The 111,623-nt window shown below is 40.8% G+C and overlaps 1 protein-coding gene across 1 annotated transcript; it reads left to right on the top strand.

Annotated features, from left to right (window-relative positions):
* Positions 1-24,075: 24,075 nt before the first annotated feature.
* eps8l2.S (EPS8-like 2 S homeolog) lies at positions 24,076-102,069 on the top strand. The gene is made up of 21 exons (XM_018260065.2): positions 24,076-24,245; positions 69,931-69,982; positions 70,670-70,701; positions 73,724-73,788; positions 79,148-79,309; positions 81,803-81,949; positions 82,530-82,609; positions 86,937-87,052; positions 88,076-88,155; positions 88,285-88,411; positions 90,870-90,958; positions 91,913-91,987; positions 92,117-92,265; positions 94,259-94,403; positions 94,553-94,644; positions 95,666-95,777; positions 95,860-95,988; positions 96,528-96,648; positions 99,240-99,417; positions 100,483-100,615; positions 101,911-102,069. The coding sequence occupies exons 2-21, from the start codon at positions 69,942-69,944 to the stop codon at positions 101,980-101,982; spliced, it is 2,145 nt and encodes a 714-aa protein (XP_018115554.1). The 5' UTR covers positions 24,076-24,245; positions 69,931-69,941; the 3' UTR covers positions 101,983-102,069.
* The last annotated feature ends 9,554 nt before the right edge of the window (positions 102,070-111,623 follow it).

Here is a 111,623-nt window from a genome sequence, read left to right as displayed (position 1 = left end):
CATTGTCTTACAGAGCCTTGTAAGTACATTGTACCTAAACTGCTTCTCTCCATCTCTCTCACAAACCCCTCATCTGCTTCTCTCTCTTTCTCCCACATACACCAAACCAGTGTCAGACTGGGACACCATGGGCCCACCCAAAAGCTTGACAAAGAGACAGGTGGGCTCGAAACGTTGTTCTGTCGCTGTTGCCCTGCATGTGAAAAATAAAGGCTTTTCTTTTCATCGGAGTGCTGCCCATTTGAATTCCACCCAAAAACCTTAGACCAGGTGCAAACCAAAGAACGATAGACCAGGGGCCACTCTCAGTACTATTATTATTCTTCCTCTCCTCACTCAACCTCTATTCTCCTAGTCTCTTTTACAGACTATAATCTATTATTTCATCAATTTAGCCTCTTTGTTCTCAATGAAATATGGAATGGCCATGAAATAGGCCAAATGTTTAGCCACAGACACCTGGGCCCACCTGGAGTTTTCCTGGTACCCGGTGGGCCAGTCCGGCACTGCACCAATCTGCTTCTCTTCATCTCCTTCACATAAACCCTGATCTGCTTCTCTCCATCTCTCTCACATCCAGCTGATCTATACACCATCTAGTAATAGGCCTTATTTACAATGCTCCATGCGGTGTTCAAAGTGCAAATAAAGGCCCCGGCTCCAGGAATCCCAGTGGCTTGCATCAACAGATACACCAAACTTGTGGCCAGCAAATTGGGTGCAAATGCTGTTTTGAAGGTGAAATCTTAAGGTAAGGGCACACGCTAAGATTCGGGGAGATTTAGACGCTCGGCTACTTCTGAAAATGAAGCGCTCCGAGTGCCATCCCACCGGTGATTTAGATTCTAGCCGACGGGAAGGCTTTTTGGGGAGATAAGTCTCCTGAAGAAGAGGCGATTTGTCGCAATTTGTCCCCGAATCTTAGTGTGTGCACTTACCCAAAGAAGAGACACAATCCCGATTTTAAATTGTTGGGGGCGGAATTGGATCAAAAACAATTGTGTCCTTTTTTATAGACTCAAGACAGGCAGACGGCACTTCTGGAAAAATGTCCTTTTTTATGCATCGGTGCGACTGTGGTGCATACAACTTGGAGCACCACGGAAATTCCACTGGAAAAAAAACTTGATGTGCATCAGAAATTGTACTTTACACACTGCACTTGTATTCATAAATTACCCCTGATATATGAAACAGATTTATTAACATTCACTACAGTTTAGGGCATTATTTTAGCAACAACCCCCTTTAAAGGAGAAGGAAAGGCTTGGTGCACTTGAGAGTGTCAAATGTTAGGCACCGCCAGTGTCGGACTGGCCCACAGGGATACCAGGAAAAGTCCCGGTGGGCCCAGGTGTCAGTGGCCCCTCATGCTGCTAAACATTTGGCCTATTTCATCGCCATTCCCTATTTCTATGAGAAAAAAGAGAAGAAAAGACCAGAGGTTGAGTGAGGAGAAGAAGAATAATAGTACTGAAAGTGGGCCCCTGGTCCAAGGTTATTTTGGTGGGCCCTTAGTCTAAGGTTTTTGGGTGGGCCCCTGGTCTCCCAGTCCGACACTGGGCACCCCCAAATGTTTGTATTGACTTATCTGAAACCACCGAGTTCGTGCTCCTATCAGCAGAAAACTGCACCGGCCCGGGGTTATACCAGTGAGCACCACGGAGCGACCCTCTTCTGACTTCTTCTTTCTTCAAATTTCCCAGGGCAGACGCATGCGCAGTTGAACGAAATAGCGACTTTTAATTAAAGTTTGGGTTTTCATTCTACTGTGCATGCGCAACCGCGAGAAGAAAGAAGAAGTCGGAAGAGGATTGTTCCGTGGTGCTCACTGGTATAACCCCGGCCGGTGCAGTTTTCTGCTGATAGGAGCACCTGCCTGAGGTTTCAGATAAGTCAATACAATCACTTGGGGGTGCCTAACATTTGGCAACCCAAGTGCTAAACGACATTCCTTCTCCTTTAAAGGCAAAGGTACTTGGGTACTTTGTGAACCTGCAGCACATCGTGTTTCTGGATTAAACACAACCCATTGAACTGGCATTTCTTTAAATGTGATTACACTTATAAAAAAAAACCTTTGCCAATAAAATGTTCATGTTAGAATTTTTTTTTTTAATCTTTGTTTTCTTGCTGCGTCTGGCACAGAAACTTTGGAAGGATTTTATCTGTTCACATTGGTCCCAAAAAGGAGCTGATCGTTTCGGGCAGTTAAAGATTTAGCCGAGTCTCAAGCACAATGGGAACTGTCCCTTAAGAAGATTAAGGGTTTAATTACAGATCATCTCTCTGACCTGTGTCACTGAAATGCAGGGGGGCAATAAGCTTTTATTTGGGAAGAGATGAGGGGGGGGGGGGGTGGATGATAAAGACGTGTTCTTAATTAAAGCAATGCAAATTTAACTAATTGGGAGTTCTAAAATTATTTTGAGAATGAAAAAGGATCATTTACTCTAGTGATGGGCGAATTAGCTTGCCGGAAAATTGCAGGAAACGGCAAACAATTTGTGAAACAAGAATTTTGACGCCCTCTTCCCTCATCACACAAGTGCTATTACAATTAATCTCAAGAGGTGCACTTTGTGTGTTCTAATACTTGAGCCTTGGGCTATAGTAAATGCCCCCACATGTGTGAGTGTGTTTGTAGCTAGCACTAAACCCTTTAAAAGTAAATGAGGACTTATAAGTGTGTGTGTCATACTCTGCCTGCCCTATGCTCCCTGTGTGTGTCATACTCTGCCTGCCCTATGCTCCCTGTGTGTGTCATACTCTGCCTGTCCTATGCTCCCTGTGTGTGTTATACTCTGCCTGCCCTATGCTCCCTCTGTGTGCCATACTCTGCCTGTGTGTGCCATACTCTGCCTGCCCTATGCTCCCTGTGTGTGTCATACTCTGCCTGCCCTATGCTCCCTGTGTGTGCCATACTCTGCCTGCCCTATGATCCCTGTGTGTGTCATACTCTGCCTGCCCTATGCTCCCTGTGTGTGCCATACTCTGCCTGCCCTATGATCCCTGTGTGTGTCATATTCTTCCTGCCCTATGCTCCCAGTGTGTGTCATACTCTGCCTGTCCTATGCTCCCTGTGTGTGTTATACTCTGCCTGCCCTATGCTCCCTCTGTGTGCCATACTCTGCCTGTATGTGCCATACTCTGCCTGCCCTATGATCCCTGTGTGTGTCATACTCTGCCTGCCCTATGCTCCCTCTGTGTGCCATACTCTGCCTGTGTGTGCCATACTCTGCCTGCCCTATGATCCCTGTGTGTGTCATACTCTGCCTGCCCTATGCTCCCTCTGTGTGCCATACTCTGCCTGTGTGTGCCATACTCTGCCTGCCCTATGCTCCCTGTGTGCCATACTCTGCCTGCCCTATGCTCCCTGTGTGTGTCATACTCTGCCTGCCCTATGCTCCCTGTGTGTGTCATACTCTGCCTGCCCTTTGCTCCCTGTGTGTGTGTCATACTCTGCCTGTCCTGTGCTCCCTGTGTGTGTCATACTCTGCCTGCCCTATGTTCCCTGTGTGTGCCATACTCTGCCTGCCCTATGCTCCCTGTGTGTGCCATACTCTGCCTGCCCTATGCTCCCTGTGTGTGCCATACTCTGCCTGCGCTATGCTCCCTGTGTGTGCCATACTCTGCCTGCCCTATGCTCCCTGTGTGTGCCATACTCTGCCTGCCCTATGCTCCCTGTGTGTGCCATACTCTGCCTGCGCTATGCTCCCTGTGTGTGTCATACTCTGCCTGCCCTATGCTCCCTGTGTGTGTCATACTCTGCCTGCCCTATGCTCCCTGTGTGTGTCATACTCTGCCTGTCCTATGCTCCCTGTGTGTGTCATACTCTGCCTGTCCTATGCTCCCTGTGTGTGCCATAATCTGCCTGCCCTATGCTCCCTCTGTGTGTGTCATACTCTGCCTGTGTGTGCCATACTCTGCCTGCCCTATGTTCCCTGTGTGTGTCATACTCTGCCTGTGTGTGTGCCATACTCTGCCTGTGCTATGCTCCTTGTGTGACTCCCTTATTGGTTGTATGAGGTCCCCCGTAGAATGGAGAATAGTCAATATGAATTCTGAAAGGGACAATACATGATAAAGTTCAAAATTCTAATTTCGAAGAAATTTTAAACTCGAATCGAATTTGGACTATTCCCTAGTCGAATTACACTAAAATAAAGTCTAATTTAAACATTTGAATTTTCAATTCAACCCTTGATAAATCTGCCCTATAAGGTGGGGATAAAAAATATAAGTGAGAGAGAGAAAAGCGAGTCGCTGAAGATGCAGAGGGAGAAAATAAAAAACTTGTCAGTGTCTAATTGAGCTTTGTGCTTGATACTCTTTCATGGTGATGATTCCAATTTGCACCTATGGGTGGCAGCTCTACAGACATCACACCAGGTATATATTTAACTCTGAGAAGTCGCACATTTATCACCCGTGCGTCTGACATTCATTGACAAAAAGAGTGAAAGGTAAATAATTATAGGAGGAAAATAACTGATTAGGATATGGAGACAAAATAAGAAAGGAAGAATAATAGTGAGAGGTAATAGTGATCAGGGGGGAGTGCAAGTACATACCTGGAGGCCCAACATAGATGTCTATTTGGGGTGGGCTGTTAGAAAGAATGGTCAGTTCTAAGCAACTTTTCAATTAGTCTCCATTATTGTTTTTGAATTATTTGACTTCTTCTTCTGACTATTTCCAGCCTTCAAATGACCCCATCTAATAAAAAAAAATACTCTGTAAGGCTTCACATTTATGGTCACTGCTACTTTTTATTACTTGTCTTTCTATTCAGTCCCTCTCCTATTCTTATTCCAGTCTCAGGGTGTGGTTGCTAGGGTAATCTGGACCCTAGCAACCAGATGGCTAAAATAACAAACTGATGAATAAAAAGCTAAATAACTCAAAAACCACAAATAATAATAAATGGAAACCAATTGCAAATTGTCTCAGAATATCCCTCTCTACATCATACTAACAGTTAATTCAAAGGTGAACAACCTCTTTAACTACAGTTCCCAGGATGCTTAGCACTGCAATTCATAACACCCTGAGCACCATATTTTGCATGCCAGATGTTTTTCAGGTTGCATGCTGCAGGTGCAGCTGCTGCAATAACATCTTTATTTATTGCACCATATTCAGTCGGCCAGTTCTCTGCAGCAGATGATTCCAAGCAGGTCAGAATTATTTTTTGGTATGTACAGAAGATCCATTCTGAGAGCTGTTGAACTTTAACTCCTAACAAATGAAACGTCTGATCATTTCACCTGCACTTACAGCTCTGCACAGCTTCTGATATTTTAGCCCCTGCGTCCAGAAGGTACAATGCATTTCATAGAGAAGTCGCAACCACTACTGAAGAGGCTTTTCCAGTTTTTCCTGCGCTCCCCTGCGTTGCGCTTTCTTCCGTTCAGCCGCAGGGGAGCGCAGGAGTAGACGCAGTCAATTATTGTGAAGGGGCTGTACTCATACAGACGCATGTAAGCAGCAAACGCAGGTTGGGACGCAGCATATTGCATTTCACCTGCATTCAACGCATACATGCGTCTGTGTGAATACAGCTCCCTTTGCAATAATTGAGTGCGTCTACTCCTGCGCTCCCCTGCGGCTGAACAGATGAAAGCGCAACGCAGGGGAGCGCAGGTAAAACCACCCATGTGTAAGAGCCCATAGGCTTCTATTAGTTTGGCTCATCAGCAACCCTATAGTTAACTGAATGCAGAAGTATATAAACCGTTGCCTCCAAATAGAGCTGTTGAGCTGAAAGCCTGCTATTAGCAGCCTAAAACTGCTACTATCTTAGCATTCACAAAAAACGATGTAAATTTGAGCTGACTCAATAGGACCACTATAAATCAGTTCACTTTTTGGTTTAGATCCTCTTTAATGCATAAATGGAGCTTACTAATGTAGTTTATCTATCACATGCACACATGGTTCATGGAGGGTTATTAAATCTACTACTTTGGACAATGGGAGGGAACGAGACTTTTACAAAAGGCACTTGCACATGATGGGTGGGTGTAAGTGATCTGGTCTGAATCAAACACAAGACCCCTCTGCTGTGAATGCAGAATGCTAAACTCTGCGCCATTGAGCAGCTCATGAGACCGATTCTGAACTGGGCCGATGTATAACAAAACACAGATTAGTAGAAAGTACACAAAGGCCTAAGTATAGGGTGCCATTAGTTTAGACAAGAGCTACTCGTGGGTGTGGGTGATCTGTATTAATTACTAATCAGCCTTATATTGTGACATTTCTATTCTATGTGTACTGTATATTGTGAGTGGCTCCCTAAGCTCAGTAAGTGACAGCAGCACAGAGCATGTGAATCAGTGAATCAGCAGAAAAGAAGATGGGGAGCTACTGGGGCATCTTTGGAGACACAGATCTTTACTGCTAAAGGGCTGTGGTTGCCTTGGGCTGGTACAGAAGCACAAAACATCATGTACAACATTTCTACCTTCTTCTTTACTTAAGCTTTAGTTCTCCTTTAAGGCATTTGAAACTCAGCCCATTCCTTGGTCCCTTGATACTTACAAGTAGCGGAGTCAGTGGCAGGAGGAGTGTGATGTCTTTTGTTGGGTCTTTTTTTGAAGCAACAGTTGGCCGCTCACTTTCTTTTTTGCGTCGCTTGTAAAGGTGGCCACAGACGTTACAATTAGGATATTTCCAAGAAAGATCGTTGGTTGCAATACACACGTGTAGAGCTGAATGGTCAGATATAAATACAGAAACTATATGAACTCTAGAGATACAAGTAAATACAAACAAGAGGCTTCTCCATTAAATCACAGGTGGGTGGCAGGTTGAAAGTTGTCTTTGGCCCCCACGTTGCTCACAATTTCAGCTCCTTCCGAGTTGTCGGATATTTATTTACTCAGCAGCTGAGCAGATCAACATCAGACTTGTATCAGCAGGTGGCGCTGTTGCTACAGTTTTCATTAAGTGCCCCATGTTCCAATATATGTATATATTCCCAATGGAGGAGCACTCACACCAAAATTATATTTAATTTAATATATATATATATATATATATATATATATATATATATATATATATATATATATATATATATATATATATATATAATATATATATATATATATATATATATATATATATATATATATATATATATATATATATATATATATATATATATATATAGACATACACAGGTATGGGATCCGTTATCCAGAAACCCATTATCCAGAAAGCTCCAGATTAAGGAAAGGCCGTCTCCCGTAGACTCCCTTATAATCAAATAATTCAAATTTTTAAACAGAGTTTTTGCACAGAGTTTCGGATCGCACCGAAATCGCCCGTGGAGTCCTACTCTTATACTGGCACATATGATCCTTTGTGTCAAGATCCCAAACACTTTCTATGTGTCTCTCTATAGAGATTGACCAGCCTGGGTTTTAAGGGCCACATGAGGCTAATCAGACAAAGCTGGTCGGCTTGTAGCACCTCACTGGGCTACACACCAGCACTGTTTGCAGGAGGCCCTGACTTCCACGGTTAAAACCCAACTCCCCAAAGCTTGTCGGGGAAGGAGATTGACCCTAAAGAAAAGGGGGTCAGAGAGCTTATGCATCTCCCCCTCAGTGTGGGCTGCTGACCCCCAGGTACCTGGGAACTTATTGTACCTTTACCGGTGGGACAATGTGAGGCCAAACCCTTGTCAATGGGGACATTTAATAAAGAAGGAGGTTTTGGTTCTCTGTAGCTTGGTGCTTGGCAATCTGGGCATTCAGTGCAATAAGTATTGACTTCTCTGTAAATCCCTGGCCAGAAAAACCTTGCAAGTTTCACCTTTACCAAAATGTCCAACCCATGGAACAGTATGAGCCCAACACAGACCTCATTCATTCCCAGTTGTTTCCAAACCTACCCTGTCTGTTTACTCTTCTGTATAACAAAATGTATGCAATTCAAAATGAGGGAAAATATTAACATTTTCAGATACAATTACTTTATCCCCAATTTTACAATTTTGTCAGTTTAGCCAACACTGGGGGCTCATTTATCAACACTGGGCAAATTTGCCCACGGGCAGTTACCTATAGCAACCAATCAGTGATTAGCTTGTTAAAGCCATCTGCAAGTATAACAATGAATGTATCAATCTGATTGGTTGCCCTGGGTTACTGCCCATGGGCAAATTTGCCCAGTGTTGATAAATGACCCTCACTGTGTCCTCTCCCTGTTTCTTTCTAATGTCAGAAAGAGAAGATGAATTTAAACCGACAATATCAAGACCCTCCGGCCTTTTCCGGGAAGATTTGGGACCCCGGACAGGAGACCCAGACGTAGTTTTACCTTTAGTCCCGCTTTTAGAAAAAACAGTAATGTTTGTCGATTTGTCTCTGTTTTCGGGACTTTCTCCAGTGCTGTGTCTGTGTAAAAATGTCCATTGAGAAAGGTAACCATTTATCAGGTGCCCCTAAACAAACATGCTTCACAGGAGAAGGTGCTGGTTTTAAAGAAAAATAATGTCCATTTCTAGCCAAGGACACGTCATCATTTCCTAATATAAGCAGCTCAAAGTCCTAATGTGGCAATTACTCTTATTATTTGTAGCGCGATCATTTCCTAGCAATAAAGCAATTAGGCCCTGGCAATCTTGTTAAAGTGGATGTAAAGGCAAAATAACAACTTTCTTTAATGAAAAAGAAACCTATTTCCAATATACTTCAACTAAAAAATGTGTACCGTTTTTATAAGAAACCTGACTGTATGCAGTGAAATTCTCCCTTCATTTACTGCTGTGGATAAGAATTGTCAGACGGTCCCTAACTGCTCTGCAGGGAAACAATCATACTTATGAACAGCAGGGGGAGCCCCCGCCTTACTTCCCAGCCATGCAGAACTCAAGCAGCTTTGTTTGTTTCCCTGTAGAGCAGTCGGCGACTGTGTAGAGATTTGTATTGGATTTTATTTTTGCCTTTACATCCCCTTTACTGTTTCCGACTCCAGCTGCAGGCACAAAGATCATGGAGCCTTTTCTAAAAATGTTTTATTAATTATTTGATTAATATTCGATTCCCTAATTTGGAGCTTTCTGGATAACAGGTTTCCAGATAATGGATCCCATACCTGTATATGTTTCATACATTAGGGGTGCCTCACCTCTTGTCCGCCAACTATTGTAACACTTAAAAGTAACCTACAGCCTGGATGAAGCATTATAATTGTTTTTCGCTTTCATTAGGGGTCCAAGCTTTCCTGAAATTCCTGTAACTAACATATAATATAGGGATGCACCAAATCCAAGATTCGGTTTGGGATTCGGCCAGGATTCAGCCTTTTTCAGCAGGGTTTAGATGTGGCTGAATCCTTCATCCTGGCCGAACCGAATCCGGATGCTAATTTGTATATGCAAATAAGGGGTGGGGAGGGAAATCACGTGACTTTTTGTCACAAAACAAGGAAGTAAAAAATGTTTCCCCTTCCCACCCCTAATTTGCATATGCAAATTATGGTGCGGATTCGGTTCGGTATTCGGCCGAATCCTTCACAAAGGATTCGGAGGTGCATCCCTAATATAATATTTAATGTAGTGGTTCCTTATAGCTGCTGGTCTCTATATATATCTTATGCAGCTTTAGGGTAAGGTCACACTGGGCGTTTCGGGGAGATTTAGTCGCCTGGCAACTAATCGCCTCGTCTTTGCGGCGACCAATCTCCATAATCTCTTCCTCGTGAGGCAACTTCGGGCGACTTCAGAAAACGAATCGCCGCGTGTGATTAGCGCCGGCGATTTTTCATTTTAGCCGGCGCCGAGTGAGGAGATTGGTCGCCGCAAAGATCTCCCCGAAACGCTCCGTGTGACCTTACCCTTAGTTGGAGGTGGGGAATTACAGCAGAGTTTTTGATCATCTGCAACTCAAGAAGCTGCACTGGGTACATCAGTCTGAAATATTAAAGAGGGACATATTTGAAGAGGCTTTATGTCAAGGCTCGGGTGTTATCCACTGGACTTAATCAGCTTTCTCTCTGAAGGTGTCCTCTCTTTGTCTGTCATCACAAGCCGATTACAAGAGCTGATACTTCACTTGTGGAGGAGGAAGGAAGGCAGTGCTGCAGTCACTCATGTAACATCTTTACTCACTTTGCCTTTGAGCATTGGGCCTGCACCTGTTTTATAAGGTTAATCTATGTGTCTAGGCCTCTAGCAATAAACATAATAAATATTCACAATGTAGTATATCGAATATAACAAAAACCAACTTCCAGTCAATTACTGTATATTTAACATCGCAGGCAACACCTAATTACTGATTTACTGTAGCGTTGGCTTCATTCATCTATACATTTAATTATTTTACAATTATTAATAATTAGACATTTCTTCTCATGGGAACAGTGCCCTAATACAGTATATGCTCAAAAAAACAACAATGTTATAGCTTAAAGCAAATAGAATAGAACTTTAAAAGCTGGGAAACTAAGACACCCGTGTTCTAGGGCTACATTTAGATCTAAGCACTGGACTTAAAGGGATCCTGTTATTGGAAAACATGTTTTTTTTCAAAACACATCAGTTAATAGTGCTGCTCCAGCAGAATTCTGCACTGAAATCCATTTCTCAAAAGAGCAAACTGATTTTTTTATATTCAATTTTGAAATCTGATGTGGGGCTAGACATATTGTCAATTTCCCAGCTGCCCCCAGTCATGTGACTTGTGCCTGCACTTTAGGAGAGAAATGCTTTCTGGCATGGGAAAAAACATTTTTTTCAAAATGAATCAGTTAATAGTGCTGCTCCAGCAGAATTCTGCGCTGAAATCCATTGCTCAAAAGAGCAAACTGATTTTTTTATATTCAATTTTGAAATCTGACATGGGGCTAGACATATTGTCAATTTCCCAGCTGCCCCCAGTCATGTGACTTGTGCTCTGATAAACTTCAATCACTCTTTACTGCTGTACTGCAAGTTGGACTGATATCACCCCCTCCCTTCCCCCCCCCTAGCAGCCAAACAACAGAACAATGGGAAGGTAACCAGATAGCAGCTCCCTAACACAAGATAACAGCTGCCTGGTAGATCTAAGAACAACACTCAATAGTAAAATCCAGGTCCCACTGAGACACATTCAGTTACATTGAGAAGGAAAAACAGCAGCCTGCCAGAAAGCATTTCTCTCCTAAAGTGCAGGCACAAGTCACATGACTGGGGGCAGCTGGGAAACTGACAATATGTCTAGCCCCATGTCAGATTTCAAATTTGAATATAAAAAAAATCTGTTTGCTCTTTTGAGAAATGGATTTCAGTGCAGAATTCTGCTGGAGCAGCACTATTAACTGATGTGTTTTGAAAAAAAACATGTTTTCCGATGACAGGATCCCTTTAAAACTAAATCCAATGAAACATCACCTTCTTTGGCCACATGATCATGACAATAGTCTGCAAATCGAGCACATTCCAGCTCTGGTATAAACCTTATATTATAATGCAACAATACACAATTTTCCAAACCTATAACTGGTTAGTATAATATAATATTATTTGAGGCATTACTCCCAGAATAGCAATACTGTTAAATCCAGCTTCTCTATTTCAGTGTAAATATCTGCTTTGTGGATTATACCGCTAGCAACACTTATTTTATAGGCGCCAGTTAGATCTGAGGCCTGAGGCCGCCCACAAAAACATATAACGTAACCGTAAGTTTGTTTTTGCTGCAAATCTATAATTAGTATCCGCAAACAGAAAAGGTCTATAAGGCACTCCTTATGGGAAAAATGTAGTAGTGATGTCATTTCGAGATGTTTAAAGGCTCACAATACCTTCTGTTTTTATTTACCTTTGTTGGTATTGAAAGGGGATATTAAGTGCCTAGTGATGAATGGAAATATTAAATGTATTGTGTTTTCACTTTGGCCTTCTTTTCCCAGCTTTTATTTCTGGCTGTTGGCAGCTGCAGATGGATGTGAGTTTATTTTGTTTACTCACTGTCTGACCAAAACCTTTATAACCACCTTTTACAAGAAGAAAGCAGGAGAAATATATTTCCAGGTGTGTAATAAAAAAAAAAATACAAATTTGGGGGTCATTTTTCAAGGAGAAACCGTGGTTTATTTGCTCACTTTTGTGACATTTGGGTTACAATGCTGTTTTACTTATGTAGAAAATCATGGGGGGGGGGTCAGGGCCCACCGGGGCTGCCACATCAGGGCCCCCGCAACCCCTCTAAGGGCCCCCCTCCCCAAACACAGTGGAAATTCTCCCTTCCCAGCAAACCACCCTCTGCCCTCTCCCGCCCCCCTCGGGACATACCTACTTCATGGAGAAAGTGAGCAGGTGGGCAAGTGGGCAGATCGGGTGGGACAAGTGAGCAGAGTGGGCTGGGCAAGTGGGTGGAGTGGGCCGGAGGTCAGGAGTGGAGGGGGTCTGGGCCGGCGAGACCCACAAGGGCTGGGGCCCACCGGGTTTTTTCGCAGCATCCCGCTGACCCAGTCCGACACTGTCTTTGCATAGATCTAGGCTACTGCATCCATGCAAATCATAAGACAAGTCCAGGTTTTGACCGTTTGCATGGAGGATCTTACAGTTCAACAACAGCTGAATTGATACAATTATAGCTATATAAGGATTATGTTGTTGGTGAGGCCAGTATTTTATAGGGCTATACAACTGGAGGTTCAAGGTCAGATGATAAAATTATTATAGCCCCAAAATAACCAAACCTATTAGAGAATGTCAATTACAAACATAGCCATACGTGCAGCAGAACTTAAATAGATGCAAATGTTAGAGTATAATCTTCACTTCTTAGCTAAGGGAGGCAGATTTCCTTTCACTGGTGAGGCAGAGAAACACTTGGTCCTCTGGTCAAAGGCATTAGATGGAGCCCAAGAATGTGCCCCCGTGCCTTGCAAACCTGGAGTGCCAGATCAACACTGGTGGGATCAGACACCATGAGCACTTGTACTCTTTGTCACTTTCATTTGCACATTGTTCTTTTGTCTCAGCCTTTTTTTAGTTATATTTTATTCCTAATGGAGTCACAGGCACTTTTTAACTTTTAGCAGTTTTTGGATCATGTTCCTAAACTCCTGGGTTACGCACTGATCTGGGGTGGTCTGGGGAGATGTGTGGCCATTATGTTCCTTTTCCCCTGAACCCGGCCCCGTTGTGGACATACAAGACCCATAAGACAAATACAAGAGTCCTCTGCACTCAACCCATTATCAATATATTGAGGTCATTGAGAAATGTTGTGCCTTAAGCTACTAAAAATGGCTTACTCTTTAAGCAAAGCAGGGATTGTTTGTCCATATATTGCAATATATTTAAGTAGGTCAACTACTTCAAAGTGATCCCAGTGGTGGCCAATAAAAGGGCAACCATGTTTGGGAGTTTAAACCTTGAAAGCAGCAAGTAATGAATAGGGATGCACCGAATCCACCATTATGGTTCGGCCGAATCCGAATCCTGCTGAAAAAGGCCGAATCCCGAACCGAATCCTGGATTTGGTGCATCCCTAATAATGAAGCAATTGAATTCTTATAGAATCAGATGCAAGTTGAGTGTAGGACTGGCCATACCAGGGATGAGTTTGATGTAGTTGGTCAGCTTATATACATGGACAAACAATCTCTGTTTTGTTTAAATGGTAAGGCATTTTTGGTAGCTTAAGGTGCAAAATGTCTCAATGTCCTTAATATATTGATAATGGATTGAGTGCAAAGGACCTTTCTTCTGGTGAGCACAAATTTCCCTTGTTTGTTATAGTGGACACATGAGACGTTGGCTCCTCTTTGAAGGGCCACTAGTGTTCCAGACCCCTCATCTGTATTTTGGCTTGAAGGGGAAAGAGAAAGGCACCCTTCTAGTATTGATGTAAAGGAGGTTTCAAGATTCTTGCCTCCTGTGGGTCTTTTGGTCCGGGGGGTTTAGGGACAAAGGGATATGCCCTCGTTTTCAACGAATGCAAGTCTGAAGAAAAGAAAATAATCGGCGCTTTTTGGCCAGGTTTTTCACCCTTTTGCACATTTTTGCAATTGGGTTATTTGGAGCACATGGGCTTCAATATAAAAAAATGAAGGTGCTTGAGTCCAAACACACTCCTTGTTCTTCCATATAGTTGTGCTAAGCATGATTGCGCTCATGAAGTCTGAATCAATGAATTGCACCTATTGACGCTGGGGGACCCTGGTCATGGTGGTGAATCCGGTAAATCATCCAGCAATTAGTTGCATCAGTTGCATCAGTTGCATCAGTTGCGCAGCAGACCTAAACTGAAAGAATGACACCCTAATGGGATTTTAACACTGCACAGAAATGACACAATCCCCATTTTGACTGTTTTGACCCCAACCTGCTTTTGATTCATAACAACCACAATTGGGTGTGTTTTAGCGCATCGCAAGCAATGGCAGCAGGTGCAACTCCACTTGCAGTCACAATCACATGGAGCCAGGCCTGGACTGGCAATCTGTGGGTTCTGGCAAATGCCAGAGGTGCTGCTATAAGGTCCCATAGAAAGTCAGTATTTAGTGGGCTGGTGAGGGCTGATTGGGCCTCTATGTACCTGAAATGGCAGGGCCTATTTTAATTCTCAGTCCGGGCCTGCATGGAGCTGTGGGGGAAATGCTGCAATGTGGGAGAAAAACATGATGAACTGCCCTTTGCACTCTTTTAAGTGCAGTCAATTTGTTGCTACAGAAGCATAAAAGACATTGTACAGCCCCATTTTATAGCAAATATACTCAGCATAGGAGACGTCTAGTAGAATTACTACCTATAGAAGTGTAAAAACCTGAGAGAAAACAATTCTCTGCCATAAAGTCACTGTTATTTGCAAGTCATGCGGCTGCAGGTGAGCCATGAAGTGTATCATGTGAATAGTGGCTGCTGTCCTTTCATAACGTGCTATTCCTACATATGCGATTCAATTCACAGCCGGTTACACAAGTCCACACCGTTTCCGAGAGAACAATTTGTCTTTCTTTGCTCTTGTGCAGAACGAGGGGTGATTCAGAGAGACTGAGAAATAGTATTTGATGCGTATTCCTACTGAGGCTGCTGAGTCATTTCAGAAATATTTGCCGTGCAATATTTTTACATTAGAACCCAATAATACTCCTAACAAGACCTGGTCATATATGTGGGAATCTTCCGAAAATCTGTATGCGCAGCTTCCAGCAAAAGAGCATATAAAATCCTATTCCGATGGTACTACACTCCTACACGTATCAGTAGATCGGTAACCCAGACTGTTCCACCTGCTTTAGAGGATGCGGGAAACAAGGGTCCTTCCTACACACTCGGTGGTCTTGCACAAGTTGTCCAGGAGATTTGGAAGATGGAAGTGACTCTGCTCTCCGAGGTTCTACACTATACTATTCAGGTGACCCCCCACACATTTCTCTGAGGCATGAAAATTAGGGCCATAAGCTCCAAGCAATCCTGTAAAGTAGCCACACATATCGGGACAGCAGCAAAATCTCTCTTAGCAGCAAACTGGAAATGAACACAAATCCCAGGTCAGCAAATACTGGTGAATTGGACCAGAGAGATGGAATCAGAGACAAACTTCTGGATAGGAGCTACGAGGGGGAGCTGGAGTGGTATCCCGTATCCGTGGGCCCAGCACCTGGAAGGAATCCAATCCGGGAGCAACACCAACGCTCATGGAACTGCTTAGATAACGAGGTAGATAAGGTGTCTCCCGGTAAAAGCACAATGAAACCTGAATCGTTTTTGTACCCTGTCCTTTCAATCTCCCTTTCTTCCCCCTTTCCCCCACCATTTCATGCCACCTCCCCACCCCCATCAGGACTTACCCTGGTGGTCTAGTGGGCCAGTGGGGAAGCCCACCATTCCCTCGGCAGGGAAGCCCACGTGATGATCCCTTCTCTCCAGCGCTGGGTTCTCCTATGGCGCGCGTGGAGCGCATTTCTGGGTTTTACTGGTGATGTCATCAAGTTTTTCAGTGCAAAGTTTGAATATTTAAAGGGGCTTCAGGCTAGAACTCATTGCCCATTATTAGGTCTATTCTAATAGTTTCTGGGTTCACTTTTTTGTCTTATTCTGCTTTGGTTTTGGATCTCTGACTGCTGAACTCTGCCATTCCTGACCTTTGCCTGCCTGAGTATTCTTTGAACTTTGCCTGTACTGACCCCGCCTGTCTGACTTGCCTGTACCGACCCCGTCCTGCCTGACCACACTATTTCGTCTACTCCTTGAGAAGTTGGTGTTACCTGCCGTACTTAACTTGGTAACAAACGTGCCCCTTTGCTTGTTCAGAACACTTGCTTTGCTCCTCTCAAATTAATAACTGGAGGCATCTAAGTAGCTGAGGTCTCCTCCCCGCAGCCAAATGCAGCTGCTACAGCAGAACATTGAGCCGTGACCAGGAGCCCAGCACTTGTTCTGAATTTAGGGAGCCGTTCGTGACCCCCATTCCTTGCAGCTGCATGATGGCAGAACTGATATAGGATAACTCAAGAGGTCACAAGAAGGGACCAGATACACCTGGACGATCCTTATGAAACGATATACAGAGTTACCTGTCAATGATACTCAAGCCGCTCATTACAACTTGTATTTTATTGAATTTATTGTTGAAAACCAATAAAAACCATAAATAATAAAAAAAGATTGCAGCACACAGAGAGGGTTGTATAGTTGGGAAAGTTTTTTGTTTGAGGCTGATCACCAAAAGAGACTCTACTTCCTAATTTATTTTTTCCAACCCAGTCAAAGCTTTCCTCCCTTGCAGGCTCATATCATTATCATTAATTAAAAAGCGCCCTGTTAAACATACACCGAGCAGTGATAGGAGGAGGCATTTTGGTGCCAAGGTCCATTTGTTACCACTTTATGGCACTTTACACCTGGCATTATTAGTACCTGTAATAGGCATTGAAGAATGTTTTATCTGTCACTTTTATTTACTGGATGGCAGACATATCACCCTGTAATCCAAAGGTCTAAGGGCACACACACACACACACAGATTTATCAAGAGTCGAATTGAAAATTCAAGTTTTTTATGGTCAAAATTTGACCAGGAAGTTATTCAAATTCTATTCGACTTTTTCAAAATATTCGAATTCGATTTCTGAGATCTATCATACTCTGGCCCTAAGAACTGGAATTCGACTATTCGTCACCTAAAACCTGCCGCATTGCTGTTGAAGTCAATGGGAGACGTCCAGGAATCAATTCGGAGTTGTTTGCAGCCTTCCTGACACTCACGTTTTTTTTCGGTGTAAAAACTCAAGTCGAGTTTTTTAAATCCAAATCGAATTTGATTCGAGTTTTGGGGTTCACCCGGCTTTCAAACGTCCTATTTTTTTGATACATTTGATTGGTTGAATTTCGAGTTCATGCGAGTCTATGGGAGTTTTCAAAAACTTTCATGAATTCGAAATTTGACCCTTGATAAATGTACCTTCTTGTGTCAGACGGGGATACCAGAAAAACTCCCGTGGGCCCAGTTCTCAATGAGCCCCCCTGCTTCTAAGCATTTGTAACTCCATGTAATTTCATGTTTCCTATTTCTGTAGGAAATAGATGGAAAAATAGAGTATATCATGTAATGAAAAAGTAAAAAGTTTGAGTGAGGGGTGGAAGAGAGCTCTAATGCTATTCTCCAAGTATAAAGTTACTTTAGTTGAAGGAGAACAAGGAAAACAATGATATAAGCACAATATGTGACACTACACCTGAGAGCAAGATCTTATATCTTACATAAAGGGCACGTGACAGTTTAAGGCTGGATATAAAAGGTACACAAATGAGAAACTGTGTTGAATGTATTCTTTTCAATCCTTTTCAAGTAGTTCAGGGGATATATTACTGCCTGAAGGACAGGTCAGGTGTCAAACTGTTGTAATCAAGTGAGTATACACAAAAGAAGGGTAGGTAACAAAACAATGGCCTCAGGGGTCTTTTATGTTATATATATATAGCACTTGTCCCTTTATTTAGGATAGGAATTGTCAGACAGTCCCTAACTGCTCTGCAGGGAAACAATCATACTTATGAACAGCAGGGGGAGCCCCCACCTTACTTCCCAGCCATACAGAACTCAAGCAGCTTTGTTTGTTTCCCTGTAGAGCAGTCGGCGACTGTGTAGAGATTTGTATTGGATTTTATTTTTGCCTTTACATCCCCTTTACTGTTTCCAACTCCAGCTGCAGGGACAAAGATCATGGATAAATATTCGATATGTAGAGATTAGAAACAGACCAGGAATCAGCAGTTCTTAGTCTTTGCAATCACCCTTTATTGGTGTATTCTCACTCATGACATGTTTCGGCAGCTAGTCCGATTTTTTTCACTTATCCTTTTTTGATACAAATATCATGGAGCCAGATTTAAACAGATAAACTGGGATTCTATTTGGAGGATAATTTTGCTGCAGCCGCTGGTTCTGCAGAGTTGGAGAAAGTTTGTATTAAACAATACAAAAACTATAAAATACACATTAGATTACATGACAACACAGGACCCAGTGCAGTCTGTATATTCTGATTATTAATCAGTCTTGCTGTATCGGCTTCTGGCAGATATTATTTGACTTGTGCTGTTTTGATCATTTATGACGACCCCTAAGCAGCCCAGATCACACTGAGCATGTGCACAGTCTTGGTCTTGCAAAGATGTATAACAGAGTTACAAGATGGTGACCCCCTGTGACCAACTTTGAAAGCATAAATCATTTGTTTGATTAGGCTTGTGGTGCTGTAAGTTCATGTTTATGTTTAGTATACAAAATACAGCATTTCTAGCCTTGTTCTATTTTAGACTTCCCCTTTAAGGTCTATGGCTGAATGCCACTCAGTAACATGCAGAATTCAGCAATATCTGCCCTTAAAAAACAGGTGAAAAGTAACAGTATGTGGGAAGGAAAAACACCAGGGACCATGGAGATGACAACACCAAGGACAACGGCAGAACTTCCTTGATCCAGGATTGGTTGAGTAGACATGACTAGAGAAAAAGCCTTTCCTTGTCAAATGGATTCTAGCTCATTATGTGCTGCTGCCTTTGTCTGACTGTTAGAGGTTGGAAGTCAATCATTTTGAGACCTTCTGGGCTCTAAGACTCTTTTGTGGTCCAGCATTGATTAGGTGACAGATAAACAAAAACATTTCTCCATCACTCATTCATGATAGTTTTTAGGACAACGGAACTATGTCAACCATAAATCACATCCATATTCATCCTTGGGGTTGGTTTTTAGGAGTATCCAGGAAAGCAAATAGACTCCCTCAATAATAAGTGGCCATCAGGTTTGTCTCCAACGACTTCAGCTCCACAGTCTGAGTGAATATATTGTTGTCAGAGCAAGAAATAGATTCAATTGAAAGGCATGTTGCAAGAAACCACACTCCGTGTGTTCAGAGTCTAATACTTAATCATACGCATATCATAACAATTATACTCATATAAGTGGAGGAGAGGTGGAGTAGACTCTAAGCAGCATAAAATACACTCATCCCATGGTCATCACCCTGAAGCTTTGTGCCTGCTTGAAATATGCCAATGTTCTCATTATTGCAAATAAAACAAGTTGGCCCAACTGTCACTCAAGGAAATCATAGGGCCCTGTGGATATAGCTCAACTTGTTTTATTTGCATCATATACAGTAGGTTTACTCCCTAAAGCTGAGGGTCTGGGGCTGGTGCACCTGGACCACGGATTCTACTTGGTGACAGGGGTGTAACTATTGAGGAAACAGACCCTGCGGGGGACCAAGGAGGTATAGGGGCCCCATGAGGCCCTAATTCATATACAGTTTCAATAAATAAGTAAAACAAGTCACAGTGTGTGAACTGCAAACTTATCACACGAGGCTAAAGTTTGAGCTTGTCAATATCAGCAATGATCCAGGACTTCAAACTTGTCACAGGGGGTCACCATCTTGGAAAGTGTCTGTGACACTCACATGCTCAGTGGGCTCTGATTGGCTGTTGAGAAGCTAAGCTTAGGGCTCGTCACTAATTATCCAGCAGAAAATGAGCTTCCCTGGCTGTAATATAAGCTGATGCTACAGGTTTGCTGATTATTCAATTCTGATGCTAATTGCACTGGTTTCTGTGCTGCCATGTAGTAATTATGTGTATTAATTACTAATCAGCCTTATATTGTGACATTTCTATTCTATGTGTACTGTATATTGTGAGTGGCTCCCTAAGCTCAGTAAGTGACAGCAGCACAGAGCATGTGAATCAGTGAATCAGCAGAAAAGAAGATGGGGAGCTACTGGGGCATCTTTGAGACACAGATCTTTACTGCTAAAGGGCTGTGGTTGCCTTGGGCTGGTACAGAAGCACAAAACATCATGTACAACATTTCTACCTACTTCTTTAGTAAGGCTTTAGTTCTCCTTTAAAGGAGAAGGAAAGGCTGTATTTACTTGGGGGTGTCAAATGTTAGACACCCCCCAAGTGATTGTATTGACTTACCTGAAAGCCCAGGCTGGTGCTCCTATCAGCAGAAAACTGCGCCGGTGCAAGGGTTCATTCAGCAGCACCACAGAGCAATCTGCTTCCTTCTTCTTCAGATTTCCCGGGGCAGATACATGTTCCTTTTTTTTAATACATTTTGAAATTATGGCAGTTCAAAAAAACTCCCATTACTTCAAAATTGACCCTCGATGAATCTGCCCCTAGATGTCTAATCCCATAGAAGGTTATGTAAAATCGTTTTTAACAATCTCTTCCATAAATCCCAAACATATTTACCTAACCAAGGCCTCCTGGGAAGAAGGATCACTGCAATGATTTATCAATTCGGTATTTGCTGTAATAAATAATAATAATTACAGATGTTCCTCTCCTTTAACGAATCTACCTTGGTACTAGGGATGTAGCGAACTGTTCGCCGGCGAACTTGTTCGCGCGAACTTCGACCGTTCGCGTCCGCCTAATGTTCGCGCACGTTTGGGAACGTTCGCATTTTGAGTTCGCGTTCGATTCGAATACAAATCGTTCGACCATTCGACCGCTAAAATCGAACGATTTCCAGTCGTTCGAACGATTTCCATTCGTTCGAACGATTTCCATTCGTTCGAACGATTTCCATTCGTTCGAACGATTTCCATTCGTTCGAACGATTTCCATTCGTTCGAACGATTAAAATCCTTCGAACGTTCGATTCGAATGAAAATCCTTCGATCGAACGATTAAAATCCTTCGAATGTTCGATTCGAATGAAAAATCCTTCGAACGTTCGAATCGAACGATTTTAGCGGGTGTTCGAAGTTCGCGAACTGTTCGCGAACGTTCGCATTTTTTGCCGGTGTTCGCGAACGGCGTTCGCGAACACCAAATCGGCAGTTCGCTACACATCCCTACTTGGTAGTAAGGAATTGTATAGTCATGCGATGATACATTGGTTTTTAGAGAGGAACTTTGACGTTTGCTTGGCACCAAGAAAATTCGTCTCCAACTACAGGGCCTGTTACTGCTGTGGAACGGGTTAGGGCTGCTTCTAGCGGATCTTAAAGAAACACAAATACAACGTCTGTGCCAGAAATTTGAATAGAGGATTAGGAAGTCAGATAACTTCAGAGATTAATTTTGTGAAAAGCGAGACTAAAATGTGTGTGTCTGTGTCTGTGTCTGTGTCTGTGTGTGTGTGTGCCTGTGTGTGTGTGTGTGTGTGTGTGTGTACAGCTTTTGTGCTTGAGGTAAGAAAAGGGAATATTAAGAAACTTCTCAATCTACATTAAAATGTTTATCGCAATTCAAAGCCTTATTTTGTTATGTTCTGTCACTATTTGTAGAGGGGACAGAATTGAGGGGTAAGACTGCGCAGGGGGGAGGCAGGGAGAATTTTGGTTCTGGCGAATGGTCGTTACTCCATAAATTCACTACAGTGCGGATTTTAATGAACGTTAGCTCTTTTGCCAGATTTGACTTCGCCACCAGGTAAGTAAACTTCAAAGTAACTTCATCTTCATCCTCCTCAATCACTTACATCATATCCTGTGAGCTGAAAATGTATTACATTTCCAAAAACGTTGGCGACTTTTCCTTTTTTGAAGCGGAATTGCCTGCAAAGGTCCTAACTTGAACTTTTTTTGGGTAACCGGTTTTCTCCAGAGATTTCATAACATATGAAACATTCATTTTACAGTGGGCTCATGTGTAGGGCATTATATTAACTCTCTTGTCTTTATTAAAGGGATACTGTCATGGAAAAACATGTTTTATTCAGAACACATCAGTTAATAGTGCTGCTCCAGCAGAATTCTGCACTGAAATCCATTTCTCAAAAGAGCAAACAGATTTTTTTATATTCAATTTTGAAATCTGACATGGGGCTAGACATTTTGTTAATTTCCCAGCTGCCACCAGGCTAAATAGATGGAATAATAGATTATAGTCTGTAATGAAAAGAGATTAGGAGAATAGAGGTTGAGTGAGGAGAAGAAAAATAATACTGAGAGTGGCCCCTGATCTATCGTTCTTTGGTGGGCCCCTGGTCTAAGGTTTTTGGGTGGGCCCATGGTGTCCCAGTCCGACACTGACTGTTACTTTGTATCAAATTTGTATCAAAGGTGTGACTACAGTTTCTTCAGATAAGTGAGTATAATAAGAGACGAGTCTGAATACTTCTTCTATAGGAGAGCGCGTGCAGGAGCATGTGTTCTCCTGACGATGTTCTAAAATGCTTTCCATACACGTGTGCAGTAGGGTTGTTACCTGTGAGTGCCTGGCTTTACATGATATTCTATATATACTGTCTATATTCAGGTTTGGGACCTTTTATCCAGAACGCTTAGGACCTGGGGTTTTCCGGATAACAGATCTTTCCATAATTTGGATCTTCATACTTTGTCTACTAGAAAATCATTTAAACATTAAATAATAACCATAGGTTGGTTTTACTTCCAATAAGGATTAATGGGGATCAAGTACAGCGTTCTGTTTTATTATTACAAAGAAAAAGGAAATCGTTGTTATAAATTTGGATTATTTGGATAAAATGGAGTTTAGCCTTTCCATAATTTGGTGCTTTCTGGATAATGGGTTTCCAGATAATGGATCCTATACCTGTATATGTATATATATATATATATATATATATATATATATATATATATATATATATATATATATATGGAGTTTTCTCCTTTTTTTGAGCAAATCCTGTGAGTGCCAGTATTCAAAACTCCATATTTATCATTTTTACTTGAGCACCTGGGTCTTTTTGTTAGCTTTTGAGGTGTGCAACTTGTACCTATGTTTTATATAGATATATATATATATGTGTGTATAATACACAAAAGCCATAAATATTTTGTAATTATATCCTTATAAAAGGTGAGTAGTGTTGTAATCAGTTCTAAACGGTGAGTAGTGATGCAGTTTTTGTTTGTTATATCAGCCCGATATCAATGTTGCCAAACGAGCGGATCTCTACATCTATGGCCACCTTTATAATATCCTTATATTTTACAATAGGGGGTACTTTATTCACTATATATATATACAGTATATATATAGATATAGCTTCAATTGGAAAGAATCATCCCTGGACCAGCACTTCCCTTTGTGAAATGATTGATTTTTATTCATACACACCTGTTCCAGTGCTCCAACGTTTCGGTCCTTTTTAGGACCTTTTTCAAGGATAACATCTAAAATAAACTCTAAATAAATTTTGCACATTAGACGTTATCCTTGAAAAAGGTCCTAAAAAGGACTGAAACGTTGGAGCACTGGAACATGTGTATATGAATAAAAATCAATCATTTCACAAAGGGAAGTGCTGGTCCAGGGATGATTCATTCCAAATTGAAGCCATACAGTTTGTCTGAGAATTGCCTGGAGACTAGACAGGTAGAGTGCGGACGCTTAAAGAACTATATATATATATAGATTGTCTGTATATATGTGCTATGTATATATCTATTAGTCAAGCCCAGATGCACTTAGTCACACTGGCACAGGCTCACAGACAGATTCCCACACGCTGTGGCACAGGTGATCCCTCCCTGTATCATTCTTATTAGACCTGTCCTTCTGGTTTCGCTCCACCTCCTCCTCCTCCTCCTCCTCCTCCTCCTCCTCCTCTATGAAGAGTGGAGCAGTCACCTGCAACCAGAGCCAGGACTGATAGTAGTTAAGTGGTATCCAGGCAAAGTAACAGGTACAGGGGACCCTGCACAGCAGGTGATTTTTCCCCTCCACCCAGTGGAATTTACAAGAGAAGAATTTGTCAGAGGCTCAGAGAGAAAGACCAGAGGGAGTCTAAAGGGTAAGTCACTTTCTATTCTCTGTTTTCTAATTAGTGAACCGTTGTATGGCAGGAGGCCTGGGAGAGGGGCTGCAAGACAAACTACTGACTGTGACACGGAGGATAGAAAGGCAAATAAAAATGAAGACGCACAAATAAAAAATAATTTATAAAGTTAGAATTAGACAAGAAAAGAGGGCACAGCGAGAATAAAGAGAGACAGAAAAGTGACAGTTGGAAAGAAGGCTGACGGAGAGAGAGGCACAGGGAAAGAGTCACTAGACAGACATGGGCACAGAGACGGTATAATTCCAATCAGATGGAAATGTACAAAGGGAACACACGGTATTATAAGAGAAAAGGGGAAGAGAGAGAGGATATAGTAGATAAAATAAGAAGCAGAACATGAAAGGGGAGGGGGACCTGACAGCAGGAAAAAAAACAAAGTTACCCAACCCAGGGATGAACATGTACTTATATAGACAAATACAAAAGAAAGCAATGTATTATTGATGTGCTATTCACTAGTGGCAGTGCAGAGCTGTCGGGTACATCTGCTCCAGGTCGTGGTGCTTGGACGGAGCGTTTCAGAAAGAGGTTCCATTTAACTGCTGAACTGCTGAACTGCTGAACTGCTCGTCTTGTGGACTTTGTGTTTTTGTGCAGTGGGAGCTGCCTGCGTTGTATCTGTGCTGTGCAACAAATGTGTGTGTTTCTGGCTGGGACGCAAACAGGGCTCATGTGAGCCACACAGAGTACATAGAGATGCACAGATCATACAATATACATGTAATGTGCGCCCAGGGTAGCACAGATCATACAATATATATGTAATGTGAGCCCAGGGTAGCACAGATCATACAATATACGTGTAATGTGAGCCCAGGGTAGCACAGATCATACAATATACATGTAATGTGCACCCAGGGTAGCACAGATCATACAATATACATGTAATGTGCGCCCAGGGTAGCACAGATCATACAATATATATGTAATGTGAGCCCAGGGTAGCACAGATCATACAATATACGTGTAATGGCCAGGGTAGCCACAGATCATACAATATACGTGTAATGTGAGCCCAGGGTAGCACAGATCATACAATATACATGTAATGTGCACCCAGGGTAGCACAGATCATACAATATACATGTAATGTGCGCCCAGGGTAGCACAGATCATACAATATATATGTAATGTGAGCCCAGGGTAGCACAGATCATACAATATACGTGTAATGTGCGCCCAGGGTAGCACAGATCATTCAATAGACATGTAATGTGCACCCAGGGTAGCACAGATCATACAATATACATGTAATGTGCGCCCAGGGTAGCACAGATCATACAATATACATGTAATGTGTGCCCAGGGTAGCACAGATCATACAATATACATGTAATGTGCGCCCAGGGTAGCACAGATCATACAATATACATGTAATGTGTGCCCAGGGTAGCACAGATCATACAATATATATGTAATGTGCGCCCAGGGTAGCACAGATCATACAATATACATGTAATGTGCGCCCAGGGTAGCACAGATCATACAATATATATGTAATGTGCACCCAGGGTAGCACAGATCATACAATATACATGTAATGTGTGCCCAGGGTAGCACAGATCATACAATATATATGTAATGTGTGCCCAGGGTAGCACAGATCATACAATATACATGTAATGTGAGCCCAGGGTAGCACAGATCATACAATATACATGTAATGTGCGCCCAGGGTAGCACAGATCATACAATATACATGTAATGTGCGCCCAGGGTAGCACAGATCATACAATATACATGTAATGTGTGCCCAGGGTAGCACAGATCATACAATATACATGTAATGTGCGCCCAGGGTAGCACAGATCATACAATATACATGTAATGTGCGCCCAGGGTAGCACAGATCATACAATAGACATGTAATGTGCGCCCAGGGTAGCACAGATCATACAATATACATGTAATGTGCACCCAGGGTAGCACAGATCATACAATATACATGTAATGTGCGCCCAGGGTAGCACAGATCATACAATATACATGTAATGTGTGCCCAGGGTAGCACAGATCATACAATATACATGTAATGTGCGCCCAGGGTAGCACAGATCATACAATATACATGTAATGTGCGCCCAGGGTAGCACAGATCATACAATAGACATGTAATGTGAGCCCAGGGTAGCACAGATCATACAATATACATGTAATGTGCGCCCAGGGTAGCACAGATCATACAATAGACATGTAATGTGAGCCCAGGGTAGCACAGATCATACAATATACATGTAATGTGAGCCCAGGGTAGCACAGATCATACAATAGACATGTAATGTGCACCCAGGGTAGCACAGATCATACAATATATATGTAATGTGCACCCAGGGTAGCACAGATCATACAATATACATGTAATGTGCGCCCAGGGTAGCACAGATCATACAATATACATGTAATGTGAGCCCAGGGTAGCACAGATCATACAATATACATGTAATGTGAGCCCAGGGTAGCACAGATCATACAATATACATGTAATGTGAGCCCAGGGTAGCATGTTTTAAGGTCCTAACACTGGAGTAAGGTCACTGACAGCCCAGTGATCTCTGGACATTGCCCCGGGTGTAGCACTTTAGTTGTGACACCGCTTGGCACTGCCAGTGTGTGTGAATGGAAGGCTGCCCGCACTGATTTTGTGCATATGAGCTAGCTCTCTCCATGCAATTGGTCACAAAGTGAAAGGCTATCACTGTTGCTGTATTACTGTATGAACTGAGGATAATCTTGTGCAGATTTGCGTAACTACAACTAACGCTGCTCCTAGACGGTGCGAAGCTGCAGTTTGGATTCTACTTCCTGACTCTTTGGGCCCTTCGGTGCAGAGATGAGCAATGTGAGTTAGTAGGTCCTACATTGTCTCTACGGCTCTGCTTGATGGAAAGTTGGGAAGGAATTGTGTAAGATGAGAGGGGAGCTGGCATCAGAGCTGGAGTGGATTTGCATATAAATGCCAGGCTTGCCAGGGAGATAAAGAGAAAGTGCAAGCGGCCATGTGCTCCACTCATTTGCCTACACTGATGTCTCTGGATGAGTTAGACTGAAAGAAAACAAACTAAACACAAAGACATATCAAGTACGAAGGGCTGCAGATTTATTGTCAAGGGAGCAAAGTACATGTCGTTTCATTACACGTGATTATAAAGTGCAACATATTCCTGCGGGTACAGTAGGTGGACACGTATTACTATAATCTTCATGATAAATACAGTTGCAGAATGTTCGGGATCAAGGGGTGGGAGTTAACACAGACTCCCTGTATGTGGTTTTTATATGGAGATGAGAAGTTATACAGAAACTCGGCTTCAGAAGGAAATAACGTCTCTTAGTAATGGAAATGTACTAAACAATTACAGCGTATGTAAACAATAGAGAGAGGGCATCTCTTTCCTTGCTAAGTAACAAAGGGATTTGTTTGGATATACATGTGCAGATAAGGATGGCTGATACAGCCAGTGTTCACCCAAAAATCATCTCTCTCCTTTTGTGTTTGTTTCTGAAGGAGATGATTTTTCATTGGCATCAGAATCAGAGGTCATGTATGTTGTTAAATGCAGTTGTCCAGTGATCCTGTGTGTACACGTTGCACAAACATTATGCGACTCTTCAGGGCAGTGATCCCCAACCAGTAGCTCGTGAGTAACATGTTGCTCCCCAACCCCTTGGATGTTGCTCCCAGTGGCCTCAAAGCAGGTGATTATTTTTCAATTCCAGGCTTGGAGGCAAGTTTTGGTTGTATAAAAATCAGATGTACTGCCAAACAGAGCCTCAATGTAGGTTGACAATCCACATAGGGGCTACTAAATGGCCAATCACAGCTCTTATTTGGCACCCTAATAATATTTTCATACTTGTGTTGCTCCCCAACTCCTTTTACTTCTGAATGTTGCTCACGGGTTCAAAAGGTTGGGGATCCCTGCTTTAGGGCATAGACACACACTGCGATTCGGAGAGATTAGTTGCCCGGTGATAAAACTCCTCTTCTTCGGGGCGACTAATCTACCTGAACTGCCTTCCGCCTGGTAGAATGTAGGTAGAATGTAAATAGCCGGTGGGATGGCAATCGGAGCGCTTCATTTACCGAAGTGGCGCTAAGTTTCCTCGTTAGGCAACTTCGGGTGACTTCAGAAAACGAATCCAAGTGCCATCCCGCCGGCGAATTACATTCTACCAGGCTGAAGGCAGTTCAGGGAGATTAGTCGCTCAGAAGAAGAGGAGATTTTTTTTCGCCGGGCAACTAATCTCCCCAAATCGCAACGTGTGTCTCTGCCCTAAAGGTGGCCATAAATGCTACAATTATGATCTTTCCCACAACCATCGGTCATAGGTAAGATCTTTCATCCACTCTACTAACATTAAGAGCTGAATTGTCAGATATGCAGGTTAAAAACTAATAGAAGTCTTTAACTCTATCGGACGATTCAGCATTAACGTTATGATGTTCGGGCACCTTTAAATGTGCCCGATCAAAATTTTCAGTCCTGCCTAAACGATGAGACGACCAATATTAACTTTTTTTTTACTATAAAATCTGAATTTTTGTGAAATTTATTATACCCCGAGGATGGAAGTCCTCACCTCTTACCCCCCAACTGTTGTAAAACTTAAAAGCAACCTACAGCCAAAGCCTGGATGTTACAGTATAATTGTGTTTCGCTTTCGTAACATATAATATGAAGGGGGTTATTTATCAAAACCCAAATTTTTAGTGGAAAAAAAGTCAGAATCTGAAAATCTGGCATCTCAGACCTGCCGAGGTTGTATATAAGTCAATGGGAGATGTCCCTATCCTATTTGAACGTTTCTGTGGTCTGCTACTGAATTAGCCAGAAAATCCGATTATTTCAGGCAAAAATCTGAAAAATACTGGCTTTTCGGGAAATAGCCTGAAAAATTCTGTCTTTTTGGGAAAAAATCTGAACAATTTCTTCTTATCTGGAAAAAGGATGAAAAAAATCAATCGATTCGGAAAAAACTACAAAAAAAGTTGTACGATTCTGGTTTTCGCTCAATTTTGACCCCCAATCCAATTAAATTGTGCAAATTTTGATAAACAAGGCCCAATGTGTTTACTAATAGGGACCATTTAGGGCAGCTGGGGGGTACACCTTCAGATTGGGGGCTGCCAGAATAAAATCCTTTTCTTTTCTACCATTAAACCAGTATCCAATCATCATTGTTACTAGTCATGGCTATAGTGTGCACCATATTTATTTACAAGCACATATAATAAATGTAATAATATATAATTCACTTGGGTTAAAATAATAAAAGTTGTAAAGTTTGAAACGCTTCCCATAGTGACCAGTTACACGCTTGTTTCAAAACAAGTTCTGATTACGTGCCGAATGGTTGCTATCGGTTACAAGACCTTGTGCAACTTTTCTTACAATACCCACATAGGCATACTTATTACTGCCATAAAGCAATGTTCTCTGTATAAAGGATTAGGAAAGTCTCAGTTCAGTGCAACCGTTTCAGTATGAAGAGGTATCAGCAGTGTGTGGTTTATATCAGTAGCGGGTTTAGACATGTATAGAAAGGAATGGCCTACAGTGCGTAGTGTCAATAAATGCATTAACACAAAGAATCACATTTCATTCTGTGCAGTTAACACAGTAGCTAGGAAGAAATTAATAAACGCTAATTAGTAGGGCCAAGGAGTGTACAGGAGTCACTTGTGCAAGTCTCACCTGAGCTACGGGCAAAAATTCCTTGTCAACAATACAGAAAACTAAACACAACAATGTGTGTAACCTCAGCATGCCAACGCAATGACCAAAGCAACAAGAATTCTACAGCTACATTAATGCAGCTGTGAGGCATAGCTGCTGCAGTCACGTTAATGTCATGCTATCTCCCAGGGATGGACATTATTTCATTAGTTGGGCCTAATGATTTCAGTGTTTTTTTTAGAGGTTACAAACTCGTTGTATTTATTAAAATTTCAAATTATAATAAGTATGAATGAATAAAAAAGCTCTGAATGATCTGAAAAAAAATCCAAATACCACGAAAAGCTCTAAAAATTCTAGTTTTTCAGGCAATTGTAGCAAAAAAACCCTGAAAACCTCTGACATTTGATTAGTTTTAAAATGGTTCAATAGGATCAGCTCTCCTCCCATTGTCTGGGGTCTGAGTAGGACAGGGCATAGCGGGATGGATTTGGGTCATGGTCTAAAATGTCTTGCTATTTTTAAATATTGAGAGGTTTGGTTGTCATTTATAGGTGACTATTGTTTAACTGATTTAGATATTGCTAAAACTAGACCAGGGTGACCATTATAACCGTATTCTCATTATCTGACAATGTTTTTAAAATATACTGTCCCTCCCAATCAGATTAGTTCAGTGACAAATGCTCTGTGACTCAGATGTCTGAATCTCACACTACAGTGACACTCAATGACACAAACAATAGCAAATTGTTATATAACTGGCCATTTGTACAGAACACTAAAGCCTTAATGGCTACATGGCTACAACGCATCTCAATCGCATATCTTTACAACTGGTTAAGCTACAATGGAATCCTAGAGCAAAGATCTTGAAATAATATAAGAAAACCCCAAACCCCTTAATACAGCCCAGCAAAAGTGATACCCTGACATCCAAACCCCTGAAATAATTACAAAGCACCTACAGTAAGGCTCTGGTGACCCCCCATACCTGTCTGAAGATCTCTGGGATGCATTTCCCTATAGTGATAAAAAATCATTAGGCTATGGCTTGTTTTATCCGGAAAATGTAACAGTTCACCCAAGTAGGCAAATTGTACAACATCAGGCTGGTTATCTTTTAGCAGGGCCTATCCTTTACAATGCCTGTTTTGAAGCACCTAGGCATTATTTTGACAATAAAGTGCCATACAGATACCTTCCATTTCTGGCGCCTGAAAACACTATGCTTGTAGCATATGACACAAATCCTAATTTGCATATGCAAATTAGCGTCAGGAAAGAAAAAAGTGTTTGTGCCGAAAAATCACGTGATTTACTTACCCGCCACTAATTTACATATGCAAATTAGGATTCGGATTCAGTTCGGCCAGGCGCAAGGTTAAAATAAAGAAACATTAGCTTGGCCCATGGGGACTGCAGAGCTGCACAATTCCATCAAATGCCTTAGACTAAAGCTGGAGTTTGGATCAACTGTGCTGTAGGCTACGTTGTAGTAGTACTGTGAGCTAACCCATGAATTGGTAATAAACACTACTACTGCTACCATTAACAGGAGTCTGTTAACAGGAGTATGTCTTAGAGCCTGTGGTTGATAGGCTTTAAAAACACAGGTCTCTAATTACACTCAGAGCAGTCATTTGTGTCTTACCTCCTACACCTGAACCATAATTCACAATCTATCCCCCCATTTTTAAGACATTAAAAATTAACATCAGTTAATAGAGCTGCTCCAGCCGAATTCTGCACTGAAATGCGTTTCTCAAAAGAGCAAACAGATTTTTTTTCTATTTAATTTTGAAATCTGACATGGGGCTAGACATATTGTCAGTTTCCCAGCTGCCCCCAGTCATGTGACTTGTGCTCTGATAAACTTCAGTCACTCCTTACTAGAAATGAACTAAATCCAGGACTCGGTTCGGGATTCGGCCGAATCCTTGCGCCTGGCCGAACTGAATCCGAATCCTAATTTGCATATGTAAATTAGTGGCGGGTAAGTAAATCACGTGATTTTTCGGCACAAACACTTTTTTCTTTCCTGACACTAATTTGCATATGCAAATTAGGATTTGGTTCGGTATTTGGCCAAAATGCTCACCCAGGATTCTGGGATTCGGCCGAATCCCAAATAGTGGATTCGGTGCATCCCTACTCTTTACTGCTGTACTGCAAGTTGGAGTGATATCACCCCCTCCCTTTCCCCCCAGCAGCCAAACAACAGAACAATGGGAAGGTAACCAGATAGCAGTTCCCTAACACAAGATAACAGCTGCCTGGTAGATCTAAGAACAACACTCAATAGTAAAATCCAAGTCCCACTGAGACATTCAGTTACATTGAGTAGGAGAAACAGCAGCCTGCCAGAAAGTAGTTCCATCCTAAAGTGCTGGCTCTTTCTGAAATCACATGACCAGGCAAAATGACCTGAGATGCACCTACACACCAATATTACAACTAAAAAAATACACTCCATGGTTCAGGAATGAAATGTTATATTGAATTAATTATTTGCAGTGTAAACAGTGTAATTTCGAAATATAAACTACATCATAAAAATAATGACAGAATCCCTTTAAGCATAGGGCCTCCTCTTAATACAAAGCCATTGCCCAGCTGATTTCACCATATGAGAAGGGCCTTGAAGCGCCAGTAAATGTATAACTTTATAGTGGATGGTTTTAAGCCAAAACGATCACTCTCATGGGCTGATTTGCTAATACAGCTGCTTAACTGCCACAAACAGCACCAATAGCTTTTACATATTTCTTTTCTGCTGCAGTAAACTGATACAGATTTGTTGCTAATGGTTAATACCCTGGTGCAACTGAGCAGCTCCAGTATATTCTTAATTGTTAATATACACCATACATACCCCAGTGTAACCCATAAGACTCCCATATTAGACTCACTGGTGTGCATTGCAATATTTTGGGTGCCTTCCTCTATAAATAAGTCACTGCTGGGAAAAAAAAAACATTTAAAAAGCCCCAACTGCCTGTTGTAGTTTTTTGCATAAAGTTTAAGGCAAGGAGGTTGTTTCTTTTCAGAATTCTACTCCCTGCTCTTTGCTTTACAATTGTTGCCATAAAGTAGTGAACCTTGAACCTTTAAACAAGGCAGTAAAGTGTCATTTAAAGGTACATTCCCTTGAGGAGCCAATCCACAATGATTTCATTGAGGAACAATCATTTTTATAATGTCATATTTCCAGAATATTAGCCATTCATGTTGTCCAAATCAGAGCCATTGTATTTTCAAAGTACAAAAATTGTTCCATTTATGTGGATTAGCGAGTCAATCAGAATCTGGAGTGGATTTTATTCCGATGTACCTTTGAGCAAGGAAGTGTAATGATTAAAAGCACATGTGACAGTTTTATGTTTTTGTTTTCAGCTTTATCTGCAATTGATGGTAAACGTTTGTTTTTAATTGTTGTTTATGTAAAACAATAATCAGTACTTTTTATCTAACCCTCTGCAACTATTTTCCTTGGGCAGTTCAGCAATTAGTATAACAACATTAGGGGGAGCAAAAAGGATGACATTTTGGTTTCATTTTGGAGGTCCAACCTTTGGCCAGAGCCCACCCAACTTAGGTTACAGATATTGGAAAACATTGCTCTATCAACCATTCATCAATATTTTAAGAATATTTAGTATAGCAAATATATTTTCACCCTACATCTCAACTCAACTGACCTTCAGGTTAGTGAACCTTAGACAACAAAGAGGAATTCTTTAGAAACCTCAGTGGCGTTCAGGCTGAGGTCAGGTTTCACCCCTGTTTTTGGAAGTTTGCTGCAGGGCGTATGTGTTGTAATGACAGACCTTAAAGATCACATACGTTGCTGTGGTCTTGTTTGTCTATCAAGATTTGCATCAAACCTAACTCCCTCTAATGTAGGTTTCAGTTGGTTTATCAGTGAAGGATTATCCTGCAAACAGGGTGCCCAGGTCAATGGTTTTGACTCCCTACCTTAAAAATTACCCTGTACGCTACAAAAAAATGTCACCCAGTTGTAATGATCCTTCACCAGGTCCTATCTACAAACACCAAGGCAATTTTTCAGTTTCACGCTTGCAAAATGACTGATCGATTTCCTAAACCTTGCCTATCTTGAATTAAAACATCCAGTACATTTAGGGCAGGGGTTGCAGAATGCCATCTTTTGCCTTTCTTGGAGGAACTAATCTGACATTTCCATCTTGAACGTTCTGCTTCCATCAGCAGCATGTGTCTGCAGCTTCTGCCTAGATACAGTAACAGCCGTGACACGGGAACATCAGGCTTATCTTACAGGTAACTAAGGTTCATAGCCACAAGCCTTTATTTAGTTCATCTGAAAGGGAAAATAACAGGCTGAAAGTCCATGTATGTTAGGCTTTTATATGATAAACAACCTCCAAGAGGGCATCATACAACTGGAAACATATCTGGTTTAAATATCTAGTGGTTGTTATCTATTTATTTGTACATTTATACTAAAATTTGAAAGGACAGACACTGGCTGATGACTTTAATGGACCCCATTAATGGGCCCACCGCCTATTAGCCATTATTAGCCAATATTGTGCCAAAACAGTATCTACATAGTTGCCCAAAAGGTCCAATAGTTGATGCATGTGCTTAAGCCTCAGATCACTCTTTGGATTTTCATTTGTATGTCCTGCATGAACAGAAAACATAACTTTGTAAATATTATAAAGTGCATGTGATTCACTGATACCATGTATTTGAGCCATTCCACATTGACTTAAATGCAGGCCCGGATTTGTGGAAAGGCCACCTAGGCCCGGGCCTAGGGCGGCAGGATTTTAGGGGGGTGGCATGCTGCCCAACCACAACCACATTGCTTGAAAAACACTGGGGATGCACTGGAGATACAATAATTTTTTTAATTTCCCATGCGCCAATCCCCATTGCTCCAGCCCCGCTGGAGGGGACAGGGGGGACGAACGGTAGTGGGCCTAGGATGTAAATCCGGCCCTGATTAAATGACCGTTCCTTTTGTTCAGAAGTACATGGTCTCTGTCTACAGATCCAATAGTCTCTTATTTTACAACAGGGTGTACATTATTTATTATAATACACAAGTTTCGGTCATATGACACAAATAACATCACTGAGCACAGATAATAACTGATGACATCACTAAGCACCATTTATAAGTTATACTTCAAGATATACTTCAAGGGATATTTATGGTTTTGATGGAACATTATAACTTACATGTATTGTGGCTAATCAAGAAAGGGACCGACAAATTGACTATTGAAATATATAATTTTTGGTGAACCCCAAACAAGCCGTACAGGTGGTTAAAGGGAAGCGTTTATGTTCCTCTTTCTATTTGCTTCTGGTACAAAGAGGAAACTGCTTGTAAATAATAACTGATGAGAGTTAGAAGATATATGGCAAGAGAGAGCTAATGCTTTCACAAATATATGTCCCATAATTACCGTTCATTAACTGAAAAACCTATGGAGAACCCATGGCCCATGCCTATTAGCAGGTTGTTGTATTGGTGACTAATTACATTAATTACTACGTAGGATTCATATTGTTACTGCATATATAATGATTGCATATAAATTAAATACAATCAATGAGCATTGGTGGCCTTTCCACAAATCAGGGCCTGGACTGCCACCTGGGATGAGGCTTTGTTTAGCAATATATTTGTGTCTTTATACATTCCAAATTTTGCATCTGCTTTGAGGCCACTTGGAGCAACACCAAAGGGTGCTTCAATGTATTAGTAGTGTAGGGTTTTTATCCAATGACATTCAGACCCGTGGATGACTTCTAAATGTTTAGTCATATACAGCATGTGATCCCCAACCAGTAGCTCGTGAGTAACATGTTGCTCTCCAACCCCTTGGATGGCCTCAAAGCAGTTGCTTATTTTTGAATTTTTGAATTCCAGGCTTGGAGGCAAGTTTTGGTTGTATAAAAACGAAGTATAGTGCCAAGAAGAGCCTCCTGTAGTCTGCCAGTCCACATAGGGCAGTGGTCCCCAACCTTTTTTACCCATGAGCCACATTCAAATGTATAAAGAGTTGGGGAGTAACACAAGCATGAAAAAGTCCCTCGAGGTGCCAAATAAGGGCTGTGATTGACTATTTGGTAGCCCCTATGTTGACTAGGAGGTTCTACTTGGCACTATACTTAGTTTTTATGCAATAAAACTCCAAGCCAGGAATTCAAAAATAAGCCCCTGCTTTGAGGACACTGAGAGCAACATCCAAGGGGTTGGAGAGCAACATGTTGCTCACGAGCTACTGGTTGGGGATCACTGACATAGGGGCTTCCAAATAGCCAATCACAGCCCTTATTTGTTACCCCAAGGGACTTTTTCATGCTCTTTTAACAATTGATTGTGGCTCAGGAGTAAAAAAAGGTTGGGGAACCCTGATATACAGTATATACTTGGGAAATAGTTGTCTTTCTGTGTGGGGAAAAGCAGATCTAAGTTCAGAAATCAACCATTGCAGTTCTAATTGGAAAAGACAACCATTGCCAGGGAGATATCACTTTGTTATGCTTTGGAACAATGGTTTGCTTTGCAGCCCTGGGGTTCTAGGTTCAATTCTTGATTTGTATATTAATCTCACTTTTGCGTGGTTTTCCTCCAGGTACTTCCAAAAAGATGTAGGCAGGGAAATTGGTCCCTTATCAAATGTGTGTGAAAGTAATAGTTATATAGAAAGTAAATGTTATAATTTTATATATATAAAACAATAACAGCAGCACCAATGTATGACTTTAAGTAAAGGCTTGTAATATGAAAAAGTATATAATACTTATTATAATATATATAAGTGCAGCTCTTCTAACTGGATTTTCCCAACGTTATAGTGATTGATCACATGGTTTGGTAACCTCAGGGCAATTCTTATGAATTTGACTCGAAACAATGTGGCCCAGATTTGGAGTAGATTTCTATTTTTTACAAACCTTTTTGACAAGTGTTATGTAAAATATGTATTTCCTTGACACACTTAAGAGGAGAAATTATTGCTCTGAAGGCTTCTGAGCTAAGCTGGCCATGTACAGATAAAACTGTATCAAACTATTTATTTACTATTCTCTGTCTGTACCATGTACCGTGTAGGTCTGTTTGGCAGGTTTGAACATTTCATCTGTAAGAGCATGGTGCATCCTCAGGACAATTGATAATGAGGATCTGCCGCTCTTCTTTACTCCTTGCTGGTCTGGTTATTCAGCTCAACTACAATGAATGGAACAAAATGAAAGGTGGCCATACTGCTGGGATCTCTGTCCTTTTTTACTCAAGAGCCACATTCAAATGTAAAACATATTTGGAGTGCAACACAAGCATGCAAAATTTCCTGGGGGGTAATTAAGGGCTGCGATTGACTATTGATAACCCCTATGGGGACTGGCAGCCTACAGGAGGCTCTGTTTTCTGGCTTTATGAAAGAAAAACTTACCCTCAAATCTGGAATTCAAAAATAAGCATCTGCTTTGAGGACACTGGGAGCAACATCCAAGGGGTTGGTGAGCTACATGTTGCTTACGAGTCACTGGTTGGGGACCAATTCCATACTGTATAGGGCCCCTCATAAAGTATATGTCCATTTGGTCCATGGGCTGATGAGTGGGACACTGAATAGAGTTGGTCAATATATATATATAGCCACTAGTGATGTGCTGGTCGGGTAAAACCCGTGTTTCGTATCTAGAGATACGTAATCATAAGCATCATGATTACGTATCTCTAGATACAAAATCATTAGGACATTTGTTTTTAACCTATGGAATAAAGATCAGCACCGGATTCGCTGGGCGGGCGCCATTAGGCCATGCATTCCGCGCGGGCCTAGTGCCCGCCCGCGCTACCACACGCTGGCGCAAAAGCGCCAGCGTGCGAGCGCCGGAGCACTGGGGAGCACAGGCTCCCCACAGAGCGGCTGGGCGGCATGCCACCCCCAAAAATGTGCCGCCCTAGGCCCGGGCCTATGTGGCCTCACCACAAATCCGGGCCTGATAAAGATCGAGATTTTATCCAACCTGGTGTGTCACAGGAGTGCGTGCTCATTCCACTATTTTTATGAATCTCACCCCAAGCTACGGGTTTGGGGCACTGCACCTGGGCCACCAATCCTCACCAGTGAGTGGGAATAATGCTTATTTGATTTAATTTGCTGTCCTTTAAAAGACGGACCTGGGGCCGCGCACCCAGGTCAAGTTCTATATCGGTTTTTCACTAGTCATTTGTGAGCATTTACTGTTTGGATAGAGCCGCGGTTTTCCTTGTTTTTATTCATGAATTGACAAACTGTATAATCCCATCTATCGCCTGAAAGACAAGCGAGTGTGTTGTACCAACAGCTCACAGGCAGAAAGATTTGTGGCTCATTCAAGCACTTCCCAGGGTTGTATAATAGAAATCATATACACTGTGTAGTTCATGTCGTTTTTCATTCCCTGTGGAAAGATCTACAAGCACCAGGCTTGGTGTGGAGCACACCGATAATTCTTCATCATGAAAGGCAACACAGCAACACTAACAAAAAATAATAATGGGTCATACAGAGTGTGCATCACCATGAGATTTAGCACAATGACAATAGCCTCCGGCATTCCAATCCACTCCTTCGCAATGTATGGTACTTTAGACATAATTGACCATCCCATTGACATGATACAGAAGAAGGAATCTGCTGAAATGTCACATCCCCACACCTTTAACCATAGGTTTAGCCTACACAATAAAAGGCTGTGACTTTGCTTTCATTTCAGAGTCGTAAATATCCACGCAAACACAAAGAGTGACGTCGATCTACACTCCGAGTGCCCTACTTAATGGATCAGTCTGTGTAAGAATGTAGGAACAACAATGTGAGCCAGTGCTTGTAAGCAATAACTTCCTAACTAATGCCAAGCCTTCAGCAAAGCCACAGCATCAACAGACATTACACATAAGCCTTCAGCATCATGAAGCTACTGATGTCCTACAGGAATTATGGGATTTACAAAATAATCTGATCTGTCCACAGCTAAGGGTCATCTTTTTATGAGCTAGGCCTAATACTTATAGAGATGAATGCAGAACTCTGACACCAATTTCAGAAGAACAAGAAAATACTTCAAGCCAATGGAAGTCTATACCATTTCTTATACTCTATAACAGGGGTCCCCAACCTTTTTAAACCGTGAGCCACATTCAAATGTTGAGTTGGGGAGCAACACAAGCATGAAAAAGTCCCTTAGGGTGCCAAATAAGGGCTGTGATTGGCTATTTGGTAGCCCCTATGTGGACTGGTAGCCTACAGGAGGCTCTTCTTGGCACTATACCTAGGGGCTGATTCACTAAGGGTCGAATATCGAGGGTTAATTAACCCTCGATATTTGACTAGGAATTGAAATCCTTCGACTTCGAATATCGAAGTCGAAGGATTTAGCGCAGATAGTTCGATCGAACGATCGAAGGATTTAAATCCAACGATCGAAGGAATATCCTTCGATCAAAAAAAGTTAGCCAAACCTATGGGGACCTTCCCCATAGGCTAACATTGACTTCGGTAGCTTTTAGATGGCGAACTAGGGGGTCGAAGTTTTTTTTAAAGAGACAGTACTTCGACTATCGAATGGTCGAATAGTCGAACGATTTTTAGTACGAATCCTTCGATTCGAAGTCGTAGTCGTAGTCGAAGGTCGTAGTAGCCCATTCGATGGTCGAAGTAGCCCAAAAAAACCTTCGAAATTCTAAGTTTTTTTACTTCGAATCCTTCACTCGAAGTTAGTGAATCGGCCCCTTAGTGTTGATGCAATTTTAACTTGCTTTCAAGCTTGGAATTCAAAAATCAGCACCTGCTTTGAAGACCATGAGAGCAACATCTCCAAAGGGTTGGAGAGCAACATGTTACTCACGAGCTACAGGTTGGGGATCATTGCTCTATAAGATTCACCTTCAAACTAGTGTTAGTCAAGTGTATTATACCCACTTACAGCCTCAAATCCTATAAACTTGCTGACCTGACAGATTAGGACTGTCCTACCTAAATAGGGATAGTTGTGTTGTATGTTCCCTGTTCTGTAGAAGAAAAACATTCTATCGTCAGGCTATTTGATATACTGTAGATCACAATCAAAATAGTATTGATCCCAAAAATGGATCACTTTACTCACATGTCATTTTTAAGTATTCCCAGGTCATATACATGCCTATGTCTCAGTTATATATACGCAGAGCAGTAATCAGAAACATCATATCAGGGCTGAATTGTCAGAATTCAAAAAGTCTCCGTTTTTGCTCATTGCATGACATGCGTGTAAAATGTTGCAGAAAGTTTCTTGCATTCTCAGGTATTTTATCATATGTGGCATGAATTATCTTTGAGTGTGAAGACACCTGATGCATTCTGCAAGTATAAGGCTGGAACCACACAGTGCGCGACGCAATGGGAGGATGCGCCGAATCTAATGTAAGTAATACAAATGTCGCATCTAAAAAGTGATTGCATCTGACACAACTGTCGGATGCGATGCATGTTGAGTCTTCATCTGACAGTTGTGTTGGATGTCGGATCAGAAGGACGCGCACCGTGTAGTTCCAGCCTAACAAAGCAGTTTGAGAATTCTCAAGTAAGTGGAGTGCTAGTTACACAGAGGCCCAAACATCTTCCCCACAGGCCAAACAAATAGTGACTGGCTATGGGATCTTACAGCAGCCCCTTTGGCATTTGCCAGAATCAACAGATTTCCAGTCCTGAAGCCACAGACTGATAGTTATAGGCAATGTTGTTGCCATTGAGTTCAGCAGTCCCAGTCTTGGGCAGAGACAGGCGCTTAAGTAATCTCTTTGTTTTTATGCTGGCTAGCTCTTCTCAGATGTGTTTTGGTTGGCTGCTTGCTTTGCATTAGTCTTAAAGGGATCCTGTCATTGGAAAACATGTTTTTTTCAAAATGAATCAGTTAATAGTGCTGCTCCAGCAGAATTCTGCACTGAAATCCATTTCTCAAAAGAGCAAACAGATTTTTTTATATTCAATTTTGAAATCTGACATGGGGCTAGAAATTTTGTCAATTTCCCAGCTGCCCCCAGTCATGTGACTTGTGCCTGCACTTTAAGAGAGAAATGCTTTCTGGCAGGCTGCTGTTTTTCCTTCTCAATGTAACTGAATGTGTCTCAGTGGGACCTGGATTTTACTATTGAGTGTTGTTCTTAGATCTACCAGGCAGCTGTTATCTTGTGTTAGGGAGCTGCTATCTGGTTACCTTCCCATTGTTCTGTTGTTAGGCTGCTGGGGGGAAGGGAGGGGGGTGATATCAGTCCAATTTGCAGTACATCAGTAAAGAGTGATTGAAGTTTATCAGAGCACAAGTCACATGACTTGGGGCAGCTGGGAAATTGTCTAGCCCTATGTCAGATTTTAAAATTGAATATAAAAAAAATCTGTTTGCTGTTTTGAGAAATGGATTTCAGTGCAGAATTCTGCTGGAGTAGCTCTATTAACTGATTCATTTTGAAAAACATTTTCTTTCCATGACAGTATCCCTTTAACATTACAAAGCATCATTCCATATGAAGAATCTTTCATCTTGCACCGTGTTATGTTCTAAAACAAGTTTGGTAGCTCTGCCCTAAAACACAGTTTGACTGCTCAGGGCAGGAAGTCTCTGTATAAAGACAAAGAATCATGTCAAAGATAATTATACGTATTCCACCAAAAAGTAGTGATATTTGTACATTCAAAGCCAGTCCCTGTGAGACTTCACCATGATCACTTACACTACACACACTGTACAAACAATTTGCATAACATATAACAATATATTTATATTGCAGGGGAAGAAGCAGCAATTGTTGTGAACATCCCTAAAGAGATAATCAACACATGTAAGACTTGACTGTAAGCAAAGTGCAAATGCCTAGGGATAATGGGCACGCCATAACCCCAATGGAAGGCAAGATAATGACAGAGAGTATGCCACTTATAATTAGCACCGTATTACAGGCACATAAGAGACTGCTATTTCCAGCAACAAGAGGCCCATTTAAGGATCATATTCAAGCATGATAATGGTAATGCTCAAGACAAGCCTTATCTGCTACGCCCTACTCTTCCTACCTGCAACCGCTGCTTTGAAGGGCCACACAAGGTGCGGAGTCCAGTGAAATTGCCCCTATTTGAATCCCTCAATCTGCACAAAGCTCAAACCAAAATGGGGTTTACCATGAAATTAAATCAGATATATGTTTGTTTCTTTGTGGGGCTCATTACGTAGGTGCATAAGAAAAGTAACTAAAAATGTTTCCAGTATTCCATGTTGGCACTAAGTGACAGTTGGTTTGTATCCAGTCACACTCATTGGGACTCACTAGTGAATGGAAGTGAAGTTTGTGCAGTTGAAGGTTGGTCAGGAACAATTATACCACCAATTACAAGTTGGAACAGCTCATCTGCGATTTCAGTCTCACTTTTGAAATGATCCAATTATCATCTCGTTCAACTGTTTATTATAATTCCAATTATTTCTGGTATAAGGTTTAAAGAGCAAATGAACTGCCGACAACATGATGTGTATACACTATGGCTGCACTACCACTTATTATAGATAGCAGCCCTAACACATTAGGTTTCAACCCTTAACAGTGTCGGACTGGGATACCAGGGGCCCACCAGAAAACCTTAGGTTCAGGGCCCGTTTTCCAAAATCTATACCTCCTCTCCTCACTCAACCTCTTTATTCTCCTAGTCTCTTTTCTCTACATACTACACTCTATTCTTCCATTATTAAACCTCTTTGTTCCCTTAAAGAAATAGGGAATGACCATGAAATAGACCAAATGGTTAGAAGGAAGCAGCTTTGCACACTGGAGAAACCAGGAAGAATTAAGGGTCAGTGTCGGACTGGCCCACCTGGACACCTGGGCCCACCGGGAGTTTTCCTGGTATCCAGGTGGGCCAGTCCGACACTGACCCTTAATTCTTCCTGGTTTCTCCAGTGTGCAAAGCTGCTCTTTATACAAGCTGGGCCAGGGAACCAGCACCTTGAACTGTAGGGTGGAGAGCTGCTTGTGTTCTGGGTCCTGGGTAAAGAAGAACAGGTCAGGCGCAAGAACTGAAATCCATGCAACTTCTTAGTGTCATGTGCTCTCTTTGTGATTGCTTTGTGGTCTCCTCATTTAACGATTAGGGGGATCCATAATTCATCCTGCAAGGGCTGCTCTCATAAAAAGGGATGTGTCTATGAAATGAAAGTGAATGGCATATAAATTACTAAAATATTCCTACTCTAAGGGCAACAGTATGTGTGTAATTATGAAGAGGTTATGCCATTATCAAGCATCAGCAGTGAGGCATTATTAAGGAGCTATTATCAAGCAGCAAGAAGTTTCATGGGCCTCCGTGTTTATGGATAACTGAGAATTGAGATCAGGCACCGCTACTCTTCTCTCAATATTTCTATATAATTGTAGCCCTAATATAATTGGGCCTAGATACTTCTCTTACAAATAGCGGACATCACCATAACCTGCAGAAATCTCCCTCCCAGGTTGTTACACAGAGGTGAAACCTTATCCCCCTTCACCGAATGTCTCTAGCAGAGGATCTTTGGCAGGGGAACAGTAGGACACCTACACGCTATGAAATATTAACAGAGAAGGGCGTGGGGCACACGGCGGGGAGGAACGGCTGGTGTTCTGTTTCTCTACCTTTGTCAGACACACACACACGGTTGCTGCAGCTCCTTCTGCATATTTAACCCCTTCGGACTGCAAGACAACTGTTGGCTAAAGAATTGATGGATAAATACCAGGGCCAAGGTATTTTGGCACCCTAGGCAAGAGCTTGAATTAGTGCCCCCCACCCGGGGCTCCTGCATTACCATTTCCAACCATACCATTCATACCCTGTACCTGTGCCAGCAGCCATCATGTTGCCCCATGTACCTGTGCCAGTACCTATCATAGTGCTCCCCTTTGTACCTGTGCCAGCAGCTGCCAGAAATCCATCATGTTGCCCCTAATCATCTGTTTACCTGTGCTAGAAGCTGCCAAGAGGGAGGTGGGGGTTGAAAGCAGTTTATAAAATTGAAAGACTACACAAGCCAGTGTTTAAAAAAAAAAGATCCCCTTAAAAGTGCGCTCCCCACATGATTGCACCCTAGGCGGTCGCCTACCCTGCCTACCCCTAGTTCCGGCCCTGATAAACACTGATCCATTCATATTTGTTATGAAAGTGCAACAGTACCTACAAAGTTCACTAATGTGAGATTTTACATCAGGGATGTCACACGTCAGCTCTCTTGCTTTGCACAAATTGCCAGCCATGAGAATGGATATTTGACATATTTGTAGCCTATCCAAGTCTCTATTTTGTGGCCCTCGATTACTTCTGTCCAAATCAAAGCATTCATCCTTTTCTTGGACTTTTTCCATGTATTGAAGGTATTTTTGCTTAATTGTTTAACAAACCTTAATATATATCTTATATATATGAGATCTCTATTGATCTATTATAGTTATATTGATCTATTATAGTTATATTGATCTATTATAGTTATATTGATCTATTATAGTTATATTGATCTATTATAGTTATATTGATCTATTATAGTTATATTGATCTATTATAGTTATATTGATCTATTATAGTTATATTGATCTATTGTAGTTAAACTGTGCCCTGGTTCATGGTCCCATATCAAACAACAGGACAGCATCATATTCAGGTACATATCTGTAGGCTAAATAATAAGAAGATAAAACCGATGCAGGTATGGGACCAGTTATCTATAACATTCTGTAGTTTGGTTCACCATAAGCTCAAGTCAACTAAAAATAAACCCAAAAGGATTGTTTTGCCACCAATAATATTAATTATATCTTTGTTAGAACCAAATACAAGGAACCATGTTATTATTACAGTGAAAAAAGGAAATTATTTTTACCAAACTGAATTATTTAATGTAAATGGACTCTATGGAATAAGCCCATAGAGCCCCATAAATCATAACTGTCTGGGTAACAGATCCCATGGGGTATATTTATCAAAGAGTGAAGTTAATAGTGAAGTTCCGCCACTAGAGTGAAATTCCGCCACTCTCCATTCATTTCTATGGGATTTTTATAGGCGTATTTATCAAAGGGTGAACTTTCACTTCACCCACTGATAAATACGCCTTTCAAAATCCCATAGAAATGAATTTTTTGATAAATTTACCCCCATGTCTGCAGGCCCAGATTTGTGGTGAGGCCACGAAGGCCCAGGCCTAGGGTGGCACGATTTTAGGGGCGGCATGCTGCCCAGTAGGGATGTAGCGAACGTCGGAAAAAAAGTTCGCGAACATGTTCGCGAACGTCCGGACAAAAATGCGAACGGTTCGCGAACGTTGCGAACCCCATAGACTTCAATGGGAAGGCGAATTTTAAAAGCTAGAAAAGACATTTCTGGCCAGAAAAATGATTTTAAAGTTGTTTAAAGGGTGCAACGACCTGGACAGTGGCATGCCAGAGGGGGATCAAGGGCAAATATGTTTCTAAAAAATCCATTGTTGACACAGCGCTGCATTTTGTGCTGTAAAGGGCAGAAATCACACTACGTCACTCAGGTGGTGTTTCTGGAGACGGTATTATTATTGATATTTAGACAGAATGTGAACAAGCTCACACAGCTAGGTGGCAGTGGTTTGAAGAACAGATGCAGATGAGAGATCAGCAGCAGGACAGACAGCTGCCCACAGCAGCTACATACAGAGCACTGCAGTAGAAGGTAGATTACTAGCCAGCAAAGCTACCTAACCTGAAATGTCCCTCAAATCCCTGCAGAGTTCTGTCCCTACAATACAGAGCAGTATCAAGTAGATTACTAGCCAGCAAACTTACTATCAACTGTCCCTCAAATCACTAACAGCTCTCTCCCTACACTAGCTCTTGCAAACACACACAGGCAGAATGAAAAAACGCTGCAGGGCTTCAGTTTATATATGGAAGGGGAGTGGTCCAGGGGGTGTGGGGGTGGTCCAGGAGGGAGAGCTTCCTGATTGGCTGCCATGTATCTGCTGGTCTGGGGTGAGAGGTCAAAAAAAAGCGCCAGGTAAGGCGAACCCGAAATGGCGAACGTCGCGCGACGTTCGCGAACATTCGGCGAGCGCGAACAGCCGATGTTCGCGCGAACAAGTTCGCCGGCGAACAGTCCGCGACATCCCTACTGCCCAGCTGCAATCCAAGGGAGGCGGTGCGAGCGTGGGTGCCGGCAGTAGGACCCAGTGGCCTCGGGGCGCCGCAGCCCGAAATCCGGGCCTGCATGTCTGTAGCACATCATTTAGCATTCAACAGTCATATATGCTTAAAAGAGGGATGCAGCAAATCCAAAATTTTAGGAACCATATCCAAACCCTAACTTAAATATTAAAATGCAAAATCCACCAATGCATATGAAAAAATGGTCACCTTCAGTTGTCTGGCAGTCACAAAGGCACATGTTATTAAGGCTTTGCATTTTGTTTGGCCCACGGAATTGGTCCGAAACTTGCAAAAAAGGCTGAGATTCGGCGCATTTCTAATGAAAGCAACTTAGTTCCACAAGTGCTATACCCTTTATCAGGCAAAGAAAGATGCTATAAATAGAATATGTTGGACACAGAATCACAACCAAAATATATATGTTGCCCTTTCAGGCAATGGCATGCAGTCAAGTAATTGATAGATCCGGGGGGATGCAATTGCAGTGCCAAATTACCCAAAATTGCAATTGTCCTGATTTAGCTGACTTACCTCTAAGAAAATACTCGAGTACGCAGCAGGCATTGCAAGTTTACCCATAAAAATACTGAGATCTCAAAACATACAGATCATATTTACAGTACATATACTCATATAAAACCATGCACAAAGGTTGTTCCAGGTCTAGTAACCCATAGCAACCAATCAGCTTTTGGCTTACAAACAGTAGATTTTTTTAAAAGACAAAAGTATTTCCTCCTGCCTATAAAATCAGAGCTGCAGTCAACACAACCGACTCCTGAAAGTCAGGATTCCTAGAATAAGTTGCATACCTCCCAACTGTCCCTTTTTCGGAGGGACAGTCCCTCTTTTGACAGCTCAACCCGCAGTCCCTCATTTGTAATGGAAAGTCCCTCTTTTCTCTGCACTGAACAGCCAGAAAAAGAAACAAAGTTTCTCACTTAATTGGCTTTTAGCAGAGAGCCCAGAACAGCTAACAGGTGCAAATAAGATACTTTGTAACAATTTTGAGACACAAAAACACAGTTTAGATAAGGAGAAATATTTTCAAACTTTCATAACCTGCCAAATTTTGTAAAACAAACATGGTAATTAGGGGGTGTGGCCACAGAAAGGGGTGTGGTCAAAAAATTGCTGCGCTACATGCGGAAAAAAAATTATATCCCTTTTTTTACTTCCAAAATGTTGGGAGGTATAGAATAAGGTTTGGTTATGCAATATATATATATATATATATATATATATATATATATATATATATATATATATATATACACTACATGCCTGGGTGCTGATAAGTGTACGACTGTATATCAAAAAGAATTGCACTCAGCAAAACATTTCTGCTTTTATTGCTGACAGAAACACTGGACACTAAATAAAACTTTTTATATAGAGTTAATAATATAAAAGTTCTCCTACAAAGCCAGATACTAAATTACAATAGATGTCAGGATGAGTACAGCTATGGGACCTGTTACCCAGAATGCTGGGGACCTGGCGTTGTCCGGATAATGGATCTTTCTGTAGTTTGGATCTTCATAGCTTAAAGTCTACCAAAAAAAAAAACATTTAAATATTAAATAAACTTAAATAAACCTAATTGGTTGGTTTTGCTTCCAACATGGATTAATTATATCTTAGTTTGGATCAAGTATAGGTATAAGAAATCTGTTATCTGGAAACCTATTATCCGGAAAGGCTGTCTCCGATAGACTCCATTATAATCAAATCTCCCAAATATTTTAAAGGTGATTTTCTTTTTTCTCTGTAATAATAAAACTTGTACTTGATCCCAACTAAGATATAATTAATCCTTATTGGAAGCAGAACCAGCCTATTGGCTTTATTTCATGTTGATATGATTTTCTAGTAGACTTAAGGTATGAAAATCTACATTAGGGAAAGATCACTAATCCGGAAAACCCCAGGTCCCGAGCATTCTGGATAACAGGTCCCATACCTGTATAAGGAAATAATTCTAATTTTTCTCTGTAATAATAAAACAGTCGCTTGTACTTGATCCCAACTAAGATATAATTAATCCTTATTGGAAGCAAAACCAGCCTATTGGCTTTATTTCATGTTTATATGATTTTCTAGTAGACTTAAGGTATGAAGATCCAAATTATGGAAAGATCTATTATCTGGAATACCCCAGTTCCCGAGCATTCTGGATAACCAGTCCCATACCTGTACAAGGTACTGTTTTATTATTATAGAGAAAAAGAATATTATATTATAATAAAACGGAGTCTATGGGAGATAGCTATTCTGTAATTCGGAGCTTTCTGGATAACAGGTTTCTGGATAACGAATCCCATACCCCTATGAAATGGGGATTGGGATTGTGCTTTTTAAAGGGATACTGTCATGGGAAAACATGGTTTTTTTTTAAAAAAAAAAACACATCAGTTAATAATGCTGCTCCAGCAGAATTCTGCACTGAAATCCATTTCTCAAAAGAGCAAACAGATTTTTTTATATTCAATTTTGAAATCTGACATGGGGCTAGACATATTGTCAGTTTCCCAGCTGCCCCCAGTCATGTGACTTGTGCCAGCACTTTAGGATGGAATTACTTTCTGGCAGGCTGTTATTTCTCCTACTTAATGTAACTGAATGTGTCTCAGTGGGACCTGGATTTTACTATTGAGTGCTGTTCTTAGATCTACCAGGCAGCTGTTATCTTGTGTTAGGGAGCTGCTATCTGGTTACCTTCCTATTGTTCTGTTGTTAGGCTGCTGGGGGGAAAGGGAGGGGGTGATATCAGTCCAACTTGCAGTACAGCAGTAAAGAGTGACTGAAGATTATCAGAGCACAAGTCACATGACTGGGGGCACCTGGGAAATTGACAATATGTCTAGCCCCATGTCAGATTTCAAAATTGAATATAAAAAAATCTATTTGCTCTTTTGAAAAATGGATTTCAGTGCAGAATTCTGCTGGAGCAGCACCATTAACTGATGCTTTTTTTGGAAAAAAAAACATGTTTTCCCATGACATTATCCCTTTAATGACTAACTAGGAAAAGACTGTCGCGCATGGAAAGGTTTCGTCCAACTCTATAGAAACAACGCTCGTCGTGTGTAGCCTCAAACATTCAGCCTGGTGCTTATCTTGACTATATAAACTTGGTTTGTGCTCAGTTAAAACATAACCTTTAAATACAATATGTACGACTGTCTATCAAACCTTCATTTTAGTTACAAAGGGGGCGTTTGGTGTAACTTCAAACATTCTGCCTTTCCTATGACCCTGTTTCATTTCACCAGTCTGTTATCTGGCCCGAGCTGCTTATTTTTGACATAACTAGGAAAGATCAAGATAAGCCTTTGAGACAAGGGTGTGGGTTTTTTCTTGAAGTGAGTTTGATTGGCGAGCGGTTTGTTTCCCAACAACTAAAAGACTCCTGTCTGACATCTGTGTTTGGCATTGCTGTTTAATGTTTAAGCTATTCACCCTTTATAGTCAGAGTTATTCTAGTAATATATACAGATTTCATTGCCGGCCGCCCCTAGGCCGCGCGGTCCGATCAGGCGGCCGCACGGTCCTAGCGCCCACCGACACCTCCCCTTCCCAGCGCGCCGGCGACAAAACGCCGGCGCAGCTGCTGTAATTGAATGGGGACGCACAAGTCCCCATAATGCGGCTGGGCGGCATGCCGCCCCTATTTTTTTGCCGCCCTAGGCCCGGGCCTATGCGGCCTTGCCGCAAATCCGGGCCTGAATATATACATGCATTCTATTCTGTCAGTGGAGACTTATCCAACACCGATGGCTGTCTGTGATCTTTTGGACAAACACATGCCATGGGTCATACTATTCTAGTTTACAATTCTGGATTCCGCTACCTATTCGGAAACAGCTGCAGGTCTCTTTTGTAATTGGCACAAATCTGCTGCTTACCAAGAAATAGGTTGAATGCAATTTTATAAATCATTTGCTGATATATAAGTATTCTTGTGCTACTGGTATGGAGAGTACCATAGCTATTATTGACCTTTTCCAATAGTAATCAGTAATAGACTACTATAATATTGGGTAATACTTCTCTGGCTATAGTAAAGGCTTAAGGTGGCCATAAACGAAGAGATCCGCGATGTCGCCAAATGAGCGGATCTCTCCCTGATATGCAATTGGATCAGAATGGATCCGATATGGGCGGTCGGATCGGGCGACTGCATAGACGCATAGATGTGGCCGCGATCCAACGGGATTTTTTAACCTGCCCCGATCAAGATCTGGCCGACTTTTGGCCATATATTGATCTGGGAAGCCCGTCGGTTGGTCCCACACACGGGCCAATAAACTGCCAACTCAGTCTGTCGGCAGCTTTTATCGGCCTGTGTATTGGGGCCTTTAGAAGAGCCGGATGTTCATGCAAAACATTGACCTGTCATCAGATTTTTGGTATCTTTCCAACTGTGACTTCAGGCAAAAAAGTTCTGCCTTTAAAGGAGAACTTAAGCTCAGCAAAATATATTTTGGGGTTCTATACCAGCCCAATGCAACCACAGCCCTTTAGCAGTGAAGAACTGTTCCCATGAAGATACCACCAGTAGATCTCCATCTTACTGTTGACTGACAGCACATGCTCTGAGCTATATATATATACAGTATATATATATATATATATATATATATATATATATATATATATATATATCTACAGTACAATTTACATAATCAGTACCTATCTACACTGAAAAAATAGAGTGTCTCAGAGCACATTTCTAGGAAAAGTAAAGATAAAATCAGAAATTTGTTAGGCACCTCCCAGTGATGTGCTACCCTAAGCCAGTTTGAGGCTCTTGCTTCTGAGAGCCATCTACTTCAATGTTCTCATACATTCCCATGAGATATTTTGTATTGCACATACATTCCCATGACATAGTCTGTATTGCACATACATTCCCATGAGATATTCTGTATTGCACATACATTCCCATGAGATAGTCTGTATTGCACATACATTCCCATGAGATATTCTGTATTGCACATACATTCCCATGACATAGTCTGTATTGCACATACATTCTCCCAGAGTGGCACAGGGAATGCCTGGGAAAGTGGAGGGAGATGGTGTCAATCAGAAGAAACTACCCAAGATACACAGTAACTTAGAGTTAGGGCTTGAGTACTGAGTATGGACATGACCTCCTATGGCATCAGGGACATCTGAGAGAATAAAGAAAGAAGTTGCTGCTCAAGCTCCTATGACAAAACTGCAAATGATGTGATGATAATATCCTTTTAGGGCAATTATCCCAGAAACCTTTGTTTCTAATCCAAAAAGGTGCAGCTGTAGCTTAGTGCACGACAATAAACACATTCCCTGGATTCTGCAAGTCTATAAATTGCGGATGACATGAAGGTCAAGTGCTCTGTAAATGCAGCTATAAAACCCTTTACTGCCTAAGAGCAAGCAAGACATCATGTTCCAAATACCTTTATTTAATGGCTTGCATTCTGTTGCTAGTGTCAGAAGAAGCCTATAAAATGGCAGCAGCGAGCATGCAGCAGAGTTGCAGTATGGCCTATAATATTACTACTATTCCTCGCCCGTTCTGGTACAACATTGTTCTAGATTTATAAGGCTGATGGCAGGGGGGACTGTGGGATCTGCTACCCCCATTATTACTTTCCTGATCATTAACAGATCACAAACTGGAACAAGGAGGAGCACTTACCTAACAGGTCCAACCGCTTGTCTGGGCGCAATAATGTTTGCAATTGGAATGCATTATCAGATCTTATTATAGCTTGAACTAAATGGATCAGCACTCGCCTTGGCAATAAAAACCTCTTTAATGAATCACCGCATTGAGCAGAATCTGACGTTTCTGTCCCGAAAGGAAAAGAAAGCAACACCCAGTGTATCTCCAAGCAGGAGTTTTATTTACAGAATAGTTTCCCACATTCAGTATATCACATTCCATTCATTCAAATCATTTAGTAAGGCCTCAGTATAGTAAATGTAATCATTTAAATTCCAATCATTTAAATATAAATATAGGTATTATATTTAATACATTTAAATGCTTTTCTCTCCAGCTCTCCGAGTTGCACAAACTTGTCCTCACTTCCTGGACAGCGAGCTCACTCCTAGTCCAACCCCTTTATCATAGGAGATGACTTATTAAAGGTGGCCATACACGGAGAGATCCGCTCGTTTGGCGATGTCACCAAACGAGTGGATCTCTCCCCGATATGCCCACCTTGAGGTGGACAATATTGGGCTGATCCGATTGTGGGCCCTAGGGCCCAACGATCGGATCCTAACGGTGGCTTTACCGGCGGTCAGATCGCGGGACCGCATCAATGAACAGATGCGGCTGCGAACCGATGGGATTTTTAGTCCCATCCGATCGAGATCTGGCCAACTTTCAGCCAGATCTTGATCGGGGAAGCCCGTTGGGGGGCCCCATACACGGGCCAATAAGCTGCCGACTTGGTCTGTCGGCAGCTTTTATCGGCCTGTGTATGGCCACCTTAATTCCAACACTTGTACTGGCTTTTCAGCCTGAGTGAACACAGCCCCTGCTATTTTACACATCTACTTATAGAGCATTCAGTACCTCCTCTCTTGAATTTTTGGGTTACTGTGGCACCATCTATATATCTCTGTATATATATTCTCTTTAGGGTATATCAGCATAGAATACTAAGTGTAGGAGCCTATTCATTGTGGGGCATGTAAAACCTACAATTGTTGGAGATCCTTCATGTTTGTGTCATTCCCAGGGTCGGACTGGGCTGTCGGGGCACTGGGAAAAAAACAGGTGGGTCCCTGGCTCTTGTGGGCCCCATCGGTCCAGTCCTGCCCGCTGCGGTAGTCTTTTTGCCGCAAGTGTTTGGCTCGGCGGGGGAACCCGGCAGCAGGGGACCCAGGGGGGGTCCTGTGACAGCAGCCCCGGCAGGCCCCGGGCCCCCCAGTCCGACCCTGGTCGTATGAGAATTTGTGATTCTTCCAGTTGCCCCAAATGTGGTGCCTCTGAGGCTACCTCCATCTAATATGGATATGCCAGCAATTCTACCACTTTTGGGAACAAGTCCTAAATCTCATTCAGGACACAACGTCATTATAGATGATATTGGTCTAGATTCAGCAGCATGTATTCTCTTTAGAACCCTGTTGTTCTATGCCAGGAAATCTGTTCTTTTCCAATGGATGGCCAACTCCTCTCCAACACTTACCAGCTGGCTCAACCTAATCAGGGCCCACCTCCCACTGACACAACTTACTTATATGGCAAGAGGGTGCCCGAACAAATATGACAAAGTCTGGAATGAGTGGGTTGACGCTATAAACTAATATCATTTGGCCGCTCCTCTAAGATTAAGAAGGGGAGTCGAGTCCTTCTCTTCCTCACTATGAGTAAACTGTTAATATCTGAGCCTAGGGTGACACCTGCTAAATCTGACAGCAGAGCAGAAGGGTGTAGGTGGCAGTTGGTTCTCTATGATCAGCGCATGAACAATATGACAGAAACAGATGTTCTGAGTTGATCCGCAAGGGAAGGTTGGCGGCTGAGGTCTGGTGCCCAGGGCAGCATTGGACCTAAATACAAGCCTGGCCCTAAATGTGATAGATCTTGACATCCAGTAATAGAAACCAATCTTATCTGCATTCTCCAACACACGTGAGCCAACACGCTTATTATGTATGTGCCTTTCTTGCCTTTCCAACAAGCAAACTCAAAACCATTTCAAACATATGTATTTAATATGCTCGGCCAAACACTTTGCTACTTTTTATACAGAGTCGTAATGACTTTAGCCACAGGCTATCGCTCTCTTTTCCTATTTCAAACATACTTGTGCCAATATTTACTTAAAACAGGCTTGATCCTAGGTATTTGCCTTTGTGAGTCCAAGACTGCAATATTTGCTGATTACATGGTAAGGCCTTTAACATTGCAGTCCTCGTAGCACTGCACTACAACTCCCAGAATCCTCCACCAACTGCTGTAGAATAACAGACCTAGATTTTTCTGTGCTTGTCTAAATTACTGTAAAGTTTTTAAAACATGGCAAAGTGCATACCTCCCAATATGTGGGGCAATTGAGGCTTGTGGTCTGCCTATGTCATTGTGTAAGGATTCACCCTGGTGGTCTAGTGGCCTGGCGGGGATGCCCGTCGCGTAGTTCCTTGTCCCTTCAGCGCCGGTGTGCTTCCGGGTTTATGCGCCGGGGTGATGACGTCACGGAGCTTTGTCGCGAAATTCAAACGTATTTAAAGGGATTTTGGATTTTCTGTAGTTGCCTGTTGTTAAAGGGATACTGTCATGGGAAAAAAATTTTTTTTCAAAATGAATCAGTTAATAGTGCTGCTCCAGCAGAATTCTCCGCTGAAATCCATTTCTCAAAAGAGCAAACAGATTTTTTTATATTCAATTTTAAAATCTGACGTGGGGCTAGACATATTGTCAATTTCCCAGCTGCCCCAAGTCAAAAATAAAATTTTAAATGGTAGAGTGAATTATTTGCAATGTAAACAGTGCAATTTAACAATAAAAAATAAACCACAAAAAACATGACAGAATCCCTTTAAGTCTATCGGAATTATTTTATTCAAGGAAAGAAACTAAATTGGTCACAGGTTATTGATCTAACGTTAACTGGTTAGGTAATCCCTGGTTAATATAACATGGTTAATTGATGACCCCAGCCAGCAGGTATAGGGACGTTGCATGCTTTGGCCTGTCCATCATATATGGGCCATCTGCTCTTCAACTGATCTGCTCAGTTTGGTTCTCCACCTGTAAAATTTAATTGTTTTAACTTTTATTACTGGGAATAGTTTTATGTTGGATACTGTATTGCTTCTCTATGGCACAGAAACCATCTAGATGTCAGTGTCAATATGATGCTGTCAATAAGTAAAGAGTTAAGAACTTAAAAGAGATACTGTTATCCCATTGACCATAATTGCTACTCTGCTCACTGTTTGGTTTGTTCTGCATTTACTGTTCTGTGATGTGACCCCAACTATAGGAGTCACTTTATGGCTAGTTGATGGAGAGGACTTCCAAGACCCTACCGGAAAACCTGCAATCTGGGGCCCTCTAATAATCATTATATATAATATGTACTGTATGGTGCATCAGTATATTATGTTTTTGATTAGTAAATGCTTCTTCAGGTGAAAAGTGTTACAACTGCTCTAAGCCAGGGGTTCCCAACATTTTTACCTGTGAGCCACAGGTGGGGAGCAACACCTGGAGATACCAAAATAAGGGCTGTGATTGGCCATTTTATAGTCCCTATGTGCACTGGCAGCCTACATGAGGCTCTTTTTGGAGGTACACCTGTTTTTATGCAACCAAAACTTGCCTGGAATTCAAAAATAAGCACCTGCTTTGAGGCCACTGGGAGCAACATTCAACGGGTTGGTGAGCAACATGTTGTTCACTAGCCACTAGTTGGGGATCACTGCTCTAAGCAGATTTTCTATTCCAGAACATTGTGCAGATTGATATACAATAAACACTTGCTGATAAAAGAAAATCGGCGCTTGGATCTTGTGTGAGTGACTTCTATTGATTTGGAATGCATGCTGCAGGGCTGAGAAACCAAGAACCCATCCAAATGTTGCGAGGCAGAACTCATAGCATGCACACTCTGGAGTCAGACACTGGAACTCCATTCATCCTACCTAAATACAAAGTATTTATAAAGTCCTTTTCAAACTAATCAAACATGGTAAATGTATAACTTCTACTTTGGAAATACAGGATAGAGCCGGAATTCTTGGAAATTATCATCTTGAACTTGGAAGGCATTCTTTTCCTATCTTGTAATCTTAAGTATTATAGTATGTATACGTCAATGGAAGCTATACCTTGGTTATCTGTCTTCTAGGTACAAAGGGTTGAGTATGGGAAGTCTTTAAGTTTACAGATGGAGTTATTTTTGTTCCATTAAGTCATTTTCCATTATAAGGCTTGTTACCAGTTATCATATAGGCACCATATTATGGTGCCAAATTACACGACCGGCCACACGGGAATACCGATCTTTAGTTAAATCAAAGGAAAAATATACACATTATAAATCTATACATTCAAAAAAACCAGTGGACAAATTATTATGAACAATAGAAAAGTGGATTTGAGTAGGACTATCCAACTGGAGGTCTACAGATCAGATATTTTTAATACCTCCAGACTTCCCAAGGTCTCCACAGACAATTTACATTGCACCATTATTATCAGTGTAAAAACATGGACAGCATCAGGTTAAAGGGCCAACTGCATGATTGGGACATATGTTGGGTATCTCTTAATTTTTAAAGATATAGAAAACATTTCAAGCATAACAATACATAATACAGTATATTGATTCAGGTAAAAAAGCAAATATTTGGGAAGTTTGGAATCAACAGTGACTATTAAGGACATAATCTTAATTTTATGATGGTATCTTTACAAAGAGCCATCATATTTTGTAGTACAAGGGTCCATTTACAGCAGCTATGTTGATGGACACCTTGGAAATCTGTACTGTACCACCGATAGAGCCTAATCCTGTTAGCTCAGATGAAATGTCAGTACTGCCAAACATCAAGTAACTCCTGCGATCTAATAGGATAATTATCCAGTTCTGATATTTGTATCAGGTATTCTACGTTTTTAGAAAGTGGTCTAGGAAAATGAGAGCTGGTGATGCCCAAGTAGGCAGTACCTGCTGCTACTTGATAATAAAGTCTGTCTACGTGTGAAGAGACATGTGCTGAGCTCCCTGATATCAGGATATTATTTCAAGTGGGCTACACCTAAAGATTGCCAAAACTAAAATGGAATTATGTAATCAGATAATCATCACTATACCAGATATGACATCATTTTAACATCTCCTAGGTCTAAAAAGACCATCGACAACCAAGCCAGTATTCTACCAGGCTGCACATTTATTAATTGTCTTTAATGTTTACCAACTACCAAATACCAACATGCTTCCCATTCATTGTCTTTGGTATTTATCAGAAAGGAGATCCCACCATGCTTCCCATTCATTGTCTGTAGATCCCACCATGCTTCCTATTTATTGTCTTTGGTTTGTATCATTGTCTGTAGATCCCACTATGCTTCCTATTCATTGTCTTTGGTGTTTATCATTAATGAGATCCCACCATGCTTCCTATTTATTGTCTTTCATGTTTATCATTAAGGAGATCCTACCATGCTTCCCATTCATTGTCTGGAGATCCCACCATGATTCCTATTTATTGTCTGGAGATCCCATCATGTTTCCTATTTATTGTCTTTGGTTTTTATCATTAAGGAGATCCCATCATGCTTCCCATTCATTGTCTGGAGATCCCACCATGCTTTCTATTCATTGTCTGTGGTGTTTATCATTAATGAGATCCCACCATGCTTCCTATTTATTGTCTTTGATGTTTATCATTAAGGAGATCCCACCATGCTTCCTTTTCATTGTCTGGAGATCCCACCATGCTTCCTATTTATTGTCTGGAGATCCGACCATGACTCCTATTTATTGTCTTTGGTTTTTATCATTAAGGAGATCCCACCATGCTTCCAATTCATTGTCTGGAGATCCCACCATGCTTCCTTTTATTGTCTTTGGTTTTTATCATAAGGAGATCCCACCATGCTTCCCATTCATTGTCTGGAGATCCCACCATGCTTCCTATTTATTGTCTTTGGTATTTATCATTAAGGAGATCCCACCATGCTTCCCATTCATTGTCTGGAGATCCCGCCATGCTTCCTATTTATTGTCTTTGGTGTTTATCAGGAAGGGGGTCTATACACTGAAGAAAATGTATGGGCAGCATGGTTGTTTTGGTTGTCACTGGGCTGTTTAGACCTAGGAGATAGTCAAACAAGTAGTCTCATTGAATGTCCATGCAGTTCTGTCTTTATTATTTTTTTTTACTTTTATGTACATCTATAACTATAATGCTGTATTCACAGGTGGTCCTTTGACCTTCTCTTTATGTAGTAACTTCTGTTTTCCAGTACAGGTATGGAATCCGTTATCCAAAAAAACATTATCCAGAAAGATTCAAATTATGGAAAGGCCATCTCCCATAGACTCCATTTATCCAAATAATTAAAATTTCTTAAAATGATTTCCTTTTTCTGTGTAATAATAAAACAGTCCCTTGTACTTGATCCCAACTAAGATATAATTAATCCTTATTGGAGGCAAAACCAGCCTATTGGGCTTATTTAATGTTTATATATTTTAAAGTAGGCTTAAGGTATGAAGATCCAAATTACAGAAAGATCCGTTATCCAGAAAACCCCAGGTCCCGAGCATTCTGGATAACAGGTCCCATACTTGTAATATGTTCCATTTTAATTATCAAGAAGGAAAGAACTGCCGCACAGGGATGACAATACCCACCCACAGCAAACTACACATTGGCTTTCAAGGCAATGTTCATCAGTAATGCAGACAAATATAGCAGTTCTATATAAAGAAGTAATTTACTGCAGGCCAATAAAAATCAGGATAACTGAGTTCTCCAAGATAAGATTGCACACAAACAGCATAGCAAAAGGGAAAAAAGAAAAACAATTCCGGTGCATGTCTCATTCTCTCTCCCATATTACTGATCCCATAGGAGGAAGCTTTTATAGACATTTTTTTTAAAAGAACTAAACCAATACAGGTATGGGATCCTTTATCCAGAAAGCTCAGAATTGCAGGATACCCACCTCCCACAGACTCCATTATAATCAAACAATTCAAATTTTTAGAAGTGATTTCCTTTTTCTCTGTAATAAAAAAACAATGCTTTGTGTTTAGTCCCAACTAAGATATAATTAATCCTTATTGCAGGCAAAACAATCATTTGGGTTTTAATGGATGTTTTAAAGATTTTTTTAGTACACGTTAATGGGGTTAGTTATTGAAGTCCGAATTTTTTTTTTTTACTATAAAATCTGAATGTCAAGTGGAAAAAAAACAAAAATTTTTGGAGATTTATTATACCCCGATGCTGCATAAAATGTGAATTACGAAATATTTTTTTGGGTACTTCGACCATCGAATTGGTCAAATTCGATCGAATTCAATCGAATCGAATGATTCGAAGTAAATATCGTTCGACTGTTCGACCATTCGATAGTCGAAGTACTGTCTCTTTAAAAAAATACTTTGACTTCGTACTTCGCCACTTTAAACCTATCGAGCTGCAATGTTAGCCTATGGGGACCTTCCCCAGCACTTTTCTAAGCTTTTTTTGATCGAATAAAAATTCTTCGATCGATCGATCAATTAAAATCGTTCGAATCGTCAGATTCAAAGGACTTTATCGTTCGAACGATTTTTATTCGGTCGTTTGATCGAAGCATTTGCGCTAAAATCCTTCGAATTCGATATTCGAAGGATTTTACTTGGGGGTCGAATTTGAGGGTTTATTAACCCTCGAAATTCGACCCTTGATAAATCTGCCCCTCAGTGTCGGACTGGGCCAGCGGGACACTGGGAAAAAAACAGGTGGGCCCCAGGCTCTTGTGGGCCCCGCCCATTGCTAGAAGCAATTTTCTGCTATTTTTTGATGAAATATTTTTCCTTTTTTTTTTTTGTGGACTTTCAGTACATTTTGTGGAAAGACTTGTTTTGCCAAAATTGGACTTTGCACCATATTTAAGGGACTTTTCGAATTGGAATTGTTTTTGGTGAATATTTTACACTTTGAATTTATTCACTTTTGAGTATTGGATTGTGGGAGAAGAGGCGGGGTTATGGCTATAAAGTTGATTGTTGCACTTGGGATAGGATCCTGATGAAGGGAGGGTGTAACCCTCCCCGAAACGTTGATACTGTTGGTGATGTAAAATAAAAAGAGGGGTTATTTACCCAACTGCAGACAATTGTGTGTGTATGTGCGGATCCGTGAACAAAAGTTGCTTTTGCTGCCCTGGAATTAGCCCAAAAATCCGACTATTTTGGGATTTTCGAGCAAAAATCCGAAAAATTTCTGGCTTATCCGATTAAATGTTTTTTTTTAATAACATATAAGGTCAAATCGTGGATTCTAGTTGGGTCAGACTATTTAATTTAAAAAAAATTGGATTTTAATAAATAAGCCACTAAGTATGGAGATCCAAATTCCATAAAGACCCCTTACACAAAGAACCCCAAGTGCAGAGCATTCCCATGCACCAGTGTCGCAGCACAGTCGCATGAAAGACTGCAACCGATATAAAAGCCGATACCAGCTCTCTCCAAACGTGTAACTAAAGCAGTTAGAACTTCCACTTATTGCTAAATATACATTTTTCCAATAATGGCTGTCTCATAGCAGGCTTCCTGAAGCTCCGCACTTCTCTTTTTAAAATCTTCTTTTTAAAAATGTTCATTGTTTGGATAAAATGGAATCTGTGCCGTTCCATAATTCTGGATGATAGGTTTCTGGATAACAGATCCCGTATTTTAACATGAGGTTTTGAATGAGAAAAGTGAGAAAAAGGTGTAGTCTAGTGTGACAAAGGCTCTACTATAAGGCAAGGAATGGAACCAGTTATACAGAACTGATGCACCAGCGTAAGAACGGACAGGGGACCTGAGGTATGTAAGGAATGTAAAGAAGGTCCTTCAGGTATACAATGAAAACAGCCATTTTGTTCAAAGGTAACTTAATCAATGAGTGATCTATTACCTGTTCAGCACAGTGTCATAAATGTGAGACATAGCGTTGAATGCTCCACCAGCTATTCACAGTACCAGCAGATTAGGAGCTACAGAGAAGCCCAACGACCACCATGTTCTTTAACCAAACCTACGGCCCATTTCAACTTATACAAAGTGATCTTCTGGCAGCAGGTGATTTTTATGAACTAAAACCTTGGATTGTTCTTTGTTGTTCGGAGGGGGATATTAAGTTGTATTACGTTTCTGAGTTAAGGCCAACACTACTGTTACTTAAAACAGATGGGGCGGTAAATAAATTAAGGGTCTACCAGGTCCACCAGATGAACTCACAGCCGCTTTCATAACTTTACTACAACTTCATGAGTAAACGGACCACCGTCCTGAGATTTGTGTTTTACCTCCTGGTCTGATGAGTGTCTACGATGAAGCACCTTCAAATGAATGTGGCTAAAAATGTCCTATTTTCTATAGAACTTATTGCATGAGGCTAAAGTTTCAGCTTGTCAATAGCAGCAATGATCCAGGACTTCAGACCACATCAGGTACTTGTGGGTATATTTATCAAAGAGTGAAGTTAGAGATCACGACAGTCCACTAGAATGAACCTTGTCACTCTCCATTAGCTTCTAAGTCAGTGATCCCCAACCAGTAGCTCAGGAGTAACATGTTGTTCTCCAACCCCTTGGATGTTGCTCTCAGTGGCCTCAAAGCAGGTGATTATTTTTGAATTCCAGACTTGGAGGCAAGTTTTAGTTGTATAAAAACCAGATGTACTGCCAAACAGAGTCTCAATGTAGGTTGACAATCCACATAGGGGCTACTAAATGGCCAATCACAGCCCTTATTTGGCACCCTAAGAACATTTTTCATGCTTGTGTTACTCCCCAACTCCTTTCACTTCTGAATGTTGCTCATGGGTTCAAAAGGTGGGGGATCCCTGTTCTAAGGCATTTATAAAGGTGTATTTATCAAAAACTTTCACTTTTACCCATTGATACATACTTTTTAAAAAAAAATCCCATAGAATTAAATGGCGAGAGGGGGTATTTCACTCTAGTGGATTGTGCCAATCTCAGACTACACTCTTTGATAAATTTACCCCTTGGTATCATTAGTTATAACTTCTAGACCAGTGATCCCCAACCAGTAGCTTATGAGTAACATGTTGCTCCCCAACCCCTTGGATGTTGCTCCCAGTGGCCTCAAAGCAGGAGCTTATTTTTGAATTCTTATTTTTGAATTGCATAAAAACTAAGTCTAGTGCCTAGTAGAGTCTCCTGTAGGCTGCCAGTCCACATAGGGGCTACCAAATAGCCAATCACAGCCCTTATTTGACATCCCCATGGACATTTTCATGCTTGTGTTAATCTCCATGTCTTTTTACATTTTACATGTGGTTTCCGAGTAAAAAAGGTTGGGGACCCCTGTTCTAGAGAAACTCCCTCCCTTCCTTATTGACACTCAGGGACCACCTCCTACGAGAACGGTGCAATATAACCCTGCTTTGTATTGCCATCTAGTGACTGGAACATGTAATAACAATAAAAATCATAAAACCCGTACCCCTCTTCTACCCCCTGCCATGTCAACATAGCAACGTCAAGGTGAAGGTACTGTAATATAGCACAGGAGATACACAGTAGGGATGGGCGAATTTTTTCGCCTTGTTTCGCCATGGAAATGACGCCCATAGACTTGTATGGGGGTGTGCGTAAAAAAAAAAGATGCGCCGCGCAACAACATTTTTTTGACGGCCATAGACTTTGATGGGCGTCCGCGACAATTTGCTGGCGGCGAATTTTTTGCGTAACTAAATGGCTCAAATTTGCCCATCCCTAATACACAGCAATAAAAATAAAGGGTCTCTATCAATTTGATGTACATATATTAATGATGGTATAATTTACTAAAAGTATCTGAGAGAAGCCGTGTATATTAGCGAAGTGGATTCAATCCTCTGCCAGGCATTTCTTATCGGATCATAAATTCAAATGAGTTGGCTTTTATTGCCATTCCCAATATAAACGGCTATGCAAAACTTTAATATATCGGTGCAGTGATATTAAACCTGACCCTGAATACATGTGATTAATTATAGTGAACAATAATAGTGACACGTGCACCAACAATAGATCACAGCATCGCACACACCTCTATCGTTATTACAAATCAATTAATTAATTGAGAGAAATTGAGTCGCAATAACATTTCATTTAAAACTCAAATATAGTTTATATTATATTATATTATATATAGTGACTTGGCAGAACGGGAACATGGGCCGGAAGTTAGAAAGTGAAAGCAGTTTCACTTTCGTAATTAGTGCAAGAAATTCGATTTTTTAATGTTCATCACAAGCCTCGGCTCCTGTTGAAAAAGCTCGTGTAATGCGATCTAATAAGGTTATTGATACTTGACAATCTTAAAGCAACTATTCTGCTACTGCAAGGAAATTCTGCACTGGTTTATACAGGTAGGGGACCTGGGGTTTCCCAGATAACAGTACTTTCTGTAATTGGGATCTTCATACCTTAAGGGGCCGATTCACTAACTTCGAGTGAAGGATTCGAAGCTAAAAAACTTCGAATTTTGAAGGTTTTTTTTAGGCTACTTCGACCATCGAATGGGCTACTTCGACCTTCGACTACGACTTCGAATCGAAGGATTCGAAGTAAAAATCGTTCGACTATTCGACCATTCGATAGTCGAAGTACTGTCTCTTTAAAAAAACTTCGACCCCCTAGTTCGCCATCTAAAAGCTACCGAACTCAATGTTAGCCTATGGGGAAGGTCCTCATAGGCTTGGCTAACTTTTTTTTGATCGAAGGATATTCCTTCGATCGTTGTTGGATTAAAATCCTTCGAATCGTTCGATTCGAAGGATTTTATCGTTCGATCGAAGGAATTATCCTTCGATCGTTCGATCGAACTATCTACGCTAAATCCTTCGACTTCGATATTCGAAGTCGAAGGATTTTAATTCCTAGTCGAATATCGAGGGTTAATTAACCCTCGATATTCGACCCATAGTGAATCGGCCCCTTAATCTACTATAAAATCATATAAACATCAAATAAACCCAATAGGCTGGTTTTGCTTCCAATAAGGATTAATTATATTTTAGTTTAGATCAAGTACAGATATGGGGACCTGTTATGCAGAATGCTTGGGACCTGGGGGCACATTTACTTTGCTCGAGTGAAGGAATAGAATAAAAAAAACTTCGAATTTCGAATGTTTTTTTCGGCTGCTTCGACCATCGAATTGGCTACTTCTACCTTCGAGTTCGAATCGAATGATTCGAACTAAAAAACGTTCGAATATTCGACCATTCGATAGTCGAAGTAATGTCTCTTTAAAAAAAACTTCCTACTTCGCCACCTAAAACCTACCGAGGTTGCAATGTTAGCCTATGGGGAAGGTCCCGCGATACCCGCGGGACTGGCGGATTTACCATCGGGTCGGGTGGGTTTTGCTCGACCTCGCACTGCTCCTTGCGGGTGCCAGCTTCCAACTTCCGAGTTCCAGTTTTATAGTCTGGTGCCCCGCCCCTTTTGTGACGTCATTGAGCTGGGCAGGTCTGTATATAGGACCCCGGAAGCACGGGTGTGGGCGGGCACGGGCTGGAGCAGGATGGGTTAGGGTCGGGTGCGGGTCGGGAAAACCCTGACATCACTAATACATATGTAACAGTTTTGTCCCTTGGGAGAAGTTAGACTAAAGGGCAATTCGCCTTCATTAGTAAAACTGTAATAAAACATAAAAACTACAGAAATGTGTTCAAACTTTCATAACCTGCCAAATTTTGTAAAATGAACATGGTAATTAAGGGGTGTGGCCGCACAAAGGGGCATGGTCAAAAAATGTTTTGCTGCGATACGGAAGTAGTGTTCAGGCTATTATGTTACACATCCACTCACTCCAGCCTTTATACATTACATTTTTGCCTAACTAACTATATTAGATACATTGTTTATTTTGCACAGCCTATTTATTTACCCAGTTTGTATTTTTATACTCAAAAATTCCTTTAAAATTCCTAATTGGAGAGATGCTGAGCAAAAAGCCCAATCATTTTACAAAGTAAAAAACAAAATGAAGACCAAGCGGCGATTTTCTCCGAATATCACATTTTACACAAGTCTATTTCACTGCCAATAAAGGTTCAAAAATCCAATCAAATGTGGGTTAATATTTAGACAACGGTATCTGTTTTTTATTTTCACATGCAGAGATTTTCTTTATTTCAAGATACCGGAACAATCTCTGCCTTCAGCACCGCCTGCCAAACATAATTTGGTTTGACCTGTAGACTTTGATTCCTCTGGTTCATTATCGTGCCACAGATTCGCATGAACGCGCTCAGGCTTCTGATCTCTGGATCCCATTTAATCAGGACAAGCTCTAGACAACCCTATACGTTATCAGGAAGCTCCAGATGACTTTATCTGGATTTTGATTTTACAAATGCAGATTGTCAAAAGAAAAACACGCTGCTATTTGTTTTTATTTCTGTGTGAACCCCAGGAGTCAAATTATCTGACTTGTACGGGGTTATATATTAAAGTCGGAATGCCAAAAACTGAAACTACAAAAATGTAGAGGTTTTTTTTTACTAAAAAATCCGAATTTTAAGTGGAAAAAAAAACTCACGAAAAACTCTTTGGTGATTTATCATAACTAAAGACTGCCAAAAGTCAGAATCCGAAAATACTCCATCTCCAAGCTGTCCGGTCATGTAGAAGTCAATGGCAAAACGTCTCTTTTCAAAGAAATCAAGGTCTGCCCTGAGTTTCAGCCATAAATCCCCAATAATCTGGGGTTTTTAGCGATTTCACGAAAAATTTGAGCTTTTTGTCATTAACCCAAAAAACCTGAATTTCAAACTGATTTTATCGAGTTTTTTCAATGATAAATAAGGTCAAATCGTGGATTCTAGTTTGGTTGGACTTTATTTTTTGATTAAAAAATCTGAAAAAATCAGATTTTGATCATTTTTCACAAATTACATTTATAACAACAGAAGAGGCCGACCTACAGAACAAAAAAAAAAAAAAGAAATTGCAGTTAAAGGGTCAAAACATAATGGTTCATGAAGTTGTTGAAGAAATGTGTAGTATTTATGGAGTAAGAGGAGGGCTGGGGCTCTCTGCGAAACCCACTCACTCATATGGTCTTATCCCAAAGTAGAGTCCTATGCGGGTCCATTTTTTGGAACCCGTACCCGACTCGTACCCGTAACTTGCAATCCGCAACCCGTAACCGCAACCCACATTCTTCTCCGCTTGGACCCGCTAACCAACCCGACCCGCAAGTACCTTATGCACAACCCGAACCTGCAGCCCGCTGACTATCAAGAATCAGGAAGTGCTGTCATTGTAAACCGGAAGTGACATCATTGGAAGTAGACTTGATCAGAAAAAAAGGAGTAAAAATCACTATTGAGAAGACCCGCGACCCGCAAACCCAGCCGACCCACGTGGGGCTGTAAGTGGAGGTGGTTCCCTGAGTCAATAGGCGCAGCAGCATGATTTCAATTTTTGACTAAGCAGCGCCGAGCGCAATTATATGGAAATGAAAAAAGAGCATTTTGACCCAAGTACCATTAAAGAATAGGGTTTAACACACAACTGACTGCAGAGAAAATTGTAGCAGTGGAACGGCACTTGCTGTCGTAAAATACCCCTATAATCACTGGTCTAATTATCAAAATACCGGGATTTCTAGGGCCACATTGAAACTTCTAATAGCACCTTAAAGATGTTTTATTGTTAAGTGAAAATCATTGTGCAATAACCGTGGGCTATTCAATACATTCAATTATACAATCACTGTCTAGGAGGAGGCATTTGCCAGACCTAAATCTACCAGTGTGACTAGTATGTGCTTTTTAGGGCAGAGACGCACGTTCAGATTCGGGGAAATTTAGTCGCCCGGTGATAAATCGGCTTTTCTTCGGGGTGACTAATCTCCCCAAACTAACTCCCGTCGGCTAGAATCCAAATAGCCGGCAGGTTGGCACTCAAAGTGCTTCATTTTCCGAAGTTTCCTTGTGAGGCAACTTCGAAAAACTAGACGCACAGATTGCCATCCGGCCGCCGATTTACATTCTAGCCGGCGGGAGGAAATTCGGGGAGATTAGTCGCCCCCCAAGAAGAAGGCGATTTATTGCCAGGCAACTAATCTCCCCGAATCTGACCATGTGTCTCTGCCTTAGAGATGTATAGATTCTGATCTGTTCCAAGCCTAAAGGTGGCCATAGATGCAAAGATCCGCTCGTTTGGCGATGTTGCCAAACGAGCGGATCTTTCCCCGATATGCCATTAACAGGCATGGCTATATCGGGGGTAATCTGATTGTTCGGCCGTATGGCCGAACGATCCGATTACGATGTGCAATGGGCTCCGGCGGGATCGGTCGGGTCAAAATCAAACCTGACCGATCGACCAAACGACCGATCTCCGCCGGACGAAAGATGTCGGCACACGCCACACACGATCCATAGACGATCCATAGACGCAAAGATCCGCTTGTTTGGTGACCAATCTCCGCCGGACGAAAAATGTTGGACTCTCCAGTCCGAAAATCGTACGAATCCTAGATTCGTACAGTAGGATCTTTGCGTCTCTGGCCACCTTTAGGCTTGGAACAAATCAGAATCTATATATTTTTTCTTCTACCTCCCCCACCCCAAAAGGTTATGCACATAAATTACAAGGCCTTGTAAAGTGATGCAGTGAAAGCCCCACCGGTACAACAAGTACATTGTCCCCAGACTATTTGATCTCCCTTTTAAACTGGGCAAATAGAATCTAGTGCTGCTGCAAAACCAGGAACATACAGTAAATACACAATCTTTTTATTTATCAATTGCTTCTCTCCACTCAATAAGGGAATTTCTGTCATTCAAAACTATAAATGAAGGTAGATGCAGAGCTGTTGGGAGCACGTGTATTACTGAATGTCATTTAATGCAAATATCACATCTTTATGCAAAACGTCTAAGTGCAAGAAATGTGGCTCCTTTGTATTTTTTTCTGTCTACAAATGTGCGACTCCAGAGTAGGCAATGTCTGTAGTATATACAGTATATTTACTACTGATGGCATCAGGGAGATGCAGGCGGAATTCTTTTAATAAAAATGTGCTTGTTAATGAGTTGCTATGAGTTACTAGGCTTGTAGAGAACATTGTGCCTTTTGTTACATTATACCTTCTGTATCCAAAACAATTACAGTTCTGAAATCACATTTTGCTTCCATGTAGGTTTTGCCAATGAAAAATCAATGTTTTTTTACCGCAGCTTTTTAAGGCTTAGATTGGCTCCGTTACCCCAGAGACTTAGGGCTCGTAGTTTCCTTTTTGAGTTTGTCCATGTGATACACAAATTCTCACCAGAAGATGCGCACTTAGGGAACGCTTTGTAAGAGAGCACATTTATAAATGATGAGAGCACAAACAGTGAAAAGTGGCACCTAGTGATGAGCGAATTTATTCGCCAGGCGCGAATTCCCGCGATTCGCCGCCGGCGAATAGATTCACAAAACCGCCACAAAAATTCGCCACCGAAAATTCACCGCTGACGTCCAGAAAACGGGCGCCGGCATCCAGAAAACAGTCAATATATTTCTATGAGAAAAAAAGTCTTCTCGATACAAGCAGTAGCCTTGGGCGAATTTGAACCATTTCGTTTCGCCAAAAATTCGCCGGCGGCGAAATGTCGCCGATGCCCATTAAAGTCTATGGGCGACAAAATTTTTTCGATGCGCATGATTTTTTTGACGCAAAACGCCATTCAAGTCATTTCCGCGGCAAAAAAGGCGAAAACCAACAGTTTTTATCTTGTCGGATGAAAATATAGCATGCAGCGTTCACATCTGACGTGTCCTGTCAGATATAAAATTTTACACGCAGCGGGTTATTTATTAGATTTATTTTTACTATATAATCCGAATTTTTAGTAGGAAAAAGGACCTCAATTTTTGTGGGATTTATTATACCCCGATGATGGAAAACGCCTGAAAATCCGGCATCTCAGAACTGCCGAGGTTGCGTTTAAGTCAATGGGAGAAGTCCCGACGATCTGCGCTGGGTTTCATGCAATTAACCGAAGATTTGGGGGTTATTTACTATACTCTAAAATTTGTGATTTTTTTTTATATAAAATTGGACTTTTAAAAAAATCATTCATTTTTCAAAATTTATTAAACCCTGAGGATGGAAAAGTCAGAATCAGAAAATCCGGCATCTCAGACCTGTTACATATAAGTCAATTGGAGAAGTCCCGATGATTTTTTGATGTGCGCTGGGTTTTGTGCCGTACCCCGAAGTTTTCGGGCAAAAATCTGAGTTTTCGGGGGAAAATCTGAAAAAAATCTTGAAAATCAGATGAAAAATCCAAAAATATTGTGAACATCTGATATTTTTTCCGGAGAAGCGAATTTTCAGGAAAATGTAATAATAAATAAGTGTAAAAAACCAGAGCGTATTTGATCAGAGTTTGTATCAGAAAATATTGAGATAATTTCGGACTTCAGTAAATAACCCCCTAAGTGAATTTTGGGCAAAAATCCGAAAAATTCTGAGTTTACGCGCGGAAAAAAACTGAAAAATTTGTACGATTTGAATTCTTCACAAATTTCCGGTGTTTTTTCCGGCACAGGAAATTTTTGGTAAAATGTATTGATAAATAAGGGGAAAATAATGAGATAAATTCGGACTTTGATAAATGGGTCTCCCCCTTTATGCAACAAATTATTCTATCAATCCCATTTTATTTTGATCCGACTTGTCAGATGCGTTTTGTCGATCCAATACCAATCTACAAAATCGCTCATGGAGGTTAACCCTATAAGGAACAAAGGGATTTGGTTGCTTGGCCGACTCCCAGGTGCCCATCTCAGAGCATTTAAAGGCAAATTTTGCCCAACATGTCTGTCTCCAAATTAGCGGCAGGTACGGCCATGTGCAGATTACCATGTTTGGTCAGAAATATCCCGCCTGCTAAAATTTAAAGTAGAAAGAGCTGTAATAAATACATGTATATATAAATGTAATGACATTATTATATCAGATCTAATCTTTTGTTTTTCTTACAGTAAATGCAACAATGAGCCAGTCAGGATCTGTCAACAAACAGGGATCTGTAAAGTAAGTATTGAAATACACTAATGTATATTGGCCTTTAGGGGCTTTTCTTTTATTTTCAGGCATTTACTTAACAATAAAAATGTTAAAATCCTAGTGCTTTCGTGTTTTAGATCTAATGTGGATTTCGTAGTTTTTGTATAGTTTAATACAAACTTTCTCCAACTCTGCAGAACCAGCGGCTGCAGCAAAATAATCCTCCAAATAGAATCCCAGTTTATCTATTTAAATCTGGCTCCATGATCTTTGTCCCTGCAGCTGGAGTTGGAAACAGTAAAGGGGATGTAAAGGCAAAAATAAAATCCAATACAAATCTCTACACAGTCGCCGACTGCTCTACAGGGAAACAAACAAAGCTGCTTGAGTTCTGCATGGCTGGCAAGTAAGGCGGGGGCTCCCCCTGCTGTACATAAGTATGATTGTTTCCCTGCAGAGCAGTTAGGGACCGTCTGACAATTCCTATCCACAGCAGTAAATGAAGGGGGAATTTCACTGCATACAGTCAGGTTTCTTATAAAATCGCTACACATTTTTTAATTAAAGTATATTGGAAATAGTAAAAATGGGATTTTATTTTTTTTGCCTTTACACGCCCTTTAAGTTCAATATATCAGCATCCCTGTGTTGGTGCAGTTATTCACTTTAAATCTTACATTACATTGTTTCTAACAGTTTCTCTGTTTGTTTCAGTGGGGTACGGATGAGTGCAAAAGATCTGTTTGGTAAGTTTTTCATCTCTTTTTTTTTCCCGATCAAAAAAAAGATTTTAAAGCAATATTTTCAAAATATGTACAGGTTGTAAGCCGGTTAAGCTCTGTGTAACTGCCTGAAAGATAACAGAACTATATTGTTTGCCACAGTGTAGTATGGGGAGTCTGACTATACAGTCACTCACTCAACACTAACTCCCATGTACCATGTGCAGCACACTTCCCTTTCATTTTAATGCAATTGCTGTCCAACATTTATGGTTCAAGCATCCCTTGGAGGACCAACCTTTATTCTGGCCTCCCCTAGCTCCTAACAAGGTTATATGCTAAGGTCGTGCAGGTTAAAATAACTCAAATGCAAGTTATACACTTAATGGCAGTGTGTTGGGAGTTTTCTTAATTGAGAAGGATTTGGGGATTTTTGTGAATAATAAGCTGTGTAACTCTAGGCAGCCTGCATCCTCCAAACCCCACAATTCCCTGCACACGTGATTTCAATAAGGAAGGGAACATCCCAGTGCAATGCATTGTGGGTTATATAGTTCCTGCATGCTGTCTGTAAATACAATTTGTAACATTAGTGTTTAGCCATTTATTCAGACTTTTTGAAGAAACAGGTAACTGTGATGGGGATATTAGGGGTTTCTGTGTTATGTGGCCTCTTTATTACATTTTAGGTTTGGAAGCCGGAGTTCCCCTTTAAATTGTTACAAAAGTATCTACGTGCACCTGCTGCGTATTCTGGGCTCTCTGCCAAAAGCCAATTAAGTATAAGAAACTTTGTATCTTTTTCTGGCTGTTCAGTGCAGGAGATCAAAGAGAAAGTCAAGACATTTCCAGCGCCGATCCGCGCCTTTATGCCGCCTGAGGCAGCCTTCCGTTGCCGCCCCGACCCCTCCTCACGGCGCTCACATTTTCTGCGCAGGAGGGGGTCGGGGCGCTGCACGACGCTAGTGCAGAGAGCGCGATTGCGCTCTCTGCACTAGAAGAGCCGAATTTCCGGGTTGAAAACCGGAAATTCGGCTCTTAGTTACCAGGAGCGGCATTTTTGCCGCCCCTGGTAACCAGGGGGGCGCTGCCGCCTGAGGCGAGTGTCTCAACTCGCCTCATTGGTGGAGCGCCCCTGGACATTTCAGTAACAAACCCGGGACTTCCAGTTGAGCTATGACTGTCCCGAGAAAAAACAGACTTTTGGGAGTTATAAATAAGTGACCTACGGAGATAAGCCACGACCAGTAGGCTTGCAATCTGAGGCCACTGGCTACAATAAATTAGGCTAGTGCTGGGGTTAGTAGTTCAGGATCAGCTGGAGAAATGTTTGTGAGTGAGAGCCAAGTTTTTAAAGTGGTAGAACTTGTCTGACCCGTGTGTCGCTGGATTGGTATTTATTTGTCTTTCTCATCATAGTTGCTTCCCCCCTTTTGGAGAAAGTGGCACATTTGTTTATCTGCCCCAGGGGCAAAACGTGTGTTGTGAACATGGCACAAAAGAGTCTTCTGTTTTCCCTCTCCCTCCCTTCCCTGTTTGTCTTTCCAGCTGTAAATCAGCCGGTAACATTTTAACTCCCACAAAGACCTTTCATCTTTTAACATAACCTTTATTTATATTATAAATTATATTACTGTCATATAAATCCTATGGCTGTGCCCATTATTTGCACCAGCAATTCCCCCCGACCCCATCAGTGTGCTTAGGAATAGTGCACGGAGCTAGTGCCATGGGTTGTTTATTGTGGGCTGAGTGGTTGACAGATTTGGTGGGTCAGGGATGGGCATGTTGTTGAGTGGCAGCAAACAGTAATGTAACTGGAGGGGGATGGGCCCTTATGCGGGACGTGCAGCCGGGCCCCGCCCCCCTCTGTATCAGATTATCTGCCCCGAAATCAGTCGATGCAGTACAGTAATACAGTCATTGGGAAAAAATGTTTTGTTTTTTTTCAAAACACATCATTTAATAGTACTGCTCCAGCAGAATTCTGCACTGAAATCGTTTCTCAAAAGAGCAATCTTGAAATCTGACATGGGGCTAGACATATTGTCAGTTTCCCAGGTGCCCCCAGTCACGTGACTTGTGCTCTGATAAACTTCAATCACTCTTTACTGCTGTACTGCAAGTTGGAATGATATCACCTCCCTCCCTTTCCCCCCCAGCAGCCAAACAACAGAACAATGGGAAGGTAACCAGATAACAGCTCCCTAACACAAGATAACAGCTGCCTGGTAGATCTAAGAACAACACTCAATAGTAAAATCCAGGTCCCACTGAGACACATTCAGTTACATTGAGTAGGAGAAACAACAGGCTGCCAGAAAGCAGTTCCATCCTAAAGTGCTGGCTCTTTCTGAAATCACATGACCAGGCAAAATGAGCTGAGATGCACCTACACACCAATATTACAACTAAATACACTTGCTGCTTCAGGAATGACATTTTATATTTAGAAATAAAAATCATGAAAGAATCCCTTTGCACTTAGAGGGCCAATATTGCACCTTTATTTTTAGGCCCGAACTGGAAAACCCATCTGAGACTGTGCAAGTGTAGTTACAGGGAGATCATCACCTCATTGGTGACACCAATATCAGCTTTATTTAAGGATGGTAGGACTTTAATAAATTGCCGGGCCAATATCACCCTGTACTTAGCATAGCAATAAAAAGCTATTGCGTAGATTTCTGTTTGCTCGCCAGTTCGTGGCTGCTACAAAGGGAGGAGACACCGGGGTTAATGTACAATGAAGTTTGCTCTGGTGTAGTTGCTTCCTGTTATTAGAGATATTGGAGACAAATCGAATAAACCCTTTCGTTTTGCGTATCTGTCACCAGACCAAGAAGCCAAATAATACCCTTGAAGATTTTATTGCCTACCCACAGATACTCTATTAAAATGCCCAACGTGTAAAGACACTGAGACTTTGATTACTGGAACGTTTTGGATGCCCCCTGCTGAAATCGCTTGCCCTACAGCAGCAAGGAAAATTGGTTTGGAGTAAATAGATAATTCCGTATACTGAGCCCCATGTCTTATTTTGCAGAACAGAGAAAGAAATATTCTAACTCCAACGTCATCATGCAAGAAACATCACAGTATAACGTGGAGGTGAGTGGATTACTGAGTAACTTTCTGCTACTATATATTGAATAATGATGTGATCCAGATAACTCTCGATATTCGACTGCTGAATGTAAATCCTTCGACTTCGAATATCGAATTCGAAGTTGTAGTCGAAGGTCGAAGCAGCCAATTCAATGGTCGAAGTAGCCAAAAAAAACATTCGAAATTCAAAGTTTTTTTTATTCTATTCCTTCACTCGAACTAAGTAAATGGGCCCCATCTTGTCTAATTTTGCCATCAATTAGTTCAGATATGTACATATATTAAGCTAGACTTTACTGTGTCTTGAGAGATCGACTGAAATATCAAAAAGTCAGGTTGTTTCCAGCTGTTCTTGTTATATTAGGGCAGAGACAGACGAGAAGATTCGGGGAGATTTAGTCGCCCGGTGCGTCTCTTCTTCGCTTTCCTGAACTGCCTCCCCACCAGCTAGAATCTAAATCGGCGGCGGGATGGCACTCGGAGCACTTCGTTTTACGAAGTTGCCTCACAAGGAAACTTCAGACGACTTCGGAAAACTAATCGCTCTGAGTGCCATCTTGCCGGCGATTTAGATTCTAGCCGGCGGGGAGGCAGTTCGGGAAATTACTCGCCCGAAGAAGAATCTTCTCATCTGTCTCTGCCCTTATTCTCTTCCACATCCCACCCACTGTGTAATAACCAAAGTCGATAATAAAGAAGCATTTTTCACAATAGATTTCGGTCCTCAAGGTGTGATCCCACTCAGATCTCTTGGGAAGCCACAGCATAAATTATCCAGACTGCCCATATAGGTGCCCACACAAGCCACCTTAACTGGGTTGGTATCAGGGTCGGACTGGGCCAGCAGGGCACCGGGAAAAAACCCAGTGGGCCCCCAACTCTTGTTGGCCCCGCTGGCCCAGGTCTGCACCCACATCTTCTTCTTAATGCCGCGACCCCTTTGTTGGAGGTCGGGGAAAAAAATGTGTGCGCACTCTATGTGCTCAAGCGCAGAACATAAATGCAGCGCCGTGCGTTCGCACAGGCACGACGCACATCGCCCATGTGGCAGAAGGGGCCAGAGGGGGCCCTGGGGCAGTAGTCCCGGTGGGCCCCGGGTTGCCCAGTCCGACCCTGATTGGTATCACATTAGGGTAGAAATGCTGGTGTAATAAATTGCACCAGTGAGGTCAATAGAGAGGGTAAATCAGTGACATAGAGTTGTGGCTATGACATGGGAGTTAAGGTGGCCACATACGCACCAATAATATCAAAAAAAATGGTGGGAATTGAGTTGACCGATAATGGAAGAAGACTTGGATATCAGTCGGTTCGATGATCAGGCTGGCCAGAAATTTTTGATCGGGCGCCTTTGAAGGGACCTGAACATTGGCCATTGTTAGTGCCGAATGGTATGGGATCCGTTATCCGGAAACCTGTTATATAGAAAGCTCAGACGTACGGGACACTCCTCTCCCATAAACTCCATTTTAATGAAATAATTAAAAAAAAATTGAAAAATATTTCCTTTTCTCTATAATAATAAAACAGTCCCTAATTCCAGTTGAGATATAATAAATCCTCATGATGTTTAAGTAGCGTTAAAGTATGGAACCCAAATTATTTAATGATCAGGAAAACCTCAGGTCGCACACATTCTGGATAACAGGTCCCATACCTTTACTGCTAAACGTATGGACCTGACAGCCCATTAAGCAGTTCGTATGCTTATTATGGGATTCTGTCGAAGGCACTGACCTTTAGAATAGTGAAGCACATGCCACTCCTTTAAAGATGTTGGATAGTCCAAAGGTTTTAAAGAGAAGATGACATTGGGAAGGAGGTGCGCACAGAATATGAAACGACTTGCTATTGCGACGCTTTCCGTGAGCCTCCTTTATCTACATACTCAGAACTGTATTTCCTCACAGTCTGTCCGTCTATAAACGCAGCAATAAAGCCATTTTTTATCACTTAATGATATGGATACGATGCACCGAAACAATCTCTCTGCATGTTATAGGCCTCTTCTCTTCTGCATCAATGGAGCATCTAAGCTTCCAGTGCCACCAATCCTCCCCATTAGTAAAGAACTGTTTACTTTCTATTTGCATTTGCTGCTGGAATATCTGAGATCCCTTTTTTTTGGGGGGGCGACTCTTCTTTTGGGCTACTAATCTCCCACCGACTAGAATCTAAATCGCCGGACGGATTGATTCGTTTTCCGAAGTGGCCCGAAGTTTCCTTGTGAGGCAACTTTGGGCGACTTCAGAAAACGAAGTGCCCCGATTGCCATCCCGCTGGCGATTTACATTCTAGCTGGCAGGAGGCAGTTCGGAGAGATTAGTCGCCCCGAAGAAGAGGAGATTTGTTGGTGGCCGAATAGTCTCCCCAAATCTGAGTGTGTGTCTCTGCCCTTAGGCTGGGGCCACACGGAAAGATTCAGGGAGATTGGTCGCCTGGCGTCTTTGAGGCGACTAATCTCGCTGAATGGCTTGCTGGTATCTCGCACCCGCTAGCGCTAAAGTCTCCTGCACCTATTCACATGCGGCGATACGTTTTTCAAATTGAGGCAATTTCGAGCGACTTTGAAAAACGTGTCACCGCCTCAAAGACGCGGCCATTAGTCGCCAGGCGGCTAATCTCCCTGAAATCTTCCCGTGTGGCCTAGCCCTAAGACAAAAAGTATAAACAAGACAAACCTCCTCCCATGACCTGCAGGATGCAGTTTAGGCATCTCATATAGGGGCAAATTCACTAAGCGCCGAAGCGCCGAACGCTAGCGTCAATTCGCTAGCATTGGGCATTTTCGTTACTTCGCAAATTCACTAACGAACGCTGGCGTAGATTCGCTAGTGTTACTTCGCACCCTTACGCCTGGTGAAGTTTCGCTAGCGACGTAACTACGCAAATGTACTGAACGCTACCTTTTACGCCAGACTTCCTTCGCCACCTCAGACCAGGCGAAGTGCAATAGAGTAGATAGGGATTGCTTCAAAAAAAGTCAAAATTTTTTCTAAGTCCCAAAAAACGCTGGCGTGTTTTCTACATGATAGCTGATAGGCTGAAAAAGATCGAAATTTTTTTTAGGGCTCCCCTCCTTCCCCCCTACATTTCCTGACTCATGGCAACTTAACTATACAGTGGGCACATGTGTAGGGCAAAATAAAAAATTTTATTTGATGTTTTGAAGGTTTTCTAGGCATTTGTAGTGCTGATACATATTCCTCCATTGAAATTTGAATTTGGCGCCGTATACAAATTAGCCTTCGCTAGCGTAACTTCGCTTTACTTAGCGAATCAACGCTAGCGCAACTTCGCAACCTTACGCTACCCCTGAGCGCAACTTCGGATTTTAGTGAATTTGCGAAGCGCTGGCGAAACTACGCCTGGCGAAGTGTGGCGAAGTGCGGCGAAGTGCAGCAAAGTGCGGCAAAGTTACGCCTGGCGCAACTACGAATCTTAGTGAATTTGCCCCATAGACTCTATTCTCAAAAAGAACTTTCTAACCCCAAGGGAACCGAGAGTTGAGATTTTTAAAAAAGCTATATGTGCCGATGCATTGAAAAGCTGCCGATTTTACAAGTGAATGCGTAAAGCAGAGGCTATTCACACACAATGATGTCAGTCAATTGGATTTTATATTTAGATGCATAAAACATCTATATGAGGTTTATGATGTTTTTAGAATGGATCTGGAATGCGGTTACAAACAAGACTTATTGTGCTGTGTTTGTATGGGGATTAGGGTTATGTTTAATATACGAGGATGTGGCACTTGCTACCTGGCCATAATACAACTCTACTCCTAACAAATAAGAAATACACGTCTCACCTATCTTTATAGACCCCAACGCAAAGGCAAAATATTCCCATCTTTTGTTCAACAACATGTTCTGTTTTATTGTGCGTATTCACATTGTACGTCAAATAGAAGGGAAACATTATAAAGAGACACTTGCACACATACTGTAGCCTTAAAGGGATACTGTCATGGGAAAAAAATTTTTTCAAAATGAATCAGTTAATAGTGCTGCTCCAGCAGAATTCTGCACTGAAATCCATTTCTCAAAAGAGCAAACAGATTTTTTTATATTCAATTTTGAAATCTGACATGGGGCTAGACATTTTGTCAATTTCCCAGCTGCCCCCAGTCATGTGACTTGTGCTCTGATAAACTTCAATCACTCTTTACTGCTGTACTGCAAGTTGGAGTGATATCACCCCCTCCCTTTCCCCCCCCCAGCAGCCAAACAAAAGAATAATGGGAAGGTAACCAGATAGCAGCTCCCTAACACAAGATAACAGCTGCCTGGTAGATCTAAGAACAGCACTCAATAGTAAAATCCAGGTCCCACTGAGACACATTCAGTTACATTGAGAAGGAAAAACAGCAGCCTGCCAGAAAGCATTTCTCTCCTAAAGTGCAGGCACAAGTCACATGACCGGGGGCAGCTGGGAAATTGACAAAATGTCTAGCCCCATGTCAGATTTCAAAATTGAATATAAAAAAACCTGTTTGCTCTTTTGAGAAATGGATTCCAGTGCAGAATTCAACGTTGCTATGCAGTGCAAATCATTACATACAAACCTAAACATGGAAACGTATCCTTTAACATTTTGAAATACACTTTTTTTTTAGCGTTGGGGTATTCAGAATCAATCCAGCCAATGTGAGTTGCATTGACATTAAGGTGGAGGTTCATCATTATATTAAAGCGGACATGTCATCCAGACACAAAAATCTGTATAATAAAAGTCCTTTTCAAATTAAACATGAAATCCAATTTCTATATTTGATTAAAGCATTCATAGCTGTTGTAAACTCATTTAACAATCTCAGCTGTCAATCAAATATTGTCTGCCCCTCCTCTATGCCTTAGGCATAGAGACGGGACAGAAAATGACTTTCACTTTCCATTCAGCACTTCCTACATGTCACTGCTCTCCCCACATTCCCCCCGTTCTCTTCACTGTTTAATTGTGTAGCCAGGACATGGGGATGGACATCAGGTCCCACATTCTGGTGCACAAACAAGATTCTGAGATGATACAAGACTTGTCTTAATATCAGTGTCCACAAAATGGCTCCTGCCTGCTTGTTATAATTATGAATTCCCAGACTGAAGGAAACAAAATTCAAATAATTTATATAATGTAATTAAAGTTCATTGTGCTTGACTAATGTGATAAAATAGGATTTTGAATAATTTTTTTGGGTGACGGGTCCCCTTTAACGTTTAGTATGATATAGAAATAGAAACTTCTTGCAGGCAGTATCAGATTCAGTAGATAGTCTCCTAGTGCATGAATTATACCTCCGGACTGATGACTTCCAGGAAATAAACATGTAACTCGACTTTTTTTCTCTGTCTCTCTAAAGCATCTGGCCACGTTTTTAATGGATAAGAGTGACGCTGTCGGCACAGTGGATGATGCCATCAAACAGTTGTTTCAGTTGGAGTCCAAAGGCAAAATCTGGGCCCAAGAAATGATTTTGCAGGTCACAAACAACAATATCAGGCTGCTGGACAGTGTGACACAGGTACGTAACCATAATGTTAACATAATAGGTCCATCAGCATTTATGTAAATGTAGGGACCCTGAGATTTGGTGGTATTTTACTCAGGTAGCTCCACCTATGTAACTGGATGCCTAAGTGTGCCTTTAGTTACTCAGGTAGTTAGGTACCCTTCCTGGGTCCATATTACTTCAAAGGTTGCCCACTAGGAGGTAGCAGTTATAAAGTATAAAGGGTTTAGCCCCATGTGCAAAAAGTCTTTCCTAGGACCTTACCTCACTGTGAGGTACTACCAGGGCCGCCATTAGAAATCACGGGGCCCCGTACAACAAAATTTTTGGGGCCCCCTGGGCCCCGCCCACACTGACGACCAAGCTCCACCCCATATCCCGCCCACTCCACATCGCAGTTAAAAGACCACACAGACATCAGCGCTAAAAAAGTAACCCCCCCCACACACAAGTTGTAAAAAGCTATTGATGGTCAGGGCCCCCTTATAAAAAATTGGGGCCCCAAAAAAAAAAATTAAAAAAATTTTTTTTTCTTTTTTTTTAAAAAAACATTGGTGGCAGGGGCCCCCTTATAAGTTTAAAAAAATTTGGGGCCCCAACAAAAAAAATGTAAAAAAAACTAAAAAATAAACAAATATTGGCGGCAGGGGCCCCCTTATAAGTAAAAAACAAATTGGGGCCCCCAAAAAAAATTTGAAAAAAAATTTTTTTTGAAAAAAAAAAAAAAACTGGTGGCAGGGGCCCCTACAAGTTAAAAACAAATTGGGGCCCCAAAAAAAAATTTGAAAAAAAAATAATTTTTTTTTGAAAAAAAAAACTGGTGGCAGGGGCCCCCTTACGAGTTAAAAAAATTTGGGGCCACCAAAAAGAAAATTATTATTTTTTTCTTTTTAAAAAAAAAACAAAAAAAAACAATGGTGGCAAGGGGCCCCTTACGAGTTAAAAAAAAAATTGGGGCCCCAAAAAAAAGTTTTAAAAAAAAAGATTGGTGGCAGGGGCCTATAGAATATTAAAATAATACATTGGTGGCCAGGGGATTAAAAAAAAAAAAAAACACAAACTGGTGTTCAGTAGAATTGAACTCATGGCTTCAGTACTTCAACTTCGCCTCCTTTCGTGACTTCGGGTCTTTTCACCGCTTCAGGACTTCAATTTCGGCTATTTTCGTGAGTTCGGGTCTTTGCGCTGCTTCAGGACTTCGGCTGTTTTCGTGACTTCGGGTCTTTTCGGCGCTTCGTGACTTCGGCTTTTTCCGTGACTTCGGGTCTTTTCGGCGCATCGGCTTCGGCTTTTCGGCACTTCCGCATTCGGCAACGCAGAGGGAGGACGTACGGCTCGGGCGCTCGTAAGGGGGGCCCGGATCTTCAAAAAATGCAGCGCTGCCGGGCCCCCCTTCATGCCCGGGCCCGGTACGCTTGTCCCCCCTGTCCCCCCCTGATGGCGGCCCTGGGTACTACAGGTCCATGTCTGGAGTAATTTCAAGTTCAAGAGTTATATATTGCTAGTGATTTAAGTTATAGTTTCTCTAGTAGAAAAAGAAAAGATCAGGGTATGTAGTGAGCAGTTCCAGCTCCAACTAGGAGAAGTAGTGGGTTTAGGACCCCATGGTGAGTATTCCACTAGCTCAGAAATTCACAGGGTGAGATGAGGACCAGAAAGTGTGCCAAGATCCAAGATCCCAGGAGGATTTCCTCTGAGAAGGAAGCTTTACATGGGAGGATTTGCTCCAGGAGGAGTTAACCTACTTGCACTAGTGATAAAGGGTTTAGCACCATGTGCAGAAGGTCTTTCCTCGGACCTTACCTCACTGTGAGGTACTACAGGTCCATGTCTGGAGTAATTTCAACTAGAGAGAGATATATAGTGTTAGTGATTTTAAGTTATAGTTGCTCTAGGAGAAAAAGAAAAGCTTAGGGTATGTAGTGAGCAGTTCCAGCTCCATCGCGGAGAAGTAGTTGGGTTTGGAACCCCGTGGTGAGTACTCCACTAGCTCAGAAATTCACAGGGTGAGATGAGGACCAGAAAGTGTGCCAAGATCCAACATCCCAGCAGGATTTTCCCTGAGAAGGAAGCTTTACATGGGAGGATTTGCCCCAGGAGGAGTTAACCTACTTGCACTACTGATACTTGAAAGAAGTTGCTATTGCCTTGTGAACATCTAAATGCCTGAAGTTATTTCCCTGCATTTGCTATATGAAAACAAACAAGTTAATTTTGCTGCAAGAAATTCTCTGTCTGGATCCTTTGCTATTTCCAACTCTGCAAGGTGTTAGGAGTAAAAGAAGTTGCACAGGTATAGTTGGGTCTTGGGCACAACACAAGCAGTTAGCCAGGTCACCTACATCCACAAAATGTAATAGGGTGCACTATGTGGCATATTCGTTACCTGTAGTATTTCTATGTACCATTTGCTATGGTTAATGGATTTTGTGCATGATGGGTAACTAGTGGATATAGACGTTTTATTTACTAAACAGTGACTTTGTGTCTGTTGTTCATTGACAGGAAGAGCTGGAGAACTTTCCTTTGCCTATTGTCCAACACTGCCAGAACGTGTCAGGCCCTCAACGCTACCCACACGTCTTATTTTTGGTGTGTCAGGATGCCGACCAGCCCAAGCCTGACATGCACTTCTTTAACTGTGAAATGGAGGTGAGCATAACAAGGGAGATGCTTGAAGATTACCAAAGGGAGATAATCCCGTAGCAGGAAATTTGGAACTAAAGATCTATTTATCTTCTGCAAATTAGCCTCTTCAAGAAGAATTAGAACTAAAATGCATTGTAGTGAGTTATCCATAGGCAGTAAATATGAATCGAATGGGGGAAATTTACCAATGAGCGAATTTTCCCCTTAGAAGGCTTCGCACAACTTCGTCAGATGTTAATTCACAGCACATACACCTATTTATCGAAATGCAAAGTTACGTCTTAGCCGATGAACACTGACCGGTGCAGTCTTCTGCTGATAGAGGCCCTTTAGTAACTTTGCTCTTGGTGCATTCACTGAAAGACAAAACTACATAGTAATTTGGCCACAAAGAAGACATATAATATAGGATAACTGGGGGTTTGCATCCTCTTGGATTCTTAGTTTTGTTGGGCTATTCTTTTACACAGTATTACAGACAGACTTGAAGATCAAAGATCATTTTTAAACATTACCTTAATTATTCCAGTGGGTGAGCCAGCTGAGATTGCCAATGCTGATTTATATCATTGCTTTTACACAGGCCGAGGTCATTCATGCCGACATAGAGAGCGCTCTAGCAGATATAAAGTACGGCAAGAAGATGCGACCGCAGACACTCAAGTAAGAGTCCTTTCCAAATTGGTCCTTTTCATGGTGGCGGGATTATTTAATCTTTAGATTTCTTATACCCATGAGTTTCAGCCATACCAAAGCTAAATATTATTCTTTTTTTATATTTAACTTTTTTATTGAGTTTTTCAGAATCATAGTAAAGCCAACAATAGTTGAAGGAAGACATAGAGAGAAAAGAGAGCATGCAAGTAAGAGGGGGTAAGAGAGAGGAGGGGTTAAATATTATTCTTATAAGCTATGATTTACTAAAGGGGAAGTAAAGTCTAAAATAGAATGAGGCTAGAAATGCTGTATTTTGTATACTAAACATGAACATGAACTTACTGTGCTAGAAGCCTAATCAAACAAATGATTTATGCTTTCAAAGTTGGCCACAGGGGGTCACCGTCTTGTAAATTTGTTATACATCTTTGCAAGACCAAGACTGTGCACATGCTCAGTGTGGTCTGGGCTGCTTAGGGATCGTCATAAATGATCAAAACAGCACAAGTCAAATAATATCTGCCAGAAGCCGATACAACAAGACTGATTAATAATCAGAATATACAGACTGTACTGGGTCCTGTGTTGTCATGTAATCTAATGTGGATTTTATAGTTTTTGTATTGTTTAATACAAACTTTCTCCAACTCTGCAGAACCAGTGGCTGCAGCAAAATAATCCTCCAAATAGAATCCCAGTTTATCTGTTTAAATCTGGCTCCATGATCTTTGTCCCTGCAGCTGGAGTTGGAAATGGTAAAGGAGATGTAAAGGCAAAAATAAAATCAAATACAAATCTCTACACAGTCGCCGACTGCTCTACAGGGAAACAAACAAAGCTGCTTGAGTTCTGCATGGCTGGGAAGTAAGGCGGGGGCTCCCCCTGCTGTACATAAGTATGATTGTTTCCTTGCAGAGCAGTTAGGGACTGTCTGACAATTCCTATCCACAGCAGTAAATGAAGGGAGAATTTCACTGCATACAGTCAGGTTTCTTATAAAAACAGTACACAATTTTTAATTAAAGTATATTGGAGATAGGTTTCTTTTTCATTAAAGAAAGTAAAAATGGGATTTTATTCATTTGCCTTTACCTGCCCTTTAAATACAGGTTATACAATGTATTGTACAATTGTTCGGCACTACAGCTACTGTATATATCACAGACATAAGAGCAGGAGAAACCTGCCAGTCAGTTATTATTGCTTGTTAGAAATAAAAACAATGGGAAGCAAACTTTATAAAGTATTTTTCAATGTTAAACATTCACCTTCCAGGGCCCTTTATCAAGGGAGGAGATCTATTGATAGGGAGGAGGAAGCTAAGACCTTAGAAGATGAGATGGGGCATTAGGTGATAATAACCCAAGTGACAGATAGTGCTGCAATAAGTGGGAAATGGTATAGCAGACCTATGGCTACTATTAAACAGTTTGCTGAGCAGTTAAAAGAATAAGAAGTAGCTAAATCATGCAAAAACAACCAATTTTATCTTTGCAAACAGCACATAGTAGAGCAGACATAATGCCCCATCTCATCTGAGCAGTAGACCAAGGATGGGAAACATTGGGAAAACCTGATAATGCAGAACCAGCTCTCCTGGAAATGGTTCATCGTCTCAAAAGATCTAGGGCTCATTGGAAGTTGTAGTATTGCAACATCTGAAGATATGGGACCAGTTATCTAGAAATCTGTTGGCCAGAAAGCTCCCAATTACAGTATTTGAAGACCATCTGCCATAGAGTCTGTTTTAAGCAAATAATTCTGACTTGTAAAAATGACTTCCTATTTTTATTTAATCTATCAAACAGTAGCGTGTACTTGATGGTAACTAAGCTTCATGAATCCATATTTGTGACAAAACAATCCTATTGAGTTTATTCAAAGGGATTCTGTTATGATTTTTATGGTTTTTTATTTCTAAATGACACTGTTTACACTGCAAAAAATTCACTGTACAATATAAAATGTCATTCCTGAAGCAGCAAGTGTATTTAGTTGTAATATTGGTGTGTAGGTGCATCTCAGCTCATTTTGCCTGGTCATGTGATTTCAGAAAGAGCCAGCACTTTAGGATGGAACTGCTTTCTGGCTGTTATTTCTCCTACTCAATGTAACTGAATGTGTCTCAGTGGGACCTGGATTTTACTATTGAGTGCTGTTCTTAGATCTACCAGGCAGCTGTTATCTTGTGTTAGGGAGCTGCTATCTGGTTACCTTCCCATTGTTCTGTTGTTAGTCTGCTGGGGGGAAAGAGAGGGCTAATATCCCTCCAACTTGCAGTACAACAGTAAAGAGTGACTGAAGTTTATCAGAGCACAAGTCACATGACTGGGGGCAGCTGGGAAACTGACAATATGTCTAGCCCCATGTCAGATTTCAAAATTAAATATAATAATAAATATATATATTTGCTCTTTTGAGAAATGGATTTCAATGCAGAATTCTGCTGGAGCAGTTCTATTAACTAGTGCATTTTTTTAAAAAAACTTCCCATGACAGTATCCCTTATGTTTACGTATGGTATGTCTTTGCCCTGTTTCAGGTTCTTGCCATTTGGCTTAACTTCACAGACTTCTGCAGTTCCTTATATACGAGTAGAGCCAACTTTATGCTGAACCATTGCTTACTAGGAATGCAGTTTAGCCAGAACCTCCATAAATAACTACCTGGGATTGCCTGAAATATGACTTTGAATATGTTTTGCAATAGCTGAATAAACATCACAGGTTTGCACAAAAAAAATCTGTGGCCTCAAATGATGATACGGGTCAAAGTAGTAGTGTGTAGCAAGATAAAGTCATTTTGGCTAGTTACCCTTTGCATTTAGATGAAAATGGAAAAAAAAAGTCCCTGTCCCTTAACTGTTGTAAGGTGGATGATACTGACTATTGCAGTTGACAATGACAGGAGTCACAAATATTTTTATATTTTCATCCTTAATGAGTTCCAGCAGTGGCCCATTGGCTGGGGGTAGGAGTTGAAGGTTGTGGTGAGATCTGTCCTATTGAATATTCTTGAAACTATGACTTAATGGCATTGTAACATCATGCCTGGAGTTGAACCAGTGACCTGGTGTTTTCTGGTTGTCTGCATTGATTCAGCTCCATGTGAGCAGACAGCTATGGTCCTGGTTCACTCCTATTTCTATCTTTATCATTGCAAGTAGGCATGGCTTGTTTAACCTGTTGCCAATCTGGCTACAGGTGATCAGTGTAAGCCATTAGTATGGCTATAAAACCCCCCTACACTGCACTGACTCATTGCCCAAGCTAGGTCTATTCTCAATAGTTCCTGAGTATGCTCGTGATCTGATTTACTGTTCCTGACCTTTGCCTGTACTCCATCTGCCTGAACCCACCTTGCCTGATTACTTACTAATCTTCTGGATCCTGATTATGTACCGTGTTGTCTGTTTGGTTTTCCCCCGGCTTGTTTATCCTGACTTTGTTCCTGGTTCCTGATCCTACACTGCACTGTCTGACTGGTATTGATCCTGCCTGTTCCACAAGTACTCTCTTCCTTCCTATACCTTACGATTTCCTTGCTTGCCTAGAACTCTCCCCTTGGTCCTTTCACTTTAAGACCTGGCAGCATTCGAGTATGGAGGGGTCCTCCCGAAGCGAAAGGCGGTTGTTAGAGGCAGAAGCGTGAGCCGAGACTGGGACCTTGGGGCTTGTTCTGGGTTTTGGGATACCATACGTTACAGGTGCTCTGTAGTCTTGTTATGAACTAAGACAGGGGTCCTCAAACAGGGGGCCAGTGCACAATTCCTCAAACTGTTGGGGGCTGGACTATAATGTGAAAAAAAACATGAACGAATTTCCAAGCACATTGCACATATCTTATTTGTAGTGCAAAAAAGGTTTAAAAAATTACTGTTTGGCATGGCTCTGCTCCTACTTCTGCGCAACTTGGCTCTTTCTTCTGCGCAACTCTGCTCCTACTTTGGCACAACTTGGATGCGCCCGCAGCAGGGGCCGGGAAATACCCTTGTAGGGCCATATCCGGCCTGTAGGCCGTAGTTTGAGGACCCCTGAACTAAGGGATCCTCAAACCAAATGTTGCACCTTAAAGGTGGCTTTGATGAAAATGTTGATGAAAAGCATTTTGGGGTTGTATTTATAAAGTTAGAACCTTCAGACTGGGAATGAGTCCCAACTATCATTTGCATTATATGCTATTCCCAGGGAGATATTGATTGTGTTTATATTTGTACAAGATAACACAATGCAAGCTGGAGTAGTTGGCTGTAGTTTCTATGCTGCGTGTGTATGCAAATTTAATATGTGCCTTAACCCAACCTCAAAGTGTATTCAATATATTTATACTGTAGGATTAACCAGGAGAAAATAAAGCAAAGGGACTCCATTTTGCCTCCTGCCACTGCCCCTAAGCCTACCAGAGACAACAGAAACAGGGTGATGAACCCGCCTCCACCCATTGATATTGGTAGGTATTATTATCAGCCACTCATCATTTCTATTTTATTGAACAGATTGTGGAGTGTCCATACTTTACTAATGTGAGGTCTACTTCTTGTGATGTTGTCCCATTATGATCTACATCTATAAAAGCATTGTCAGCATTCTGTTCCATGGAAAATATTACTTAAATATTGATTTAAGAGAAAATGTGTATTACTTATGTAACCTTAACGTAATAAATATTTGAATGAAAAGAATGAAACAGGAGGGTGATTTAGACAAGTTGTTTGTTGACATTGTATTGAGATCTACTGACCACCAGCTAAAGGTCTACTGGTACATCTTGATCTACCTTTTGGGCACCCCTGTGTCACACTATGGAATTTTACTTCCACGTACTGCTATGTTCAATGTGGATCCCCCTTAATGTCTTGGTGGGCCTTGGCCAGTTTCCCCTTTTGCCCATTTATTTAAAACCACCTTGCCTTGTTATTTAGCCAAATCCAACCATGATGGATCTGCTGTTTCCATAAAGTACGGTTAAAGAAATAAGTATAATGACATCTCCCCTTTTAAGCATTTCTACGGATGAATGAGATTCGTTCAGGAGAAAAAAATAGCCACTATTTTTAAACCACCTAACAAAATCATTTGTTGAGTATGGCTCTGGAGATATTGAATTATCTTAGAACGGAGGTCCCCAACCTTTTTTACCCATGAGCCACATTCAAATGCAAAAAGAGGAGCAACACAAGCATGAATAAAGTCACTGGGCATGCTAAATTAGGGCTTTGATTGGCTATTTGGTATCCCCTATGAGGACAGCCTAAAGGAGGCTCTAATTGGCAGTACCCCTGGTTTTTATGCAATTAAAACTTCTTTCCATGCCAAGAATTCAAAAATAAGCACTTGCTTTGAGGCCCACAGAGAGCAACATCCAAGGGGTTGGTGAGCAACATGTTACTCACAAGCCACGGGTTGGGGATCACTTTCTTAGAATATGCTTCTAAACAAGACTTGGCTCACTGCTCTTCAACCTCTCCTTCAGAATACGACCGAAGAAGCAACGTCTCCCAGGAGCCCGAGGAGCCTCGAGAGGTTTTGGCACAAAAAATTGAAAAAGACACAGTAAGGAAAAAAAATGTTATTATATATGTGTGTCAATATATACAGTATTTAAATATATATATATATATACAGCGTATTGCTTTTTAATTAGTGTACATGCTGATCCTTATGGCATCTTCCTTGTTACAGCAAGTTCTAAATTGCACATTGGATGACATAGAATTCTTTGTAGCCAAGCTCCAAAAAGCAGCGGAAGCATTCAAACAGCTCAACCAGAGAAAGAAAGGGAAGAAAAATAAAAAGAAAGGACATGCAGGTAATATTTTATTTACATTAGTCCCTTATAATGACATATATACAATATACAAACATTGATGGTGCGTTATGAAAGTTGATGATGCATTAACTGAGACAAACACATGGAAAAATCTCCCTGCATGAATCCTTTTAAACATTACCATTCCAAACTCAACCAATTCTTTTCTTGACTTGTCTTCTCACACCAACCACAGGGTCCTTAGGTCTAAAGGTAATTGTCAGACAGGTCATTTTCTCTGCTGGCAAATAAACACCAGTGGAAAAAACTGATACTCTGCTCTGTGCCTTGACTTAAAGTCATAGTCCAGGCACCAGGTTGGCAGTGTACAGGTGGTCTGATGGATGGTCTGATGGATGGTCTGATGGATGGTCTGATGGATGGTCTGATGGAGCACAAACCTAGCACAACCAAGTAAAGAAGAAGTGACTTTCCTGGGGGCAGAGTCAGAAAGAAATCCAGCTCCTTAAGGCATGGAAATAAAGTCAGCCTTGATTGCCTGTTTCCCAATAATATTCCTCTTGGCCTTCGCTTAAAACCCTTAAAAAGTAACAATCCCGATGCCCCGATCTCCTAACCACACTACCGAGATCGTCCTTTGAATAATGAGACGCGGGACACGGTAAATGTTAAAGGAAATAAAACTTTATTCATGTTTTCATGAATAATCGTGTAAAACAACATTTTAGGGTCTATATTTCACCATGTCACTTGCCATGTTTCATAAAAAGATTAAAACTGAAAAAAAAAACCTTAAAAAGTGCCAGGGGCCTCTATTAATCCATACTGGCCCCTGATAAATTTGAACTCATGTTAGATAGAATTGTTGCTTCACTACATAGATTCCACATAGACAAAGGCAGTAGAGAAAAGGTGGTGTTTACGTGCTCCACTGGTTGAAGGGATTCGGTCATTATTTTTATGGTGCAGTTTTTTTTTCTGTTTACACTGTAAATAATTGACTCTACAATATAAAATGTCATCTCTGAACCAGCAAGTGTATTTAGTTGTAATATTGGTGTGTAGGTGCATCTCAGCTCATTTTGCCCGGTCATGTGCTTTCAGAAAGAGCCAGCACTTTAGGATGGAACTGCTTTCTGGCAGGCTGTTGTTTCTCCTACTCAATGTAACTGAATGTGTCTCAGTGGGACCTGGATTTTACTATTGAGCGCTGTTCTTAGATCTACCAGGCAGCTGTTATCTTGTGTTAGGGAGCTGCTATCTGGTTACCTTCCCATTGTTCTTTTGTTTGGCTGCTGGGGGGGGAGAGGGAGGGGGTGATATCACTCCAACTTGCAGTACAGCCGTAAAGAGTGACTGAAGAGCACAAGTCACATGACTGGGGGCAGCTGGGAAACTGACAATATGTCTAGCCCCATGTCAGATTTCTAAATTAAATATAAAAAAATCTGTTTGTTCTTTTGAGAAATGGATTTCAGTGCAGAATTCTGCTGGAGCAGCACTATTAACTAGTGCATTTTAAAAAAAAAATCCCATGACAGTATCCCTTTAATGTTTACTTAAGGTATGTCTTTGCCCTGTTTCAGGTTCTTGTTATTTGGCTTTACTTCACAGACTTCTGCAGTTCCTTATATACGAGTAGAGCCAACTTTATGCTGAAGCATTGCTTACTAGGAATGCAGTTTAGCCAGAACCTCCATAAATAACTACCTGGGATTGCCTGAAATATGACTTTGAATATGTTTTGCAATAGCTGAATAAACATCACAGGTTTGCACAAAAAAAATCTGTGGCCTCAAATGATGATACGAGTCAAAGTAGTAGTGTGTAGCAAGATAAAGTCATTTTGGCTAGTTACCCTTTGCATTTAGATGAAAAAGAGTGTGGTCTGGTTTGTACCTGCCAATTCTAAATATTTTCACATGACTGGGGGCAGCTGGGAAACTGACAATATGTCTAGCCCCATGTCAGATTTCAAAATGAAATATAAAAAAAAATCAGTTTGCACTTTTTAAAAATGGATTTCAGTGCAGAAGTGTGCTGGTGCATTTTGATAAAAATATCTTTTCCCATGACAGTATCTCTTTAATAAACAAGTGAATGTGTATCATGATTCTTATGATTCTATGAGGACACCATGGGTATATTTATAGCTTGTATTACACTAGGCTTTGGGGTTGAGTCTATGCAAATAATTTAAGGAAATTTAAAGGAAACTTCGGGCGACTTCGGAAAACAAAGCGCTCGATTGCCATCCCGTCGGCGATTTAGATTCTAGCCGGCAGGAGGCAGTTCGAGGAGATCAGTCGCCCCAAAGAAGAGGAGATTTATCACCGGGTGAAGAAATTTACCTGAATCTTAGCGTGTGCCCTGACCCTTAGATCAAAACCTAGTGAAGAACATTGTTACATATGATCGTTTTTGAGTTTCTCTAATGGTAAAAGTGCAAAACATAGAGCACATATCCCATTACCAAAATCTTATTTGACTTACACAGAGGGAGTCCTGACATTACGGTCAAAGCCACCAACAGAATCAGAATTTATTGACTGTTATCAGAAGATCAAGTTGGCCATTAACCTCTTGGTAAGATTCCTCATGTTTCTTGCAATGTCTTTTATTTCTATTTTCAGGATTACGATTCGGTATCATGAATGTATAACCAATCACAATTGAATCCAAAGCAGCATAATGCTCATTCACCTCTTAGTTCAATATATTATACAATGACCAGTTCTTAGCAACTTTTCCATTGGTCGTCATTATTTCTTTTTTATAGTTTTTAAATGATTGCTTTTTTCTTTTCGCTAGGCATAAACGAACGCTAGCGTATCTTCGCGATGAAATGCTCGCACTGCCGAAGAAACGCTAGCGAAAAGTCGCCAGTGTTCACCACCCAGGGCACAACTGTTAGTGAATTAGCGTAGTGGTAGCGAATTTGCGCCTGGCGAAGTGGTGCGATGTGTGCAAAGAGGTCACTGGCGACAATTCGCCCTTTAGTGAATATGCCCCTAAAAGTTAACTTACAGGTATGGAATTCGTTATCCGGAAACCCGTTATCCAGAAAACTACGAATTACGGAATGGAGTCTCCCATAGACTCCATTTTATCCAAATAATCCACATTTTTAGAACTGATTTCCTTTTTCTGTGTAATAATAAAACAGTCGCTTGTACTTGATCCCAACTAAGATATAATTAATCCTTAGTGGAAGCAAAACCAGCCTATTGGGTTTATTTCATGTTTATGTGATTTTCTTGCAGACTTAAGGTATGAAGATCTAAATTATGGAAATATCCCTTATCCAGAAATACCAAAGTCCTGAGCATTCTGGATAACAGATCCCATACCTGTATTACCAACAATATATGGATAAGAATAACATTTGGATTTGCGTCAAGTTATAAGTAATGTCCGAAGCACATCCAATGGGATCTGTATAGGGATATTGACGATTTTACATGCCCAGTATTTAAAGTTTTAGCAGCTGTGATCAGTCTATTCTGCACTTTTTTCACTCATTTTCGTGTCGATTTTCAGGCTAAGTTAAGAAAACACATACAAAATCCAAGTTCTGCAGAGCTGATTCACTTTCTGTTTGGCCCCTTGGAACTGGTAAATACATGATCTGTCTTTTCCTGGAAGTGTTCATGAGCATTTATATCCCCAAACATTCATATATATTGAGACATGCCTTTATTATTTATCCTTTTTCTTGACTTGGCCACTTATGTTCCTTTATAGATAATTCAGAGCTCTGGAGGTCCAGAACTTGGTAGGTCCATCTTGGCTCCATTGTTATCCAGAGATGCTACTGACTTCTTAAAAGGCCATCTGACACCAAAAGAGATGTCCATATGGGAGGTTCTGGGAGAAAGGTGGACTAAATCCAGGTGAAGCTGAATTTACAGGACACGTTTTTTTCTTTCTTAGCTAAAACTAATCCACACAGCCTCAGGAGAGCTAAATAAATAGTCAACGAGAACCTAGAGACAATAGAATTATTGACACTTCTTTGCCTTCGGGACACCACCTGTGACTTCTTAAAATAATTCTCAATATTTACAAAGTATGAATCATTCATAAAGGAGCTGCAGATTTATATACTTCTATTGTATGAGTGAGGCACATCCTGCTTTTCATTCGGTGGAATTAAAATAGATGAACATTTACAATGGAGGAGCAGAAGAGTTGCTCAATAGAATATTGATGTAGCACAAAGCAGGGGCAGTTAATATAAAACATATATTTGGAGAATAGAATATAGTAAAATGGAAGGGAATGAGTGTCATGGTAAATATTAATCTAGGACAGTGGTTATTTGACTTTTTCAGGTTAGGCCCCTGTGGAGGTCCAACCTTTGGTTCGAGCCTCTCTTAACTCATAACAAGGATATAGATATAGGAAAATATTGGTATATAAGTCATGCTTGTTCCAAGAATAGGACAGCAAATAGGTTTTAATCCCAAATCTCACCCTAGTGGACCTTCAACCTTGGATTTCAGGCTATACTCTATTAAGGAGAACTCAACCCCCAACTAATAAAAAATAAGGATGCACCGACTCCAGGATTCGCCCTTCTTCAGTAGGATTTCTGCCTGGCCGAACCAAATCCGAATCCTAATTTGCATATGCAAATTATAGGCGGGAAGGGAAATCGCAGGACTTTTTGTCACAAAACAAGGTAGTAAAAAATGTTTCCCCTTCCCACCCATTCTGATTCTGTTGGTATTTGGCCGAATCTTTCGGGGGTTCGGCTAAATCCAAAATAGTGGATTCGGTGCATCCCTAATAAAAAAAACCTACCCAGTACCCTACATAGTCCCCCCTCCCTGCTCCCCCCCTCATAGACGATAACACCTATAAGTGCCCCTAATCCTCTACTCGCTTATCGGTGCAAAATAAGATCATGGGCGCCATCTTCTGGCCCTTCGGATTTCTTCACTAAGTGAGCGCCGTATTAATGCATGCACAGTTGGAGCAGCCTTCCTGTTTGTAGCAACTGCGCATGCGCCAAAAGTGGCGGAAATTGGAAGGAAGAAGACCCAAAGAACCGGAAGATGGCGCCCATGAGCCCACTTTCATCAGATCTTTTCTTAAATGGTCTTCAGGATGAGCACCTGGACCATTGTTTCACAACCTCAAGCCTCATAGTTAAGAAACCACTACCCTAAAGTTACAGATGTTGACATCAATAGAATACACACAGTGTGTAGTGACAGTAATGTAGATACAACATCGGCAATGGAAGGAAATATGGCTAACAATAATTAATGAGATAATGGCGTAAATTACTGTGGTCCATTGATCTACTGTCCAGAGTCTAGCTGCACTCAGCCATGAAATGTAGGGTTGGAAGTCAGTAATCAGCCTTGGCAGGAGTGTACTGAGCATCTGTGATATAGTGAATAAAGAACCAACTATTAAAATAAAAGGATATTATAAGTCACCAAAGAGTTCCATATAAATATTTTATACAGGTCATGGAACTCCGAGGTTACTTCTCATATTCTCATATTTTCCAACAGGGGGTAATTTATTTATTATAATACACACGTTTTAGTGAGTCGTGTGACAAAAATGACATCACAACTCAACGTTTAAAACTGATGACATCACTAGTCACCATTTATAAAGGTTATAATTTACAAGATATCCATGGCTTTTGTGTATTATCTACTATCCCAGCTAAAAAGCTTTGCAAAAAAGATCACATGACTACCAGGAAGGTTTCCATGCAGAAATGTTCCTAGAATGAATATTATAGATTGAGTATGCTTATACCTATCAACAAAATAAAGAAACTAATGGGAAAAATAAGGAATTGTGTAAAAAGAAAAGTAAAAAAAAATGTCATTTGTCTATAAAAAATGTCTCTTATCTCAGGGCGGAATGGCCTAGGGAGCCTCCAGTTCCACTGTACATCCCTAAATTTAACAATGGTTGGATACCTCCAGTGGAGATCTTCCAGGGAGCACCCTGGGAAACGGAGGCGCACCCACCAGAGCCCAAACCCAGGATACAGGAAGAGGTGAGAAGTCCTTAAAATATCTTCATTATGCGTTGAGTCACCTCCCAAAGAATTAAACATTTTGCTCACCACGATTTGGCCATTTATATCGCCATGTATATATACATACACCTGGGTCTGACTCTGATACATAAATGTTCTTATTTCAGGCTTCCACTGCTAATGGCAATCCGTACAGGACAAATTCTTTCAAACAGCCTCACCCAGATAAAGATCTCAGCACCAGCCCTCAGATGAATAGGTGGGTATAGATATCACCGCGGCACTGATATATTCTCTCCTATTTATATTCCTGTCTCAGAAAGAAATGTGATTTATGTGCCGATTGCACCTAAATGTTTATATATATAAATATAAATGAAAGCATTTTAATGAGACAATATTTATTATGTTTGTGCATTTATTATCACCTATTTATTACATATAAGCGTCTCCGTGACAACTAGAAGTACCTGAAAACGTCATCAGGACAATTAGGAGGTTATTTATTAAAAATCCAAATTTTTCGGCTTATTTAAATAAAAAAAAGTCAGACCAAACAATCGGTTCACGGGAAAACTCAAAAAAAACATACGAAAAATCGTATTGTATCATTTTTTTTCGTGCTAAACCCAGCGCACACCACTATAACTTCCAGTTAGGATAGGGACCTCTCCCATTGGCTTATTACAACCGCGACAGGTCTCAGATGGCGGATTTTCGGATTGAGACTTTTTGCAGCATCGGGCTTTAATAAATCCCGAAAATTTTGAGTTTTGCCCAAAAAAGCCCAACCGGAGTTTAGTAAATACCCCCCTAAATATAACCCTGTAATTTCTAAATTCTACCACTAATCCCTTTATTTTCTCCTATAAAGGATTACTAGCACTTTTATCATTATAATTATTGGACTTTTTTAAAATTATATCTGCACTGTAATCTTAATATTTTTGTGTCCCTGTTTATTCGTTTTTTTTAACTCATCTTGATCTTCATTATCCAAGAAAATCCCATTGAAAGGAGGCATTTCTGTAAAGCAGAAGTGGATGGTCTAAGGCACATGACTGTTGTGTGTCATTGAAATGACTCCAATGAAAAGGCCGTATGCTTTCTAGTGCATGGAACTATTGCCCAAAAACACATGCCATTGTGTTCCTCACAAAAGACAGCCCTAAAGACAAATCTTTAGATCTTTAGATACTGTGTTTCCAATGTAGACAAGGCAACTGTTCAATAAGTATGACAATAAACTGATGCAGCCAATCTTGTTTTTGCTCTGGTAGAAATTATGAAGCTCCAGTGCCGGCCCAGCCACAAAAGTTAGCCAAAATCCGCTATGACTTCACTGCTCGCAATGCCAATGAGCTTTCGGTTCTGAGAGATGAAGTTCTGGAGGTAATAGACTAAGTTCTTTGTTCATGCTTGTATCATCAGACATGTTCCAATGGTATGAGTGATTGAGTTTGCTCTTGTGTAGGTGCTGGAGGACAACAAACAGTGGTGGAAATTGAGAAACAGGATTGGACAAGAAGGTTACGTTCCATATAACATCCTTGATATAGTGTCAACGGATGAAGCCTCCAGCCCAGATGGGACTTATGGAACAGTAAGTGGGTTTATGACTTACATATGAGGCAGCAGAAGGACCAGACCACAACACAGTATTATTAGTTGGATATGATAAATTAACTCTCATACAGAGCCAATAAAAACATGTTTTGTTGCTGTTATTGAGAGTGTTAACACGTTGGCTTCATGCTGGACAGGCCCAGTCACTTACTATTGATCTGCTTGAGACAGTCGTTAACACCTTTTTTTACAGTTTGTTTATTAATATGTTGTCAGCCGTAAACAATGTGGAACAGGCATATGGGAGAAGTGCGCTGGGTTTTGTACAATACCCTGAACTTTTCATCGTTTTTGGCCAAAAAAAAATAAGAAATCTGAGGTTTTCGGGTGAAAAATCGTGAAATTCAGATTTTTACCCACAAAGCAAATTTTTGGGAAAATGTAATAATAAATAAGCGTAAATAACCCGATCGGATTTGATCAGAGTTTGTAGCAGAAAATATTGAGATAAATTCGGACTTTGATGACTAACTCCCTAAGTCTAAGGGTAATAATAAAATGGTGGTGTTTTTGCAGAACAATGGAAAATACAGAGATGATATGAGTCCACGGGGTGTAGGTCCTTCCAGTCCAGTCTACAAACTTCCCAGCACCTTTTCAGGAGACAAGTGGTCGACCAACCCAAATAACAAGGAACGTAAGTAATTATTTAAATCCAACTTTGTTAATAAGGTGCTTTTTTATGGTCCGAACACTGTAATGAATATATATATATATATATATATATATATAATGCTACAGCACAACCGTTCATGGGCACTATGACTGACAGAGATGAGCTTGTAAAATTTGGACTATTGTAATAATCTCGTACCTCAACTTGCAGAAATGATTCACACTCCACTTCTACTGAAGCGTGCCACTTTTTAGATTTTCGTTCAAATTGGCAAGAATTTTTTCATTCATTGAAAAAAATGAATCTCGACAATACCCGTTTGAAAAATTCAGACTCAAAATATATTTCAGATCTGGAAATTCTAAATCACAGCAAAATTGTGATCTCAGATATTTAGAAACCTGTCCCTAAAGGCTGGACTCCACGGGCGTTTTTCGTTGGGTCGGCGCCCCGGCGACAAAACGCAGGCGTCAAGTCCGATGGAGTTGCAGGCATCAATATATAATTGGACTGAAGGAAAAGTTGCAAGTATAAAATACATTACATCTGACGCAGTACAATTTGTTCAGACCAATTATATCTTGATGCCTGCGACTCCATCTGACTTGTTACCTACGTTTTGTCACCGGGCGCCGATTCGACGAAAAACGCCCATGGAGTCCAGCCTTTAGGGACAGGTTTCTAAATATTTGAGATCACAATTTGGCTGTGATTGAGAATTTCCAGATCTGAAATATGGACTCCAGCCCTAAAAGATACTTGATGGCACAAAGGGAAATTGGTAGGTTAAAATACATTTAAAAAAATGTTCAAAGACTTTAATAACGGGTAAAAGTTAACATTTGAGATTTTTTTTATCTGAAGTTTACTAAAAGGAGTGTACTACAGGTATGGTATCTGTTATCCAGAATGCTGGGGCTTTCTAGATACGGCCAGGATTCGGCCTTTTTCGGCAGGATTCGGATTCAAGTGAATCCTTCTGCCCAGCCGAACCCGAATTTGCATATTCAAATTAGGGGCAGGGAGGGAAATCGCGTGACTTTTTGTCACAAAAAAAGAAGTAACAAAATGTTTCCCCCTTCCCACCCCTAATTTGCATATGTAAATTAGGATTCTGTTCGGTATTCCGCCAAATCTTTTTGCGAAAGATTCGAGGGTTCGGCCGAATCCACAATAGTAGCATCCCTACTGAAAACTCTGATTTTTTAGGATTTTTGCCTGAAAACCCGGAAAACTTCGGATTATTGCACAAAACCCAGTGCAGATCAAAAAAATGTTGGGACTTCTCCCATTGACTTATATGCAACCTCAGCAGGTCTGAGATGCCGGATTTTCAGATTCAGACTGTTTCCATCCTCGGAGTATTATAAATTCCGAAAAAAATCTTTTTTTTTCCCACTAAAAATATGGATTTTATACTAAAAACAGGAGTTTTTTGCATTTAGAAAATAACCCCCTAACTGTAACAGGAAGAAGCGTGGAAGCAAAAGACAAAACTCTGTCTGTTAATTGGCTCATGTGACCTAACATGTTTGTGTGCACCGTGAACACTAGGATCCCAGGGGACGGCCCTTATTTTTTAAAATGGCAATTTTCTATTTATGATTACCAATGGCACATACTACTAAAAAAGTATATTATTATGAAAACGGTTTATTTACATGTAACACGGTTCTACATATGAGCTGTTTTATGCAATATATTATTTTTGAGACCAATATTGTTTAGGAATATAGTTTTCCTTCAATTCCTCTCCCCTTCATTAATATGACTATCCTTGACAACGTTAACTCTTTTTAATATCTAATACATAAATATTGCAATAAAATCTCTCTTCCGGCCATGCACAGTGTTTTAAAAAGGCGATGTGGCGACTTTGCTCTTATGTGTGCGCTCCAATCTCCTGCTAGCCGACTTCCTTTTTAAAACCGGAAGTTGCTTGCCAACTTCACAGATGGTTTTCAGCCTGCCTTCATCTCCCTTTTGGTTAGCGTAATTTATTTCCCTAAGAGCTGCGAGCAAAAAAGGAGCGAGCGTGAGCGAACTGACTTTGTAGGGGTTTTATTTGGTCCTTGACAGATTTAAGGTTGACCGGTCTGCTGCCTTTTTTGCTCGCAGCTCTTAGAGAAATACCGGTCACGCACACTCTCATGCAAAGTAAAAAAAGGGAGAAGAAGGCAGGCTGAAAATCATCTGTATAGTCGGCAAGTAACTTCCGGTTTTAAAAAGGAAGTCGTCTAGCAGAAGATTGGAGTGCGCACGAAAGTGCAAAGTCGCCACATCGCCTTTTTATAACACTGTTCACAACCAGAAGAGAGATTTTATTGCAATATTTATGCATTAAATATTAAAAAGAGTTAACTTTGTCAAGGATAGCTGTCTTAATAGAGGGGAGAGGAATTGATTTTTAACTTGTAAATGTTTAGTGTTACTTTCCCTTTAAGTTATAACATCATGTTAGAGAGCTACAGAGTGCCCTGCCTATATGCATTTGTATTCAGATTGATAGATTTTTTTCTCTTACTTCCATTAGTTACAATTGATCACTGCTGATAATTCCTACAGGGCATGAATAGGGTCATGGCATGATGTTTTATTTTTCTCTGCTGCAGAGTTAATTCACCACATGGATGAAGTGAATGACGAGCTTTTAAAGAAGATCTCAACTAATCAGCCAGCCAAGAGGAACTTCAAAGTAGAGAAGCCTCAGGCAATGTATGTCCCCTTGAACTATCAGTCAGACCCAGAAGAGGTCAAAGTCTGGCTGGAGGCCAAGGGATTTAGTCAAGGGTAAGTTTGTAAAGTAGTAATGTTTCCATATAAGAAATGCAAATATTAATTGTGTTTGTTCCTATGTTATCTTTAGGTACTATATACCTCAATATATAAACCTCTTAACTCTTATATTGTACATGGGATTGCCACCTTTCGGGGCAGCAAAGTCTGGGCAGGGGGGTGGGCCGATGACATCACGAGATGGAGCAGTACCATCACGGAGTGGAGTGGATGACATCACAGGGCGGGCTATGACATGGCAAACTGCGATTATCCAATCGCCATTTCAATCTAGAAAAATCTTGCCCAGTTTTCCTAATTTGGAAAATTGGGCAGGTACTTTTGACCCGGGCACCCCTTCTGGGCTGTCTGGGTCAAAATTGGGAGGGTGGCAACCCTAAGGGGTTATTTACTAAACTCTGAATGCCGAAAATCCGAAAATCCTAAAAATTAGTATAAAATCGGAATTTAAAAAAACATTTTTGGAATTTATTATACCCCCTAAACGAAAATCCGGCATCTTATTCACATAAGTCAATGAGAGAAATCCCAAATATTTTTTGATCTGCACTGGGATTCGTGCAATAACCAAAAGTTTTCTGGATTTTTGGGCACAAATCCAGGAAAAATCTGAGTAGTTGAGTGGAAATTGCGAAAAATTCATATTTTTTTCAGCAAACAAAATTTCCAGGAAAGTGTATTAATAAATAAGCCGAAAAAACCTGTGTGGATTTGGTCGGAGTTCTTTTCAGAAAAAATTTAGATAAATTCAGACTTATATAAATGATAAATAATCCCCTTATTGTATATACTGTAGCATTTATTCCTTACGGTAAGGGCACACGAGCAGATTCGCCTCTTCTTTTGGGTGACAATCTCCCCGAATTGCCTTCCCCTACCTTCCCGCCGACTATAATGAAAAATCGCCAGCGGGGTAGCACTCGGGGCACTTAGTTTTCCGGAGTCGCCCGAAGTTGCCTCACGTGGAAACTTCGGGCGACTTTGGAAAACGAAGATATGTTGAACCAGCCTAAAGTACAAGAGTATCCTCGGCATGATCTGTTCCCTTCATTCCAACAGGACGGCTTCGCAGCTGGGTATCCTAAATGGGGCACAGCTTTTCTCTCTGAACAAGGAAGAGCTGAAGAAAGTCTGTGGCGAGGAGGGAGCGAGGGTTTACAGTCAGGTGGCTGTCCAGAAATCACAGTTAGAGGTAAGATCTCATATCATTATGGCTGTGAAGAATCTGAATTAATTGGATACTGTCATGGGAAAAAAAAAAAATCAAAATGCATCCATTTCTCAATAGAGCAAACAGATTTTTTTATATTCAATTTTGAAATCTGACATGGGGCTAGACATATTGTCAGCTTCCCAGCTGCCCCCAGTCACGTGACTTGTGCTCTGATAAACTTCAGTAACTCTTAACTACTGTACTGCAAGTTAGAAATCATGAAAAATTCACCAGGTAAAAGCTGTTAAGGTCCATTGCATTCATCCTATTGGATCATTTTTCAATTCAGACTTCGAGGTTTTCAGATTTTTTTTCCCGCTGGTAATTGCCCGAAATCTTTTTTTAAAGGTTATAGAATGCACCGTCAAGCTTTTTTTTTTTTTTAATTTGCACTTTTCCATTAGGATCTTTTAATAACTTTCATGGCATTCGTGATTTTGGAGAAGTATGGGGGGGGAATGTAATAAAAGTCACAAAAAGCAACACAATTTGCAAAAATAAGAATAAAAATTAGAATTTTGCATTTCCTTAAACTGGTATTGCATTGCGAATTTTCATTGTGCATTACCCACTTTTAAGAAGTGCTTGAAGGTGTCGTAATCTTTTGGAGCAACCTTTTCAGTAAGAAGTTTTATTATTTTATTACTAGGGATGCACCGAATCCAGGATTCGGTTCAGGATCTGGCCAGGAGTCGGATTTGGCCGAATCCTTTTTCCCGGCTGAACTAAAACCGAATCCTAATTTGAATATGCAAATTAGGGGCGGAGAGGGAAATCATGTGACTTTTTGTCACAAAACAAGGAAGTTATATATGTTTTCCCCTTCCCACTCCTAATTTGCATATGCAAATTAGGATTCAGTTCGGTATTCGGCCGAATCTTTTGTGAAGGATTCAGGGGTTCGGCCGAATCCAAAATAAGGGATTTGGTGCATCCTAATTACTACAAACCTTCGTAAGTGGTCGCTAAAAGTTTCCGGGTTCGCAAAAACTATATTATATTAGTGCAAAGAAAAATATGTTCGCACAGAGGAATAACCTTTTGCATTGCGAATATTTTTTCCGTTACCGACTTTTATTACATTCCCTCAACAGCGTTTAATCGTTGTTTCAAAAACCTCAAAAACCATTAAAGTTCGACCTTTGATAAATGGGCCTCCCGATACAGGTTTCACAATCAGAGCTGCCAATTTTTAAAAACTTTTTAACCTTTTATAGCGATGGTCCGATAAAGATTCAATTCTGATCTCAGCGGACTCTTTCCTTCTTTTCCAGAAAAGTCGAGGGGACACAGAACTGCAGGAAATCATGAGGAGGCGCCAAGAAAGGAGCGAGTCTAGCAACTAACACTTTATTCCTCCGCATCCCCATTTTTTTTTAAAAAAAAAAAGAAAAAATTCCTCCAAAACTTTCGCATCCGGGGAAATCCGTGAAGCCTTGCAGAATCGCGCAGTGCTGAGAGCGACGATGGCTGGGAAACGACATTATTGTTTCTTAGTGGCATGTAAACCTTTAAAGGAACAGCCCAGTAAATGCCGCTTCTATACTATATATACATTTATACATGAAATAAATACAAAGGTGTAACAGGGGTTTCTAACTAACATAGTGGGATGAATGAAAGGTTGTTGGGATATTGTGCACAGTCCTTGCCAATTATCCAAGTGTAATATATGTTGTTATAATGATGAAAGGCCTATTGCACCTGCTTGAGTGTATAGATTTATATATAATATATAGCAATCATATATTTATATGTATAACTTTGCGGAACTCTGCTGTATTGTTATCTTAACATATCATTTTACACTCTCATCCTCTCCTGCTGGAGGTTAAATAGCTTTAAAGTGATACAGGCACCTGCGTATAACCGTTCCCGTTATGAAATGATCTTGAGTTCAGCTTTAAGTCCTTCTTTCTTTGGTGCCTCTAAAGACAAACTCTCCTTTCATTGGCAAAGCCTTTGCCGAAAACAGATCAGAGATTAAGGAAGTTGAGTTTCTCCTGCAGGCAGGGTCGGACTGGCCCGGCGGGACCCCGGGAAAAAACCTGGTGGGCCCTGGCCGCCTTTCCCGATCTCCTGGCCCTACAAAAAAAGAATACCGTATATACTCGAGTATAAGCCGAGTTTTTCAGCCCCCAAAATATGCTGAAAAACTCTACCTCGGCTTATACTCGGGTCAAGTGCAAAAACGGTCGCCGGCGCCTATGAATAGTCGCCGGCGTCCAGGAATAGTCGCCAGCGTCCAGGAATAGTCGCCATCGTCCAAGAATAGTCTCCAAGAATATTCGCCGGCGTCCAAGAATGGTCGCCGGCATCCAAAAACGAGACGCCGGCATCTCCAATGGGAGCAGAAACCCTCAATTTTTTGATTGAAACTTACCAAAAACTGCTGCTTTTCTCACCCTAGGCTTATACTCGAGTCAATAAGCTTTCACAGTTTTTGGAGGTAAAATTAGGTACCTCGGCTTATACTCGGGACGGCTTATACTCGAGTATATACGGTAAATTGCTGCACCATGCAGCACCGCTCGCTCGGCATCGCAGTAGGGGGTCGGGAGCAGGACAGCGACCCTAGACAGGAGTCCAGATGGGCCCCGGGCCCCCAGTCTGACCCTGCCTAAATCTCTTAGCTGAACCAACCCACTGGTTTCATGCAGGGAAGACGTCACAACACTATAAAACAGCAGCACTATCCAAAGCAACTTGCACAAAGGCAGAATGGGGCAACCAGTCAATCCTTCAAAGAAGCGTCAGCTTAAGATTTTTTTTTATAAATGTGAAGCAGAAAATCCTGGTGTTGAGCATGTGCCTGTGTCAGTATTGCGCGAAAGTATTATTTTTCTACATACATTCATATATATCTGTAATAAAGTGATCCTGTATAGAAGCAGCTGGAGCCAGATAAAAGTCTAATGGTGAAAAACACCGTAAGGGGGTTATTTACTAAACTCCGAATGCAAAAATCACGAAAAATGTGTGATTTTTTTAACATCGGACTTTTAAAAAATCACCAATTTTGCAGAATTTATTAAACCCCGTGGATGGAAAAGTCAGAAAATCCGGCATCTCAGACTTGTCGAGGTTGCATACACTGTAAGTCAATGGGAGAAGTCCCAATGATTTTTGATGTGCGCTGGGCTTCGTGCAATACCCCGAAGTTTTTGGGCAAAAATTGGTGAAAATCGAAAGATAAATCCGAAAAAAATTTGAAAATCTGATTTTTTTTCCGCAAAGTAAATTTTTGGTAAAATGTAATAATAAATAAACGTAAAAAAACCCGAGCGGGTTTGTAGCAGAAAATATTGAGATAAATTCGGACTTTGATAAATAACCCCCTTAATGTGGTTGCTCTGGCTATAACAGGGTATGTTTGAGGTTATACATTGTCTTAGTGAGCTAACGATGAGGATATCATTTGGGTTTTTTTTGCATACAACTAGATTGATATACAGGCATATATATATATATATATATATATATATATATATATATATATATATATATATATATATATATATATATATATTCCAGCAACATTCAGTTCCTTTTCCTTGATTCGGCAGTGCACTTAATGCAATTATAATGTCTGTAACTCAACTGCTAACATTTTACTATGCAGCACAGAGAATTTTTATTGTACAGGTATGGGACCTGTTATCCAGAATGCTCGGGACCTGGGTTTTTTCGGATAATGGATCTTTCTGTAATTTGGATCTCCATACCTTAAGTCTACTAGGAAATCATTAAAACATTAAATAAACCCAATAGGCTGGTTTTGCCTTCAGTAAGGATTAATTATATTTTAGTTGGGATCAAGTAAAAGGTACTTTTTTATTATTACAGAGAAAAAGTAAATCATTTTTAAAAGTTTGGATCATTTGTATACAATGGAGTCTATGGGAGACGGCCATTCCGTAATTTGGAGCTTTCTGGATAATGGGTTTTCCGGGTTAACGGATCCCATACCTGTACCTGGTAATGGGTAACTGTGGAATCAATTGTGAGACATGATTGGGAGGAGGTAGAGAAAGTACTTAGGAATTTACTTTATTTTAGACCTAACAGGTGATACTGTAACCATGTGATGTCACAATGGAGGCTACATTAGTCACAATGGATGCTACATTCTCCCAACATCCGCCTTATCAAGTCAATTCTGGATATTGCAGCGACCCCTGACAAGCAAGTTCATTTTTTTAAAACTCCCCTACTTCAATCCTACTGATGAGCTAAACAAGTTTACTGATAATTAACAATATTGCGTCTCAGGTATCATTTTATATAATTTTACCTTCACCTGCATTTATATGACAACATCAGAAGAGATGATTACAAGCAGAAGAAAGAGCTACGGGCAAGGCCAGATGTGGTGTTTTTTTACGTTGTGTAAATACGCCACTTAACCACACGCCACCGTCAACATGCGTTTTTCAGCACGTAGGTTTCTTTTCCCAACATGCACCTTGTGTTGTTTTCGTTCCCCATAATTCCGCTGGCTTTGGAGGAAAACATCTTGGAAGAATTTAAGCCAAGTAGAAAAGCTATTTACATGCAAAATGGAGCCGGCATGATCGTCAATATGCAACGTCACCGTCCTAATACACCGTAAAAACTTAAATTTGGACACCATATTTAAAATACACTGCGTATTTACGTAAAGTGTGGTTTCAAACGTGCAGATCCCATAGAGTCTATTGATTTGGTAGTTTCTTGATGTATTGGCGTTTCTGTTAAATAAAACGCCAATACTGGCGTCCCATGGCGTGTATGCGCCTAACGCAAGTGAAATGCAACATGCTGCGTCCCAACCTGCGTTTGGCGTTTACATGCGTCTGTATGAGTACAGACCCCTTCAAAATAATTGAGGGCGTCTACTCCTGCGGCTGAAGGGAAGAAAGCGTAACGCAGGGGAGCGCAGCCAAAAATGGCCATGTGTAAGAGCCCTTACCCCTACTGCGCTGATTGCTGTTAATCATCAGCCGTAGCGGGGTTATTAAACCTTATTAAATTGTGATCCTCTAAAAAACATATTTTGTGGGACCCTCTTATGACAGTGTTGGAATCAGGACGGAGATCCCACAACTGACAGTCTGAGAAACGCTTTCTTTTTTTTTTTTCTGGTCAAATTACAAAGTGAATATATCATTATATAGTGAATAAAGTACCCCCTATTGTAAAATATAAGGATATTATAAGTTACCGAGGAGTTTCATGACCATATAAAAGTACGAGGCCGAAGGCCGAGTGTTTTTATACAGGTCATGGAACTCCGAGGTAACTTCTAATATCCTTATATTTTGCAACTGGGGGAACTTTATTTATTATAATACACAAGCTTCAGTGAGTCATGTGACAGAAATGACATCACTATTCACCGTTTATAACTGATGACATCAGAACTCACCGTTTATAACTGATGACATCAGAACTCACCGTTTATAAGGATATAATTTACAGGATATTCATGGCTTTTGTGTATTATAAAGTGATAACTGCTTTTAACTATGCCGAAAAGTTAAACACGGAGTTATTTGTTTTTTTTTTCACGACAAGGGAGTCTACTTTTTGTAACACGGCTGTTAAATTGCTCAAGTCTTGTTGCCACTTTTGTCTGTAAATAAGGCCGAAGGCTCAAAGCTGAAATCTTCTGAATGAAAAGTAACGGTTAAGAGGCAGGCCTGCTAAATCGGTTATCCAAAAAGCTGTGTACGTTGATTTCTTAGAGATGCTGCCATCATGGGATCTTTTTGACCTTTATCAAATACAGGTATGGGACCTGTTATCCAGAATAATTGGGACCTGGGGTTTTCCGGATAAAGGATCTTTCCGTTATTTGGATCTTAAGTCTACTAGAAAATCATATAAACATTAAATAAAGCCAATAGGCTGGTTTTGCTTCCAATAAGGATTAATTATATCTTAGTTGGGATCAAGTACAAGCGACTGTTTTATTATTACACAGGAAAAAAAATTTGGATTAATTTATTATAATGGAGTCTACGTGGTAACTTTCTAGATAACTGGTGTCTGGATAACGGGTCCCTAACCTGTACCATTTAACAGGTTGTATCTGGCACTGAGGGTGCATTTAGCAAATCATGAGATCCGCCATCAGTATATATTTAGGACCAGTCTTATACACACGGGATGCCTTTATCTTGTTTTGTTTTTTACTGTATCTGTATATCTTCTATTTGTATTAACAACATATTGTAATTCTTCCATACAACAACAACAACAACAAAAAAACACTTGTACAATGTAAGACTGGATTATGAACTGATATGTTATGTCTAAGATTTATTAAACAGTTTAAATTATAGATTGTTTGAATCTGTTTTTATCATTGTTCCAATCATTGAGTTTCAAGAGTTCATTCCACCAGATATAAACTATCCACTAACTGCAAGACAAGCCATAATGGGCAACCACAGTTGATTTACTAAAGGGAAATTTGTCGCCATCGACCGATTCCCACTCTTCGTCAGGTGCAAATTCGTTACCACTACGAGTTGTGTCCTGGGTGCCGAACGATGGTGACTTTTCACTAGTGATACTCTTTCAGTGTGAGCACTTCATAGTGAAAATTCACTAGCGTTTGTTTATGCCTAGTGAAAAGTCGCTAGTGATCTTATGATTAGGTCAATTTGAATAGGGCGGGTACATACAGGTCATATATTTGTCTTTATTAGAGATGTTGGTGCAAATGATTGAAATCGCCACTTATTATTACAAATGTCCAAGGAACCTTAATAAAGACAAAAGAGATCATATAATGCCCTAGACATGAGCCCACTGTAAAATGAACGTTCCATGGCCCTCAGATGTCTGGGGAAAATGTTAACCCAAAACCTCCATGACATTGTTACCCCCAATCTGCACCTATGCCAGCAGCAGCCAAAAACAATCCATCACATTGCCCCTAATTTGTACCTGTGCCAGCAGGAGCCAAACCTCCATCCTATTGTCCCAAATATGTACTTGTGCCAACAGCCACCATATTGCCCCAATGTACCTGAGCCAACAGCAGCCAATCCCTCATATTGCCCCAAATCTGTACCAGACACTGGGGCCTCCAGTCCTACCCTGCATATTAGTGATGAGTGATATCCCTGCAGTGAGCACCAACCATTTGTTTTTTTTAGTGTGTTACCACCGTTAATGTGGTTATAGTCTTAAAAGGTAAAAGAAGTGTGGTTTAAAAACAGGGAGTGGTCAACACTGACTTCCATGAATGGCCCTCCAGCACGTGGGCCAGAAAAATTCTACTAGGTTTGCCACCCGGCAGGTATTTTACCGGTAAAACACCTGCCAAGGTCGGGGCCTTTATTACAACTTTACCGGAAATGTAGCTGCTGGTAAATTTGTAATACCCCTAACAAAAGCCCTTGGCCCACCCCAATCTGCTCAAAATGTGCCTTTTCTCTGCCTTCTGGCCATTGGGTGCTGTGCCCCTTTTACATCATAGCCCACCCCTGTTGTTCCCGCCTCCACCACCGGCTGGTTGAAATTTAATGAAAAGTTGGCGGCGGTAGGTACAACAGAAGTTGGGCAGCACTGAACTAACTAACAAGGCCAAACTAAACTGAGTTTGTGCCCACTGAGTGGCCAACAAATCATCTTCCTGGAGGGTCTGCAGGAGAGCTACACATGTGCAACTGCTTTAAAACACAAAATATTGGAGCCACTACACGATTTGTGTGTGATTTGTGTGATTTGTACCCAAAGTGTCACTACATGGCTTCTTGGAATCAAACAGTTTTCAGGCTGCAGAAGTCATCCTGCACATCCATTAATTATTATTGCTTTTTCTCTTAAATAAAGCAGATGTTTGCCATGACCCTACATTAGTTGAAATTTAGACCACTCTATTCTATATTATTTCTTTACTTTTTATTTATACGAATGGATACGTAATTATAAAGGTAAAAATCTTAAATGTAGTTTAAAGTTTGTAGAAAGCTAATAATGATGATGATGTCATAGTGGCTCTAGCTTTGCTCCTCCCACTTTGTTTTTTTTCATTGATGATGTCATAATGGTCAAGTGATTCACTTGTAACCAACAACACAACCTCAGTTCATTTATCACAAGACAACCAGACCAACAACATGTCTTGGAATCTTTTCTACATTATTTCTTTACTTTTTATTTATTTGATCGATACTAATGGATTTCCGATACGTAATTACAAAGGTAAGAATCTTAGATGTAGTTTGAAGTTTGTAGAAAGCTAATAATGTTTAGAGCAGTCTAGCAAAAAAACAGTTAGTTTAGCTCCTCCCACTTTTATACTCTGTTTACATTGTTGATGATGTCATAGTGGCTCTAGCTTTGCTCCTCCCACTTTGTTTATTTCATTGATGATGTCATAATGGTCAAGTGATTCACTTGTAACCAACAACACAACCTCAGTTCATTTATCACAAGACAACCCGACCGAAAACATGTCTTGGAATCTTTTCTATATTATTTCTTTACTTTTTATTTATTTGATCGATACTAATGGATTTCCGATACGTAATTATAAAGGTAAGAATCTTAAATGTAGTTTGAAGTTTGTAGAAAACTAGTAATGTTTAGAGCAGTCTAGCAAAAAAAGGTTAGTTTAGCTCCTCCCACTTTTATACTCCGTTTACATTGTTGATGATGTCATAGTGGCTCTAGTTTTGCTCCTCCCACTTTGTTTACATAGTTGATGATGTCATAATGGTCAAGTGATTCACTTGTAACCAACAACACAACCTCAATTCATTTATCACAAGACAACCAGACGGACAACATGTCTTGGAATCTTTTCTATATTATTTCTTTACTTTTTATTTATTTGATCGATACTAATGGATTTCCAATACGTAATTATAAAGGTAAAAATCTCAAATGTAGTTTGAAGTTTGTAGAAAGCTAATAATGTTTAGGGTAGTCTAGCAAAAAAAAGTTAGTTTAGCTCCTCCCACTTTTATACTCCGTTTACATAGTTGATGATGTCATAGTGGCTCTAGTTTTGCTCCTCCCACTTTGTTTACATAGTTGATGATGTCATAATGGTCAAGTGATTCACTTGTAACCAACAACACAACCTCAGTTCATTTATCACAAGACAACCAGACCGACAACATGTCTTGGAATCTTTTCTATATTATTTCTTTACTTTTTATTTATTTTATCAATGCGAATGGATTTCCGATACGTAATTATAAAGGTAAAAATCTTAAATGTAGTTTGAAGTTTGTAGAAAGCTAATAATGTTTAGAGCAGTCTAGCAAAAAAAAGTTAGTTTAGCTCCTCCCACTTTTATACTCCGTGTACATTGTTGATGATGTCATAGTGGCTCTAGTTTTGCTCCTCCCGCTTTGTTTACATAGTTGATGATGTCATAATGGTCAAGTGATTCACTCATAACCAACGACACAACCTCAGTTCATTTATCACAAGACAACCAGACCGACAACATGTCTTGGAATCTTTTCTATATTATTTCTTTACTTTTTATTTATTTGATCGATACTAATGGATTTCCGATACGTAATTATAAAGGTAAAAATCTTAAATGTAGTTTAAAGTTTGTAGAAAGCTAATAATGATGATGATGTCATAGTGGCTCTAGCTTTGCTCCTCCCACTTTGTTTTTTTTCATTGATGATGTCATAATGGTCAAGTGATTCACTTGTAACCAACAACACAACCTCAGTTCATTTATCACAAGACAACCAGACCAACAACATGTCTTGGAATCTTTTCTACATTATTTCTTTACTTTTTATTTATTTGATCGATACTAATGGATTTCCGATACGTAATTACAAAGGTAAGAATCTTAGATGTAGTTTGAAGTTTGTAGAAAGCTAATAATGTTTAGAGCAGTCTAGCAAAAAAACAGTTAGTTTAGCTCCTCCCACTTTTATACTCTGTTTACATTGTTGATGATGTCATAGTGGCTCTAGCTTTGCTCCTCCCACTTTGTTTATTTCATTGATGATGTCATAATGGTCAAGTGATTCACTTGTAACCAACAACACAACCTCAGTTCATTTATCACAAGACAACCCGACCGAAAACATGTCTTGGAATCTTTTCTATATTATTTCTTTACTTTTTATTTATTTGATCGATACTAATGGATTTCCGATACGTAATTATAAAGGTAAGAATCTTAAATGTAGTTTGAAGTTTGTAGAAAACTAGTAATGTTTAGAGCAGTCTAGCAAAAAAAGGTTAGTTTAGCTCCTCCCACTTTTATACTCCGTTTACATTGTTGATGATGTCATAGTGGCTCTAGTTTTGCTCCTCCCACTTTGTTTACATAGTTGATGATGTCATAATGGTCAAGTGATTCACTTGTAACCAACAACACAACCTCAATTCATTTATCACAAGACAACCAGACGGACAACATGTCTTGGAATCTTTTCTATATTATTTCTTTACTTTTTATTTATTTGATCGATACTAATGGATTTCCAATACGTAATTATAAAGGTAAAAATCTCAAATGTAGTTTGAAGTTTGTAGAAAGCTAATAATGTTTAGGGTAGTCTAGCAAAAAAAAGTTAGTTTAGCTCCTCCCACTTTTATACTCCGTTTACATAGTTGATGATGTCATAGTGGCTCTAGTTTTGCTCCTCCCACTTTGTTTACATAGTTGATGATGTCATAATGGTCAAGTGATTCACTTGTAACCAACAACACAACCTCAGTTCATTTATCACAAGACAACCAGACCGACAACATGTCTTGGAATCTTTTCTATATTATTTCTTTACTTTTTATTTATTTTATCAATGCGAATGGATTTCCGATACGTAATTATAAAGGTAAAAATCTTAAATGTAGTTTGAAGTTTGTAGAAAGCTAATAATGTTTAGAGCAGTCTAGCAAAAAAAAGTTAGTTTAGCTCCTCCCACTTTTATACTCCGTGTACATTGTTGATGATGTCATAGTGGCTCTAGTTTTGCTCCTCCCGCTTTGTTTACATAGTTGATGA

The sequence above is a fragment of the Xenopus laevis genome, chromosome 4S (assembly GCF_017654675.1).
Source record: "Xenopus laevis strain J_2021 chromosome 4S, Xenopus_laevis_v10.1, whole genome shotgun sequence".
Taxonomy (NCBI): domain Eukaryota; kingdom Metazoa; phylum Chordata; class Amphibia; order Anura; family Pipidae; genus Xenopus; species Xenopus laevis.
Note: the sequence above shows the minus strand (reverse complement) of the source record. Positions and strands in the feature narration are given on the sequence as shown.

Bases quoted from the DNA above. Each gene is read 5' to 3' on its own strand.
- eps8l2.S (XM_018260065.2), top strand. From the start codon at position 69,942: ATGAGCCAGTCAGGATCTGTCAACAAACAGGGATCTGTAAA. The intron at 88,156-88,284 runs GTAAGGAAAAAA...TCCTTGTTACAG, and splicing joins AAAAAATTGAAAAAGACACA to CAAGTTCTAAATTGCACATT. The intron at 100,616-101,910 runs GTAAGATCTCAT...CTTCTTTTCCAG, and splicing joins TCCAGAAATCACAGTTAGAG to AAAAGTCGAGGGGACACAGA.